General features: G+C 39.5%; 6 protein-coding genes across 8 annotated transcripts; 4 read left to right on the top strand and 2 right to left on the bottom strand.

Moving 5' to 3' along the window:
• Window positions 1-27,299: 27,299 nt before the first annotated feature.
• LOC141003905 (uncharacterized) lies at window positions 27,300-33,614 on the top strand. The gene is made up of 11 exons (XM_073475385.1): window positions 27,300-27,963; window positions 28,301-28,332; window positions 28,458-28,589; window positions 28,709-28,745; window positions 28,852-28,938; window positions 29,059-29,217; window positions 29,752-29,802; window positions 29,889-29,967; window positions 30,229-30,343; window positions 30,488-30,587; window positions 31,286-33,614. The coding sequence occupies exons 1-11, from the start codon at window positions 27,629-27,631 to the stop codon at window positions 32,112-32,114; spliced, it is 1,956 nt and encodes a 651-aa protein (XP_073331486.1). The 5' UTR covers window positions 27,300-27,628; the 3' UTR covers window positions 32,115-33,614.
• Window positions 33,615-40,915: 7,301 nt separating this feature from the next.
• LOC141003449 (uncharacterized) lies at window positions 40,916-50,392 on the top strand. The gene is made up of 8 exons (XM_073474792.1): window positions 40,916-41,026; window positions 43,312-43,421; window positions 43,644-43,728; window positions 43,817-44,012; window positions 44,862-45,949; window positions 46,086-46,876; window positions 48,749-48,952; window positions 49,033-50,392. Exons 1-8 carry the CDS (start codon window positions 40,935-40,937, stop codon window positions 49,275-49,277), a joined length of 2,811 nt encoding a protein of 936 aa, XP_073330893.1. The 5' UTR covers window positions 40,916-40,934; the 3' UTR covers window positions 49,278-50,392.
• Window positions 50,393-50,398: 6 nt separating this feature from the next.
• On the bottom strand, window positions 50,399-56,072 carry LOC141003450 (butyrophilin subfamily 1 member A1-like). Its single transcript, XM_073474793.1, has 9 exons — window positions 55,860-56,072; window positions 55,615-55,680; window positions 54,505-54,873; window positions 54,091-54,384; window positions 53,900-53,995; window positions 53,575-53,610; window positions 53,171-53,194; window positions 53,054-53,080; window positions 50,399-52,944 (listed from the first exon to the last, which is right to left on the bottom strand). The coding sequence occupies exons 1-9, from the start codon at window positions 55,861-55,863 to the stop codon at window positions 52,394-52,396; spliced, it is 1,467 nt and encodes a 488-aa protein (XP_073330894.1). The 5' UTR covers window positions 55,864-56,072; the 3' UTR covers window positions 50,399-52,393.
• Window positions 56,073-57,969: 1,897 nt separating this feature from the next.
• Window positions 57,970-63,254, top strand: mfsd8 (major facilitator superfamily domain containing 8). The gene is made up of 12 exons (XM_073474962.1): window positions 57,970-58,381; window positions 58,615-58,697; window positions 59,039-59,082; window positions 59,333-59,573; window positions 59,660-59,773; window positions 59,902-60,046; window positions 60,212-60,270; window positions 61,038-61,146; window positions 61,284-61,418; window positions 61,503-61,606; window positions 61,841-62,067; window positions 62,153-63,254. The coding sequence occupies exons 1-12, from the start codon at window positions 58,323-58,325 to the stop codon at window positions 62,357-62,359; spliced, it is 1,527 nt and encodes a 508-aa protein (XP_073331063.1). The 5' UTR covers window positions 57,970-58,322; the 3' UTR covers window positions 62,360-63,254.
• A 452-nt stretch (window positions 63,255-63,706) lies between these two features.
• LOC141003433 (uncharacterized) lies at window positions 63,707-74,212 on the top strand. Of its 3 annotated transcripts, none has more exons than XM_073474771.1 (18): window positions 63,707-63,871; window positions 64,066-64,094; window positions 66,731-66,797; window positions 66,926-67,170; window positions 67,270-67,350; window positions 67,443-67,502; window positions 67,585-67,746; window positions 68,120-68,287; window positions 68,392-68,455; window positions 68,573-68,663; window positions 68,746-68,887; window positions 69,284-69,388; window positions 69,630-69,729; window positions 69,894-70,104; window positions 71,960-72,037; window positions 72,172-72,274; window positions 72,748-72,854; window positions 73,261-74,212. In XM_073474771.1, the coding sequence occupies exons 1-18, from the start codon at window positions 63,850-63,852 to the stop codon at window positions 73,358-73,360; spliced, it is 1,935 nt and encodes a 644-aa protein (XP_073330872.1). In that variant the 5' UTR covers window positions 63,707-63,849; the 3' UTR covers window positions 73,361-74,212. The 3 variants fall into 3 exon arrangements, with proteins under 3 accessions (XP_073330872.1, XP_073330873.1, XP_073330874.1); XM_073474772.1 differs by having other exon boundaries at window positions 63,761-63,871; window positions 71,963-72,037; window positions 73,261-73,437; XM_073474773.1 differs by having other exon boundaries at window positions 63,761-63,871; window positions 69,966-70,104; window positions 73,261-73,437.
• A 7,596-nt stretch (window positions 74,213-81,808) lies between these two features.
• Window positions 81,809-120,724, bottom strand: LOC141003768 (zeta-sarcoglycan-like). The gene is made up of 8 exons (XM_073475210.1): window positions 120,446-120,724; window positions 110,799-110,996; window positions 105,124-105,225; window positions 96,295-96,382; window positions 94,830-94,952; window positions 94,082-94,154; window positions 83,694-83,817; window positions 81,809-82,200 (listed from the first exon to the last, which is right to left on the bottom strand). Exons 1-8 carry the CDS (start codon window positions 120,482-120,484, stop codon window positions 82,009-82,011), a joined length of 939 nt encoding a protein of 312 aa, XP_073331311.1. The 5' UTR covers window positions 120,485-120,724; the 3' UTR covers window positions 81,809-82,008.
• Window positions 120,725-122,133: the final 1,409 nt, after the last annotated feature.

A 122,133-nucleotide genomic window follows, 5' to 3' on the forward strand; every position in this document is an offset into this window, starting at 1 on the left:
ATATATATATATATATATATATATATATATATATATATATATATATATATATATATATATATATATATACATATATATATATATACAGTATATATTTATAATGGCATGTTGTTTGTTGTATCCACTTGTTTCTACAAGAAGAAACTACAAAAACAAATATTCCTGACAATGAACTGCCCTGGTCTACTACCAATAATTATCCCGGTGCTCTGAGCTTCCGGACTTGAATCAGCTAATAGGATCACTAGCTGCACTGCTAACTAGCAAACGGCAGCTACAGCTATCAGCAGTTATGGGTTAATCTGGTGTTGTGCTGCCCCCTATTTGTTTGAATTCTGTGAATGGGGCCAATTCTTACCTATTGCACCTTTTAAAGAGCAGCTGGTTTAAGTGTTTTACCTACTTTACCACAGCAAGTCAGCACAGGCGAGTTGAGTTTCAGCAATTATTTGACTTATATCTCAGTCAGTTTTCTCTTGAAGTCTGTCATGATATGTGTTATGCATGCTCTAGGTGCTGCACAATGGAAGTTATGACTATATTGACAAATGGAATTACAGTGAATAATTTCAAGAGTGGCAAAACTACATTTGGTTTCAAAGTCACTTAATGTGGAAAAGCTTAGATTACAAAGTCAACATTGTTCCATGCAAAGCCAATGATTAACTCTAACAGAGGCAATAATTGCAATTTAGGAGTTGGTGAAAAATGTTCAAATATGTAAAATCTGCTCTGATGCCAGCAGAACAATCACTCAGTGTCTGAAATGGCTTTTAAACAACCCAAAGGAGCAGTAAGGGATTAGTGTTCCTGGTTCCAGTCACATTCCCACCTCCTCAAACACATTTATAGCCCTTCTCCTCTTGTCCAACAGATGTCCCCACAGTTTCCCTCCTCACCTGATCACCTGACTGTCACATCTCACTTCCCTCATCAGCCCTGCATATATTTAACCAGCTCATTCCCACTCACTGGGACTGGGAAAAGGTTTAAATTCTTGGTGAGTTGGCATGGATTGACCTAAAGGCTAAGGCCATGACTCATAGATGAAACATTTTCAAAATGTTGTGACACCAATGGTGAAGAAAACCAAATGAAAGGATGTGAATTTCACCTGTGAATCAGTCATTTTCTTGTCTCAGTATAATTGCACAGCTACCACCTTCTTTTGTCCTGTGAAACAAGGTGCTGGTGCTTTCCACCTTTGAGAATGTTGAAGGAGGTTCAACCAATGTAACAAGTTATGATACACAAATAATTACAGTTTTAGCAAAGGAAAAAGAGTAATATGCTGTAGTAATTGCCTATTCAAACACATTTAACAAGTATATTTGTAGTTATTGGAGTAAATCTGTTTATAGATGATATGATTAAATAAAATAATTAAAACAATTTTTAAAGTTAACAGCATATTGTTTTAATAAAGGCAGGTAAACTGCAGGTACATTTACAGGGTTTATCAACAACATAAAATGTAAGACTTTTTAAAAGTGTTTTAATACCATACGTGAATATTTTTAGGCCATATTGCGATACATGATATATACCTTTAATATCTCCAAATCTCCTGGGCAACAAAATCAAATCACAATATTTTGATCAAATAGGCTCTAAATCGATATCAATATTGCAACAATATTGTAGGGATGACTGCTGGTACTTCCACAGAATATTAACACAATAAGATTTATGATAAATTGTCATCAGTGGGTACAGACAAGTATTAGAACAAGTGGAAGAGTCTGGCAGTTCAGAAAATCACATCACTTTACTGCAATGCAGCCTGTAAAACCAGGAAAAGACAGCACTTCTGCCATATCCAAAATCTAAAATGATATATTGTCTCTTATCACGATAACGATAAATATATCATATATATTACCCAGCCCTATTGAGATCATATTTGATCAGGCATAAGTTTCCCCTCCGTGTGGTTTATTGTTCACACAAATGTTAACGTCACCATCACCATTAATGTATAAGCGTAACATACAACCCAAAGTAATTATTATGACCGTTTCTCAGAATATTAAAACAAAAAAAAAAGATTTAATTATTGTAATCTCTTTGCGATATCGCTGGTTGTATGAAGTTCTCTTACTATAGTCAAGGTCTTCTTCAGTCAAGCTACAGACAGACAGTCCTTTTGGCCCCTTCACGTGGAGCCTGATGCAAAGAAGAAAAAGGCTGAATGCCATAAAGCTGACTTGCTTAAGGCGTTGTTTCAGTCTCCACCACCAATCACTGTCCAGGATCCATTCTGCAGCACAACTACAGTCTTTAGTGAAGGCTTGCACAAGGTGTACTTATAAAAAAAACTGCACTTTCCTGATAAGTGGCATTTAAAAACAGTATACAATCACATACCAAGCTCTCAATAATAAATCAAAGTTGGGGATAACGTAACAAAAGAAACGCCCTACAGTAATATATCACTTTAAGCAGTAACAGAGTGATATAATGTGTTTCTAATAGTATTTATGTTATATTATTCCAATCACTATGTCCAGTAATGCGTTACAACCTTAAAATAAAGTGTTTATTGCTATTTTAGTAAAATAATTTATCAGCATCACACCACTTCCGCCACCAGAAAAATTACGCCCTGAAAAAAGATCGTGGTGGCGAAATGCCGTAATTGACTGCAGAATCACGAGTCCAAGCAGGGATGCCCAAAAACATCTCCCCATAATTTTTATGTTTTTATTCATGAATTTTCCTCTAATAATATGAATTTCCCCTTAGAATATTATATTGTCAAATATATCTATAGCTGAGCAATCAACAGATGATGACTCATTAAATGTAATTTTTTAAAAATGTTCCTTTAATCAAATCAACCAATATGCCGTTAAAGGCTCAGTAACTGTCCTGTTCAGTCAAAAGACACACCCAACTCACACCACTTACCACATACTCAACAGCCTTTCCTACAGGTCGTATTCCTGCACAGGGTATAATAGGGCCGCACCTACTACTTTTCACATTATTGATTGATCTGATTGTTATTTTCTCAATGAATCAATTATTTTTGTTATTGTACAATAACAGAAAAACAAAACAATAAGTACACTTCATGGATGATTACAGACTACAAGACATTATACTGACAATTCACTAACAAGTGGCACAACCTTAAACATAAATCTGATGTTTAAGTTAGAGCATACTTTTGTATGTTTTACTTTAGGTTCTCCAACCTTTAGGTCACCACTGCCCAATAATTATTATATTTAGATATATCACAGGCTCTTTTGTTGAATTAAATATTGAAAATGTTTTCCTCACTCATGGAGTATATACTCTTGATTACACCTCCATTAAACCCACTCAGTGAATCTCAATATAAACTCCAAAAGGACAGGTTAAGTGGAAGTGGATCTAATCTTTTGTATACAAATGCATTTGTCTTTAATCATTTATCATTTAAATGATTGACATTTTTAATCATTTATTTCCTCTGTTACACGTCTATTTTACTACTAAGTATCTTGTATGGCCTGCCCTCTTCCAGGTCACCACGGTGGAGAGGAGGTTGTATGGCTCGAGCACCACTTGGCAATGCCTAGGCCTGCGCAGTCGTCTTCTGGATCCACACACTCTACATATACTATAATTTGTATCAGATAGTCTGTCAATGCAACTTGTAAACTGTGATTTTGTTGCTCTTTTCTGTATATGTGACATCTATTGCATGTCTGTCTGTCCCAGGAGAAGGATCCCTCCTCTGTAGCTCTTCCTAAGTTTTCTTCCATCTTCATTTTTTTTCCCCTGTTAAAAGGGTTTTTTAAGTTAAGTGGAAGTGGATCTCATCTTTTGTATACAAATGCATTTGTCTTTAATCATTTATAATTTAAATGATTGACATTTTTAATCATTTATAAAAAATGTTGACATTAGACAAGGACAAAGTCATATCACGTTCTTATCACATTACTCTTATGCGGATGCCAAAGAAAGTCTTGCCACTCTTTGAGACGTTGGTTACACCTTTTCCTTGTGTCACAGTCAATTACAATGAAGACATGAGGAAGTGATAAAAAAAAGAGGAGTCAAGGATGCAGATTTTTAGTCAAATGAGACGCCATTCTTTCTCTTTTGACATCTGAAGCGGTGTCAGTTTCTGTGTACAAACAGACAGCTGGATCCTCTTTCACTGATAGATGTCCAAATAATAACTTGCACTAAATAATACATAGCTACTGCCAGTATTAGCATGTTTTTTATGACTGACCTCCATCTGGCAATGTGAAATAAAAGTCTCTCTGCTTCCCCTTAAAATGACTGTTTGACAAGAATCTACATAGTACTTAAAAACTGTATGTGAGCTACAATGCTCTAAAGCTGAATGCACTTAAGCTGTTTCTATTGGCTGTAATGTGTCCTTTTTATTAATTATTTTGGTCAACATTGATTGATATTTGCTTGTGAATTCATTATTTCAAATTGTGTAAAAATCCTGTATCTCATAAAAGTCTAGTTTGTATCCTATTATTTTGCATCTCATGTGACTGAATGAACAAACACACATATTAAACAAAATGTGTTCATTATAATTGTATTATTATCCATGATACAGGTTAAAGGTAGAAATGATACAATGGAAAGAACATCTTTGTGGTGAAAGATAAAAGTTGGTTTATGGTTCCTTTTAATAAATCAGACCTATAGTTGATACAGATACACTTTTACAACTAGACAGTGAGTTATTAACTTAATACAATCATAACATTTGTAATGATAATACATCTGAGTTAGTTATTTGTCCCATGACAAAACTGTGATGATGCAGTATCAAAGCAGCCTGATAAGCTGCTCTACCACTAAACTACAGTTATCTACAGTTATGGGACTTAACAGTATCATCTTGAAGGTGCAAGATGTAAGAATTGGCCACTTGTTGATGCAAGGTCAGTCCAAACAAATAGGGGGCAGCATAACAGAGTAACCACTGCTGCTAACTGTAGCTGCCGTCAGCTAGTTAGCTCAGTTAACCATCCAGCTAGTATTTCAGACTGGGGGCTCAGAGTGGTATTACAAGAGAAGGTTGGCAGGGGCTAGCTGGTTAAACTGCTATCTTTGGTAGACATCTCTGCAACACAATACATACAGTAGATGTCTTTAACATAACGTCACAACTGTTCTTTTTTTCTGTTCTTTTTTAAATTTTTCAAACCAAAGTTCTTATTGCACCTTTAAAGTATAAAGTAGTCATAATGGAAACTGTTCCTCATGACCCTACTGAGAATAACTGATTGTGAAACTAAGAATGAGACAGGGATTGATTGTATCTGTACATTAATATTCTGTGGCTTTACTGGAAACATCTTCAGTATCATGCGATGCAATTGTTTTTAGCCACTTTAGATAGTAAAAACTCAGTAATATAGTGGAGACAGTATTTAATTTTGTATCCCAATCATCATGAAGACGTACTCGAGTTGTACAAAAATACAGAAAAGCTTACAGAATACACTTGTGTATGATAATATAAATACATATAAATAAGAAAAGTGACTGGATAATCATACAGGGCATTGTTACAACATTGCATATTTCATGAATGCCATGACATTTGACATAACTCTGACTGGATCAGGATTGCAGGAATATGATAATATGAAGTATTATATTGGCTGATTTTCTTTGAGTGAACAATACTTAAATGAATGAATGAATGAAACTGAATGTAATGTAAATAATGTTGACATATCAAGTCTAAAGGTCTTACCTTCGTGTTCAATTTCAATATATTTGGTTGTAAATAATGTTATTGTAGCAAAATACATTAAAGTTCTATTATAATTATCATTACAGTTATAGGTCTTTTTTGGGGGGCAGATGCTTATAGTTGTCTCCCTCATAGATGGGCCATCAAACAGAGAAATAAGGAAAAGTTCTTGTAAAGGCCTCTGTTATCAAGGTTAAATAGACCTTTGCTCTCAGTGTGTGTGACCAACCAACTTTGAATTTCATGTCTGGAAGTTCATTCCAAGTCATATATAACATTTGGGATCCTCGGAGGTCTTCTTGGATTTAGAATGGGAACAAAGTCCTTTTTAATGGGGTTTCACATGGACATCAGCACTGACACTATTGCTGGCTTGACAGCAACCATGACAGCAGCACAAGGAAGGATGCAGTGATGAGACTGATCTTGTGGCTCACTCCACTTGAAACTTCTGTAAATGTTGAGAAAAGGAAACAAGAAATTGTTTTAACAAGCAGTTCTGTGATATTGTACACTTCTGATGAGGCAGCATTCAGTATTGCTTACGTGTGCCATCCACAGAAATGGAAGTGGTGTCAATGTTGAAGGCTGTGATATTTGAGGCTGCGCCAATCAAAGTATTTGCGATCTCAGTGTTATTAGGAACAGATGTGGATGCAAATCCAAGGTCCATGTTGTTAACGATTGATCCATTACTGGAAAAAGAATGACCAAAGAATATGGTTGTATTCAAATGAAGTTATGACCGATACTCTTGAGATTCTGTCAACATCACAACAACACAATTATTACCTGAATGAAGTCACTGTCAAAAAGCGGAATGAAGAATAGGCTGCTTGGTAGAATGGTTCAAGCTGCAGAAATTCAAGCAAACCATTTGTAAGTACAGGAATGAAATTTCTATTACAAGCACTAACACCCAAATATTGCAGAAAATCTGAAAAAAGAAAAACTGCAGTTGTATAAAGATTAAGTTGAAAATAATACATGTGTTTGTGAATTTAGAAGATGAATGTGTTAATGAAAAGAAAAGATGGAATATGCAATACTACTACTGTGATATAATACATGAACAGTTACTTAAGATGCACATATTTTGCTGTGTTTTTCCTCAGAGAGAGACTTACACTTGTCTTTATCAGTGTGGCTCGAGCTGAAAAAGCTGCAGATGATGAACTCCCCAAGTCGCTTGCAAAAGTCTCATCAGAGCTGAAAGTCAACTGCCTTGTCGTGACTGCCTCTGTAGTAGTTGTAGCAACGGTAGTTGTAGTTGCAGCAGCAGTAGTTGTGGTTGCAGCAGCGGTAGTTGTAGTTGCAGCAGCGGTAGCTGTGGTTGCAGCAGCGGTAGTTGTAGTTGCAACAGCGGTAGTTGTAGTTGCAGCAACGGTAGTTGTGGTTGCAGCAGCGGTAGTTGTAGTTGCAGCAGCGGTAGTTGTGGTTGCAGCAGCGGTAGTTGTGGTTGCAGCAGCGGTAGTTGTAGTTGCAGCACCGGTAATTGTAGTTGCAACACCAGTAGTTGTAGTTGCAGCACTTGCAGTTGTAGTTGCGGCACTTGCAGTTGTAGTTGCAGCACCGGTAGTTGTAGTTGCGGGAATGGTAGTTGTAGTTGCAGCACCGGTAGTTGTAGTTGCGGGAATGGTAGTTGTAGTTGCAGGAACGGTAGTTGTCGTTACAGCAGTTGCTGTAAAAGGAAACATGCAAGAAATATGGATAAAAAAGGCCACGGTAGCCAGAGGGTCTTTTTTGGAAGCATGTACTTCACAAAATACAGTATAATTTTATATAAAAAGTCATACAAATGTTTGCCGTAATTTGTCAACATGGAATCAGGAAAAAAATTCTAATAGCAAGATCAGTAAAGGTATTGGCAGTGGAACAGGATCATTTAAACCCTAAAATGAATTGTAGCATGACATAAAACTAGGATTGATACCTAATTGAATGTTTTGTTTCAACAAAATAAAAAAATAGATGCAAACACACACTCATGACACACACAATAAAAGGATCAATGTCTATATTTCTATGCTCGTCTATGCTCTAACAGCTACTGGAATTAATTTTAGGGGTACTGTTTACTTACGAACTACTGCGACAGAGTTGGTGTTAATAGTGAGGTTGAAGTTATTGCTGGAGTTTGAGAAAGCTTCTACTAAGGTTGTTGCAACAGTTTCAGCTTGTGGGATTTGTTCTGGTGATGCAGTATTGTTGAACTCAACATCCACCTCTGCTTCAGTATTGCTTGCTCGTGATCTAGCCACAGCTTCTCTGCAAAAACAAGTGCACAGTCAAAATTATATCAACAGTTTCCAAGATATTTTGTCATGATAACATAAAAATATAAGATTGGCGAACACAACCCAGACAGTAGAGCACATTCAGTTGAACTCTCAAATTTAAAATGTTACCTAAATTGTATGACAGTACAGCGGACGAAAAGCAAGCCAAATTTAGATATGTAGATTTCAGTGTACTGTGGACAAGAAAGAGAACACAAAAATGTAAACAAACAAATATAGTAATCTCCAAATGAAATTAGGAAATTGTCACAGAATCCAACCGGTAAAATAGTAAGAATGTTGTACTCACCACTGAGACAACCCTTATTGCAAGAGCCTTAAATTGTTCGCTGTTTGGATCACTAAGTTCTACTACATATGTTTCTTGCACAACTGCCCCAATACGCACACTTTGTGTTGGAGCAGCTGTGGTTAAAGTTGTTGGAGCAGCTGTGGTTATAGTTATTGGAGCAGCTGTGGTTGTTGTTGTCAGTGCAGCTGTAGTTGTCGGGGCAGCTGTGGTTGTCGTTGTCGGGGCAGATGTAGTGATTGTTGTTGGAGCAGCTGTAGTTGTTGTTGGAGCAGCTGTAGTTGTAGTTGTTGGAGCCGCTGTAGTTGTCGTGGTTGGGGTAGCTGTGGTTGTCATTGTTGGGGCAGCTGTGGTTGTTGTTGTTAGGGCAGCTGTAGTGGTTGTTGTTGGAGCAGCTGTGGTTGTAGTTGTTGGAGCCGCTGTGGTTGTTGTTGTTGGGGCAGCTGTGGTTGTTGTTGTTGGGGCAGTTGTAGTGGTTGTTGTTGGAGCAGCTGTTGTGGTTGTTGTTGGAGCAGCTGTCGTGGTAGTTGTTGGAGCCGCTGTGGTTGTTGTTGTTGGAGCAGCTGTGGTTGTTGTTGTTGGGACAGCTGTGGTTGTCGTTGTTGGGGCCGCTGTGGTTGTCGTTGTTGGGGCAGCTGCGGTTGTAGTTGTTGGAGCAGCTGTGGTTGTTGTTGTTGGGGCAGCTGTAGTGATTGTTGTTGGAGCAGCTGTAGTGGTTGTTGTTGGAGCCGCTGTAGTTGTCGTGGTTGGGACAGCTGTGGTTGTCGTTGTTGGGGCAGCTGTGGTTGTTGTTGTTGGAGCAGCTGTGGTTGTAGTTCTTGGAGCAGCTGTGGTTGTAGTTGTTGGAGCCACTGTACTTGTCGTGGTTGGGGCAGCTGTGGTTGTTGTTGTTGGGGCAGCTGTGGTTGTTGTTGTTGGGGCCGCTGTAGTTGTCGTGGTTGGGGCAGCTGTGGTTGTCGTTGTTGGGGCAGCTGTGGTTGTTGTTGTTGGGGCAGCTGTAGTTGTCGTTGTTGGGGCAGCTGTGGTTGTTGTTGTTGGAGCAGCTGTCGTTGTTGTTGGGGCAGCTGTCGTTGTTGTTGGAGCAGCCGTGGTTGTTGTTGTTGGGGCAGCTGTAGTTGTCGTTGTTGGGGCAGCTGTGGTTGTTGTTGTTGGGGCAGCTGTAGTTGTCGTTGTTGGGGCAGCCGTAGTTGTTGTTGTTGGGGCAGCTGTGGTTGTCGTTGTTGGGGCAGCTGTGGTTGTTGTTGTTGGGGCAGCTGTGGTTGTAGTTGTTGGAGAAGCTGTGGTTGTTGTTGTTGGGGCAGCTGTAGTTGTTGTTGTTGGAGCAGCTGTAGTGGTTGTTGTTGGAGAAGCTGTGGTTGTTGTTGTTGGGGCAGCTGTAGTGGTTGTTGTTGGAGCAGCTGTGGTTGTTGTTGTTGGGGCAGCTGTGGTTGTTGTTGTTGGGGCGGCTGTGGTTGTTGTTGTTGGGGCAGCTGTGGTTGTAGTTGTTGGAGAAGCTGTGGTTGTTGTTGTTGGGGCAGCTGTAGTGGTTGTTGTTGGAGCAGCTGTAGTGGTTGTTGTTGGAGCAGCTGTGGTTGTAGTTGTTGGAGCCACTGTAGTTGTTGTGGTTGGGGCAGCTGTGGTTGTCGTTGTTGGGGCAGCTGTGGTTGTTGTTGTTGGGGCAGCTGTAGTGGTTGTTGTTGGAGCAGCTGTGGTTGTAGTTGTTGGAGCAGCTGTGGTTGTTGTTGTTGGGGCAGCTGTAGTGCTTGTTGTTGGAGTAGCTGTAGTGGTTGTTGCTGGAGCAGCTGTGGTTGTTGTTGTTGGAGCCGCTGTAGTTGTTGTGGTTGGGGCAGCTGTGGTTGTTGTTGTTGGGGCAGCCGTAGTTGTTGTTGTTGGGGCAGCTGTGGTTGTTGTTGTTGGGGCAGCTGTAGTTGTTGTTGGAGCAGCTGTAGTTGTTGTTGGGGCAGCTGTGGTTGTTGTTGTTGGGGCAGCCGTAGTTGTTGTTGTTGGGGCAGCTGTAGTTGTTGTTGTTGGGGCAGCTGTGGTTGTTGTTGGAGCAGCCGTGGTTGTTGTTGTTGGGGCAGCTGTAGTTGTCGTTGTTGGGGCAGCTGTGGTTGTTGTTGGGGCAGCCGTAGTTGTTGTTGTTGGAGCAGCTGTAGTTGTTGTGGTTGGCGTAGCTGTGGTTGTTGTTGTTGGAGCAGCCGTGGTTGTTGTTGTTGGGGCAGCTGTAGTTGTCGTTGTTGGGGCAGCTGTGGTTGTTGTTGTTGGGGCAGCTGTAGTTGTCGTTGTTGGGGCAGCTGTGGTTGTTGTTGTTGGGGCAGCTGTAGTTGTCGTTGTTGAGGCAGCCGTAGTTGTTGTTGTTGGAGCAGCTGTAGTTGTTGTTGTTGGGGCAGCTGTCGTTGTTGTTGTCGGGGCGGCTGTGGTTGTTGTTGTTGGAGCAGCTGTGGTTGTTGTTGTTGGGGCAACTGTAGTGGTTGTTGTTGGAGCAGCTGTAGTGGTTGTTGCTGGAGCAGCTGTGGTTGTAGTTGTTGGAGCAGCTGTAGTTGTCGTGGTTGGGGCAGCTGTGGTTGTTGTTGTTGGGGCAGCTGTAGTGGTTGTTGTTGGAGCAGCTGTGGTTGTAGTTGTTGGAGCAGCTGTGGTAGTTGTTGTTGGAGCTGCTGTAGTTGTTGTTGTTGGAGCAGCTGTGGTTGTAGTTGTTGGAGCAGCTGTGGTAGTTGTTGTTGGAGCTGCTGTAGTTGTTGTTGGAGCAGCTGTAGTTGTTGTTGTTGGGGCAGCTGTCGTTGTTGTTGTCGGGGCGGCTGTGGTTGTTGTTGTTGGAGCAGCTGTGGTTGTTGTTGTTGGGGCAACTGTAGTGGTTGTTGTTGGAGCAGCTGTAGTGGTTGTTGCTGGAGCAGCTGTGGTTGTAGTTGTTGGAGCCGCTGTAGTTGTCGTGGTTGGGGCAGCTGTGGTTGTTGTTGTTGGGGCAACTGTAGTGGTTGTTGTTGGAGCAGCTGTGGTTGTAGTTGTTGGAGCAGCTGTGGTAGTTGTTGTTGGAGCTGCTGTAGTTGTTGTTGTTGGAGCAGCTGTAGTTGTTGTTGTTGGGGCAGCTGTCGTTGTTGTTGTTGGGGCGGCTGTGGTTGTTGTTGTTGGAGCAGCTGTGGTTGTTGTTGTTGGGGCAGCTGTAGTGGTTGTTGGAGCAGCTGTAGTGGTTGTTGTTGGGGCAGCTGTAGTTGTTGTTGTTGGGGCGGCTGTGGTTGTCGTTGTTGGGGCAGCTGTGGTTGTCGTTGTTGGGGCAGCTGTAGTGGTTGTTGTTGGAGCAGCTGTGGTTGTAGTTGTTGGAGCAGCTGTAGTTGTCGTGGTTGGGGCAGCTGTGGTTGTTGTTGTTGGGGCAGCTGTAGTGGTTGTTGTTGGAGCAGCTGTGGTTGTAGTTGTTGGAGCAGCTGTGGTAGTTGTTGTTGGAGCTGCTGTAGTTGTTGTTGTTGGAGCAGCTGTGGTTGTAGTTGTTGGAGCAGCTGTGGTAGTTGTTGTTGGAGCTGCTGTAGTTGTTGTTGTTGGAGCAGCTGTAGTTGTTGTTGTTGGGGCAGCTGTCGTTGTTGTCGGGGCGGCTGTGGTTGTTGTTGTTGGGGCAGCTGTAGTGGTTGTTGGAGCAGCTGTAGTGGTTGTTGTTGGGGCAGCTGTAGTTGTTGTTGTTGGGGCGGCTGTGGTTGTCGTTGTTGGGGCAGCTGTGGTTGTCGTTGTTGGGGCAGCTGTAGTGGTTGTTGTTGGAGCAGCTGTGGTTGTTGTTGGAGCAGCTGTAGTTGTTGTTGTTGGGGCAGCTGTGGTTGTTGTTGTTGGTGCAGCCGCTGTAGTTGTTGTTGTTGGGGCAGCTGTCGTTGTTGTTGGAGCAGCCGTGGTTGTTGTTGTTGGGGCAGCTGTAGTTGTCGTTGTTGGGGCAGCTGTGGTTGTTGTTGTTGGGGCAGCCGTAGTTGTTGTTGTTGGAGCAGCTGTGGTTGTTGTTGGGGCAGCCGTAGTTGTTGTTGTTGGAGCAGCTGTGGTTGTTGTTGTTGGGGCAGCTGTAGTGGTTGTTGTTGGAGCAGCTGTGGTTGTTGTTGTTGGAGCAGCTGTGGTTGTTGTTGTTGGAGCCGCTGTAGTTGTTGTGGTTGGGGCAGCTGTGGTTGTTGTTGTTGGAGCAGCTGTGGTTGTTGTTGTTGGGGCAGCTGTAGTTGTTGTTGTTGGGGCAGCTGTGGTTGTTGTTGTTGGGGCAGCTGTAGTTGTTGTTGTTGGGGCAGCTGTCGTTGTTGTTGTTGGAGCAGCTGTAGTTGTTGTTGCTGGGGCAGTGGTTGTGACTTGTGCATCTACTGATGTAATTGCAAACCCAGTGGCTACTATTGTAAAGAACAGAAGGATTAATGTGTTTACAGTAACATTATTTTGTCAGAGCTCTCTTAAAATCATCACTTTTTTTGGCAATATTCTCTAGCTTACCTGTAAGTATCAGCAAAAATGATAAGACTCGTCCAACACCCATTGTGTCCACTCTTGATCCTGCAAAATTTGACAGTACAGTGATTTAGAAAAACATATTTAAATAGATAATAACCAAATATGTTTAATGTTTAATTTCTGAAGATCGTACAAAGTGTCATTAAGCATTTTTAGTCGAATATTTGCCCTTCAAGGTAAATAACATTTGTACTAAGGCGATAAGAATTGCTTAAACTTACCAATAACAACAGTGTTAATTGCACTGATTTACTTCTCTTGAAGTTTAGAAGTAACTAAATCTGAAGTCTTAAATTACATAGTAAGAATCATATTGTAATTTTTATACAGCCAAGAGGATTTCACACAATACCATTTTAAGTAAGTTAATTAATGACGGAAATTAAATAAAAGTCAAGCTAACATTAACACTGACAGACAGTTCTAGCACTCTTAGCACTTTTTGTTGTTTTGTAATTATCACAATTATATATATTATAAACCATTTTTTTGCTTCTTTTGGAGTTCGTATTTGATTTCAGATTGTAGGATGCGGTAGCTGGAAATGAAATATTACCAAAATTAAATTCCCTTTTCCACAATTTTGTTAACCTTGACAGTCAAGGTCAATTTCAAGACATACCACCGAAGAACAGAACAACCCAAAAAAAAAAAAAAAAAATGTAATTCCGCCTAAGATACCTGACATGATGTCCATTATCTTGTATCTAAAGCTCAACCACAATTTACTTTAGGTTATTATGTAATGTTGGCAGCCAAAGAATCCACTGGAAATGTAGCCAAATGTAACAAAATAAAAAATCTATAAAAGTAAAATATACAGTATTATATAGTAATATAGTAGTGAAGTAATATAGATATGGTAGAGCCAATTCATTGTCAATCCTCTAGGACACTTGAAAATAATCTGAAATGTGTGGCGTAATTATAATGTAGTCTTTAAGATGTGGGTTAAGCTTAAAAGCTATTGCAGTGTGGAAAATACTTTACATTGCAAGTCAAAGCAAGTAAAGATCATGTCTTTTCTTTTGCTGAAACAGAACAGTCTTTAGACATCGATCTGTATTGTCAAATATTGAAACATTTCAAACACAGCACATTTATCTAAAGGGCAAAGCTATATAAAATGTACTGTATTTACATGTGCACTAAATAGAGAGACTTCCCTTTAACCATTAACACTTGATCAGTTCAACTGCTAAAAGCCCTACAGGCTACAAGCGTGCAGCCTGCAGACACTGACTCCTGATCTCACTATAGAGAGGGACAAGCAAAAAGATGCTCCTCCAAGAACCAATGCATTATTGCTATTCTTTTTAATCATAGCTTTTTATCATGGCTTGGCATCAAAATAGGAAAGGCAGAAAAAATAATACCATGGCAAGCAAAATTTCACACCAAATTGCCTAGATATTACATGCATTTAAATGTACAGTATACTGAAACATAAGTTACAATCTAAAATATAGACTATAGACAGAAAAAATGTACTTACCCAAAGCAATAGTCAAAATGTATTAATAATGTTTTTAGATTTGCATTAATTAAAAACTGGTTCAGAGACTCCTTATGTACTCGTCCCTGGTGCACATCCCTTGTGATGCCATCTGTTTGCCTAGGTCCTATATATATTGCTGCAAACTAAAATGACGTGTTTTGACATGGGTGAAGAAACAATAGAGACAAAGGGGAAAAAACTGCCCAGACAGCTTCAGATTCACAGTCACTTACATAGTTCAGTCACTAGACGATCCTGAGCACTGTTGCCCATGCATTCCACTCAAATGAACTAACCGTATGTCCTTATCTTATCTTACATCCCTTTCACAAATAGAGAACTGACTCACTTGACAAATCAAATTTAGTAACCTGTGTATTGAAATGAATTATATTTTGTCTGCTGTCAAAAATGATTTTGAAATGAATTTTATGAATTTCTACAAATCTTAGGGGGAAATTAAAGTTGTTGTGGTTGGCACTCTTATTTTAGTTCCGCCACAGTGGGCATCACAACTGCCTACACAATCCTTTCTCTATTTAGTACAAAAGACTTGCTGTTGCATAACTTGCAGAGAATCTGTGAAGAACTTAACATATTAGCAACATAATAGTATACTTTATTAGGACCCTAATAAAAAACACTCAAAGTGAATAAATACAAAGGCAAGGCAACAGCGTCATGTTTTTAACTGTAGTATAAGATCCAAATTTAGCATTGACCCACCCAGGTCTATGAACATTAAGAGATACTGAAATTTTTTTCTGGTGGGTGTGGATCACTGCAAAATACACACATTTTCTGTGACTTCAACACAGACTTCTGTCCAGACAATAGGACGATAAGACCATACGGACATAAAAAACAGTGTGTCATCTATTCAATTTAGTTACAGGGCATTGACACAAGGGCATATCGTTGTTACATATAGTTTAATGCAACATTTTTTATTATTTTGCAGTATTGGCTTCTCAAGATTAAATTGATTAAGATTGTACCTGTGATTACAAAAACATCAGAATCAAATCGATTTGGTAATGTAACGTAGGTAAAGGCATACCTCTACCACATGGTTAAAAACTATCGGTATTATTTAAGATACAAAGGCAACGGGGAATCACGCTTATTTAAAAATATCACACTTCAATATCTAAATAAAAGTAAAAATGACAACCATAAAAATAATTTTAAATGGCAACAGAACCCATAAACAATTACTTGGCTTAGCTAAAACAAACACATAAAAGGAAATGAAACCTGAAAGAAAAAAAAAAGCTTTTAGTTTCAATCATGGGGTTGGTTTGTTATCAGCATGTTATCTTAAGGAGACAACAAAAATGGGTGCATAACTGGCCTAACCAGCACAAACATGTAGGAAGAATCTCTACAGACATCATTCAGTGCCTGGCTTACTTCAACAATCTGTGTTGTAAGCATCCATGCCACTGGCAGCTGAGTGATGTATCTATATGTGGCTGTACCCTGTCTTCTTTACAGTTACTACTTCACAGTCCACTGCATAAAATCAACATACAGCTGAGCTAAGAAAACGAACATTCAGTGTGAGACACCTAAGGAGTATCATTGACGTCACATTTACGGTGGAGCAGAGATTATAAAACATACCACTGGCATTTGATTTTTTTTTTTTATATGCTCATTCGAAAACATTTCAGGGCCATCATTGTTGACATTCTTCCTCTTTAGCACACAATAAACTAGGGTGTGCAGGGGCTCACTGAAGATAGGTTGAGGTGATCACCAGTCAGCCGAAGATAAGGATATCAAGGCTTCTGTGTCTAATACAGGTGTGAGACGGTACTGCAGTTGTTCACACTGTTGCCTCAAAGGTTCTTAGTTTGAACCCACTGGCCAGCTGGGGCCTTCCTCTGTGTTTGCATCTTCTACATGTGCCTGCATTAGTTTCCTATGGGTGCTCTGGTTTCCTCCCACAGGCCAAAGACATGCGGGTTAGGTTAATTTACACTTCAGGTGACAATGTGGGAATCTGTGAAAATGACAAAGAAAGGTTTTTTACTACAGACAAGTAGTGATGGTTAGTGACTGTTGATGTATTAAGTATAAACAGCTGAGCAAGTTGCTGGAATACATGTATTCCAGCGTATGACAGGTCTCCACTTTGAGAAATACTTAGTCACTTACTTGCCAAGGGTTAGATGAGACGATAGCACTCTCATATCTGCATAGTAAATACTGTATGGAACTACATCCATGGAATCAGTCAGCTTAGCATAGCATGGAGACTGGAAACAATGAGAAACAGCTTGCCTGGTTCTGGCCAAAAGAAATAGAAATCTAGACATAACATGTTAAATATGTAGGTGGATTTTGTTAACTTGGGCATTGCCATCCGTTCTGTTGAGCTCACTTATTACAGGGTTCAGCTTCATATTTACCGCACAAACATGAGAGTGGTATCAATCCTACCTATCTTTATTTACTTACAAATAAGTGAACAAGGGTGTTTCCCAAAATGTCAAACTACTCCCTAAAATATTGTAATTACCTCACTTGTGTTGTTCTGATCTGGCTCGTCCTCATTGGCATTGTTTGAAACTAGGCATGTGGTCCGGATCACGGTTGGGTGTTCAAAGATGAGGGGCCTCACATCAGCGATTTTAGGGCGATATTTGAAAAACACTGTATTTCTCCCAGAATCGGTTAATGTGCTTTGTGGTGTTATTACAGAGGCTGTAGTTTGTGGCATTGTCGCAAATGATGTAGCTTGTGACGTTGTTGTCACAGATGATGTAGTTTGTGGTGTTGTTGTATCAGATGATGTAGTTTGTGGCATTGTTGTCACAATTGATGTGCTTTGTGGTATTGTTGTTACAGACGACGTAGTTTGTGACATTATTGTTACTGATGATTTAGTTTGTGGCGTTTTTGTCACAGATGATGTGCTGTGTGGTGTTGTTACAAATGATGTGCTTTGTGGCATTGCTACAGAGGCTGTAGTTTGTGCCGTTATTCTCACAGACGATGTACTTTGTAGCATTGTTGTTACAGAGGTTGTTGTTTGTGCTATTGTTGTCACAAATAATGTGTTTTGTGGTGTTGTTGTCAGAAGTGATGTAGTTTGTGGCATTGTTTCTGCAGATGATGTACTTTGTGGTGTTGCTGTTACAGATGATATACTCTGTGTACTTTGTAGCGTTGTTGTTACAGAGGCTGTAGTTTGTGGCGTTGTTGTTGCAGATGATGTCATTGGTGGTGTTGTTACAAAGGCTGTAGGTTGTGGCATTGTTGTCACAAAGGATTGGCTTTGTGGCATTGTTGTCACAAACAATGTGTTTTGTTGCGTTGTTGTCACAGATGATGTAGTTTGTGGCTTTGCTGTTACAGATGATGTAGTCTGTGGCGCTGTTACAGATGATGTAGTTTGTGGCATTGTTGTTACAGAGGCTGTAGTTTGTGGCATTGTTGTTAGAGATGATGTAGTTCGTGGCGCTATTGTTACAGAGGCTGTAGCTTGCGTTGTTGTCACAGATGATGTTGTTCGTGGCATTGTTGTTACAGAGGTTGTAGTTTCTGGTGCTGTTGCTACAGAGGCTGTAGTATGTGGCATTGCATTGTTGTCACAGATGATGTATCTTGTGGCGTTGTAACAGATGATGTGGTTTGTGGTGCTGTTGTTACAGAAGATGTAGTCTGTTGCATTGTTGTCACAAATGATGTGTTGTGTGGCATTATTGTAACAGATGATGTTGTTCGTGGCATTGTTGTTACAGAGGCTGTAGTTTGCGGCATTGTTGTCACAAATGCTGTGCTTTGTGGCGTTGTTGTCACAGATGATGTAGTTTCTGGCATTGTCGTTATGGATGATATAATGTGTGTCGCTGTTGTTACAGGTGATGTAGTATGTGGCTTTGTTGTTACAGATGATGTAGTTTGTGGCATTGTTGTCACAGATAGTGTGCTGTGTGGTGTTGTTGTTACAGAGGCTATAGTTTGTGGCTTTGTTGTCACAAATGATGTGCTTTGTGATGTTGTTGTCACAGATGATGTAGTTTATGGCATTGTTGTTACAAATAATGTGCTGTGTAGCGCTGTCACAGATGATGTAGTTTGTGGCGTTATCACAGATGGTTCAGTTTGTGTCATTGTTGTCACAGATGATGTAGTTTGTGGTGTGGTTGTAACAGATGATGTTGGTTGTGGTGCTGTTGTTAAAGAGGCTGTAGTTTGCAGCGTTGTTATAACAGAGGCTGTACTTTGTGCCGTTGTTGTCACAGATGATGTAGTTTGTGGCTTTGTTGTCACAAATGATGTGCTTTGTGGTATTGTTGTTACAGATGATGTAGTTTGTGGCGTTGTTGTCACAGATGGTGTATTTTGTGGCATTGTCACAGATGATGTAGTTTGTGGTATTGTAACATATGATGTAGTTTGTGGTGCTGGTCTTACAAAGGCTGTAGTTTCTGATGCTGTTGTTGCAGAGGCTGTTGTTTGTGGCATTGTTGTCACAAATGATGTGCTTTTTGTAATTGTTGTCACAGATGATGTAGTTTGTGGCACTGTTGTTACAGAAGCTGTAGTTTGCAGTGTTGTTGTTTTTAAAGAGGCTGTGTTTTGTGGCATTGTTGTCACAAATTATGTGCTTTGTGTTGCTGTAGATAGGATAGTGTGAGCTGGTGTGGCTGCTGTTGTTGCCACAGATGATGTGTTGTGACTGGACCTGTTATTAAAGATCCTGAGATTTCTGTCTCGCCTGCCAAAGGTTCTCCAAGTACTGTTGCTGCACGCATTGTGGCTATTGTGGTTGTTTCAAATGGTGCAGATTCAGTGGTTTGCTTTAGTGATGTTTTGGATTTTGTAGCTACAGCTGTTGTACTTTGTTCTTCATCAGAGCTTTCAGGTTGTGTTGAAATTTTGGTGGATTCTGTCTCTCTTGCTGTTGTAGCTGATGGTGCTACAGATAAATTATTGTCATTTGCTGCTGCGGTTGATCCTGAAACTGTATTAATTTTGGCCGTAACAGTTGGAATAATCGATAAACTCTCTTCAATTGAGTCTCCAGATGTGGAAGAGGATGAATTGATTAACATGATCATCTCATTTGAGGTAAAATTTGGTTCCTCTGTCTGCATTCTGTCTTGAAATTTGCGTGTAGATGTGTCTGTTAATGTGGGATCAGTTGCTGATAAGTGTGGAATGCTGTGTGCTGTGACGACTGAGGCCTGAGGTGTGGTTGGCGTGGAAGTCACAAATATGTTTGTGGGTGCGTCAACAATGTTTGTATCTTCCATAGTTGTAGAGTTTGGTTGTGAAATGGTCTCACTCGATACCACTGAATCCATCACAGTTGAATTTGGCAAAGTTGAGCCAGACTCCAGCATTGTCAGAGCTTGGCTAGACTGAGCTGTGGATGAGGCTGAGAGAGTTTGTGAGAAGTCAGTATGAATCTGTGTTGTTGTCACTGTTTGCAACACTGTGGAAGCGCCAGAGCCAACAAAAGATAAATTATTATTTTCAGGGTTCACCACTGATGATTTTGAAGCTGGTTGGCTTGTGTTATCAGAAAAGGAACCAGTTTGGGCAGGATCATCAAGAGCTGAAGTTGAAGTTGAAGTTGCATTGATTTTCTCGGTAGGTTCTTTTGTTCCTCCAGTTACATTTGCTATTGCTGAAGCTCCTATGGTTTCCTCTGTACTCTTGGAGTTAGATGTTGACTCCATGGCAGTTGTTGGCTCCGCTGACCTCTGATACTGCTGTGGTCAGAGCATTTGTTGAGTTAATTTCAGGAGCCTCTGTAGAGGCTGTGCAAATAACGTGAGGCAGGCAGATAGCTGTGCGTGAGTGAAAGACAGAAGGTTTCATAACAGTTAATGTTGAACAGTTGCAACAGTTACATTATAATTATTAGCAGCAATTAACATCAAAATCATGCTGAGACTGCAGTTCATTTTTTCTGATAAATCCATATTTATATCTCCTCGTGTTTATTTTGACTTGTAAACGTCTAAGTCAGTCTTCTATAGTGTAAAGCTATCATTTTTTTGGTTTTGACTGATACTTTGTGATAGCCTGTGTGAACACGCACTACTAATACTTCAGTGTATTAGTGGACTGTGAATCAGCCAGGAAGTAGACGTTTTTAGCTGTTGATTACTGAATTACATTCAGAGTGATGATGTTTCAGGACTACTGGTTGCTGTGTGTGAGCTTTGACAGTTATTGGCTATTTGCCATCACCACCTCTGGATTCATGAAAGAGAGACCAATAATGCTAGTCAGACACCCCTCCTTCCTATGTGAAGTTATTATTATTATACCTACTAAGCTTTTTCATTTTTTTTCTTTCCTTCAGCGTTTTATATATGTTCCTGAGCGTGTAAAAGATCTTGAAAGTTTAAAAGGCCAAACAGAACTAACAGCACCAACAAAAGCTCCTCTCTCCCACAGAAAACACTGCTCCTGAAACGCCTTGTCAGTAGTCTCGCCTTTAATTCTGTAACATTGTGACATCACACTAAATCAACATGTCAGACATTTGCATAATTTATGCTTAGCAGCTAGTTTGGCAAGTAAGAATTGATTCAGCACAGATTCTCTGTTGTTGTTAGCAGTGCTGGCTTAGGCATGTGTGAGCTGACCAATCAGAGTAGGCTGTGTATTTGGAACAGGAACTAAAACAGAGCGTTTCAGACAGAGAGGGAATACAGTGCTGCAGCAAACACTTATGTGTTTTTGAGCACTAAAGCATGTAAACATATTCTAGTAGAAACCCAAAATGAAATTATGAACCTGAAAAATGAGCATAATATGTCTCCTTTAAGGTTCAGTAACAAGACTATGCCACTGGTTCTCACTAATTGTCTCTTACTAATTGAATCACCTACGCAGACTTATAGGTGAGACAAACCCCTTTCTCTACCATTTGTCTCTCTTCTAGCTGTCAACACAATTTCCAGCAATGTTTGTGGAGACAAAGATGTTTTTAACAAGACCTCCGGACATCTCCAGCTGTGTTTGTGGTGATCAAAACAGGTATCTTAAGACAAACCATGATGTTACCCTAACCATAACCAAGCGTTCATCACGTCTAAACCTAACCAGAGCATAAGCAAAGCATTGTGACAAGAGAAAAATGTAACCTTAACAATCATGAAGTTGCAACATAAATAAATGTAAGGTTTTAATTTGTGGTTTTGCAGAAATGTACTTTGCCAACATTTATTCTTGTGATTGGGTTAGGATTCCACCTGGTGCAACATTTTCTTCCAACAATCAGAGACATGAGTGTTAGGGTAAATACTTCCATCTTAGTAATTATTTTTCCTCTCTCTTATAGGAACCACAATGGGATGATGAAGCTGTATGCTCAACAAGATGTGCCCCCACCCTTATTCTCTTAACACTGGGCTCCTACATATCCCAGCCACACCTTGGCTCCTGTTCATCCCCTATACTAGACCCCTTTTCCTCCCTCTCCATGACCCTTAATGATCCAATAACATTTCTTTAATTGTGGTCTTTGACAGTGAAAATGCACAATAAACAAAGTGCTGGGTGTGTGAGAACTGCTACTGACTCAGCATATGTTGAAATACACATGAATGAAAAGCGGGAAGCAGTGCTAAAGTTATCAAGCTAAGCCACTTCCACTTTCGAGCAGTTTCCTCCTAGTATCCTCAGCTCTCAGATATCAGAAAGTCAGAATCCCCATGTAACTGAGGCCTGAAGCTTAAATACCACAAATTTGTCCAAAAAAAGCATTTTTCTTCTTTTAAAAAAATGGGAAAATGTGCACAATAGCTGCAGTATTGTCATAGTTTATACCGTTTTTCCTTACACAAAGTAAGTAAAGATAATTACAAATCTCAGTTTGACTTTAACTTGATAAGTTACATGTTTATTTATATTCAAAGCTAAAATTATATGGAGAACTGAAACTGCCAAAATAAAAAAGAAAGAAAGAAATGGCTCGATAGATAAATCAATACGCCATTTCTATTTTAATTTGCTTCTGTATTTATTTACATTTTTACATTTTGTATTAATTCCTATATTTGTTTACATTCCTGTCATACTGTGCTGTGGTTGGCTTTGAATGACTCATTTGCATAATAAAGCAGAAATGTATTAAAAATATATATAAAGAAAACACAGAGGTAAATAAGTTTGTGGAAATAAATGGGGAAGAGCATAGAGGAAGATAATACAGAAAAGAAATTCTAAATATATTTAAAAATAAATCAACAAATTAAATAGGAAATTAAATAGGAAAGTAAATAACCAGGTGAATTAATACACAAGTAAATGAAATCAGAAGCATATTCAAACAGAAATATCAATTAATGTCATATTTTTTAACTAATTAATGCTTACATTTACTTTTATGCTAATTTTAATGCATTTAATAGTATATTAATTTATTGAACCATTTATTCATTTTTGACTTTGGCAGTTTCATTACCCCATACAACAAGGCTTGACAGATCAGGGAACAATGAATGCAATGTAGCCTGACTCACCTGCCAGTAGGCTTAGGAAAAACGCACAGTTCATGGTGACGAACGATGGTTATCCATGAGCAGCATGCATATCTAGTAACAAAGCACAGACAAAAAGCAACACATTCAAGGTATTTGTCTTGTATTATTTGTAGCCAAACACCTTACCCTTACAATAGTGTGTTCTGCATGTCTTGCATACTTACGTTCATACTGCGTACCTTGTGTGTACCATTACGCAGGTTGATAAATTCTTGAGATACAGTCTCTGCATTCTTCCACCCACTAGGCATCCCAAGTGTTTTTTCATAGCCTCTGATTCAGTCAACTTTTTTTCTTTTTGTGCCATAATTTAGCTTTTTTTTTTACATTAGTTTTACATTGGTTCTGTCTCTAGATTGTCAGCATACTTGGAGTGGCTAATTTGTCTCTTTTACCAACTTTATTGACATTCATTATTTTATGATACATAAAAAAGTAACACCAAAGTAGGCCTCAAACCAAATTTGGCCCGCCAGATGTCTCTCGTAAAAAATAAATATATATACTAACAAAACATTTAGAATATAAATGAATTAATCACTGTTTATGTTGTTTTATTTTTTGTGAAGTTAACATGCTCTTTAACTATGAAGGATCCCACCTTATTACTCACCATTTTTCATAATCTGGGCCAGGCAGGTGACACTTTGTGCACCAGTTAATTAAGGGAAGCTGGGATCCTCATACTAGCTCTGACAGCCCTGCCTCTCAGGGCTGCTGTATACAGTATAACCGCAATAAGATGAAGGAGTGCTTTCTTTTGCCCTCCAAGGGAAAAATAATCGGGTACAGTGGCTTTATAATAATCATCATTACTTAATGTAAGTTTATAGTAAGTTCAACTTTAGTGAATAGTTATTTCACTGTAAACAAACAATGAAATGATTTATGAACAATTTATTGATTATAATTCACAGGTAAATTACAGGCTTGTGAAACCCAGATGACATCCCTCTGACGAGTTTGATGACCACAAGGTTGAAACTCATGCGCAGGAAATGACGCAGGTGTTTACAACACGCATATCTGTCACATCACTGCAAGCAGGCTGAATAAAATAAATAAATAAAAACCATTCAGAAAGTAGGTACAGGAAAATTTTGAATCGTTCAAGCAGTCAACACTGGCTATCTTTAGACAATCAGTCAACACTGCCGACCATCAAATACCTAAACAAAAGTCATGGTTATTTTTAATGGTGCATAAAAATAGATGGATGGAACCACACCTTATGTCATTCCTATTTGAAAAAAAAAAACCCCAGACAGGATTGCACCTTTGTATACAAACAGCTGGCAATGTCATAGGCTTGAATCTGATCTGGGAACTTTGTCGCAGCCCCTTACCTGTCCATCTGTCTGTCTTTCCCTCTCTCACTCACACATATAAACATTTTTACTCCCTTTTGTCCTCTTCTTCCTATTTTAGAAAATCACCACAAGAACTTGTACTACTGGTTGACTGCACCCTGAACTGACTAGCAGACAAAAGAGGTCAAGTGAGTTGAAGATCGTACAGATTGTGAGACATAAAATCTTGAAAATCACACTAACCTTTCAAAACCGCTGACCATTCATCAACACCAAACACATCTTGAGGGAATCTTTAGTACCCTGATAAACAAAACTATAATAGAAAGGCAATCTTAACTGTCTAGGGAAACCAGTTCAACCTGCTTTAATTACACCTCATAGCAGTGACGAAGGCTGTTTGGATGAGCATGACTTGGTTTTCATATCTACTGGTCTGAGGAACATTCCTGAATATTTTGGGAAACTTAAACTTAAAAAAGTTCAGTGGGCTGAACACATGTTCTGATTGGAGCTGATAGCAGGAATAGAAAGAGGTGCGTCTTGCTCAACAATCCTTTCTGTACCAGTTTGTATCGACACACGTCATAGACGGTGCATAAAAATTCCCTTGAATTCAATTAAACCTAGCTAATAAAACACACTACATTGTTTTGATTTGGTAACATCAGATTAACTTTTATTAATCCCCAGCGGTGAAATTTGGTTGTTGCAGCATCACAATAACAGAAATAAAGAAAAAGTATAGAAAAGATCACAAATCACAGATCACACAAATAAGAAAAACATACAAAATAGAGAGCATTTTGAGAGAATAGTACAGGTAAAGTCACAATGGTGCAATTAAAGTGGTATGAGTCAACAAGTCTATGTATACAGACTAATATATGATATGATTAAGTAATGGAATCAATTTTTTTGCTGTATTAAAGGGACGCTGTAGTTTTGGAGAAGAAATTCAAACTCAGAATTTCATTATTTACAATATATACCAGGTAATAATACAATCTCAGAAATATTTATTTTTCCCATAACAGAATAAACAAGCTGTTCTCAGAAGTCAGCCAAAGTAAAACAGTATGAAATTATGTTGTCCTTTAATTTTTCTTCCCAAAACTACATAGGTCACCTTTAATATAAAGAATTAATAGAGGTACAATATAGCATATAAAGCAAGTCAATTTAACATTAACACTGTATTGTGTAAAATAAATAATAATAATAAACCATTTAGCATGGGATATGAGATATAGTATATAAGGTGAAGTTCAGTAATATAGTATAATGTAGTATGTAGAGCAAGTCTGCCCAAAATGAGGCCTGTGGGCCACCATGAGGTACAATTTGGACAGCTAGATGTTTTTGAGAAATAAAAAATATTTTTAAAAACTATAACATAAATCACTATTTATGGTTATTTTCTTTTGTGAGGTGAAAATGCTCAGCCTTTTAAACAAGACATAAAAGGGTATTAAGACAACATATGAAAGAAATACAAGAGAATGTAAATGATGCATATAAATCAGATAAAAAAAAATGATAAACATGAAAACATAAGAGTAAAAATTTTCCAGTGGGGTAAGATACATGAATTAATAGCCACAAAAATACCATGTCCTTTTTCAGATGTGGTGCACAGGAACTGTTTAATTTATCTGACCCTGCAGTGTGCAAATCTTCCCAATTCATATCATAGCAATAGACAGGGGCGGTTCCTCATATGGGCAGTATGGGCATTTGTGGAGGGGCGGCATGAGCGCCCACAAAAAAAATTTTAAAAATAAAAAAATGAAGAGAGAGAGCAGGCAGTCGCCCACAGTAACCGGCTCTGAAGCAGCCGCCTCTGGGCCCATCTCGTCATATCGCCCCGGTGCCGACCAGCGGCCTGAAATTTGTTTGCATTCAATTCACCCGGTTTTTGTATTGTTCATTTACACTTCAAGTCAATTATGTCATCTTGCCGTGTGGGGAGTGGGCGGCTGGGCGCCCTCTGTTTTGTAAAGGTGCGTCTGCTGCCGCTGAGAAAGTCTCACATAAGGAAGAAGAGGGAGGGGGAGTGGTGAAGCAGGGGATTCATCTAATAGTGCACAACTAATGCAATTAGTAGATTAAAGTCAATCACATCACAAATTGCTTCCAAATAAAGCACATTTCAGTCATAATAATAATTGTGGTGTGTTCAAAGTGTTCAAAGATGAAAGCAGGTACTGTCATATATTTTGGCATTGCTGACCACTTGCAGTATGCCAAATGATAATAGCCTAATAGGGGTAATTATAGCGTTTTCCAGACAATAGCATGATGCTGGCACATGATGAGGCCCGGCAAATGTCTTCTTTTTCCCATCAAATCTCAGTGTCTCGTTCTGTGCCACACCTAACTGCATAGTTGTCACTCATGGGAGGACAGCATTCTTATCGTGTCATCAGCCATTCAGGAGAAATGTCACCTTGTACAGTCACTGTGGTGACACAACACAACCACACCTGTCTTAGTTATTTTTGAAAGGACATTGCTTAAGATATAATTTATGTGAGCCATGTCATGAAATAATAATTATTAATTGTTTTAGAGTAGTTGTTTTTGTTTTTTTATAATTTTTTTTAAATTATTTTTTAGATAAGATACTTTACAGAGTAATAGCATACTTAAAGGTGCACTATGTGGTTTGGGTGAAGATTTTTCAATCAGAAGAGAAAGATCTTGGTTGACTGATTTTTTTATGCCTTAACAAACTAAATAAACAAACAACTCGTTATCATGACTAAATAAAATGTATAAACAAACTGACCTTAAAGGACAAAATAGTTTCATACTGTTTTACTTTGTTTATATTTGCCGGACCCTGCCACCTTCTAGCTTCAAACAGTGTTCTGGGGGACCTTATTTTCATCTGAGAACAGCTTGTTTAGTCACTTATGGAAAAAATACATATTTCTGAGTTTGTATCATTACCTCGTTAATATTGTAAATATTAAAAATCTGAGTTTAAATGTCTTCTCCAAAACTACACAGCGCCTCTTTAAAGTCTGTAATTGTTTATAGGAACAAAATAGAGATAAATTAATCATTTTAGTTTTTGGTTTTTTTTCATAATTGCATGTACCTTAATGCATATGACCAAGTGCGTTTATTGACATTATAACTACATTTCCAATAACCACCCGTTTCAATTAGTATGGAAACCCGTGAGTCCAAACATCATGTATTCGCCTATTCGCGCTACTGCTGCTACTCTTAAAGGAGACGCAACCCAAACAGGCCCAGACTCTGCCAAAGAAATATGAGGTTTGCTATAGCTTTAAGAAGTAAATAATGTCGAATGTATGTCAAATTATATTAATCATACAACGTAACTTTTTCATTTATAAGCTTGTTCATGAAATGCCTGCGTAGTGGCTGAAAATTTACTCTTAACCGTGCTACCAAAACTTGGTCCCATTTGGGCCTTCTACGTAACGTTACGTTGGTCTTAAATTCTCTATGTTTATAACTAACTAATAACAAGAGTCCGTCAGGGTCATAACAGTTAAATAAGAGCGGCATGGATCCTGAGGAGGACGAGGTTTCAAGTGCTCGTCCTGGCAGCAAGACAGCCGGAGACTTAACGGAGGCCGCTAACCCATCCCCGGACTCGCCTGACCCGACCAGCCGGACAAGAGGAAGTAAAAGGCGGATGAAAACCGCAGTGACCTCCGCGGACTCCGGTAACTCTCGGTCTAGTACCGAGGGTCCTGTGCGTGTTTTGCGAGCCAGGGGAGCTGGAGCTGGTGCTGGCAGGACTAGTGATTTCAAGAATGCTGCTGGCAAGAAAAAACCTACGAGTCTGAACCGTGGACGTGGGAGACCTGCAGGATCCCAAAACGCATCCGTCATACAGTAAGTGCGTGCACGAAGGCACGTCAAATACTATTGCAACAACACAACTACATCACCTGCAAGAGGCTTGTTAGAAGCCCTTGTGACATTACACTAGAAGGAGGCTTGTGGCTGTATTTGACGGAAGTGTGTTATATCATTGGGGTTTCTTAAAGCTATAGGTTTACCAGATATTGAATCCAAAATAAAATGAGGTGAATGCACGTGTTTTCCTGTCTGTGCTCTTGTTTTCCTGTTCTTGTTCATTGTCAAAGGAGAGCAGAGTTAAAGCGCACTGTGTAGTTTCCAAGGCATACTGCAGATTTACTTTGATTTGCATCTTTACCCTCTCACACAGACCTGCGATAAAGAAGCCCACAGCCAAAAAAGGTAGAAAGACACACACTTCAGTCAATCAATCAATACATTTTTGATCCATGAGCAAGAATGTGCTTCCTATAAAGTATTATGTTATGTTATCTGTCACTTCTACATGGCCTCTCTGACTTCCTCAGCATCCAAACACGCTCTTGGACCAAAGCTGTCCAAATCTAGAAAGGGCAAAGGGCGACCCCCATCTCGTGCATCTCGCAACACACCAGCAGCAGCATGCAAGCCTGAAGCAGAAATGGAAGCTTCATCATGTGGTAAGATGAAGACCACTTGCATTATTCTTCACTACATGCTGTACAATGGTCTAAATGGTCACGACAAAAAAAATACAAAATATCATAACAATAACACATTGATTATTTCTGTTTTTCAGGAGAGGAAACGGGTGTTTTAAAAGAAGGCAGCAACAAGTGAGTGGTGTACAACGAACAAAGCAGCAGAGAAAATGCTGGATATCTATTTGATTTATCAGTATGAATTTCATTGCGGCCAGTATGATGTTGATGTCCATATTAGCGTTGCAGATCCAGATGCGGCTCTTGACGATGACCCTCCATTCAGAGATGACCCAAATGACCTCATCTATGAACCTGAGACAAAGATGTACGCTGAGCTCACTGTTCTTTCCAACATGACTATTACGCTATATGAAGACTATCATCATCAGGAATGTTAAAGTATTTGTTTAAATATTAAATTATGTTTTATCTTTTAACCCCTTAGGGAAAAATCAAGGCGGCGTACAACATTACAACAAAAGGAGGTCAAGAAAGAGGAGTCAGAGAAGGAGGAAGAAGAAAATGACATTAAAAAGGAAGAATCAGCCAAGGTTATTGTGCAGAATGAAGATGGAGTGGGCAATAACACAGAGCGGCCCAAGAAGTAAGTAAAGTATGAATCGATAATTAAAGAAATGCACAGAATGACGGATGGCTGACTGCAGTGACAACAGGTGTATTTCCTGACTGACTACCTGAAGCCTCACACCACCAACTGTTATTTAACTGTTGGTGGTGACAAAAAGGTTCACTCAGTGCATCATGAAGCAAGTTAACAAAATAGATATGCTCCTTTTCTGCTGATGGAAAACATTAGCATGATTATTGTATAGTCGGACCAAACTTATCCAAGGCCAACATTTTCACACTTAATAGCTTTCCACCCGTCAACTGAACCCACAAGCAATTATCACAACAGTGCACATTACTTATTGATCATTCACAATGTTGAAATGATGCCAGTCTGGCTCATCTGACTCACTGCTTTTAATAGCTATTATATAATGGTTTTGAACAACTACAATAACTAGAGATGAAGATCCCTGACTGTGATTGACAATTGGATGTTTGGGAAGAAGTGTTGGTCGAAGTTTCGGGTTGGTTTCAAATTCAAAGTCTGTTTTTCAATCTGTTTTAGAAGAGGTAGACAACAAAGAGATGACAAAGCCCCTCGGCTGCCGAAACGAAGGTAACAGTATTAACTTTATTCACTGTAGTTGACTATTTGGATCAAGTATGATTATTATACAGGTTTCCTTTTTCATGTCTTCATAGGAAAAAGCCCCCAGTGCAGTACGTCCGCTGTGAAATGGAGGGCTGTGGTACTGTCTTGGCCCACCCACGCTACCTCCAGGTTTGCCATCCTGTCCACTGTAACCATGACAACCCTAAATACTTTCAAAGACGTGGTCTTAATTTTGGCAATAGCAACAATATTAGCTCAACAATATAAACCAAACTCATATGCTATATTTTTACCTCCTGTTTTAGATCTGTGAACTTACCTCAAAGTGCTTTCAGAGGTTAGGTGTGTTACAGTCAGATTTAGAAACCAGTGATGTGTTTTAAATAACTGAAATGCCTACCTTAAACCAGCTCTCTCTCATTATTTCAGCACCATATAAAATACCAGCACTTGCTCAAAAAGAAGTATGTGTGTGATCACCCGTCGTGTGGGCGCTTGTTTCGTCTACAGAAGCAGCTGTTGCGCCACGCTAAACACCATACAGGTGATGTTAGGGAACAGATGTTGATGTACACAGTGTTAAGACTGGCACGATGCCTTTATGTTTATTTGCATTTGTTTATGAAATGTATTCAACCACTTATGAGCCACAAGCAAGAAAACCTTTTGTGTGGTTTCTGTCTTTCAGATCAAAGGGACTACATCTGTGAGTATTGTGCTCGAGCCTTCAAGAGCTCCCATAACCTGGCTGTGCACAGGATGATCCACACAGGAGAGAAGCCAATACAGTGAGTAGGCACAACATTTTACAGAGTCATGTCACAACGTCACAAAGGCAAACTTGAAAAATACACAGTCATGAGAGAATGGCTTGAATGCAGTATTAATTAAAAGAAGGAAAGCATATTTTTTCAATTCAGACTTGTTTGTTTAGACTCATAGTTTTCATTTGCATGAAGAAAATTCATTTTTAAGTAAACTAACTTAACTAAAAGTAAATAAATTAAGTACACGACACTCAAATACTGAACTTAAATACAGTTCTGAGGTTCTTGTGCTTCACTTAATTCTTTATCATTTGTGTTGCTTTATACTCTTGCTCCACTGCGTTTTAGATTGAATCATTGTACTACGTACTTATTACATTTATCTGTCTGCTGTAGTTTGAAAAATTTGAACCACTCCCATTAAGATATAGATAAGATAGAATCCGTTTCACCTCTGCTACAATATTTAGATGCTTCAAATAAATGTATTAGTAATAATAATGGTCCAGTAGTAAATGGTTTAATTATGCCTCTACTTTCCAAATACATTTTGCTGATAACACTTCTGTGCTTTCACATGCAGGACTAATACTGTTGTATTACTGTTTTTACCTAAGTAAAGTATCTGAATACTTCTTCCAACACTCATTTGAAGTGAAATTGAACTGCTTAAAGTCAGTTCAGACTATGACCCACTCTTTGTCTCCACCCTGTGGCAGGTGTGAGATCTGCGGCTTTACCTGCCGTCAGAAGGCCTCCTTAAACTGGCACATGAAGAAGCACGATGCAGAAGCCTCCTACCAGTTCTCGTGCTCCATTTGTGGTAAAAAGTTTGAGAAAAAGGACTCAGTCGTTGCCCACAAGGCCAAGAGCCACCCTGAAGTGCTCATCGCTGAGGCCCTGGCATCTAATGGGGGCTCAGTGGTAAGCAGCCCCACCCTGATCTCAGAGACTGTCCCAGTGCTCACCCAGCCTGACCAGCCCTCAACCAGCCAGGAAGGAGCGAGTGGTATGCTCACCCCACTGCAGCAGGTGGTGCTCGCTCCACAGACGCAGATTGACGTATCTCAAGGCCAGTTCCTCCAGCTGCCCACGCATCATGTAGTGCAGGTAGCACATCAGCAGCAAGCCCCCACTTTGCTGCACCTCACTGCTGCTTCTCCTGCTCACCTTGCCAACACCAGCCACCCTCAGCTCATCCAGCTCTCCGCCCTTCCTGCCAACACTGTCACATCCGTGTCCGCTGCGGACGCCCAGAGCACCCTCCTGACCCTGAGCTCCGTCACCACACTGGCCTCTGCAGCCTCCCTGACTCCCCAGCAGGCTGTGCAGTGGGGCAGGGAGGCTCATGAGGATGCACAGCTGTCTGGGGAGGGCGAGCTGTGGGAGAGGGTGGTGGTAGGTGAAGGTCATCAGGATGTAGGGGAAATGATGTGGGAGGGGGATGTGGAGAGGAGGAAAGAAGAAGAGGGGATTGTTTGGGAGAGGGAAGGAGAGAGACAGATTCTGTTACAGTGTGCAGAGGTTCACGGAGATAGTTTAATGTAGATAGAAGAACAGGAACTTTATTCACAGTAAGCTGAAGGAGATACAAATCAGAAGAAAGTTTTGATTTAAAAAAGAAATAAAAGACTGAAGGACCTGTGAAAAGTTGATGAGCCGAGATTATAAATATTTAAAGAAATATATACTTAATGAGTGTAACGCAGTAGTTATATATAGAACATAGCTACAGAGAGCTACTTTACATCAGGGAGTATGATTTATAGTACTATAGATTACATACACTTTTTTTATCACCTAATGAATTTTTTGTAACTTTTTGGTTTTGCCACCTTTGTGTTTGTATATACAGTATGTGTGTATGTTTTTAAGTTTGTTAGATTAAAAAGACTGAAAAGGTAATTGTACATATCGTACAAGAAAGTAAAAAATGACATTAATGTCCTTGTAGTGACCATGTTGTTCAGGTGCATCTTTTTGCAAGGTGAATGGATGAGTATCACTAACATAATTGGGTTAACTCAAGCTGTTTCTGTAACTTGAAGGGTGCAATATGTAAGAATTTTAGTTGAAAACGTGAAAAATGTACTAAAATTATCAATGGAATGTGAAGAACTAACAGTTTTGGTCAATGGTGACTATGTACTATCTTGCAGAGATATCTACTGAAGAAAGCATGCAATTTTCATGCATCCAAAGCTCCCTTGGTAGCAGGGTAAACACCAACACTTCCCTGGTGCTCTGAGCTCACAGTCCGGACCACTAGCTGCACTGCTAACTGAGCTAAATAGCTAACGGCAGCTATAGTTAGCAAAGGGTAGCCGTTACTCTGGTGATATGCTGCTCCTCATTTTGTATGAATTTGACAGATGGCATATTCTTCTATATTGCACCTTTTAAAAGTTCCATTAAAAAATGCCCTGTGAGCAACAACTACAACCAAATGAGGTTAACGGTGTAAACGAATCCTGAGACATATTAAAAATGTATTTAATTTTTCTTCTGGACCTTTAGATGAACAGAAATCACCGACAAAATCTAACAGAGAGAGGCAAGCTCTATTCTTTACAAGACGAGACAATGGTCGTTTTACCCTGCAGACATTTTGTGGTACTTGTGGTAGTAACAGCACAGTTGTTACTAATAACATTAACGATGGATCCATTCTATTCAAGTGTCCCAGTTAGTCATGACAATGTGAGCACAAAACCAGGACCCCGATTTCCTCCTGTGGCTTGTCAAAATGTCTTTTGTGAAAACAATCCCTTGGTTGATGGCACTCACTGTCCAGGACGTTAGAAGTGTAGTCTGTTCCATCTGTTTTAATTACCAATTCGTGTTAAATATTTCTTCACAGTACAGACTATGCAGGCAGCAGTATTATGATGGAATTAGTTTTTGTCAACAATTTTCTTTTGACGCAATCTTAGATGATGAAATATACCTCTGTACACTGCCACTACTACTGAGCACTCGTAATCTTAAAACCCTAATTTATCAGGAAATGTATTCAGAATAACTAGAATAAATGAATTATGTACCGAAGACTTTGTTTATTTGTGACTCATCCTGGAAACATAACAGAGCAGACACATACTAGCACATGTGACAGTCCTACCTTTGTAACAATGTTGACAACAAATTTTAATTTTACAGAAAGAGTACTAGTCAAGTGAGCTTTTATAAATACAGCCCAATATTTCAATAATGCCTAAAAGGGCCTAAGACCATTGATTCACATAAGGGAAAAGAAAAACAAAACTTTTACCAGGGAAAAAACGGAAGAGCAACAGAGGATGGAGGATAGTTCAACATAGGAAAATTACAACAATAATTAACAACATGGACAATAAGGATGGCAAAATTACAGATAGATTGTAAACACCTGTATACATATAATACTTGACACATAAAAAGGGCACACAAGGAAACCAATATTAGTCATTACATATGGCATGCCGACATAAAATACGCTATTTTTTCCAACATTCACAAATGATAATAGTCTGCAATTTCATAAATAATATATTTTACCCTTACAGTTACTTGATTTTCACTGATACCAATCTATCTAATACCAATAGGCTTATATTGGTAGATATATTGGCCTACTTGATTATCACTCTAGATCTGTAATATATGAGTGCAAAAGATATTAATATATTTATATAAAACCAATGAAAAATGATGAAAACAGTTCTATTGAATAATTTGTTACATGTGTATCAAACAAGAATTTCTCTAAGATGATTTTATTCCAACTTTATTTACAACAGTGGATAGGGCTGTGTGTTTCTATGAAAACATCTAGTTGAATGAAAGTAACCAGAAAAAGTAAGGCAAAACAGCTCTATTATTGTTTGAAGTGGAGACTGTGTATGATTGAAGAGTAGTAAAAAGGGATTATGAATTCTTTCTAGTTTTTATTAAAGGTGCACTTTGTAGTTTTGGGGGAAATTATTTTATTCAGAAGAGAAAGATTGATTAACTGATTTGTTTTTATTCCTAAAAAAATAGATAAACAAACTCTTCATTGTTGTGACTGAATAAGCTGAAAACAAACTGACCTTAAAGGACAACACAATTTCATACTGTTTTACTTTGTTTATATTTGGCGGACCCTGCCACCTTTCTAGCTTCAAATAGTGCTCTGGGGACCTCATCTTCCTCTGAGAACAGCTTATTTCTTTGCTTATGGAAAAAAAAATATATTTCTGGGTTTTTATTATCATCTCATTAATAGTGTAAATAGTAAAATTCTGAGTTTTAATTTCCTCTCCAACACTACATAGTGCTCCTTTAAACATATTGATTAAAAAAAATGAGCAATGCAAGTATTTCCTCAGTATTTTATCGGTCAATTTTTTTTTTTTTCAAACTCCACATTAGCAATAGTGTTTGAGAAAACCCTCCTAATAAAGAGAGTTTTCATTATTTGTGGACGGATGGGTGGGCCACATATTACGGTGACGTTTTTTGGGAGAAAAAAAAAAGGTCCTCCTGTGCGTCCCCCTAAAAACGCCCCTGTGGCTTGCGGAACCAATTAAATCCCCTCTCGTTGCGAGCGTGCCAACATGAGCACCGACACAAACACGCTTCTTTGACACTCGCTGTGAGGATCTCCGGTTCGCTTTCAAACCGCTTAAGTATCCTAAAAAAAGATTCCGCGTGTTAAAACGTCGTTTCGGTGCCAACATTGACGACGTTGTGGGGGGCGGAGGGGGGGACTTGTTTCTCTGCACGGTGTCCATCCAGCTCGCCGCTAAGCCACCTATATAAACAGGGCTGGAGTGCAAATGGCAGAGCAGGAGGAGCAGCAGCAGATAACCGTGCTGGACGCGCCGGTGCCTGGCCCGTCGCAGACGGGGAGAGCGGTGGCTCTTGCTCGGCTATTGCACCATGAGTGTACTCGTCTGCTCCAGCTATACGTGAGTTATCAGTTTACACACTAGTTAACCTCACTCTCGTTAGGCGTTGTGAGTGACACACTCCCCTTCCCGTTACTTGTGGCTTGCTTTAACGCGAGCATGTTTTTGTACTGGGGCAGCTAGCTACCTGTCGCATTTGAATTATGTGTTTGACTTTAACTGTATGGACGTTAACATTCACCCGAGTAACGCACTTGTGTTTTGAGAGGGATGCTGTGGTGCAGAGTGTAATCATACTAAAAGACCACCCCCTCTTCCTCCCCTCCATTTCCCCCTGGGGTGTCTAATGGATAGAGTGTATTGGATTTTTTTCCCTGTTGTCATGCCACTGTGCCTCATCTTCCTTTTAGAACACCTTTTACTTGATCAATATAATCAATATGGCTGTCACTTAGTGTTACATTTGTAATTGACCTAACACAAAAATAAAGGCACAAGTGCAAGGCCAGAGGCAACGTCTGTCTGCTTGCGTTGTATTCAACCTGAAGGGAAATAAATCTCTTTTCCCTCACCCTTTCAGAAAGAGAAGGAGACCTTCCTGTCGGACCACGCCCCAGATGGAGAGCGCATCGTGTCCCTGTCCCCCGACTTGGAGGAGCCTAGCGCGGAGCAGCAGGTGCAGTTGCTGCATTCAGCTCTGCGGCAGTGCCTCGGGCTGCTCCACTGTGTCACTGTGAAGGAAGAGGAGGAATGGGGCGAGCTGGAGGGTGACTACGAGACCATGAGGAAGAATGTCCGGGTCCGGCTGGAGCACTTGCTCCACACCACTAAAGATCTAGGGGAGACCGAGGACACAACCCTGGAAGTCACCCCAGACCACAAGTGTAATGAGGTACAGTATTTGTCATCGTAGTTTTCTATTTACATATCACTCATCCTCCCATGCGATCACAAGACACTGCTATTTATGAAACACATAAAAAACAATAGATAAAACATGCATCTTCTGATTAGTAACACATATACAAATCCATAATCTACTTTTTTATACTTTCAAGTGACATATGTTTGTGACAATTTTCAGATAAGGTCTTCACTGAATAGCATGCAATAGAAGAAATACTGCTACAAATCATAAGTCTATTCTGATAAAGGCCATTTTTTCTTGAACAGCCAACTCAGTCTTTGTGTATTTATTTGTAGTCCCATTTGTATTCACCTGACTATAAGTCCAATGTTAACTTTCCTTTTAGCTCAGTTTTGGTCTCCACCACCTCCTGAGAAGAAACATTGGTCTCTTTAGCTAATATAGTTATATGCATTCATTATGATACAATGCATACGTTTAATGTGAAAGGTCTTGCTCATAGTGACAAATTAACAGAGAATCATCACCCATCTCTGAAGTTTGTCTCAGGTGTAAGGAGCTTTCTAGCATCTTTCAGCTCATTGTTTTGGTTTCCTAACCTTTTTTGGTTGACTGTTATGGCACTCTTAGTGTTGCTTGCAGCAGGAAGCTGCTTTCAGTGAGAAAAACCCAATGTACACTACCTGCTCGGCACCAAACGGCAGACAGACGAGGTTAGATACTAGCTGGTGAACAAGGAGTATTTAGCAGCTAAAGAGACTAATGTTTCTTCTCAGGAAGTGGTGGAGACCAAAACTGAGCTAAAAGGAAAGTTAACATTGGACTTAGATTAGTCAGGTGAATTCAAACACGACTACAAATAAATGATAATGTTGCTCTGTATCTGCTGGACATGTAAATGAGCAATTGTTTGCTAATTTCAACATATTTTTAGTCCTGCGTAAGTCTCCTTCCACTTCTTTTTCTTGCGTTGAACATCCCTCTCAGAATTTTAAGGTAGATTAATGAAACTGGACCATCAGTGGGAAAGTTAAAGTGTGAACACAACCTTACCAATGTTTTACATAAGCCTCCACTTAACATCTTGTCTTATTCTTTTGAACTCTATCTTGGCTGTGGATGTTAACTTGCTCCCTTCTGTGTAGGAAACCGATGGCGCTGGCGGCGTTTTTGGGCTCAAAATGTGGACCTATCGAGTGCTGCTGGAGCTAATCCACTGGGCTGACCACGCGGCGCAGACCCTCCATGTCCTCCACAAAGAGAGGGAAGGAGCAGAAGAGATCTGACTCTTTTCACTTAAATCCCAAAAATATCTATGAATGAACTCACTCGACACTAACAGCCAGCTTTCCCGTTCGTGTATTCCAAATAAAATACTGAGTGGTGTGGAACATACTCTTTGTACACTAGAGGTTAAACAATATTCTGCTTAACTAAAATCACAGCTAAGCTCCTTTAACAAAGCCCAGTAGACAGCTTTTCCCAGACATTGGTATTTCCACACCAAGTGCTAAAATGACTTCTAGTTTGCCACAGTTCCCATTTCCTTTGACAGAAAAGTGTGCAGACTTTTAACTTTATATAGGTTGGTTTGCTTTGTGAAGTGGCAGAATTAGACTGTTTGAGAATGTCTTCTTTTTTTGTATACTGTGTGATATTTATTTTTATTTAAGTGGATTTACCTTTGATGACTAATTATCTGCTGTTCATAACACTCCAGAAATCTACTAACTGCTAGAATGTAGCCAAAAATACATGACTGATAAACTGTGACTGATGTGTAGCTGAATCTGTAGCCATTAGCTATTTTAATAGTTCACTTCGCTTTTAATGTACCACCTTATAAACACATGTAATCGAAGAAATTCCTAATCAAATTCCACATTCTTCATGCATAGACTGAATGCCCATGTTGTTTATGGTTTGGCACAATCTGTGATGATCAAGTGTTACATTTGCTGCTCTGGTCACCAAGTTCTCTCCTGATGTTATACTTGAATGTGCTGCTACACTGTTCACAAGTTAGACGTGAAAAGTGGTTCTCAAATCCGTTTCTGTCACACCCTCCTCTGGAAGCATGAAGAATGTTTGAGAGCTGCTGTAGTAGACTCATAGTTTACAGTAGGACTGTCGTGTCTGTAGCCAAAATGATCAAACACTCTGCACCACATCCACTTCACTGTAGTGTTAAATGCTCTATGCAGCAAAGACTCACTGAGTGAATGAGCTGTGACTTCCAGACTTACTGGTATGGTGAATTTCTTAATGCCGTGCTTTTCTTTTTATCTCTGTGATGAATAACTGGATGTGCATTGAAGATTAAAAGCAAGTATTAACCCATGTATTGTTCACCAGAGCTCTAATCTGTTATTGTTTTACTGCCGTAAAAGCACAAATGACAATGTTACGTGCAAAATCTTTTTTTTTTTTTTTTTTTTTTTTTTTACTTAAAAGGGGCTCTATGTAGTTTTGGAAAGGAAATCCAGAAACTCAGAAGGGTAATATATACAATATTAATAAGAAAATAATACAAACTCAGAAATATATTTCCATAACTGAATAAATAAGCATTCATCAGAGCAAAATAAAGTCCCCAAAACACTGTTTAGAGTTAGAAAGGGTGGCAGGATCTGCCAAATATGTACAAAGTAACACAATATGAAATTGTGTTGTCCCTTCAGGTCAGTTTGTTTATCCAGTCATGAAAATAAAAACAGTCTGTTTATTTAGTTTAAGAATGAAAATCAACCAATGAAGATTTTCTCTTCTGATTAAAATTTCTTCCCAAAAACTACATAGTGCACCTTCAGTTATTTGGAAACACAGTATTTTAGATTTCCTGAGTTTCCTTGGGATTTCCCTTCACCTTTCCTGAAAAGAGCGACATTATTTTATTTAAAATAATAATAATAATGACAATAGGGAGACAATTGGTCCATTTCCAACAAGGTAATTCCATGTCATAGCTGCAAGAGTCTATTAGTCGATGCACAGCAGGTAAGCATAACAGGCAAACATTCCTATAATAAATTACTAATAAATTGACATTTTCATGTGTTAAATTGTGCAGTTCTTTCAAGTTGTTTCCCCTATAATTAGAACCAAATTGGATAGTCCTTTCCAGTGAGCAGCCGAGGACATTAATAGAAAAGTACAAATCATTTTCTTTTCTTCTGACACTGAAGCTCCTATATGTGGAAAAGCATTGAGATACAGAACCATAAAGTGTAGTTATTGCACAAAATGATGAATTGTTTCATGTTTCATCAATTAAATCCTTTTGTTTGCCACATGTCCTCCTCAGACAAATAAATATATGTTATCCTGCATAGGGATTTTGCTTATCTTAGGGGTCAGTTAGACTCAACTCCTTATTAGACTTCTCTATATATTTGAGATTTGGGAGGGGTTATGCTGCACCAATCACAGATATAAAAAAACACATTATTTTTAACCATGTTTCATACAAAGGTGAAAGGTAACTCAGTGCCTTTACACAAGTGATGGAGATGAAGCAACTAGGTAGGTTTCTGATGAAGACATTGAATAAAAACATATAAGATTAAAAGTGCATTATGCAAGAATTAACTTTATTAGAAAAATCTCTGCAACACAATACATTCGTTGTTGATACAGCGTCAAACCTGTTGCTTACTTACTTACTGTTACATTCTGATAATAATTTCAGTTCATTTTTGAATATGTTAAACCAAAATTACAACATATTGCACCTTTAAAGAATGCAACACATTGTTTAATAATAAACCAGTCATTTCAAACCCTTTGGCTTGTGACCCGTTACAAAAAAGCAGTGTCTAATTAGGCCCCTGTGTTTTAGATGAGATAGTTTCAATAAAAAGTACCCCTGTAAACTAATCAAATGAATTCATATACATTTGTGTTGCAAAATTACATTTTTTGGTCATTCCCTCTTTACAATTCTATCTCACAAGCCCTCATATTTGTCCACCACCCCATTTAGTTTGGGAGCCACTGGACTAAACTATCTGGCTGTGTAGGCTATATAAAGTAGCTAGCAACAGCTAAACTAGCTCCACCATGTCCAGCTACAACAGTTATATTCTGCTCAGGCATTTAACAGTCTAATAATGTTACATGATAATGTATTAAACACATTATGTATTTAAAATGTTGATACTTCAAGTACATTTTGTCAATAATCACACCCAGACTACTACTGTATTTTTTAATTTAAGATGAATTTGAGACAGGACTTCAATTTAGGCTTTTTGTGATGGCCTTGTCAGCAGCAATTCTCATAACAGTAGGGGAAAATATTAAATGTAAACTGTGAAGTATGTTGTCCAGCTGTGAAAAATGTCTCCAGGAGCCCAAACTGAACATCAGGTTTACCCACCAGTGTTTCTATGTTGGCTTACAGGCCAACTTCATTTAAAAGCATTGATCTGACTGCATTGCCACGCCTTGCTAGCTATAATACTGTATTTTGAATCGGCGCATCCACCAAATGTGAATCCTGAGGTTGTAGGTCTTCATTTTCCTCAGAGGTGAGTGCACCCCATTTTACCATTAGAGCCCCCAAAGGATGTTGTGCACATGCGCGTTGTGCAATCTACCGGAGCGCGAGAGGTAGGGAAGGGAGTCCTAATGGCGGAGACTGTACGGTCGCCTTTTGACTACCGGGAACCACCGACCCTCGACAGCGACGGGGATGGGAGCAAACCGCCGCCGCCGAGGGGGTGAGTGAGCCGAGCCGGCCTCCGGTTTGTGGCGGCGCCGGGTGGTTTTCACCGGGGATTTGCGAGGAAAAATGCCCCGAGACGCACGCGCTGCGAGCGTGCACGTTTGTTTAGTTAACGTTAGGAGCCTTTATTCGCGTGCATGACTCCAGCGGTATACTGCAGAAAACGGAGCAGGGGAAGTGGTTTTTGTTCGGTTTTTGGTTGCAGCTGCTGTGCCCCTGGTGGCTTCGCCTCCCCCTGCCCGCCCCGGCTCGCATTTAATCGCCAGACGTTTTATTTTTGCTGTTTTGACGGGACAGAAGTCTCAACGTTAGCTGCTGGAAGCTAACAGGCTAGCCACGGTTTAGCATTAATGTTAGCATGCACCCAGCAGGAATCATCAGCTATGTAACTAGCCGGCCAGTTATCTGCCCTCTTGTCGATAATCCCTGTCATGTCAGATATGTGAGGCTGCAGATCCCGGAACATAATATTCAGCAAACCACCTATGCTTCTATTATTATGCTCTTTACACTGCTTGGCTGCTCAGCTGGTGCAGATCAGGACTCGTGGCTTGTTTGGCTTTGAGTAAACAAAGTTGCTGACTATGAGCAATATGCATCCGAAAACAGTTGACTGTCACCGTGCTGGGTGAATTAGGGACGCTTTGTTATGCTGATCAGTCCTCTGTAAATGCATTAATAATACACTCTGACGTGATTGGATAAAGGGGTGGAGCCATCTCTAGTATTTGGTTTAAAAATCTTAATGATAACAGAGATAGCTGAAATCCTTGCGTCTACACTAGGTGTCACATCAGATCAGGGACTGATTTACACCTGGATTGCCAGGTACACTTCCTGCAAGGACTCTAAATCAGCATTGAAGTGGTACTGTGATATAGTTTGATGTTATGGCAGGTTGCTCAGGTACACTCAGGCTGTGATCATTGCGGTGTCAACAAAATGTATTTTAAAATGGGATTTGATGAAGTGACAGCTGTGTGCTGTCTTCATTTAGACCAAAAACATAATTAGTGCAGAAACAATCAATTGATAAGTTGATTGACAGAAAATAAATTGTGTATTATTTTGGCAGTTGATTAATTCAATTAATTAATTTATCAAGAAAAGTACCAAATCAGGGGTCCAGGGTGCGACTATTCTGGTTATAGCCCATCCAACAAGCAGTGTTTGGGGCTGATGCCATTACTGATATTGGGGAGTAAAAAATTCTGATATTGATTTTGCAGTGATCCCTCTCCCATGTGGTTATCAATTACTTAAAATATGTAATGGAGGCAGGATAGTTTACAGTTTAACAGTAAACTTTATTGTATAACATGACAACAATGTTAAAAATTAAACTGCCCCAAGTATTGTTTTCTGCACTGTGTTCTGTTAAACCTAAAAGTTTTCATATTGGTGGACATTAACAACGTACACACAGATATCAACCAGCAGATATATTGGTTGGACTCTAATTCAGGTCACACATGCACCCAAAAATCTGTCAAGTGCAACATTTTCAGTGGTAGCACCAGTGCGCCTGAGATTAAGAGGTTTATTTTTTCTTTTTAGATTATCGCAGTTTCTTGTTGCTTGTGATTTAAATGAAGAAAAACATGTATTTCCACCTTTTCTTTTTTAACATAATGCTACAAATGCTAAGTTAAATTGTAGTTTTGGGTGCACCTGAATTATGTTAAAATTAGTCTGGAACCCTGCAAGTATTTGCTATTTTCAGCAGTTCTGTTTTACATTACTGTAAAAGGCATATCTTTGGATTCTGGCCTGTTGATTAAGCAAAAATAAAAAAATGTCTCCTTTGGCTCTAGGAAAGTGTGGTGTGTATTTTTCACACTATTTTTCAACATACAGGCTAAACGATGACTAGATTGATTGCAACATTCATCAGCAGCCTTATCAGTAATAGGATTATCGCTCGAAATTAAAAGCTCAAATGCAGTTGATGTGTGTATGTCTTTGTCTTTGAGCCTATACTCTCTACACCCAGGCCAGCAATATATGTAAGCTGTGCAGAAATCTGAAAATCAGTTTCTTATTTGATTGCCTGTCAAATCAAAGAAATGTTTTCTTAAATGGAAGAACACCTGCTGCCACCATCACTTGTTTAAAAAGTTCAAAGTCTTATTGTTTTTGTGTGGTTCCTTGCCACATGTGTCACACGCTTGCCTCATTTTGGCTGCCCTCCATTCGCATATTTACAGGAGGTCTGTCTGGAGAGCTGCTTTGTAGCGATGTATCGTTATGCTAAATGAAGCCCCGGTTTTGTTTTTACAGCCGCGTGTGTGGGAGAAAAAGAAAGGGGACACCTGTGAAGGTGTGTGACCGAGCGTATGTAACAGAAGATGAGGAGGAGGAGAGCATGTCTGAACACAGCTTCAGCCCTGGTATATATAGACACACACACACACACACACACATACACATACACATACACATACACATACACACACATATTTTGCCACCTGCTGTTTATTTATTTGTTTAATCTACCCTGGTGCTTATGTTGTAATTAGCAGTGTATTGTTGTACGGAGAGCCAACTTCCATCTGTGTTTGGTGTTGAAGCAGTTGAGATGTGCCTGATTTGAACAGTCCATTCTGTCCCAGGAGATAGCCAGTATCCAGAGGGTGCAGAAGACCGCCTCCCTCCACCTGGCAGTCCCTACTACCTGCCTGACCCCACTCAGCTCTGGTAAGGGGAACCTTTTCCAAGGTTCTTAGGCTCAGATTCTTTTGAAGGTTGAGGGTCCATATTGCTCATGTCAGTTTATGTGTTCTAGCGTGCCAGAGTTGGGGGAGGAAGGGGGGAGTGGCGTTCGGGGACCTGTGCTCTTCCATCCGCCGCCCAACTGCCGGATTCGAGAAGTCCACTGTGGGACCCAGGTGCGGCTGGTTGTCATAGCAATCCGAGACATTGCAAAAGGGGAGGAGATCACAGTGGACTACAGCCTGACGGACTGGGGCGAGAATGCAATGGTGAGTTACTAAATTCATGATAACTTGGATGTGGGGAACAAGAAATGCAGTCTGGGGATGTTGATGTATTTTTTTGTTATTGTCATTGAATCCCATGAAAAGACCAAAACAAGGGCTGAAATGATCCTTAGAACATGTTGGCTGTCACCACAGCCTGATATAACAAATTCCTGTGTCAAAGAGCCCCATTTTTATTCAGAAAATATTATGAACACATTAGGGCACTACACTGGCGCACTGGATGTTATGTTCCATCATTACTATGTACATGCGCAAAGTAGTTTATTTTGAGTCAATGCCACGTACACTGTCCTGCTACTCACGTGCACATCAAAATTGCAGGAGGAAATTTGTTCTCAATAAATGGACTGCTTACTTATGAAATTACACTTTTTCTGTTTTTTTTTGTTTTGTTATTCTGGCGATTGGAGATTTCAGTAAAGGGGGGAGACGGAGAGGGAGATGGCCAGACCCATACGAGGGGCATTGTGGTATATGTTCAGCAGCCATGGACAGGGTGAAGAAGTCAGAAAGTATAGTGAAATGGGCTGAAAAAGATGATACAATCAAATTTTTGTTATCAATTAATATGCAGACTCTTGTCATAAATGACAAAGGAAAGGAACAAATGCTTACATTTAAGATGTTGGAATTTCTGCTTGAGAAATGACTAAAATTATTTATCAATTAAAATTTGGCAATTAATTTTTTCAATCATTTTTTATGAGATTTGTTGACAATACCAAAAAAGTTTAAATCAGTGACAAGCGATAAGAATGTAGAAACTGTTAAAATAGTTACATGTTGAGCTAACATAGTTTGTTTTTAATTTGAAATCTGTCCAACCAGGAGGAAGAGGCTGGCCCCCACCCACTTTCCCTCTCCGTTTCTGATTACCTTACCCCCTCTTGGTCACTATCTCCCTCATCCTCCCCACTCACCCACTCTGAGCCCAGTGACTCAGATCGCGAAGAAGACGAAGAGGAGGAGGACGATGATGATGACGACGATGATGAAGAAGAGGAAATTGAGGAGATAAGGGGTCGAATGCTACGGCGTCGCAAGAAGCGCAAGCTGCCTGCAGTGGTGAACTCAAAGAAGAAGACCGCGCCCACCTCCGCCAGAGGACCAGGGCGTCCCTGCTCATCTTTTACCCGCCCCGCACCCGTCGCATCCCCAGCCAGATCCCAGTCCCAGTCCTCAGTCGGCTCCTTGGCACCGCCGACGACCAACATCAACAACAACATTAACATAAACATTGGCAGCTCAAGCGGCACCACAGTGAGCCGGCGGCAGCACTGCCCGTACTGCGGCCGCCACTATCGCTCTCTGGCACGCCACCTGGAGAAGCACCACGCCAACCAGCCAGAGGTCAGAACTGCCATGGAGCTGGCACACCTGCACACGCACAACTCTTCAAATGGCAGCGCCGCACACCCTCACCCCTCGCCGTCGTCGTCAACCTCCACCTCCACCTCCGCTCCTCACCCCCATTCCTTTGCTGTCCCTCAGCCTTCGGCCTCCAATGCCGCTCCACCCTCTCTCTTCTCCAGGGAGAGGGAATCGCCAGCTACACGCTCGAGCACAGGTGGCGTCTCGTTCTCTCTCTCGCTTTCACCGCCTTCTTCGACTCAGCCTGCAGCCACTAAGAAGGGGCCTAGCTTACCACTGCCCGCCACAAAACGCCCCACACCCCCGATGGTGTCACGAGTTAAGAGTCCGTCACCGCCTCCTCCAACTCCACCTAGAAGGGGTCGGAGGATGAAGAAAGAAAAGCATGAAGAGCAGCAAAAGGTGGAGGTGGAGAGCTCGAGAAGTCAAGAGGAGCTGGTCCCACCTCCTACTCCAGAGCCAGACGTAGATCCAGATGAAGATCTGGAGCTGAGTGGAGAAGGAGAAGAAGATGCACCAGAGGAGAAGAATGGAGAGATTGTAAGGTGGGGTTGGATTGTTGTCTTTGTACTGTAATATCTGAAACACATTTATTACCAAGTAGAAATGTATTGGTGATGTTTTGGTTAGTGCTTTGTGATTTCAACTGCTCTTTTCCTCTCTCCCCTTTGTTTCTAACAGGCATCACATTTCCCCGCTGCTCTCTTCCCTCTCCTGTTTGGTCCTCTACCTCCGCCGCCAGCAGCACTCCTCATTCCTCTCTCTAACCCGTTCTCCCCACTCTGCCGAGGCCTGGCGCCTGCTCTGCCACTCCAGCCTCTCCCTGCTCATCCTCTACAACCGCCACCGGGAATGTGAGGTGGCCAAACTCACTATCCAGGACTACCGCACCCGTATCACCCCCCAAGCCAGCTCTAGCAACAGCGCCCCATCTGGCATGGAGGCCCTCCTGTCTCCCTTTGAGCGCCAGGTCCTCTCTCACCTCCCGCGGGCCGGTGTTTTGGGCAAGCGTGGTCGCGTCCAGCCGCTTATTTTCCCACCACACTGTGAGTCCTGCCTGGACCTACTCCTTCAAACCAGCCCCAATGTGGGTGTGGACCCAGAGAGCCCCTACGTCTTCTCCCGGCCCTACCACTCTCCTGCCACCCCGCTCCGAGGCACAGACCTTCTTAGAAACCTTGCACGAGCCAGCGGGGCTAAAAACCCCGGAGCACTGACAGCAACACGTGTTCGGCGGCAGGTAGCGATACTTACTCAACTGCTACTGTTAGAGGAGGGTGAGACCCAGGGTGGGGCTACCAAACGGCTGGAGGACTTCCTGGAACGAGAGTATCATGTGACCCAGAACTGCTCCGCAATTCTACGGGATCCAGCACTGATGGGTCGTGTGGGTCGTGTTGTTCTTTATGGAGAGAGGGAGGGCGTGCTTTTCCGAGGAATGAGCCTGCAGCACATCTGCCTCGAGTTGGATGGTGAGGAGTTACATCATGTATTTTACTGTCTACTGTAGGAAATGTTGAAGCTGCTAGGCTCAGCAGCAGGTATTTCAGGCATGCGGTGTTCAGTTCAAGGCAGGCTCTGCTTCTAAGAACATTTTCAAGCTTTAGCTCCCAGTATCTGTTTGCCAGCATACTCTATGTTTTCATTTCAGTGGAAAACACATTATATTTTAAAGTGGTACCAATTATGTGTTTTAGACTCTCAGAGGAATGTCAGCCCTTTTAAATTACTTTAAAGGGGTCAAAAAATAAAATGGTGCAGTAAATAAAATTTGGTTCAATAATCCACAGGTCTAATTGAAAACAGCTTTACTGATGGTAGAAAAAATTTAAATGTTCACAGCAAGGTTTATGGATTATCCCAACAAGAAGAAAACAGAAGTCACAGTAGTGGATATCTCAAAACCTCTTGATAATAAACCAGAATTATCTGCATTGCTGGATACCAGGGTTAGGTAGGAAAATGACTTTATGTTTGTGAAAATGTTTGGATTTTGGTGAACTGACCCTTGTTTATGACTTTATGTGGGGCTATGTGCTGTATAATTTCTTGGCCTAGAGTATTACTTTCCTGTAATATGGTTGTCATCATGAGGTTGCCAGGTAACCAGTGAAGACGCCATTAAATTACTGTGCCGGCCAAGAAATGGTCTGGCATATAACCCCCCAGTAAAACCACAATGTGTCCTTTTAACCCTTTGGTTTTTGTTAATTAACAAGATATAATGTGTCCTTCACAGTGGTGGACTCAGGATGTTTGTGGAGCGGGGCAAAAAATTAAAAAGGGCACCACATGAATGCAGAGGGAGGGCACCAGTGCGCAGAAAGTCTTAATATATTTATAGTGAAGAGAGAGGTTCTAGTCTTTATTTATCTATCTATCTATCCATCCATCCATCCATCCATCCCTCCCTCCCTCCCTCCCTCCCTCCCTCCCTCCCTCCCGTCCTCAGAGCCAGGCTAGCTGTTTCCAGTAATTATGCTAAACTAGCCAGGAGAGACTTCTCACCTAACTCTTTGCACAAAAGAGAGAGTTATTTCAGCACAGTGAGCAGAACATATATTATGTATCCTGGACCTGATTTAAGATGCAATACACATATTGGCTCTAATACTGCAAATGTAAGATGCCATGTAATGGCTTTAGCATTATTTTGTAGAAAAATTCAAGCTAATTTTTGAGCCAGGAAACTTGATTTCTATGAGTTTGTTGTGAGGTTGTTAAAAGTATGGATATTTGGATAATTTGATATGTTTTAAATGATACAATTTCTGTATTTGGTAATATTGAAAGTACAGGAATTATTAAAAAAAACTGGTCTAACCTTCCTGTTCTAGCGGTGTGCACACCAACACTTCCCTAGTGCTCCAAGCTTCCAGTCTGGACTCTAGCTGCACAGCTAACTGAGCTAAGTAGCTAACAAGAGGCGGCAGCTGGCAGCACAGTTAGGGGCTACTCTGGTGATATGCTGCCCCATCAGCCGGTGGCCAATTTTTACATATTGCACCTTTAACATTATTACAGATGTGTTTGTATGTGATGAGTGACTTTGTATATAATAGCATTGTGAGATTAAACAATCCTATTTAGTGTTCCTAGGGCTTTTTTATTCTGTTTGCCATCGTATCAAAATAGGCTTGAATATGTTTGTTTTGCTAGTATTGTATCGTTGTTTCTGGTATCTCGTAAAATCTTAGATTTTTTTATGATGAATCTGCCAGAGAGATTGTTGGTTTATGAAGTTTATGAAGACATTTATTAAGCAACAGTACATAACATGTTAAAGTGTATTTTATGTCATTTGACTTGGGTTAATTGCCTTCTGTGTTATCTCTGCCTTACAGTAATGTCTGGCAACTCAGCAGACTCCTTTTCAGAAGATTCAGAGGTAGAGGAAGAAAAGGAGGAAGTTAAGGAGAAAGCTGAGGTGATGGTGAAGAAGAAAGGACCAGGACGACCGCCACGGAAGCGGAGAGCACCCGTTCCTGCTCCAGTCAGCCCATCGATACCCAATGTTCATAAGAGGAGATGTATTCCACCAAAATCAGGTAACCATTTCCCAGCCACATCCGTATAAATCTGACCCTACACATTTCCATTCATTTACACTTTCATCTATACCTCACAGGGAAGCGTGGCGTGCTGAAGCGTCCCTGGTCAGAGGCGGAGCGTGTAGCAGTGGAGACTCACCTAAAGAGAAACCTCATGGAGCTGCGAGTCCCCGCGAAGGCTGACTGCGAGCGCTGCCTCGAACTCTGCCCTCTGCTGGTGAGCAACCAGCGAGACTGGAGGGCCATCAAGTTTTACGTCCACAACCGCATCCAGCTGCTGAAGAAGCAGGGGAGGAGGGAAAGCGCTGCCTCGGTCTGCTAGGGCATAAAAAAAAAAAACAGAGACCTGGCAGAGGACACATACCATAATGTATAAACCACCAGCAATCATAATGAAGAGAAAAAGTCTTGGGCCATGGTGGTGTGCAGCTTCTCTTTTTCTGTTCTTTCATGGAAGCAGTACCTGATGTTAGGTATCATCACCCCGTTCATGAGCGAGTAGTGTAATAAAAATAAGATGGGCCGCTCCAGTTAGAAATCTTTCATACACAGTGTTTGGGATAGCCAGTGTCTGTTTTCCAGATGTTTTTTTTAAGCGGTTGGACAAAACGTTCTTTAAGTGTGAAGAGTTCAGACACAGTGAATGCTTTTTTTTTTTCTTTTTTTTTTTTAAGATACATTTTCGTGTCATCTTTTTATTTTATTAGACAGATGACTGGGGAGAATGGTAGGAGATAGAGGAGGGGGAAGGTGATATATAACAAAGTCAACAAATGTTCCTGGAGTGATCACAATCCAGGTAGTGGCAGTATGCACTTTAGACCACCAGGACAACAAATGACCCTTGGTCTAGTGTTTACTCCCATTGAAGGCTGATGACCAAACATGAATGTGTAAAGCTTTGGAGGAAGAAACCAATGGTTCGGATCTTTAAAAAAAAAAATCCCCACAGATAGAATTTGTGTCTTCAGGACTGAGACATGTATGAACTTGTATAGTTTGTGTTTGATATTGACTGGCATTATACCCCCAACCCATTCCCCCCAACTGACGAGTTTATTAAACAGTATTCTCAGTGTTGGACCATGATGCACCTGTGAAGTGGTTCTTGCATACCCCTTATACCATGATCATAGTCAGACTATTATGTATCAAGGCACGCCTACTTGAATTTATTGCGTATCAGAATAAAAAAAAAATCTTTATTACATATGGTCTTATTCACAATGTAAATACTTCCTAATCTGTGAGAAGTATACAGTAGTGATGACAAAGTTAGTATTGTGTTATGATGTATATACTGTAAATACTACCTGTACTTATTAAAGTGTATGACATTTTGCTGTGTTTTCTTAAACTGGATTGTAAAGTGAGTTTTACATCGTGGATGCAGAGTGACACAAAGAAAATAGAAATGCAAATAAATGCAGGATCCCATCTTGGTTGAGTTTATTCAAAAAGATGACTTTTATTTATTTACTTATCATTTTAAAATCCACAATCACTAGACAAATTACAAACAATTAAAAATACCAATGCCATTCTATAGAAAGAAACATAAAAGGTAAGAAGAAATTCAGATACCGTTCATCAACTGGCCTTAATAGTAGAGCTGCCTCAGTCCAGATGTCAAGTATATTGCATGCATTTGCACACAAAGAATAACTTGTCATCCATAGTAGCAGAATTGCTACATTTTGCCTTTTTAAAGTCAGTTTCTAAATAGTTGTCGATTATTTTGCACTTAGGCAATTCATTGAGTTATACAAAGAGGAGAGAAGATTAACACGGCAGTTAAAAGATGTATACAAAATTTGCTGAAAAAGACAAAAACTGTAGCAGCATACTATTTAGAAAGTGGGAAAATCGATTCTATATTTCACACGGAGCCAGACAAACAATTTAAAAAGAGAGGGTTTATATGTTCAGATCTTGTAGTGTCCTGAATAAGCTCAATTTAAGATTGTTTGACCATGACAATAGTAGTAGTCTCTCACTGTTTGGAGCCTAAACGAGCACCTCTGTAATATCTTACATCATGGTTACAGGCAGGGCCGCCAATTATGCTTGTGCCAAGGGCAAGATGATCTCCAAATCATGGCTGCACATATAAAACACTTACAAAAAAAGCTTATAGATTACAGAAACACTGAGACAGATAAGGAAATGCTGATCAATCCGTTGCAAACAGCATAATTTACTTCAAATGTGAATGTGAATGAACAGCTCACCTAGCTTGGTCTGAACTTAAAGTTCTAAAGCTCACTAATTGTCTTTTTTGTTTAATTGCACAAAAACCTAATCGGTTAGATGACAGTTGGCTGTCAACAAAAAAAAAACAATTAGCAAGGCTACCTGTTTCACCATTTCTCACTCTTTATACTAAGCTAAGCTAACTGCAGCGACACAGATTTGTGAGTTGTATCATAGTCTGACCCTCGGCAAGAGAGTGAATAAGAGTATTTCCCAAGCGTATTGTCAAACTATTCGTTTAGTAGTGCATTACCTTAACATCACAAACTACAAACTACTGAAATGTACCATGATTTATATACAAATGTTGAAGAATCCTGAAGTGAATGAAACCACAAATTAAAGATAGCAGTTATACATTTCACTTTTTGCATCCTCTTTTCCCCTTCAAAACAGGATGGGTATACAGTGCTGGCTTTCTTACAACACTTGTTACTTATGATTAGGATTGTGGCGGGTCACAAAACAGAAAATGTATGTGTTTTTTCATATCTGTTGTGGTGAATTTTTCCAGATACGTACTACAAGGAACTTTTAACTGGTTATGAAACAGTCTCAATTTAGGATGCTTCTATACGACCTACAGAAGCAAATGAGAACATCAGCAAGAAGTCTGACTGATTCTTTTTTTTTTTACTGGCACTAAAACAAAGCTTAGTGTTTCAACTAATCATACATATCCACAAATACATACATTACATCATCGACATGCATCCTTCAAACAACTGTGTTTAAAGAGAATAGTATTAAAAAATACATTTCTGTGTCTTTCACTGGCTTCCAAAACAAACATGTGTGCTAGCCAGACAGTAGGCAGCGGTGCTCATACTGCTTTTTGACGACAGGGGGCGCCAGAATCAACAAACAATTAGTTCCTTTAAAAAATCTATTGAATTGTACTGTATGAGTGTCATTAAAAAATATTTAATTCTACTGCACGAGTCTTATTATAATTTGTATTTAAAAGGACATAATGTTTTGTGAAATTAAAACAAAAAAGCCTTTCTGTTTTAATTCCTTTTAAAAGGTCAGTGTATCGGATAATAATAATCATAATTGTGTAAATGTGAAAGCGTGGTATTTTCTGAGAGGGTTATTGTACTGTGAAAATCTCATGCCGCTGCAACCTCACTTATGATATTAAGATGCAGTCGTTTGTGTCAACAGACTTCCCATGTCATTAGACTAATCCTGTTTTGTACTGTGATGTAATATCTCCATAGGTGCTCTGTCACCCTCACCAGGATTGAAAAATGGAAAAACTTCACCTCTGAATTTTGCTGTTAAAGATCCAATGAGACTCTCCTGTTCCACATTATAAAAGGAAAGCTCTCCACTGTTGTAATTCAAATACACACCAACTGTCTGCGGTCTGGAGTAGACAGGCAGTGAAACTTGTGGTTCGGTGCTAAACTGGAAGCTATCTGCACTGTCAGAAGAAGAGGACAGAAACCAGTATCCATTAGATGCTGTTGGAGAAAAATCTGACTCCTGAGGGATGGCAGTTGCGCTTGTAACACCTAGCCACCAGGACTGTTTGATGCCTGCTGTTATGTTCCCCAAAGATACCTCCCAGTAGTGCTGTCCAGAGGACATTTCAGGTTTTCCTCTGATAGCTGTGAGACAGGTGACCTTCTGTCTACCAGAGGCACCAGATTGATCCACTTTGGCGTCTCTCAGTTTAAGGTCTTTGATTTTGAGATGTGGATTTTCTGTCTCGACAAGCGTAACATTCACTGTTGAAAAAAAAAACAAAAAAAACCTTAGGTTGAAAACAGAAAAAGTCAGGAAGGCAACATACTGGAGTAAATTATTGTAATTCATAATAAATTGTTAAGTGATTACCATAATGCTTCTTGAATGTTGACAGATCTGTTGGAGAATAAGTAAAAAATAGATTGAATACCAACAGAATTATGTGACATTTACTTAATTAACAGTGACAGACTTCTGACTTCTTACCTTTTGATAGAAGCTTCTGAGTCTCTGAAGGGGAAGAAAAAAAAAATAGTGAATCCATGGCTTGTATTATGTTATGGGCCACTCCACTGATTTTATTCACATTTCACACACTTGACAGAGATGTTCTACTGTCTACAGTTGTATGATATATTCTGTGGCTCTAAAGGGAGCTTTCCAAAAGTTGAAAAAATAACTGCAAGCAGGGAAGGTCTGAAGAATGATGCTATCTTGTTGCATATTGGGAAATGAAGGATGTATCTCTCACAAGTCCTTTACAGATATGTTAAAAGCTCAAATGTAATACTCAAATCCTGGGGTATTAATTTAAATGTTATTCATTTCAAACGTTCACTGGAATGCAATAATAAATTATGTGTTCAATGTGACTCTGTGGTCCTTCTTACCCCCAGCGTCAACTTCATCGCCCTCAGTCTTCTTCTCTGAAATATAAAAAAACAATTTCAAGTTTTGACTTGAGTCAGATACAGTGGTTTTAATTAGATTTTTGACTCTTTTAACCACTGAGTTTATTCAGTTTACCCAAGCAGATCAATTAAATTTATTTTATTAAATTATCAAGATTACTTATTTGGAATTTAGGATATATTATGGTCATCCACTTCATCAGTTTACAATTGTATTCATCTGTTTTATGTATGTATGTATATTTTTTCTGTTATGTTCTAAAAAAAACAAATAACAAATATGTAAATATAATCAAACATTTACCTCTCTTCTTTTTGAAGTACAGCACTCCAAGTCCAGCTAACATGACTATGAGGAGTAGAGCGAAGGCCACCCATCCAGCCGCTGAAGATCCAGACTCTAAATAAAAGACATCTTGTAATTTTGAGTGTTGTTCTAATTGAAAAAGAATAAGAAAATTGATCTTATCCAGACATGCAAATGCTTCTCTTTACCCTGTTTACTGGGTTGAGGAGCGTTATCCAGACGCATGCTTGCCTCCTTGGCCTCCTCACCAGAGAGACCTACTGAGCAGGAAACCACAGAGGAGCTGGAGACCAGAACCCAGCTGTGGACTGATTGAAGACCAGAAGACTCTTTGCTGTACTTCAGACTTTTAGGGGTCAGAACTTGCTTTTGGTCTGACCAGCGCAGAGTAGGCGCTGGATACCAGCCTCCAGACTCACAGCTCACATTCACCAGGTTATCTTCTCCCGACACTGCTGACAGGAGCAGAGGGGTTCCCGTTTCTAGGAAGAGGGTTGGAGGAGGAAAGTAAAGAACATTGGATGTGAAGGTGATGGGACAATTATTATTTTTTTTAACCATCCTTTGGTTTTCCGTGTTTTCTCCACTTTCATGATACTCACCTGTCACATCAAGACGGACACTTGCACTGTCATGAGCCTGATCACTGCTCACGTAACAAGTGTAATCTCCTGCATCCTTAAGTGTGACATCCACCAGCTTCAGGCTCACGTCGCCTGCCGTCAGCCCCCCAGATGCTGTATCCTTTGAGCCAAACGAGACTCGGCCTGCGTAGGAAGCTTCCTGGGATGCATTTTCAAACTTTTTGGCCCGGTAAAGCATGACCGGGGACTGAAAGCCATCACCGCGGTACCAGCGTACCTCCACACCCTCTGCACTTTGTGATGGATTGAGCCAGCATGGTAATGTGGTTACATGGCCGCGTTGCACTGAGACAGGGGACGTTACCATAACCACGAAGCTTTCTGAAACTTAAACAGTCAACATGAATGTTGTTAAGCAAGTTTATGTTTTTAGCATTTTTTTCCTGATATTTGGTAACAGTTATATAAGGAACATCAATTGCCAAATAGTAATGAGTGTATACTACAGCATTTTTATTAAAGCCTGTCCGATGTTATGTTTAAGTAATCTACGTAATTTGCATTTCTTACATAACATTACTTAAAAACAAATCAACCTTGACGATTAGTCACACATGGGACTTCAACTTCTACCTGTGACCCATCCAACCACCCTCCAACCCAGACTATTCTTGTTATTAATACTACCGGCTTCAGAAGGGTGCTCCACAAAATAACACGAGCAGGTTTACTACAGCGTCAAACTTGGGCCACTGACAAGGCTGATATGAAAACTTAAACTTAGATGCTTGGGGTAATATATAATTATTAAATTCTGATATAAATATAAATATATTAGGGTCATATGCATCATATGTAAATTTCGGTATCGGTCCCAAAAATCGAGTATTGCCTGGGTTCTAATATTTATAATGGATGATGAATCATGCTTTGTTTAGTAAGAACATGAAGTTCTTCAACGCAAATAAGGCTTAATGTGGTTTTACTGAAAGTTTATATGTTAAGCACATAAAGTAATAATAAAAAGTAAATAAATCTGATAAGATACAAAGGAAAGATACAATGGTTGAAACTAGCGTGAAGAAAATCACACTAATTAAACAAATGTGAAGATGCAGAGTGACTCACCGGGGGCAGCAGCACACACTGATATAAAGACAGCAGCCATGAGACTCGAACGCATCATGAGACAACCTGTAAAATGAGACGACGACATACTGTGAGCTGAGGCTATTTACGTCACACCAACCATAATGTGCTGAAAGCAGACATAACCAGTCTCCAAACCTTCAATCGGTACGGCTCTAATAACAACATCAGAACAAAAGCGAGTGAAAGAGTCGTATTTCGCGGTTGATTAATCGTCTGCCTACCCATTGTTCTGAATTTCCGGGTAAAATATCCTTCATGCAGATGCGAGGTACAGTCCTGAGAGACAGAAATAAGGACGTTATTCAAATTTAGATGTAGATTTGAAGTCAGCTTCGGCTTATAGGTGTAATTTCTTCTTGGATTTGGAGAAATAAAATCCCCGCGTCTGAAAGACCGTCGTCGTGAGCTGAAGATTTACTTTCACTTTCACTTGTGAAGGGCGCATGGACAGGTTTAAACATGCGCACAGGCTCAGAGAGTGAGGGATACAGTTAATATTTAACCACAAGAAAGTTTTTTAGAGACTTGAATGCGTATTCATTCTTCTATATGTTCATTTGAGGCTAAACTTTAATATACCAAGGCTACACCTATGGATAAAACGTTAAGCCTACCTGACAAAATCTAAATAAATACCATAATCACTTGCATTTTCTTCATGAACACACCGTCATTGTTGTTAAGTAGATGCAATATTAGATCCCTTTATGTTGGAGGGACTGGAACACAGTGTGCTCCATATAGCAATATCTCTTTGACAGACTAGAGCTCCAAAGTTTTCAATATTAAATATAAATAAACAATGAAATAATTAAACATATGAATGTGTAGAGAGTGGAAGTAAATTGTGAACTAATCTAGTGAACTAAGAGTCTTACTGGATAATTTAATATGCTATAGAAAATTTCATTTTTAAGATGGCATTCTAAATTTGGTTCAGATGTTCATGTTCCCCTCGGGATGAATTGCAACTTTGTTAATCTAGTGTTTCCTCTAAATTTGTCCAAATTTAATTACATGATTTAATGATCAAATACCTCTCTGTACATGATTCAATCATACTCACAACTGAACGTGCAAAAAGAGACAAAGACTCCTCTGAGCAACATTAATAAGTACTTGTTTCAGTGCACAATAATGCTTATCTGGATTATACAGGTTGTTGCTAAAGCAAAACTACTCTTAAAATGACAAAATAGACACAGAAGTAGTCCAAGGTTGCACAATTGTAATTGGATCACAGAATACCAACTGAGCATATTATGGACTGATGAATCACAGTTAACCTATTCAGTCTAACAGCGGGTAGACTGCAGAGGGTCCAAAGAAAAACAGGCTCCCAAAATATGAAGAGCCCAGTTCCACTGTTGTGGTTCAGTTATGATCAAAAGTCACATACACTTTTCTGGAGTGGAAAACAAATTGAAAATCATATTGTATTTGGCGGAAAAATGTTACAACAGTATTCTCTCCTGTCATGCAGTACTGCGTGGACATCGACTAAATGGAAGTTTGAAAGACAGAGTGAGACAGGGACCAAAAACTTGGAAGTTTTATGAAACTGTGAAATGAGCAGCACAAACATGATCGGTTAAGTTACCTTCATTCTTAATTAAAAAATCAAAGACAGTAAGATTCATGCAAATGGTGATGACATGTAAGAAAATCCTGAAGATATTTTAAAAATCCAGGATAATGCAGCATGCACTTACTCAGCCACCAGGGCAACTATGAGAACACACTGGATGGATCCAGTGAGTTAAATTCAAACATAATTGAACTTCACTGTCCTACTTGTTTTTAGGTTATAAGACACATATTTTATTTATATTTGTCTTTGTCTTAGTAAATTAACTGAGGATAATATATTTTTAGTGAGTTCTCAAAATATTCTCATGAATGTATTCAACATCTGACTGTTTTTAATACCTGGCATAATATTAGACTGTAACATATGCTGTTTTTGTATTTTTGTGCTAAAACAGTGGATGTAAGATGTTAAACACAGATGTGGCAGATGTGCATCTGAAGGACGGCCGTGTTTATGTGGTCGGTACATTCTCACGTGAGAGCACTGCATCAAGTTAAACTGCAAATCCCGGAAAGGGTATGCATGTTATGCGATTGTACCTTCAAAATAAATGCATATAGTTGGTCAAGGTTGACAAATGAAAGGGTATGTCTTAAAACTGCTCATATTGATAATTTTTAAAAAATGCTTTGAATTATTGGGCCACGGTATAACAGTCTACTGTGAAAACAAACAAAAAATAACCTTACTTTAATTCTCACTGACATTATTTTGAAAAGATGAGCAGGAAGAGCTCTGTTAAACTCTGCTCGACTTCACAGTTCTAAAGTCTCGCTGTCTGTGGTATCATAGTCCAGTTTTGTTCGCTTTTAAGTGTCGTCTTTTGTTATTTTACGACACACTCCGCCGAACATGATGTGTGGTAGTAGTTACGTTAGCGTATTTGCAAGAATGTACGGTGCTAGTTTGAGTTGCTAACGTTAGCTGATACTATAGCTAGCTTTCCAGAGCTTTTCAGAAGCCTCGTAGTTAGCGTTAGCTGTGTAGTTCACTGACCCTCGGCTACATGGCGACCTAGCACCTCTGTTTTATATCTCCGAAGTTCGTCATAATTTTGCGGGGTTGCAGTTATTTTTTTTTGTTTTTAGCTAAAATGTCTCAACTTGTTGACTCTGACGATACCACTCCGCTGCTCGGCGATGATGCAAGCAGGTGAGTGCAGAGTTCAATGGCCACAGACTTGACAAATGAGCCACTGTGACCTCAGCTGGGGTAAACAGTAGGAGCGTTTCAGGTGCAAAGGACTACTAAGCCTACTGTATGTGAGCCATGCATTATATAAACCTTTGGGGCGACATAGGTTTGCTATTTTATGTTGTGTGTACAAGCCTGTATCAATAACCTCAAATCACCTGCACTTATCATCTTGCCCGTTTACACTACAGTGATGACTCTCAGGATGAAGACTACAAGAGTAGGTGGAGGTCCATCAGAGTCATGTACTTCACCATGTTCCTCAGCAGTGTAGGTGAGGATGCCCATGAGTTTGGACTCTTCTATTTGTTTAATGTAGAAATCCAGTTACAGAGACACATCATCAGGGTTTCAACAAAAAAGACAAATGAATAATGATTAACTGTTTTGTAACTGCTCTGTGTATTGATGGAGACACTGGATCAGTGCCAGTAGAGCTGTTTTGTGACTCAAAGTACATCTTAAAAAGCAAAATGAGAAATCCTCATCTGGTAGAGATGCATACAGATCCAGATGTGTTATCTAAGGTGCATCTAAGCGTTTGTCCTGGTTCTGTTTAATATGATATGACTGATAAAACAATATTTAACATCTGTGTTTTATGTACCCTTGCAGGTTTCACAATTGTCATCACGTCACTTTGGCCCTACTTACAAAGGGTATGTATGGCTTACATTGTTTTTCTTAAAGATTGCTGACACTGCTGATGTCAGTAATACAAATCAAGGTCATCTTTGCAGGCTAAACAGGAAGTGAAAGAGGATGCAAATTATGCTATTCTTGCCCTGTGCACTAGTCAAACTGAGTAGTAAAGGGCACGTTCTGGTTATGTGTCAAATGTACTTATCAATAATGACACTCTCAAAGTTGAGTCGAGTTAAATGTCTGTGTTGGTTATGTTTCTCGTAGATTGATGACAGTGCCAATGCCAGCTTCCTGGGATGGGTGGTGGCAGCCTACAGTCTCGGTCAGATGATTGCCTCACCCATTTTTGGTCTTTGGTCCAACTACCGGCCACGCAGGGAGCCACTGGTGTGCTCCATCTTCATCAACCTGTCAGCCAATATCTACTACGCATACGCATACCTGCCCAAAACCAATAACAAGGTCCACATGCTCTTGTCCAGAGCCTTTGTGGGCTTTGGAGCAGGTGATTTGTGAGGGTCTGAAGATTAAATAACTGTCATTCTCATTTACCATGACACATGTATCCTAACATTGGTCTTTTCATGGCAGGTAATGTTGCTGTGGTGAGGTCTTATGTTGCTGGGGCCACATCACTGAAGGAGAGGACCAGTGCCATGGCTAACATGAGTGCCTGTCAGGCCCTGGGTTTCATCCTGGGACCAGGTAGGGCTGGCTATATTTTGTCCATATTGTGATAAGTGTGCAGTGTGTAAGACAGGAGAAATGACAAGAAAAAAGTTGTGGGTTTGTTTGTTTTAACCTTGTTTTAACCATATCCTTGTTTATGGTAGCGCTGCAGGCATGCCTGTCATTCATTGGAGAGAAAGGTGTCACGGTAAATATCCTGGACCTGCAGCTCAACATGTACACTGCTCCTGCCTTCCTGGCTGCAGCTTTTGGTATCATCAACATCCTGCTGGTTCTTTTGGTGCTCAGGTGAGGCTTTCCCTTCATGTATGCACAATTTGCCTCCTTGTTTTCTGCAGATCTTGGGACATGCAAATAAGATCCCTGCTGCTGTTCCGTCAGTGTATGTACAGTATTAGGTTTCTCAATGCTATTTTAATTGGTTAAGATGTCTGCTGTGATTCTTGTCAACAGAGAGCATCGTGTTGATGACCATGGGAGACATCTTCGAGCCATCAACTACACATCAGAAGGTACTACTTCTGTCTTTCTTCCTTTTTTTCAAACCAAATTTATATAAAGGTTTTGATAACAGGTAGTGATATAGTGAACAAACAGAGAAGAAGTGGGCTGCAGAGGCCCTAGTATGTGACGTACAGAAGTGATAATAATATAATTTTACACCAAAATTAGAACTTTATATGGGATTTTTTTAATATGGGCAAACCGGCTAATAACAGCAGACGTAGGTAGACGAGTTTGCCTGTTGTTTATTTTGTGGTGTTTGATGTTACGAACACCCCGGAAAACAGGGAACAGCAAAAGGTAGCATGGAGGCCAGCGACAATGTTACTATGGTTATTTTTAATATAGGAAGTATTTAGTTGCCAGCGTCCGAAACTAGGGTGGAAAAGGGGTGTAAATTAGTGTGTCCATCCGGGTGTCATTCTTCCATTACAGTCAATCGAATCTGGAGCCCAGAAATATCCATAACAACTGCATGGTCATTTGAACCTTAATAAATGTCGATTGTACCCTTTCCCAATGAAGATAAAAGCCCAATGTTAGTGTGTTAGTGTGTTTTTTGTCCAGTGTAGTGGAGATTACCAAGAGAGAGATCATGACACAAGGCAGCCTAGCTCCACAGGGCAGCCTTGTTCAAGCCTCTACCACTAATACCTCTGAGAATAATTGTCAAAATAAGAAATTACATTTAACAAGTGTAGTTTCCGTTGCAGGATATTGGTAAGGATATTGTTTTTTTATTCAAGCCTTTACTGTCTCCTTCCCTTTCCCATAGATAGAGTTGACATTAGTGAAGAAACTGAGGAGACCATCGATCAGGTAGCGGTCCTGACTTCCAACGTCCTCTTCTTCATCGTCATGTTCATCTTTGCTGTCTTTGAGACGTATGTATTTCATTCCACACTAATGAGGAAATCCAGTTAGATATCTCCAAGACACTTTTTAAAAATACTTTATCTCTGCATCTTCATTATCAAAGTTTGAAAAACCTGACGCTGTACATTTTTGTAATTTTTATCAGAATTGCCACCCCTCTGTCCATGGACATGTTTGCTTGGACAAGGAAAGAAGCTGTGCTCTACAATGGCATCATCATCTGCGGCATTGGATTTGAATCTATATTGGTGTTTGTGGCTGTAAAAGTTGCCTCTAAAAGGTGCCCTCCCTCATGCATGTGTGGATTACATCAAACATATATTTCAGCTTCAGTGAATTTGGTTAAATAAGAGTTTCTCTCCAGGGTCGGGGATCGTCCTGTGTTGCTTGCAGGCTTGGCCATTATATTCATTGGCTTCTTTATTCTCCTTCCATGGGGAAATCATTACCCGAAGATCCAGTGGGCAGGTGTGCACTGTTTTAATTGTACAAATTGTCTGGCTTTTTCTGCTTTCATTGATTGAAAAAATCCTTTTTTGGGATTCTCTTTGGTTTAATAGTTTGAGATTTCTAACAGAATTTTTTAGCAGGATTTCTTTGGGCTGTAAGAATACAGCTGAGAGTAACATTAGATAACTGTCTATAACTGAGTCTGGCAGAGAATTTAAGTGCTCGTGTTCTGCTTTTCTTTTCAAAACACAGACCTCAAAAACAACTCTTTGGTCAGTCGCATTTCTGAAGCCACGATAGCTTCCAACAGCTCTTTGGAGCCCACAGGCTGCCCGTACGAACAGACATGGTGCCAGTATACTCCTGCCATCCACCTGGCACAGTACATCTCATCAGACTTCCTCATCGGGGTGGGATACCCAGCCTGCAACGTGATGTCCTACACACTGTATTCCAAAATCCTTGGACCCAAACCTCAGGTATGAAGACTGTAGTGTTATTTTTAAAATACCAATGATTATAGTGCTTTAAACCACTTCTCAAAATCCTGTTCACTGTCTGCAGGGTGTGTACATGGGGTGGTTGACGGCCTCAGGGAGCGGGGCGCGGACATTGGGCCCAGTCTTTGTCTCCCAGATCTATACTGTCCTGGGACCCCGCTGGGCCTTCAGCCTCATCTGTGGTATGGTGGTAGGGGCCATCGTCCTCCTTAGCTCTCTTTATCACAGACTCATCGCCTTTTCTGTACGCCACGGAAGAGCTGCAGAGTAACAAGTGAAGTCCCCTACTGAAGACACTGGTGGAAGATTCCTACTTTTATTCTCAAAGACTTTAAGCCAAAGTCCAGGCTAAAATACTCTGTTGATGTTACTTACTTTAAAATATGGTAACTGATAATAAGCCTTTGAGATTTTGTGACTCAGGGTTGACCTTTAAACTCGAAGTCGAAGAGATAAGGCCGGGTTATTTCTCACGGCTGCACCGCCAGTTAATAGGGAGCTTGCGCTGCAGCTGCACTTTAACTCACTTGTTGTGAAAGAAGCCATGTGATGCCTTTTTATAATCTTACATGACATTGCCTTGGATGAGGGGGGTCCATGATATCAAACCAATCATTGTTTTAAATCAACGAGTTACTTAATATTTGTTACTGAAAGCTCATGTTTTATGTAACTGCATTGTTGTTCTCAAAGATAAATTAATTATTACATTTTTTTTAAACAGACTACTTTTACGAAACAAAGATCTGAGAATGTTATAAGAATGTCTTTGAAAACTTGAAAATAAATTTGATCAGATTGTTGTATATTTAATTTTTACTGACATAAAATGTGGTGACAGCTTAATTATGATTGCTTGATTAGGTGTGACATTCCCTGTACATTATTTACTGATTGAACATTTTGGGGGGTTTTTGTGTTTGCAGTGATTGTTGTCGTGCAAGAAATGTGGCTTGTGTGAGAGAAGCAAACATTGCATTTAGGGTTTAGATGAAAAATTTCCACATTCAGGTGTTTTCCTCCAAAGGAATATTATAATATGATATAATATCTTTCCTATTTCTGATAACGACTCCACTTGTGGTTCTTTAAAACTACAGGTTGTATCTGATGTGTGAATGTGTTGATGCTTATGAGTGACACATTAAAGAATTAATGTGATGTTACATTCTCAATCTCGCTTAATGTTTATCTTTATCAGGGTTGATAAGTCATTGTATCACAATAAGCTGATGCAAAATGTGCATGATGCAAAACAATACACCACCGTGAAAGACTTCACTGACCCTCTGTGGAAGCATTTAAATGTTACAGCAGCACAAGGGACAAAAAAGAAGCTATTTACATGAAATAAATGTGAAATAAAAATTATATTTAAAGACATACATTGGCCTATATAATGCACCAGTGTACATGCAGAAATATTATTATTATAATTACATTTATTTGGGTAGTATAGTGACTCTTAAGTATACAGTAGGCTGGATATTATAATACGTAATAAAGAGAGGCTGAATGGCCGTGCGGCCAGCAGAGGGCAGCAAAGGACGTCCCGAAAGTAGTGTCGCAGCGCGCATGCGTTAAAAAAATAAAAACCCAGGTTGCGTCCGTTCTCGCGGGAGGTGTTGAGAGCGCGCTAAAGACATGCCAGCAGCAAAAGTTAGGGGCTGTCCACAATAGCGTTAATTTAATGCGTGTTTACGAGTAATAAACTCGAATGTACGAGTATATGAAGCGGTGAGAAGGCATGTATTAATAAACATGGAGATATATCAAGAAGAAGGTGAGTAAATTCACGTTGGCCTCTTGGAAGAAGTTGGTTACTTCAAGCTAACACGCTAGCTCGCTCGTAGCAGTTAGTTGGAAGTTACCACCGAGTGTACACAGATACATGACTGCCACGTCCTGTTGGTTTTATTTAACGAGAATACAGAAAGATTTGACCTGTGTTTTCCCCTCTCTGTCTCTCTCTTTCAGAGTATAATGTTACACATATCCCAATGTTCGTAAGTACACCTTTTACATTGTCCTCTTTTGTGTGCGTGCCCAAAAGCGACGGCATCTGGGAAGCGCCCACATGTTGGTTTTATGTGTGGCGATAATGTCGTTCAGACAGGGGTTATAAAACTGCTTTGTGTGGAGACATGTCATCAATGTATGAACAGCCGTCGTGTATCTTTATACTTATAAAGTAATTCAGGATTAATCAGACTAAAACTTGATCAGTCTCGCTGGCTAATGTTTGTTTTGAGACTCTTTCAACAATGCACGTACTTCCTTCCTGTCTGCACACTGCATTTGTGAAGTGCGTAGTTAACATTCACGTACTTCTCATGATGATACGACACAAAACAATGAACCAAACGACGTGTTAACACAAATTAAGAGCTTTGCAGCGTAATCTAAACGCTAAAACTCACTTTGGATTGAAAACAATGATATGAGAGATATAAAATCACGTTGTTTGCAAGATGCAGCCACACACTGCGTTTTCATTTCCACACAACATGTATGTTTAATGGAAATGTTTTGATCAGAACACATGGTGGATCAAACGCATGCAGAGCCTCCTTTCCTGTGTTGAAAGCTACATTGTTTACATTGGACAGCGCCATCTTCCCCCATGTGGATGGTATGCTCTTCTCTGTGCACTGCTGGAAGACCACCACATACAATATCAAGAGGATTCACTCTAAATTACACCATCTACCATATAATTACACAACTTTCCTGGGTCTCGACCTTTTGACTCGGTCCACTCCAGTGAAATTGACTGAGTGTAATGTGTTGCCAGGTCAGTCTGATAGCAGGCAATATAAAACTATACAGCCAAAATTATAAACTTTGTACTGCTGTGATTAATTTCTTGGCCCTGACATTGAGGCTATGCAATATGACCAAAATCTCTTAACAAATATATATGACGTATAAAACGCATTTAAGGAAATTCTGTTCATTTTATTTTTAACTTTGAGCAAATTTTCAATCAAACATATTGTATAATATACGATATTGTTTTGAGCACTCAACTTGACTGTACTATTGTGTCTCTCATCTGTAGACTCTCTACATACTGTTTGTCGTGATTCTTACATAGATGGTAAAAGAGGGTTGTGGTGATTGTGTCTGTTGTAGGATCTGTTTGCGGTATAATGGATCCTTTGCATGGCACGACATTATGACTCGTCATGGCAGGAAAAGCACAGGTGTGACAGATAACATGAATAATGGCTGAGTCAGTCTGCACGATACCAGAGCCCTGAAACTGGCTCAACTAAATGGAAAGCAGCCATCGTTAATGTTATTAATTCCACCTTGTGCGTTTCCTTCTTTAAACAAGTCAGTAAAAAAAAAAAAAAAGCAAAGTATGGTTTTTTGGCCCGTGTCAGACTTTTCATACAAAGGCCATGTGACACTCAGGGTTCGTACGGGTACTGGAAATGCTTGAATTTTAAAGGTTGTTGTTTTCAAGGTTTTAAAAGTGCTTGCATTTTGGATAAACTGCTTGAAGTTGTAGGCCTAACTGCATTACTTCATTATAAATTGTTTTATATTGGCTCAGCCTGGTCATATAGGAGGCCGAGTCTATATAAAGGCCAGTGACACAGTTTGAAAGATGACATTTCTTTTGTGTTTCCCTTTTTAGAATGCTATCACAAAATATAATTTTGGCTGTTTATTTAAAAAATAACATCTGATTTAATGTGATGAAGTGCAATGATCATTTTGACAGATATAAGTTGCTGGAAAGTGCTTGAAAAGTGCTTGAATGTGACAGTGGAAAAGGTGTAGGAACCCTGGACATAGCTACGAGCTCCGTGTTTTGTCTTGGCTGTCCAGAATCCTTCCTATGTTCTGAATTACCCTGTTCTGTCTGTTTGTGTTGTCTTCATGCAAATTTCCTGCTTGCATCCGTGCCTTGTTGAACAACACAGAGCATCATTCAACTGACATGTCAAAATAATCATAATATAAGCATAATATGAAACAAAAGTTTTTCTTTTGTCACACAAAATAAATGCTTAATATTGGACAGCAAGATAAACAAAAGCAGTATCTTGACTTTGTTTACACACTTTAATAATTCACTTCCTGAGGCTTTATCTGTAGCTCAGTGTTTTCCTCATTTTCCTTACATTTCTGCTGGTGACATACTGTGCAGTTAATGACTCAAGTACAGCCGGCTACTTTAAAGGGTATTCTAAAGTTATAAAATACGCATTTTCAGCAAATTGGATGCAGTCTCACGGCTCCAGACAAATGTTTCACACTGGTTACTATTCAGTGCACAACACATTCAGCTGTGCCCACTAATGTATTTGAATCTCACATCACATTATGTAAATTATTGTAAATGTTGTTGGTTTTACATGTTTACTGTTGTATCAGTGCAAATAAAATAGCTTCTCTGCTGATGATCCAGTGAGTCAGCTGACACTGATGAAAGGAAAGTGAAACTTAAGGGTGCAGTGCATCAGTTTCAGTAAACTCACCACAACTCCAGGTTGCAGTCGGCACTGGTACTGGCACACAGCTGTACATGTCGGAAAGTTAAAGTTTCCAGGCTGAATATGCTGAGCTGATCTGATGTTTGTAAGAAACTATGTGGAACTTGCATCAACTCTCCCATTCTCCTGTCCAGCAAAAGGTTGTGGATATGTTTGACTCTCGTCCTGGGTTTCAACGGATAGTAAGACTGGGCCTTCTTGGTAAGCAGACATCATATTACACATTTGACACACACGTCTGTTTTCAGTGTTTTATTTGTGATAATGCATTACCTACCAACCTTTATTCAGGAAACTGTTAGGAAACTAACAAAAGTTCTCTTTCATAGCCAATATAGGCTATACTGACGAGCTAGATGATACAGGTGAGGAGGATTACCAATTTGACCCTTGGGCGCATGGTCAAAACAATTCCCGTCAATACTCAAGGCTGTCTGACAGGACTACTGATAGAGGATTGAGTGGGAACCATACAAGGTCATCCGGCTCAGTTTATCCACTTCCAACGCATTACTACGCTGCAGCTCGAGACGTTCCTCTCCCATCCTCTGTAAAAGTACAACCCAAAGAGAGTGTGAGTTCACTTTTATTTTGTATCACTCTTATTTTGTCAAGTTAGTTCATGATAATGTGAAGTGAGTTGAGATGGTTACAATCTCTTTGCTCTTTTTAGAATGCAGAAAGAAAAGCCAGATTATTACAAGACGAGAAAAAAAGCAAAGAAAAGGCTGACAAGAAGCGTCTTAAGAAACAGGTAAAGTCTGCACCGTCCAATATGAGTTTCATAGCACTCGGTGAATGTCAAATTGTGTAACTTCTGTGTGTGTGTGTGTTGTTGTCCAACAGAAACAGAAGGAAAGAAGGCGCCTTGAGAGGGCAAAACAAAACCCTGTAAAAAATAAAGAGGTAGTCATCAATTTTGTGCAACATATTTTAAAGTGTTGTTAATGTGTGCACTCATGTTTTTTTTTTTTTTGGTGTGTTACAGGAAAAAGTCGACACACAGCAATCCAATGCAGAGGAGAGTAAAGCAGTTAATGATAAATCCAATTCCAGTGCTTCAGCGAAAGATACAGACAGCAGTGACGGTAGTGAAGACGAGTCCAGTGATGAAGATGGTGACACCAAGAATGACTCGGACGACTCTGAGGTACCAGGAGCTCACGGTGTTGTAAAACGTACTGATTTATCTCTAATGTAGAGAATGTTAAGCACAACATGTTTGCATTAAATCAAATCTCGGTGTTACGTAATAAGTCTGTAGTTTAGTTTGGTCACTTAAAGTGAGAGGTTGTATTTAAGCCTGGGACCTCATTAAATGAGGTCCCAGGACCTTTTCTAATACAAGGCATGCATCTAAAATTGCAAACGGGAATACCTAAATTGTACTTTGTCATAACTGTTCAAATTTAGATGCTTTTGCTCATGCCACCCATGAAAATAAACGTGCACTCCTCTGCTTTGTACATCTTAACCACTTGGGATGGTGACTCATTGTGTCTCTTTCTATTTTTTTTCCTAAGGAACTGGATATGACAAGTACTTTTGTGAGTAAAGCTGCTCTTATAGCCAGGCGGAAACTGGAGCAGAAGCCCAAACCTGAGTGGAGGGAGAAAAAGAAGACCCCGGTTAAAGGAGAACCGAAAACCGTCCCTGACGAACCTAATGAAGACCTGGAGGGAGAGAAGAAGGTGAAGAATTCTGCATCTGAGACAAATTCTCAGCAGAAATAACAGGATTACTCATTATTCTAATGACTGCTGCTCATCTCATTTCTCTTGTGCTCTCTGGACAGGATTCTGCTGCCCCAAAGAGCCCCACTCTTGAGGATAATATAAAAACAAGTACTGATCGTGCAAGTAAGTTTTGTCCATCTCATGTACACACGAACATGTAACACTCATGATTTATAAATATTTATTAAGGTGTAAATTATCAGTGAGATTTAAATCTTCTCCTTTTTTCTTTCTCTATAGATATGGGAAATAAGTTTGCAAGTGCTGGAGACTTTAATATGGCCGTGAAGTGTTTCACGGATGCAATTAAATATAACCCAACAGAGTTTAAGTAAGAATATGACCCTTTACTTCACTGATCATTCTTACACATCACATATGCAACTTTTTAACAGTTTTTTTTTCTGTCGCAGGCTGTTTGGCAACCGTTCCTTCTGTTTTGAAAAGATGCAAGAATATACGAAGGCGCTGGCTGATGCAGAGCTGTCTCTAAGCATGTGTCCAGGCTGGGTGAAAGGTCTGTTTAGGAAAGGCAGAGCTTTGGCAGGTCTAAAGGTAAATATTCTCAAAACCGGTCTGCATCAGTGTTTGTACCATAACACTCCTAAATATGATCCACCTCTTAACAAGATGTGACTAACTTCAAAGTTAAAGTCATTTTTCATGAGTGTTTACATTGTTTTGTTTACCTCCAGTACGTCACGTTGGAACGACTTTGCGATCACTTTGGCCTTGTTGCAACACCGTTGAATCAATTCCAAGTGTCATTGAGCAGCAGAGGCTCACATTATTTACTCAGACTTGTTTTGACTAGCTATTGCTGTAAACATTAATAACTGGGCTGATTAGTCCGGCAGCCATGACACTCAATGAGCCTGAACTTTGATTTAGTCCTAAGGACGTGAGAGCTCATAATTTTTTGTTTGTTTGTTTCCTCTTTTCTTCCTCCAGAGGTATGAAGAAGCTGCTCAGGCCTTCATGGAGGTTCTCAAACTGGACAGTACATGTGCAGAAGCTGCTCAGGAACTAATGCGGGTGCAGATAACACAGCTAATGGTGTGTAACAACAAATGTATCGTCTAATGTGTAGTCTAGGGCTGCAACAAATGAATGTGTCGATTAATCAGATTGAAAGAATAAAGGCTAAATTTTATTTCCAGCATTTTGTTGAAAACTCAAGACAGTTAAGTCTTTTGTACAGTTATCTTTCAAACAAGTACAGACAAGGCCGCTATAATAAAAACAGAAATGAGGATGCAGGAGGTGTTTTAACCTGAAATTCTGTGTTTTGTTTCAGGCGTACGGTTTCACCCGGGAGCAGAGCTCAAATGCCTTAATTATATATGGGACAGTAAATAAAGCGGTAGAGGTTCTGTCCAAATTAAACCAACAACAAGGTGAGTGTCTGCCTGCCTGGGATCTTAATATCCAGGATTAGATTTAAATCCCTTTGTTTTGTTGTTGTGAACCTGTCTAGAGGGCATTTCCTGAAAGCCCAAATTTCATTGGTTACTCACACGTGTACACCATAATAATTTTAAACGCTTGTCTTTGTTTTAAGGAGCTTTTCAAAATGGCACACTCCCACTGGCTCGGGTAGTGAATGTCAGCGGTGTCTCTCCTGTCCTTTCAGCCAACACAACCACTGCTGCGCCTCCTCAGTCGCAGGAGGCACCAAGAACACCAAATAAGAACAAACCTTTAGGCCCAGTCCAGAATATGTCCAATGTCAAGACTCCTGATCAGGCCACCAGTGAAGATCACCCACCACAGTGAGTATAGATTCAGTCACACTGCAGTGTCTGAAATGTCAAACATGACTTAAACAAAGACTCACCAGCATATTTTGATTATAATATGGCCATGTTTCCTTAGAGTCGAATATTTTGCCATATTTCCCATTTTCAGGCCTTGAAAAAGTCCATAATGACCTCTAAGATTACGCTTGGCAGTATTTTATTGACAAAACAGTTGAGATTAGCTTGTACAGACTTTATACTCCCGGTCAACCTACCCTTACAATGATCAAAATCATTGATTTCTGGGGCTAGTTCTATTCTGTCAGCTGTTGGATCAGTATCAGTGACAGTTGTTGGCTTAAAACATGCAGATGGTTGCAGATCTTTTAATTAATGCTCAACTACTCTGCAGATGGAGTCCTCACACTCAATTTTTTAACCATGTTTTAGTCTTGTGGCATGTGTATAGAGAAAAAAAAAATCGAGGCTTTCTTGTGTGGTCATATTGCCCAGCTCTAGTCACAACTTTGTAATGCATCAATAATGTATAGAAAACAGATCCAGTTTGTTACTTCTTGTCTGATACTGGGGGTTGTTGGAGCTGCTGTATAATACTTGCAGTGTCAATGTGTCCTTTGTGAAGGGTAAACTGTCTGCTGTTTAGGCTTTACACGATCAGGATTTTTGGGGCCGATCACCGATTAGTGAGTTTAAATAAACCGATCACTGATCCGATCACGTGAGGGAGCAATATTTGTATTTAAATAACTTGTTAATTTACTGTATATACTTATGTACTGTTTACTGAGTATCAACAAAAGTATTCTCAAGCATTTTTGCCAATGTATAACAATCTTTGCCATGCCCCAAACTGACAGAGATGCAAGGGTAAAACATCGAGGACCTCTAGAGGGCATTCAAGGACTGGCTAGTCATAAGTTCAAAGTATGGATCAAAGTATGCCAGCAAGCGTTGAAATGCGGGGTTCTCCACAATATTAAATGGCAGGTCGGCCAGCACGATAAACTCCATAAGTTTCCTTGTGCCACCCCTTGCCTTCTGACTGTCACGGCTATACGGATGGGTACTGTCTAAAGTAGTTTGCTTTAGCATCCGTTTCGGTGTTTGTTTTTCTTTTTCCACGCTCCGTTTCTTGAACTCGGCATGCTCCTTGTATTCCTTATCCAGGTGCCTGATTAAATTTGTCCTGTTGAAACATTTTGCAGATGCTCCCCCATGAGGTACTCTAGTGTTGCACAGATTGTAAATAGCTTGAGTTGTATCTGTCTCTTTCACTCTGAAGAAGTCCCACACCACCGACATGTTTGTTTGAATCCGACAGCTAATGATTCAAGATTCAAAAAACTTTATTGTCCGTCACATTGTGACAGGGCTCAAAATTAGCTGTTGGATTCTAACAAACATGTCGGTGGTGTGGAACTTCTTCGGAGTAAATGAGACAGATAAGAAACAAGCCATCTGCAATCTATGCAACGGGAGCATCTACAAAAACTTTCAACACGACAATGACATCATTGATCGGATCGGCGAATTAAGACATTACAGTCGATCTCACAAATTGCATAAAATGCAAAATATCGGCCAATCAGATCGGCGGAAAGCCTACTGCTGTTTGTACATGTGGATTGGATGATAGTCACTGAGCTGTGGTATTTGACAAGCTTAATTAAGTGCTCTACCGACAGGATACTTTATTATTGGGATTGCTTCTTGTCTAATTAGACAGTATATTCTAAGAGAGCAGAAAATCATTGAATGCTTTCATGCTGTTCAAACTTTGTTATGAATGATGGTGTTTTGTTTTTTTTGTCACAAATATTCTCTGCAGAGGATGTCACATTATCTTGTCACTGAATTTTTCTTTCAGCAGGGAGCTGTTTCCAGTTTGGGTGGGAAACTTGATTTACCCAGTAACAGAGACCATGATAACTAACCTGTTTAACAAGTAAGAGAACGTTGGTTTACTGTTCGTGCTACTGAGACACTTCTCGTCTTAATATATTTTTCTTTATCTGAAACCTTTGTAGTCAGACACGCAAAAAATAGGAAGTGATTACTTGGACTCGTCTTCTCTTGCAGGGCCGGGCTTGTCTATAGTGTGAAGCTACTGAGTTTCAAACGATGTGCCTTCGTAAACTATACAAAACAAGAGTTTTGTGAAGAGGCAATCCGGCGCTTTCATGTAAGAACACCCTGAACTCTGACTAATGAGCCTAAATTACCATGTGCACTCTACTTGTGTGGTAGCCATTTTGTTTTCATAGTACTTTACACGTTTCCCTTCCTCTGTATTCCATTTTCTGATGTTATAATGCTGCTAATATGTGCAAAGTGGCAAGTGAGGTTTTTGAAATTGCTACCAAAAAGCCCATATTCAAGACTGAATGAAAACCTGAATTCTCATAATTTTGCTACTTTTTACAACTACAAGAATGCTTACAAAGCTTCAAAGATGAAGTTTTATTTCTACATTCAGCTACAAATACCTCCTACATTGTACCCATGAGCCCTGTCATCTGTTCTTTTAATGATTGGGCTTAAATTTGACCACCAATACAGACATTGTTGCTCTCTCCCCTAAATGGGCACTCATTAGATCTGTTTTCTTCAAGATGACTGATATTTAATTTGTGTGATCCTTGGCCACTTTGTCAGGGCTCTGAGCTGAACGGCAACACGCTTGCTGTGAGATATCCAGACAGGATTCCTCGAGGCATGGGCATTTCCAAAACTGCCCTCAAAGCTGAAGATGAGAATGTGGGGTGAGTGATTTTAGAGACATAGTTGACACATTGTTATCTAAGCATAAAGACTGAAAACAGGGAAAAGAGCTAGCCTGACTCTGCAAAGTTACATACTGTAACTAATTCTTGACAAACAGCATTTTTTAACCACACGTCTCTCTGGTGGTTGCCTTGCAAACACACTGACAAGACTCGGACAGGAAGTTGCTGCACCTTTCTGCTGTTCACCAAGAAACGGTTACAGCACACAATTCCCAATAAACCAGAAAAAACTGTTTTTGCATGTCTGTTACTGTATAGATCAAACAAGCAAGATGCAACATGTACCATACTGAGCCTAGTAGGTATTATTTTTAAATAAACCATGCTAGCTGAAACACTTGTCAGTAATTATGTGTAAACATTTGATTTTTTTTTCCCCCAGGCACAACAATTGCGTTGATGGGAGGAATGCAGTTGGAGGCTACAGACCTTTTCGTCCACCTAGACACGTCCCTGACTACAGAGGCAACTACAAACACTGAAAGGAACCAAGATGCCTATTAACTGCCCTTATCAATAAAAACAATCACTTATATTGTCCGTCACGGATTCAACCACACAGTTTTAAGGCTTTGCTTCCTTTTTGAAGTATTTTTAGTAGACCACAAACCAATTCTTAATTATTTTAGTTTAAAATAGAAAGAATATAAGTATTAGTCTGAAAATGAGGCCCACTGATAAACAAATGATGATCTTTTATATTTTTTTAATACCAAAAGTAAAGCCTTAAATTACGGGGTTTATGTACAATGATTCCAGGTGTTTAACCAGAATGTCTCAATGCCACGATCGTTAAAGCCAGACCGATGATATTCTAGGAGGCTGTTTTAAATGTCAGTATTCAGGAAAATCGGTTTGTACATTACATAATTCACTTGAGGTTAGATTTTTAAACAGTTTGTCCGGCAGACTGTCTACAACAAGTTAAAGTCATTTCAGTGGACATAGACACACAGATGTTTTATGTTGCTCTTAATTACATATATTTACTTTAAAATAAGGTATTACAAGAGCCTCACATTTATGGCCTGTATCGAACTCATCTATATTCATTATCAACATTTAGAATCTTTACCATTTATGATATAACACAAGCTGCTTGCTATAAACAATCCTTATATTCTATAATACAACTGGCATTTATTTGTTGCATAGTTAAACACGGTTTGATTGTTAATGTTCATTTTTCATCCATAAGACAAGTTAAAATCTTCCAGCTCTTCAGCAGCGGTCGATCATGGGGTGGCATATTTTTGTTCTTTTATTCAGATTTCCTCATTAATGATGGAGTTTATGTTCTAAATGCAAGAATTAAAGATTCTTTAATATTCTGAGTTTCTGTCTCGTTATTTAAACATCTTTAACCACAAGGACCCCCAGAATATACTGTATGGTTGATGGGCCAGTTTTCCTTTATCATTTAACCAGGAATATTCCCATTGAGATTCATTCTTTTATAAGGGAAAAGTCCTGTCCTGGCCAAGACGGCAGCATAAAAAGTTTCACATAAAATAAACAAGCGATTGACTTCAAACAATCAAGTAACATCAATGTACAGAAAACACAAAGGACACCTGGCAACTTCTACTTACTTTTTCCCCAAAGGCCAGAGGAAGAAAGCTGAAAATGTTTGGTTAAAAAAGCATGGTATTTATAAAAACAAGAAGAAAAGACATGTAATATACGCAAAATGAGCACAATATGAACTAAATTAATAAAATATCAATAGATTAATGCTGTTACCCACCTTGAGTTACTTGTGCATATTTCTGAACAAAATCTGAATTAATTTAATTATGTCTAACTAATTGACTTACAGTAGACCCAGGGCGTTAGAGGTCCCTTGGGACATCTGCCCTCATTGTCCAGGCGGTAATCCAGCTTTGAACTTGAGTTGATTAAATTTTTCCAAATGTGAGCTTGAGCTCTCAGAGCCAATAGATGGCAGCACAAGCTAAGTACTGGGTCTAGGCTGAACAGGCAACTAAAGTAATCCTCCAAATATACATTGCCTTGTGAAAACTGACACCTAGATGTTTCTATTGCAGCACAACTTTCTTACATAGATATTATAAACATACCATTATCAGATGCTGGGATGGACTTCTGCGCTCTTCTGCAGCACCTGGAACAACAGCACCAGCAGCTTGAACAGTTAATCACTATAATTTGATGTACAGACTCAGCTTAATGTGAAACTGAAGTAATGAACGGTGGCGCTGTTAATACTCTATAGGTTTGTGTGCTTTGTGCTAATGACATTTCCCTGAAGCCTCAATTTCAACAAAGTTCACTTCATTATGTGGGCGACTGTACATAGCCTGCATTATCTAACAGCAGTAGGGACACCAATGTGCTTTTAATTGGTAGATTCTACATTATGTTTTACACAGAAGCACATTAGTAGAACACTTATTAATTAAGATTCTCGATAAGATGGATTCAAGACATTTCTGCCTGAGCGTACTGAAAAATGAAAAACCTGTTTCTACAGTGTTTGTTGATGCAACATCAACCATGAGGCAATCTGAAGAGTGACTGTGAAGTTTAAGGACACAAACATGGTATCCTAATGTTATGCTTAACACTTAACTTAGGCCGGTCTAAAAGTAAGAAAACAGTCAACATTGAGCACAATCTAATGTGTAAGGTTAAACATCAAACATTATATTGTATCATGTACAGTTTATTATGAGAGTTATTTGGAATTCTGACAGTTTTGGTTGTATAGTACTATATTCTTGACGTGTAGGATTTATGGATGGGCAATGTGCTGTTATTGTTCTGATAACTACAAATATAAGCTTGTTTTCCTCTAAAGCCAAATGTTTACATTTGTTTTTGTAAACATTAGGCTTTAAAAGTGCATCTAAAATGTATCAAGAGCCCTGGCTCTTAATTTGTTTATAGGCCTGTAAAAAAGTTACATAGTGCACCTTTAAAGTAATTGAGAATTTTTTTCCCTTGGTTCCATCCCTTTATCCAGATCAGCACCAAAAGTTAATGGGGTCTATTCTGGGTCGAGACCCATCCTTCATCCAAGTTTTGAGGAAATCCATTCAATAGTTTTTGTGTAATCCTGCTGACAAACCAACCAACCAACAAATGGATATGGGCAAAAACATAACCTGTCTTGCCGGAGGTAAAAATCTTTAGGGAACGTGCCTAATTATTACAACAGCATTTTCAATGGGTGAACGCAATTGCATAGCAAATATGTAAATAGTGTAACCAGAATTGTTAACATAAGTAATGGATGCACAATTTTATGACAATAAACACATGACATGTCATGCAAATGTCAATATGCAATTTAACTGTGTACATTAACAAAATAATGCAGTTAAGCGACTAGTATCTCCGGCACTGACTAGCGAGGGGAGCAACGTTGAATCGGCTAGTTGATTAATCGCGCATCGTATCCCTACTGTGTGCGACAAGATCTGTTGATAATTTGTGACAATACAAAACAAACTTAAAGAAGTGTTGTCTTGAATGCCAACGAGCCTCTGAGGATGTGATCTTGGTGTTAAAGTGAGCACTCAAGGTCACAGAAGAGTTTTTAGATACATAACCTGACACAAAATAGTCACTTCAAAATGTACAAAATACATAAATAAATAAGGAGTTGCATGCAAGCAAAGCTCAACTCAGATAAGGTCATACATACAGTACATTCCTCACTGATTAAAATGATCTTCACACGCTGAAAATGAAATAGAAACAGGCTTGATATTGAGATAAAATGATTCTATTCATGAATGAAACCCAGCACGTGATTTGTCTCATGTGAACCTGATGACTCCATTCTGATTTGATCATACGTCAAACTTGCGCCCCCAACTCTCACAACTATTTGGCACAAACTTTTTTGTCTCCAGGATTAAAACACAAACATTCACTTTTTATAACAACATGCACATAAAGGCATGAATCTAAAGCAGCCACGATCTCTGAGGTCTTAAGCATCTGCTGCCTGCTGGAACCAAATTAATGTTTCAGCATGATCAGAAATGCAGAAATGGAGGCCTTTAGCCAGCAGCAAAAACATCCAACTCCCTAATGCGAACTGATTACTGAATTTTTGCAAGTCTCCACCACCTTTCACCTGTCATCCTGCACACTTAATATGGAGTTTGTGTATTACAGCCTGTGGATGGGAGTGAATTATTAGTTTAGAGAGACATGATGCTACTTTCTAAAAAGCACACAAGTCATGAAAAATATGCAGAACAACCTTTTGTCTGAGGGATAATTAGGTGACTTGTCAAGTCAAACAAGATGGTGAGGCAGCGGGGTCAAATTCAATCAAGTCCTATCTATCAGTATCTGCTCTCGTTAATCTCAACCGTTAAATACAGATTTAAAGTGTAGATTTAAACAGTCAGATCAGCTGGTGTCTATAGAGCCATTCCACATGTTCTTTTGAAAATGAGATAAAAATACAACAGCTACAAGCAGTCGTTGCAACTCATCTGGCTTTTTGATGGCAACTTTGGGCTTAATTAGAGCCAGAAAACTTGTGATGTGCACCCAGCCGTGACTGTGTAGCAGCAGGCTACGATAATATCCGCTCTTTACCCCAGGTCTAAAACACTCTCCTCGGGCCAGCTCTGTTCAGATTGCCTATGGCCACGGAAAGCCTGTATAATGTCTGAGGCTCCAGGTGAAATGCTGGAGCTTCTTTTCTGTGTTAGACACGTCAACATTCCAGGGAAAGAGGGAATAATGAAATAAAGCAGTTGATAGCATCTGTAGAGAGGATGTTTGAGCCATTTCTTCTTTTTTGTAATGTTACACTTGCTGTGCTGTACAGGTTTGTGCTCTCTTTTTCCTGAGGCCATAAATAGGCAAGACTTTATTCAAAAACAAAGTGTTTAAGTGTCTGTTCGACATGTTAAATTTGATCTGGAATCTGCTTATTTTGTCTGTTTATCTTCATATATTTAAACACAGCAACGCTTTGTAACACTGCGTTGATCCTGTTTCGTGTAATAATCTCATTTCACTCTCATCCAGGCACTGAAATGATTAGTTGAGTGACAGAAAATGAACTATTTTGCTAATCAACATATCATATCAACAAGTCATTTCTTCAGCTGAAATGGCAAAAAGTCCTCTAATTCCAGATTCTCAGGTATGAATATTTGCTTTAATTATTTTCACAATTAATGTATTTATCGTTTAGTCAAAAAATTGAGAGAAACGCTCACATCACAACTCCAAAGTGACGTCTTCAAATGGCTTTTTTTGGTCAAACTAACAGTCCAAAACTCAAAGACTTTGCGTGTATGAAAAGCAGCAATTGACAGATGGTTTAGCTTGAAAATTTATGATTCATCAATGATCTAAATACTTGTCAATTAATTCTATTTTCATTAACTTATTATATCAGCTCAACATTTTATTTCTGACATGTCATTTCTGTTTTATTGTTATATCTTATATTACTGTTGTCATGATTTGAGTTTTTGGTCTAATTATTTCCTGTTTTATTTTGTAATTCTCTTTGGTAAATCTCTTCCTCCCTTTGTCCTTTTCCCACCTCTTTGTTCCCTGTCCACTTTTGTTTCATTTGTGCATTTTTCCTCATCTATTTAGGCCTGTGTTTTGTCAATATGTCTGTTCTGTTTCCCCACGTGTTCCTTGTGTTCACTGTATCCCTGCCTGTGTTCTCAGTGCTCATTTGGTTTGTACTAGAGCCCGACCGATAAAGGATTTTTAAGGCCGATACCGAGATCGGCTAATATATATTATATATATATATATATATATAAAAATCCAGAAAATTGTAACAAAACATACAACAGATTTCCATAACATTAGTTATTTGTAGTTATTTATGAGTCCTCACTGAAATAATGTGATAATGCAGTTTAAAAATAAACTTGTTTGTTTTATTGTCACAACAGAACAGAGGAACATCAAAATTACTAGCTAATTCCGTTTCACTCTCGGCTTACACGTAACAGCAAAACTGGACATGGTAGTCACAAATTTTGTCATGCTTATTTGAGTTAAGTACGGAAGCCCTAAAGGGCCATGCATTCATACATTTTATTTCCTCCGTTTTCCCGTGATAACGAGTTAATTTCATTTGTTTTCTCGAGATCTCAAGTTATTATCTCGAAATAACAACTGCCGTTTTCCCGAGATAACGGGATAATTTTCTCGAGATCTTGAGAAAACGAAACGATAGTGTAGTATATTAAATCATTGCAGGAAACATCATTCAGTGTAGCAATGTCAGAGGAGCAGGAGCATATCGATTACCACGTCACATATGTTTTCAATCAAGGCCTGACACAGGCTGAAATAGCATTATGCCTTGCTATTACAGATAATATACACATTAGTGTGCATAATCTAAAAAGACGGTTAGCAAGGCTTCAGCTATATCGGCGGCGCAATCTAAGTGAGCCTGATGTTGTCATTAACTACATAGCTGACCAGCTATGTAGTTAATGAGGAGATCTTGAATTAATTATATCGTTATCTCGGGAAAACAAAGTTTCGTTATCTCGAGATCTCGAGAAAATTATCTCGTTATCTCGGGAAAACAAAGTTTCGTTATCTCGAGATCTCGAGAAAATTATCTCGTTATCTTGGGAAAACAAAGTTTCGTTATCTCGAGATCTCGAGAAAATTATCTCGTTATCTCGGGAAAACGGCAGTTGTTATTTCCAGATAATAACTTGAGATCTCGAGAAAACAAATGAAATTAACTCGTTATCACGGGAAAACGGAGGAAATAAATGTATGAATGCATGGCCCTTTAGGGCTTCCGTAGTTAAGAGAACTGATGGGGATGTTCTTTTAACTGTTATTCAAGCAATGTATTTCTCGTGACAGTTGCCAACTTACCATGAACACACTTCACCGATGATCTCAGTCGTGGATAACTGGTTAGCTCTGCCCGACTCTGGCTGGATCAGCCGGTTGTAGGGTTTATGGCGTTCTAAACACGAGTGTTGCCAACAGGGACATTGTAGAGTGTCCTCTGGTGGACAAACTATGCAACGCCAACACTCATAACATGGTTGAAGGGTGTTTTGTCCGTTTTTATTTTATTTTTAAAATATTCATTTATCAGCCATTATAAATACAGATACCGATAGTTTGGAAAATGCCTAATATCGGCCAGCCGATATATCGGTCGGGCTCTAGTTTGTACTTTATTTAGGATTAGGATTTGCCTGCTTTCTCTGTTTTTGTTTCCTTTCATTGCCAGCTTTTTGTCTACTTCCTTTTGTATTTGTATTTTTGCATTTCTTATTGACCTCAGCATTGTTATTAAAGTTTACCTTTTGTTCTTTACTCTGCCTGCCTCTCCATTTTATGTTTATATTATTTTAATAGTCTGATTTTATCCGGCTCATTGCATGTCGATCAAACATGTAAAGCACCATTGTAACTGTTTTGAAATGCACTGTATAAATAAAGTTTATTATTATCATTCCCATTCACAGTAGCCATACCTGTTTTGTTTTGGCTCTCAGTGGTGGTTATTGCGGTTGTATCATATGAAAAAGTCACATTAGGGATTAAGTCATTTAGACATTTAAATTAAATGTAATAAATCATTTTTTGGATTTGTCATTTCATTTGGCTGGAAAAGCATCAGTACGACATGTCACGTCAGAATGTCATTTAGGCAAATGAGGTGAATCTGCAGCATCTCAATTAACACTTTGCTAATTAGGATGACACACACAAACAAAATAATCTTTCACAGTGTATGTTCAAAGCATAACACCATCACAACGCCACTTAAGGAAGACTCAGTGTAGGTAGTGGACAGGGCCGCTAACAGTTCTTACCAAAGCAGTCGGTCTCTGCCGCAAGGGCGATGACGGAGGATGAGGAAGTGGAGTGGAGCGAGGCAGACCTGCTGACACATGGCTGCCTGCCTCGCTCTCAGCTGCAGTGCCAAGGTCAGCCAGCCTCGTGTCAACGGTTATGTATAGAACCCTAAAAAAGATGCAAGATAAAGACGATATGAATTGTATTATCATGTAAAAAAGTTGCTGTTTATAAACTTTTGACGTCATCCGTATTAGCAGATTGAGGATTTTCAATAGTCATGGAATTTTTTCAGAGCACTTAAAGTATTTCCATCCATGTCAAAGTTAATATTATAATATTAAAAGCTCTAGAATTGGTACTAAATGGACCTTGTGGTGAGATCTTTTTCTCAGCTGCAGTCTTTCAAGGTCAAGAATGAAGCCAAAATGGGCGAGAAGCCTTAGTTGTTGTTCTCCGAAAAAAAAGAAAATCTGAACATCTGCAATTCCATGAAAATTGGGAAAACTCCATCTGCTGATGAAGATAATTTGATATGCTCTAAAGCTCCAGAACAGCTGCTAAATGAACCTTCTTAAGAGATCATTTCATCCACTAAATCGCTCGTTTTAGTATCAAAATCATCAGGAAAAGGCAGAATATTTACCTTAAAGTGGAGAAGTCCTGTGAAGCTTTACGTGAACATTCAACACAACATGTTTATGTTGTTAACAGGTCTTAATAGCTTCAAGTGAACTTCAAGTACAATGTGTGCCACATAAAAACATGTTTAATTCCAAATGAAACAGCTGCTGACATAGTGGAAAAAACTAAAATATCTACTGAGATTATAAAAACATGACAGAATTGTGCTTACTTGTGTATTTCTATCAACACAACCTTAATACAGTTAACTTTCTCTCTCCGGCTTCACTGACAGGTTCAACATTGGTCACAATATGACTTCTTTCAAAGCTAAAGGCACCTGTGTTTTACCTTTTCTCATCAATTCTTTCAAAACAGTCACTGTGTGTTTACAATGAACCTAAAGTAGAAAAATAAAGGGTGTTTCCTCGGACTCTAAGGTAGTGGAAATGTTCCTGTTCGTATGTGATATTCCTGATTTCAGAAAGCTGCACTGACTCCTCCAATGCCGGTCGGTGGTACGAGAGTCCTGACCTCCGACAGACCCGTGCAAGCGGTGGACTCGGATGCTTCTGTGCTTATCTGAACTCAGCTCAGACAGTGAAGAGTTTGAGCTCCATCTCCGTCCTACTCTCCATCAAACGGAGGAGTCTCAATCTCTGTGGAGCACATGTTGAAGGTTTCACCGATCATTGCTCCCAGGTCAGCTCCACAGGCAGATATTGCTCATGGCCTGGCAGGTGGAACTGCTCTCTGCAGGAGAGAGGTAGATCTTGCCGCTGGGGCAGACGCACACCTCGTATACGGCCTGCTCCTGGGAGGCCTGAGTGGGCGACGCGGTGTAGACGCCGTCAGGGAGGCTACCCAGCTGAATGATGTTGGCGTCTAAAAGTATCTGGGAGGAAAAACATCAAGACACATGCTGGAAGTCATTCAAATAACATCGCCCAGAAGTGCCCTGAAGTGATGCATTACCAAGTGGAAATGATAAATGACTCTGGAGCAATCAGTAAATACAATATGACAGGTGGAGTGAAATACAGCAGCACTGATCTGGTGAGGCAGGATATGCAGTGAAGGAAGAACTCCATCTCAATATTAAAAGATTTGAAATACAAAATTGTTCATTTTCTGCCATGCTAGCAGCATGGCTCCAGGGATGGCAATGTTAGTTGGTCAGTCCACCACTGGATTGGATGGATTACCATGTTCAGAGATTCATGTGCCCCTCAGGATGAATTCTAGTAACTTTAATTTAAAACTTAACTTTTAAAATCCATGACAGCTTTGTGTTTATGGCTAATTAGAAGGTGCTAAACTAAGATAGTGTTGACCAATCCTGTTTGAGTGGGCTTTGGTTGTATGCAGGTGAAACGCATTGGCCAAAATGCAATCTAAGAACCCATCAAATGTCGTCTAACACTGATTTAGCTTTTTATTGGCTTTTTTAAAACAAATGTATCTTCATTTATATGCAGAAACTCTCAAAAGAAAACATCAGTTTATGTGTTCAAAAAGGAGTAGGAATATAGACTTATTCAATCCTACCCCTTCACCACTACCTCTGTATAATCTGTATTTATTATCTCATTAATCCCATAATCTTATTTACACATACATACTGTATGTTACACACATACATATACATACATAAACCCACACGTACATGAAACAAGTACTCGTAATCTTTCTTATATACATCTTTAACTAATTAATTTACATACGTATATATTAACTCATTATTTTTCTTTATCTTATGTACATGTATTAACTCATTATCTTCATCTCATGTGAAATTATATTACTCATTAATAAATAATCTTTATACTGCGTTTGTATACATTACCTATAATAAACCTATTTTCCTTAACTCATAACTCATTATTTAATTAATTCATTGTTATGTTGTGTCCATATATATCTATATATACATCTACTGTGTATTAACTGTATGTTTATAGATATAAGCTGTCCCTCAATTTCAGCTCCACTCTTGCGTCTTACTGTAAGTTGCTAATCAGAACGTAAACAATGAATATACGCCAGCTGCACCGGAAGCCTCAAAGGATTGCACGTTGTCCCCAAAGGCTTAAATGTCTCATACCATAGCCAGTGGATATCGAGGCTGCATGTCTGTTGGACACACGTTTTGGTGCATTTTGGTATGAAACAATGTGATATAACTTTTGCTTGTACAAGGAAACTCCACAGGGTTCCTTAAACAACAAGGAGGGAGACTGTTAAGAAAGCAACAAGAATGTGTGTCCCATCTCACACACTAACTCTGGACTTAAAATTAAAATAAATCACAACTAATTAAGAGGATACAAACAAACAAGGGCACAAAACCAAGCTCTCCACTCCCAACATAACTTTTAACTTCCTCACCTCTCCCTCTGTGGACTCCAGCTGTAGGTCCTTCCGACCGCTGACCTTCAGCGGCCCCTTGGCAGCGCTCACTTCCACCCCTCTGGGAGCCTCCATGGTCAGGGTCCGTGTTGGAGACTCGAGCCTGATGAGAAAAGACGAGCACAGGGTAAGAGATGTAGTGCGTGAACTCATAGATTATATCTGTAGAGGATATTTGCATTATAACTTTCAGTTTGATTTAACATCTGGGGAAGCATTCAAGGTAACATTGCTATTCAGTTCTTATGAATATGCCTGTGTAATTACTTGTTTAGGGCATGATGATGGAATCCAAATGTATTATTTGTTTGACAACAGACCCACAGCAGAGAGGCATTTAAAAACTATCCCACATTTAAAGGGAAAAAAAGCTTATTGATATTTCTGCTGCATAAACATATTTTGGGTGTTAGTTATACCAACATAGTCTCTACCTGTGGAATACTAAAGCCGTTGTTCATGTTTAAGCAGCTCTTCTCATTATTCTAATCCAGTATGGCTCCTAAACAGCCCATAATTGTATCAGCTGATTTTGACCTTCAGCAACACTGAGGCTAATGCAATTTGCATTTTCCTCCCGTGGACTATTTGTTTACACGGGGAAAGATAAGTGCAAGAGCCAATCAATGTGGAATTTGTTTTCATAACTCATAACCGTTTCAAATTGATTTTCTCCCCCCCCCCCCATCTTCCCCAAATCTGTTTTCAATGAATTTTAAATGGAAGACTTTAAGGAGCCGTCTTGAAATCGCTTAAATCTCCATAGCCTGTGAAAGTGACACACATTTCGGATTATGCACTATTGGAATAAGAGGGGGGGAGAAAAGCAAATGAATTTCATCTGCATTTGAAAAGCCTCTTTGACTTTAAATCAGCTTTCAGTAGATACAGTTTAGAGAGGATCTGTGAAATGAGCCTTTGACCTGGGACTGTTTGTGCCCTAGACCTGTTGAAACAGACAAGATAGATTTCTGCTCGGTTGTTTATACTCTTCCACTGAACATTTTTTACTTTTGTTGCTCTCTTAAAAGCTGTTCCAACTAGCAGCAGATAAAATTGGTGTAAATTTGATAATTTATTATGGATAAGCGAAAAAAACATTATTGTATAAAATAAACTTAAGGTATAATTAACTTCACATTTACATTTAGGGCATTTAGCAGATGCTTTTTGTCCAAAGTGACTTACAGTAATTCATACACTGATGGCGGTGGCTGCCATGCACATCAGGAGCAGTTTGGGGTTCAGTATCTTGCCCAAGGACACTTCGACATGCAGACCAAGGGTATCGAACCAGCGATGTTCCGATAACAAGACGCTGGCTCTACCCCTGAGCCACGGCCTCACTTTAAAATTATTTTAAAAACATCCTCAATTGATCTCCTGTAGCAAACAACATACCGTATATCCCCCGAGTCTCAGTCATTCATTAGCAAGCCACAAGAATCAGTGTTGGAGAGCTCCTCGACTTATCATATCTTTCAATAATTATTTCTCAAGCATCCGCTGATTATCCATGGCTTCGATAGAAGAGTTATTAAAAGACCCATTTAAAGCACTTTGCACTGAGCTGTGCAATAAGAAGTTTGTGATATGTGATGTGTGTGTGATATATTCGCTCCATTCAAAGCAGCTCTGTCATCACCAGCTGCACACACACACACGCACACACACACACACACACGCACACACACACAGACACACACACACACACACACACACACACACACACACACACACACACACACACACACACACACACACACACACACAGAGTTGCCAGAAGACAAAGTGCTCAATTTCCAAGAGTGCTTGTTTCAGACACAGTCCAAAATAAAGCATTCAATGAATTAAATTAAATTAAAAATGTCTCTTGGGTTTTATAACCATCCCACACCACTTCCATTTTCATGTACAGAAAACTTAGGGTCTCGTCTCCGAGGCTCCAACAGCAGCATGAAGTCTAAATCACCTTACTGCTGACTGGTTAACATTACAATTACAGTTAATGTTAAATTCATGTTGTTTGTAATACACGACACACATGGGATCTGACTAAAACATTAATTTCACTATTTAACTGCTGGTTCCAAGCTCAAGAATTAACTTCAGATTGGTGGAGTTACCATTTAAATGTGCTAAAGAAAAAAAAGGAAAAGGAAATTTGAACATATGATGACTGGAGAAACTTTAATTTAGTAATAGATAGCATGTCTCAAAAATGCTAGAAGTTGTGGTATTTTTGGTTATGTGGTATCAATTATAAGGAAAAAGTAGTTGATTTGGAAATTAATGTCCTTCATATCTGCTATCATACTTATTTTCTTTATATTGGCTGAATATTATGCTTGCCTACGTTCATCTGACCCAGACTACACATCAGTACTAATTCATGGAAAAGTGGAGACCGTGTTCGAACTGCATTGTCCTTTCCAAGAACCCTCTTAAGACATATCAGTTAACTTCTAGGAAAATTGTTAGAAAACTGTGGGACCCATAAAGTGTCACCAATTAAGACACTGAAATGAAAGTAGGCAGCTTTGATTTGAGACGAATAAATGGAGCTAAATTCAGTTTGTTTTAAATGCGACAATGTTCAGAATCTTTCAGTTGCTAAAACAAAGATCCATCCTCCTCAGTACCAAGGAGCTTCTTGTACCCAGAATATTTAATATTTAAGGACATCTTGCTCCGACCAGAAAACTCTGATATGTAAAACACTCACTGCAGATAACCTATGTGATATTTGCACTCATATCAGCTGTTGACAACAGGCTCTTCCGTTCTCTGGGAAATCCGAGCAGCTTTTCTTGCTGCATTCAAGATGACCTTTCCACAGAAAGGTCACCGTATCGCAGAGCTGTATGGGACCAAATGTGCTGATGGCCATCGCTGAAGTCGCAGTGGATAAGGTTGGTTTAAATACTGCATATCTACTCAAGTAACCGAGGGGATTCCAAAGGTGAAAGTCAAGTTTATTTATATTTCACTATCACATACAGGCTCTCAATGGGCTTTACAGACCTGCAGCAGAAATACATCCACACTTGTTCCTGTTGCTATTCTGGCTGACATGAAAATGTCTCACTATACAGCGCCTGAATAAAACTACCTTTGCAAAGACATCAACCAACAAAGCTAGATATATAATGAATATAATGAGCCTCAGGGCACCCTTCAGACTCCGCTGTGCAGTTCTCCCACACAACTTACAAAGACTATATTTTTTATCTTTATATATTTTCTGTTTGATTTAATGTTTACTCATTTTAATTTTTTCCCCTGTTAAAATCTAATTTTGTGTCTTCTTTCATTGCCTTGTGTGTCCTTTATACCTTGTCTTAATTCTTTCTCATGTCTCATGTACAGCACATCAAAATGCTTTTTTCTTTATTAAAAACGTGCTACAAATTAACTTGCCATATCGAGTGCAGGTATACTGACATACTGTACATCACTGAAGAGTCGGATGTGTCAAGTATTTTTGTAGTTCAAAGTTGATCACATATTCAAGTACAAGCTGTTTTAAACCACTGTCACTGGGAGTCAGAAAAACTTTGTAATGTGCACACCGTTTCTATCTTGGGCATTTTCTGCATTGCGATTTCTCATCATTTACCAAGAAAACAGATATATCAGCAATAAAATAATATCTGCTGATATATTTTCAGAATGGATGACCTAGATAAAATGTATCTTGCAGCCATGTGACACATATAACTCACACAAATTTAAATATCAGATACAAACATCACTGCATACCCATCACAAGCTGGACACAACCTGTTTCAACTTCTCCTCTCTGGCAGGCGCTTCAGAACAATCTATGTCAACACAACCACACATAACAGTTTCTTCCCACATGTCATCAGTTAAATCAGTCACAGTGTCAACAAACTTCGAGCACCAAACATCCACCTACTTCTATTACAGACCATATTTCTACAGCTTTTATATGCACATTTTTTAAAACATATCATCATGCTCTGTTACTGTCAATATAAATACTGCTTGCTGTACATAAATGTAGATAATTGTTTTTAATATACTGTATATGCACCTACTTTCTTTGCACATGCTACTGTACAGTTCTGTCTTATACTATTCACCATCCTTTACTCTTAAATTCCATTTATCCAGTTTTTGTTTTTCAGTTTCTGACTGATAAAACATTCAATAAAAATATGAATAAGGAGCTCACTTAAAACTATGTCCATCAAGTGACGGCATAACATAAAACCTGGAGTACATCCAGCCATCGTCATCTAAACCAATCATCAGTGGTCGACATCGTCATCTTCCCCACAAATTTTATAACAAAGACACATCATCCTCACTCTTCATGGCCATTTAGATAGCAAGACAGATGGAATAACATCTCACACTGTTAGACCTGCATTTTGTACTACAAGTGTCAGAGGTGACAACTAATTTGATTGTTTGAGTAATTCTTTAAGCAAATATGAAACACATTTGCTTTCTCCAGCTTCTCAAATGTGATGATTGTACTGGCTTTATTAGCTATGTGATGCAGCTGACATTTGTGGAGTTTTGACAACCTTGTGCACCAATGACAGATGTTGTTTATTTATACTGACAGAACCTAAACCCAATTATTTCCCCTGTATCTGCATGTACTGTTCTCTGCTGTCCAAACATTTCACTAATGCTATCACAAAAACAAAGAACCACCGCATTTCTTTGCTGCAGTCAAAACTAGAAATAAAAGACAACACTCTAGCTGCACTACATCTCAATCCAACCACATTGGTGGGAAAGAAAGTTCAGAGCTAAGTGGCACCAAGAAGAGTTGTTCTGTTCTGCCTTTATCTTCTTAATGAACCTGTCACTCTCGTGTGGACACAGCTACTGCAGAGACTGTCCTGAAAGCTGCTGGAGTGAAAGTACGTGGCTGGCTGTGCTGCAAACAGACTTTAAAACCTGGAGAGACGGCGAAGTCTAGCAGCGGAAAGTTGTGGAGAAAATCAAATTGAAAGCGGTTTTCCTGCTCTCTGATGCACGGCCTGGAAATGTACCATGTGATGTCTGCGCTGTAAGGGAGCTGAGAGCCTTCAAATCCTGTCTGGTCTGCCTTTGCGTCTTAAAGTCAGACTTGTCTCCCTTCAGATTCCCATGTGAGTTTTAAGCAGCGTTTTTATTTACAGCGTGCAAGAAAAAAAATTGTTCTTGTTGAGACCTGGAGATTTTTTGTCACACTGATCAGACATCCATGTACCATCTGTCCTCCATACATGTCAAGAGAATACTAAGGCTCTGTGAATGTGAACAAACTACATGATCACAGTGAAATGTTCAGTGATACTACACTGCAGCTTTACCAAATGAATATCACAGCATTTATCACGGAGCTTCCCTGCCTGCTCAGATGGATTTGGGCCATGTGCATCAGGAATCAGAGCACCATCCTCCGGAGTAAGATGCAAAATGATCCGATTATGTAATTGACAGAAATATTTTCATATTTAGGCCTGTAATATCTGGTTGGAAGCTGCTTCTATTATCAAACTGAGTGGGCAGCCAACTGGGGAGTGAAAACATGCATCCTCAGAGCTAAATTTCCTGCCATTAACCATCTTGATTTCTGTCCTCAACACTCAGCGCTGGAGGGTATTTTGAGAGTGAAACTGAGAGGTGACTGTCAGGTGAAGGAGCTGATCAGAGCCCCACAAGAGCTATGACTAAGGAGTAATGAAGCTGTGAGCAGAGAGCAGGACATGACAAACTGACATGTCTCCTCTGTGGGACTATATCCACTTTATTACTGCACTGCCCTTGTTTTAGAGACCTCAACATCAAGGCCCCTGCTCCTGATAGCTCCTCAGCACAGGTGCAATTCTTCACGAGTCACCAAACACAAACATGTTTCCTGGGTTTTGGGGCGTCAATTGACGAAGAGGATGCACTGAGGAGTAAAATAAAAAAGAGAGTGAAATACGAGTTGAGGGGGACCAAAACAACTAATGGACTTTAAATCAATCACACTACTCAACTGTTAACCTTCTGCACTACTGTCTTTGCCTCATAAGAGTCACACTTCACTGAAGCCTCAATGATTAGTTGATAAATCAATAGGTCTATCGACAGAGAATTACAGGTTCTGGTGTTTTAGACTTTGAATTTGAAGACGTCACCTTGGGGTCTTGGAAATAAGTAATTGTAATTGATAAATAAAGAAGATAATAATCATTTGTCATGGTCCTACTTTTCACCCACATTTAGCTGCTACAAGTGCAGTAACAGTATTCCATACTGCTAACACTGCTATGACACAACAAACTTTACCCATCATCAGATTTCATTCTCTCTAGTGCAATTTATTTTCAAAGGAAACTTTTAGGTTTAATTAATGGCAGCATTCATGTTAGGCCTGCAACCAACGGTTATTTTATTTATCAATTAATGTGCTAAGTGTTTAATACATTGATTAATATTTTAGTTCATTAAATGTAAGGAAAATACTGAAGAATTCTCTTAACAATATCCCAGAGCCCAAATTGACGTCTTCAAATGTTTTTTTTGTCCGACCAACAGTCCAAAACCCAAAGACACTTCATTTACTGACACACATAACAGAGAAAAGCAGCAAATTCTTACATTTAAAAAGCTGGAACTGGCAAATGTTTGACATTTTGCTTGAAAAATGACTGACATGGTTAATGAATTGTCAAAGTAGTTAGCAATTAAAACGGTTTAGATTAATAATTGCAATCCTAATTCTTGTGTCCTCACTTGTATTTATAGTAAGTCTTGTGGAAATATAAACCTGTATATCACCCTCACTTAATGAGCCTTTATAGATTGCAACTACCAGTGAAATTTGAAGCACACATAGATAAACTGTAGAAATCGAAAAGTAATTAAAAACCAGCAGAATCATTAAACTCAAAGTATATTCAATTATTCTGAAGCAGAATAATGATGACAAATGAAGACAAACTTGAGTGCCAGTGTACACAGATACAGAGCTTGGGGAGACGAACAGGTGCTTCAAAGTAAAGGAAGATCTCAGGTGGCTTCTTTGATTCCGTCGCAGCTCTGTTCTTCTCCCAGACTACACTTGGCATGCAGTGAAATAAAACGCATCACAAAGAGAGAAAATGATATTTCTTCAAAGAGGAAGTGAAGGGCAACATGGACGCGAGCCAAACCGGATCTGTATCATCCAGAGAGGTTTACTAACAGGTGGCGAGTGGTTTACAAAGAGGGTTCAAGTGTAGGGTTATGGAGAGATGGCTGAAAAGTCCCTGAGCCACATCTATAAATAATGTGGAATAAGACGCCAGTTGTGACACAGACTGTGGATTTTTAAAAGAAACCTCCATTTTTGTGATAACATAGGTATGTTAGCGTGAAAAGGGAATTTTCATTTTATATTTGAGAAAGAGTCTTTACTGTCACCCTAATTATACAGTATGATGTCATCATACTGGATGATGAATTAGATTTACACATGTGTAATCAGTCATCCGGCTATGCCAGCTCATAATTTACTGTCTGGATTTATAATGAAAAAGTGTCTGCTTTGGTACCATTAAAAGCAACCACAGAGTGAGTTGTCACAGATGGTGCTGATTTTCTGCTAAATGATGGGGACTGGGTCTTTATGTCAAATCATATTACACAGGATTGTAGATGAATCACCTGCCACAAGGAAAGATTGTACGAGCTACATTGTGGATTGTGTTGTCAGTCTGTGTTGGAAAAAGTGTTTTTGGTTATTCTGAACGACCACATTCGAATGTGGAGATGTGATGGCGATTGAATATGGGGACAGGGGGGTACATTTCAGACTGTCCCTCCTGGAAGGTATTTACAGTGTTAGGGGGTTCGTTTACATCAAAGGTGACAGAAGTAGTAACTTGAGAGAGAAGTTCAAATCATGTCAGATTGTAGATTTAAAGAAATGGTCAGAAGGAGGTTTCCGATGGTATTCAACCCTCTGATGAGCAGCTGAAGATGCATAATGGCTGCTTTATGCTTATTCTTTATTTCTTACTTCCCTGTCTTCTTCTTTTCCTACAACTTAAGGAGACTAAAGTTCTTTTTAATGGGTCACAAACTGAGAACATTGTGTCATGGTCCCAGGTTTTAGTTTTGTGATTTCCTGTTTGATGTTGAAAGTTTATCCTCATGGGTCATGTTCTTCTTTCCACTTCCTGTCTTTGTTTGTTTTCCTGCCCTTTTTCCTTCACACCTGTGTTCCATTAGTTAATCACTCCCTGTGTATTTAAGCCTGTGTTTTCCCCAAACTCTTCGTTGGTCTGTCTGTTTTCATCCCGCGTCTCTGAGTTCCTTGTCTGATCCCTGGTCTATCTTTTACCTGCGTTTGTTGCTTGTGTTATACTGCTTTGAACTTTGTTTTTTGGTTTGTGCTTAGTTTAGTGTTTAGCTTGTGGATTACTACCGTTTTGTTGCCAGCCTTTTGTGTTGCATTTTGGATTATCTGGATTATAGCTTTGGTTACATTAAAGTGTGCTTTTTGTTGTGTTACCTGCCTGTCTCTGAGTGTCTTGCGTTTGGGTCCATTTTTGGACAATCTTGACAAATTTGGCTGACTAAATCAGTAATAATTGTGTAATTGGCAATGATTGGCAATCGCCCCTCCAATGGATGAAGGCAATCTGTCCCAAAACTCTGGTTTGGAATTGAAAATGAAATCATTTTTGGAAGGAAAAATTATATTTACATACAACTTTTGTCCACACAACACAGGAAGGATATGATAGAGCTGTGTAGCATTGTGTGTTCTTTAAAAGGCCCTTATAAAATGTATTTTCTCAATTTGTTGTTTACTATAAGCGATTGGGTGCCATTTTTTCCCTCCTGCACTTCAACTTTGATTATTGCTCATTCAGCGAAGATTATTTCATTTTGTAGAGAAATACTTTGGGGGGTTTAAACCTTTAAGCTAAAACCTTTAATGGAAAGTGAATTTCTCTTCTTCACAGCCAAGAAATAACTGTACCAAGTGTGGTTTTGGTTATATAAATGTGAAAAGAAATGTTTGCACTGGACAAAAATTTTGTTCAAAAGCTTGAGATGTTTTCCTTTGTTCCAGCAGCATTTTGATGATTATGTATTAACAGATGACAGGATAGATTGCACGTTTTCCAGTAAAAGTTGCTCAAAAGCAATTAAAAAGTGATATTTTTTATACAACAGTATTGAAGAGGTTTACAAGTGAGATGCTGCTGTACTGATGGTGGCTTGTTTACTTTGCCCACAGCCAAATTAGACTCTGAGAATTAAAAAAAACACAACAACATGATCACAAAACATGTTGTTGGGCTTGAATTAATAGCCCACATGATTTCTCCATTTTGCTTTTTTAATACTACTGTATGACTTAATATAAAAATATTCTCTGATGTGGTGTTTGGAAAATAAATTGGGTTTAGATAAAAGGAGCGTTTATTTGAAGCCCTGACAGTTATGTTTTTTCATCTGCTTGTTTGGAAATATTTCAGTGAAGGAAGCCTGTCATTTCGAAGCAGCCTGGAGAAATTGTGAATTTTTGAAAACGCAGTATGTTTTAAATTAAAGCACACAAACACAATCAAACTTTGACAAAGCATAAATTAAATATGTTTGATCAAATATGCATTTAAATGGAAGTAAATCAGAATCCTGTTGAAGCACAGAACATGTTGGAGCTTTTGAATTTTCTCCCGTTCACTTGCCTCTCGTTAAGATTTTGACCACATTGCAGATGGTCACCCCTGAGCTGAGCCTGTGTGTGTCAGTCCAGTGCAAGTGTGTGTGTGCTCGCTTTAAAGTGGACCTCATCAGTATTCCTCTCACTCTGGAGGAATTAGATGCCAGAACACTGCTTTTTCTGCCAACTTTGATCCCAACCCTCCCTTCAGGACCAGTAAGGTGGACAACAAACCAAACTCGTTATAGCTCGTTAATGGACCGACACAGGGCTCAGAGCCCCAGGCGGAGTGCAGTGGGGATCACATGCACGGGCGTGTACGAGTCTAATAAGCATCTCAACCTTACCCACTTTCCCTATGCTCTCTCGATGCTTTAATCAATTCCTGACTGCTATAGAGAATAACTAACCAATTAGCTCACCCCTCAGCTGTGAAATTAATATAATGGTCAAATCTAGTTTTAAATTTGTGTGATAACGAGCCAACCAGTAGATGCTTGAGAATAATGATCCTGGTGAATAATGGTTCCTGCCACGTGTTTTTTTTTTCCCTTAGTGCAGCCATCGACTTTGAAATGCCATGGAACATTTATCATCATCATTTGAAGATCTTCATTTTAATTGAACAGGATATGAACATGTGGCATTAAGCTTTAATGAATTTCTGTAAAGTCAATGAATATGAACTTACTTAAGGTCTTCAGAAGCCCTCGTCTGGATCAGGGGAGTTTCTACTGAATGTCCAAACACGGCGCCTTCCGAGCCTAGCAAAAAAAAAAACTTTTAAAATTCAGCAAAAGATACCACCAATCAATACTTAGTACTTAATGTGTCTATAGCACAAAAAACTGTTTCAAAAAATGTCTTAGGGTGATTTAACACCTAACCTGTCAGGTTAGGTTCTAATGAATTCTGGAACATTTGCCCGTTTGTTTATGCTGGTATCAATCAAACCCTGGTATGGACCAAATAACCAAGACCATCTTCTTGCTTCCAAGTGAGCTCCAGTTTTGTGAAAGCAAGAAGGACCAACCACAGGATTTTGCAATCGCTAGGACAGGAGGAGAGACATCAGTCACTGTCTAGTCGAGTGAGCGTTGAGCAGTTGCAAGTGCGTAGGGAGGGTGGGGCTCGCACTTGTCACAGCCCCTTGCATTTTGTGCATACTAGGGATCGGACTATAAAAGACATTCACAATAAGTTGATCGTGGTGAATTTTCATTATTAGGATAATCAGCAATCTGCATTTAGAAAAAAGGTGATTACAAAGTAATCCTCCCTGTAATATTACTGTTCAAGACACCTCTTGTGATTTGATTATTGATTGTCAATATCAATAATGCTCTTAACAAGTTGTTTCATCGTAGGCTCTTTGTGACACCAGAGAGCATTCAGCATACTGTTCACATACAGTAAAGGTACAGTAAAGTGCATTTTACCTGTGACGGTGAACTTTTCAGTCGTCATGATGACCTCCTCCTCATTTGCAGTGAACAGCAGTTTGCCTCCATCTTTACTTCGTACCTCCAGCCTTTGACACTGGGCCTCCACAGCCTCAGGTCCTGCAGAAAGAGACATCCTCAACGGAGCTTCTGGCTTTCAGCAAAAAAACAACTACAGATGTTGCTGCCTGCACTTTAAACGAGGTGCTCGAAATCAAATTGCAGCACTTGTACACTGAGAATTTAACCTATTTGTATTTGTTTGGAGTGACTGCATTGTTCAAAACTTTATGAACCATTCGAGGACTGAACATTTATTTTAGTGTGATAATTAAAAAGGATTAAAGAACAGATTTCCACCTAAAAAGTTGTATTAGTCCACAAATCCAACAGTTATGTTCTTTTTGTAAATGGTGCAGTCAAATAAAGGTTGCCTTGCGTTTTTCTGGCCTTGCAAATCAGCTTTGGGAAACCATGTTTGGGCAAGTGAGCAATCTGAAATACTGTGCAGAGTGCTTGCTGTGCAAATGAAAGGCGTCTAACAAAGCTGGATCAGCCATGCTTTTACAATGGATGAAGAGAAATCAGTAATCTGTTCCGCTGGTGAGGAATATTAATTCCAGTTCTCCAGACTTTGGTGTTTTTCCAGATGTGCATGCAGAAACTTTTTAACGTCTCTCTTCCTGGCAAACCCCCCTCTCTCTTTCATTAATCCATGGGCTGCGACGGCAGGGGAATTTAATTATTCTCGCCAAGTTTCATCTCATTTCAGACAAAAAGCACTTTCTACAAAAGCAGGCACTAATTTTCGAAGGAAGGTCAAGCGTGTCCAAAAAGTGTCATATCACCAGTCTTGTCAAATCAGCATCAACTCTCAACTTATGTTGGCTAAGATCAATAGCTATTAATGTTAATAAGCAGGTCATTTGCTTTCCAGTGGTCATTAATCATGTAAATGACTTTGGTAATTTGGACTGACTGATGGTTGAGCTTGATGATAATAAGAAGAATCCATTGTCCTTTCATTAAGTGCACTAAAGGTTAGTGTCTGGAAGAAACTACAGTCTTTTTTCTTTTTCTTTTATAAAAGGCACAGAGACGATTAGAGAGATTTTGAAGATGAATTGTTGCGCTAATCTTGATTAAAGTCATTAATAAAATAAGATAAATCAGGCAATTTACAGTCACGGAAAGATTAATCTAACATCACTTTTAATAAGTTGTAAATAGAGAGAGAAATAAAGGCCAAACTTCAGTGAAAATAAACACATAGGCCAGCTAATTACGTGATTTCTTTTAACATGAAATGACCAACGGCACAAAAAAGACAGTTGTTGAACCCCATGTTTCAACTACCTCAGTATGTGTTTCCCATCAGCTGTGGAAGGTGAGTAGCAATTCATTATCTCAAATGAAATGGCTTCCAAATAAATCAGTCCAGCTGTAAGAACTGGAGACTCACCCACTGTGAGCTGACCGGTCAGCTGGCCTTGGTCGTTCCTGACGTTCAGCGTCACATTCTTTTCTGATCGCAAGACCAACAAGCTGTCCTAGGGGAAGCATTAATGGGGCAGGAGAAAGACAGAAAGGGAGAAAGAAGAACAAGAAATACGTTATGATCTTATATTGGAGGGAAAATCAATAGTTAAGTGAAGACTCCTCTTTCTTTCTTTGGCATATTTAAAGCAGTTGACATTTGTGCTTTAACACTGTTTTATTCATTGCTTTTATATTAACAAATCAAATCAAATCAAATTACTATGTGTAATGCTTAAGGTGTTGAACCCAAAAGATTATGACCCATCTTCATGGAGCATTTTAGCATCTTTTAGCCCATTGTTTTGGCTTTCTGGCCCAAAGATGTTCTGTTTTGCTTACTTTTCCCAGCTCTCAACTGAACTTATCTTGCCTTCATAGGCAACATTTTTCAATGAAAAACACAGATAAACTCAGTGATACACTGCCTGGCCAGCACCTAACAAAGTTAACAATTAGCTGGTGAAGATATTGGTGTATTAGCTGTTAATGAGCCAGATATTTTACCACAAGAGGCGTGAAGACAAAAACAAAGTTAAGAGGAGAGTGATACTGCACTTTTACCTTGGTTTGGCCAGAAACACAATGACAAATTAATGGTAATGTTGCTCTGTCTCAGCTGGATGTGTTACTTGTTTGCCAACACAGTTACCATTATAACGTCTTTCTTTCCAACTTCTTTTTAGCAATGTTGTCATATTCACAGAACTCAACAACTGACTTGGTGAGTACAGTATTATCATGCCAACACAAATGCTGGCTAAAACTATCAAAAAAGGAAAGGTGTATTTGTGAGAATTATCCTTTAAATCCCCTCACTCACTGTTTTTTATAGAAATTCACTGATGTATCTCCAAAATCTGTATGAGTGTACCTGCGCCAATGCAAAGCAGGTTGTGCTGTTCAGTAAAAAAGCCCTTCCAAGTGAATCTTCCTGGATATAAACCACAAAATTGAACTACATTTAGAGTAAAATGAAACAAATTAAATTTAAATTATCCAAATGAGTAATGAAGTGTAGGTAGAGTTTGAAGGGAAAGGGGGTGGAAGGGTGGTTAGCTGAAAATGTGTATTTTCCATCAGTGACAGGCGTAGGAGTATCCTTTCTTCGCTGCAGACATTTCAACTCTGGACTTCTGCTTTCTAGCAATTTTGTATTTTGCAAGTTTATGGCTGTTTGACATTTGAATGATGGCACACGTGCGAGCCACTGCTTGCATGCTGAAAAGGCTTAGACCTCATGCAACACTCTTACCTGATCAGCTATTATTAGAGCTTGCTTTTAGTTTTTAACCTGCCTGCCTCAGAGTTCTGCATTTCAGTCCTCTTATGATAACCTTGAAACCTGGGTAACATAGTGACTACTCGCACTCTTGGTTGCTAGCATGACAGTCTGTTAAAGCAACAACTGATTTTTTTTGGCCTTTTGTTGGCAGCTGTAACAAGCTTTTAACACAACATTGACATATTGGCACCTTATAAAGTAGATATGGGCAAACTCGTTAGTAAACCATTGCCTATAACACATCCAGCAGACACAGAGCAACATTAGCATTCAGTTAGAGTTGTGTGTCTCTGGCCACCTGATGAAAAAGAAATACTCACTCTCCTTTTAGCTCTGTTTTGGGAAATATATGACACTTCACATGCTACACAATCTTTCCCAGCTTGTCGTTGACATTGCCTGTCTGTTGTTTGGTGCTGGGAAGGTAGTGTAAAGTTAGGTAGAGTTTTTGTATGCATGCTGCATCAGAAACCTACTGTGACAGTGAACCAAATTGTAAAACCAAAATAATGAGCTGAAAGATGCTAAAACACTCGGACACACAGCTGAGGGAAGCTGCAAAATCGAATGATTGTTCCCTGGGGTTCATCTCTACAAATAACTCCTTTTGACATTACACACATTGCTGTCTATTTGTAATTCTATCATTAAAATGAAACTGTAGAAAGTGTAGTTTTAACACAATTCATGGAACATATTTGTACCATACACTCCTGTCTTATGACTTAGTGCAAACCATACTGCATCTGTTTTTTGGTAATGGGATCCTCCATTTTGGACTCCGCATTTTGTCCCTTTTTTCCAAAAAAGGTCAGCGCTGTCATGAGTTTGCATTTGTCAGAACAAATAGTTGGAACTCTAAACAAAAACAAATTTACTTTGCCCTCACATGCAAATCCACTGATGGTGCACTGAATTTATTTGAACTCCCGACTCCCATATATCTCGGTTCATGTTAGTTTCTTTCTGTCGTATTATTTGTAATTAAAATTGACATTTGGTTATAGTTTCATAATTGGGCTAATAATTATGCCTTGATACAGTCTAACGTGTGTGATTAACCTAATGCTCTCCTAAAACAGGCGTCAAATTGTAGCAGATTATCTAAAGTTTGTGCTGTTTAACTTTGGAGAGGTCAATTTCATTCCCTGTTTGCTCCTTCCCAATATAAATGCGTATCATGAACGGAAGTTCGCCAGGAAGCGCAGAATCATGAAGAAATTTGAGTTCTCGATTTGAAGTATCCCTTTAAAGAGTTTATAGGTCCTAAACTGTTTCCTGAGGGGCCATGACTGAGGCGCTGTTGCTCTCCTCCACACTTCTTTGGGATCACATAAAAGGCTTTTTAGTCACTGCGCCTGTTGAGGAAGGTCAAGTGCAGATCAGAGCAAATGCACATAAATGGAGCCTGTTGTTGAAGGTGCATCGGGCCCCGTCAGACTGAAAAATTACCATGGCTGCTGTAAGGCAAAGGATGCTTCCCTGCATACAATGAATAACATCACAGCAGAAAGCGAGAGCCCGCCGCACCGCTTCGATGAAATAACTGAAAACAAAGCAACCGCGTATGATGGTGCTATCGTACTGTGAGAGCAAAATAAAATGCAGACCTTTAAAGCATAGATAAAGAGCTCAGGGTTTAACTGTAATCCGAACCAAATATTTGCATAAATATATTTAAATTTTAATTATATTTGAGTGTTGTGCGAAAGCCAATTTGCATACTAAACTGAACAAGTAAATATAATGATGAAAACATGTCACAAGTTGAAAAGGTACGCCTATTAAGTCTTAATTTACTCATTCTGCAGGCAGGCTCTTTGCATGCAGGGTACAGCCTGTTTTAGAACATGTTTTCGGGCATATTTAATATTTTTCCACATTAAAAAGGTCCCTGTATTTCAGTGTAATACTGTTAGCCAAATTAAATGGGTTCTAGCATACTGGGTTTGAAGGATGTTCAGATCTCTGAGGCACTGCTGCCGAAAAATCGCTTTGATTATGAACTGAGTGTTAAATAAGTGGATGGCTTCAGCTCTCATCTGCAGATTTGAATTGAGCACTGGTGTGTACAATCATCTTTGTCATGCATCTCCAATACAACTATGAGAGACTCTGTGAGGGAGAAGTTTCATCCCAATAAAGACACACCTGCATCTGATGCTATTTATAGATGAGTCAGGGTCCCCGGGGAAAAAAACGAGAGCCAACAGACTGAAAAGCAGAGATTTGCTAAACTGGATCTGGGCAATGTGTTGCCTCATACCCACATTGTTTTTCAGACTGAGGCAGAGACTTCAATCCAAAGCAAAGATTTTCTGAAATTTCAGAGTTTTCTCTTGTTTATAAATTTAAATTGTAGTGTGATACTAAACAAAAAAACAACAGGAGAGCAATGATGAATACAATGATTGATCACGAGTTAAATGTTAATATAATCACATGAGGCCAATTATTCTTGGTTATTTATGCCATTACACCTCTGCATATTTATAATAACTTACATTTGCAGGCTTTATTATAATTTGCATGGATTTTGATGTTTTTGAGTAAAGCAGCAGATTACCAACTTGTCAGATTTGACCTGCACAGTGCTATCAATAATAGGGTGTGACTTGGGGTCACACAAATTGGGTATTTTAGTACAGAAATTGAGACCTCCATGTGCCTTAATGGCAGCTGTTACACACCCCTGGCCTTCTGTCGTCCTGTATGTCCTCCTACTGTTTGCATCAGTGGGCTTTCACTCCTGTATGTGCAACTGAATCAAAGGCCAAGGCTGCAGGCTAAACACTTTACTAGCTGATTTTTTTCTCTGAACACGTTCAAGCTGAGAGAAGGAATTCATCAGTGAAATCAGCTCTTGTAGTTCTTAACATAGATAAAATACACTGGTCGTGATTGGAATTCTCTGGAATACATCAATTTACAAAACACTAAAGACAACAAATTCGAGTGGACTGACCACTCTGGTAAAAATACATCACTGCTGCTCATCAAATCTAGTTTGACCTCTGTTGTCCTCAAGCAGCAGCCGACATTACTACTAATGCATGAGAATAACAGGAGCTATTCCAAGACAAAATCACTAAAACTAAAGACTTGTCTCATTTGTAGGGATATTAATGAATCATCATTGATTGATTAATTGCCGTAGAGAATTGATTTGTACTTTCAACAATACAAATAGACTATTCTATATAAACTAGCCATTTAGTAGTCTCAATATGGGTTGAATATCATTTGGTTGGATGTTGAATAGCAATAGACAAGATGAGGTCATTTTGTATTATTTAGTTAAGCATTCAAGTAACTTGGTTTTACTTTATTTTCCTTTTTAATCTACCTTTCTTTTAAATACTCTAGTTTGCACCGAACATAGATTGTGTCAGTGGTTAATATAGTTTTGTAATGGAAAAACATCCAACAAATTTCATATATTAATAATGACTAACCGATAAAGCGACTGAAATTGCTTAAAATTTGCATCCCTACTCATTTGTGCATTCAAGTGTTTGCAGAAACTTAAAACAATACATTCTGCAAAAATAAATATGGTTGCGGATCTCGGATACAGATAACAGAAGCATAGTCTGTTAAAAAACTACTCTGCAAAAACATTCAGGACAATAGAAGTTTGATAACTGGAAGGCAAAACCAAACACTGTTTGATAGAAATGCAAAATGCAAATGTTGTTGGGCATCTGAAGCTAACATTATTACAGTGTGACAAAATAAACAGCCATTACTCCATCGTTACCAGAAACCTAAATGACTCTCTCACTCTAAAGACTCACAGACAACATATTAATATATTAATCTTTGAACAGGCATTACTGTTTAAAGTTTCTATGGGAGGAAAGTGAAAGAAAAGAAAACCTGCTGTAACATTCGGTTTTAACACTTGAAATTCCACCTGCCAAAAGAACATTGCAGCCATATTTTCAAGTGGGACAAAGATATCAAGCCTGAAATTACAGCCATTTTGTTGCTTTCAGACGGCTGAAATTTCGAGTGTCGTACTGCTATCACATGCCTGAAAATTATACAGTATTGTGACTTTCACAGGAGGAGCTGGTGCTGTTGTGTGGCAATCATACGCCTGAAATTTCTAATGTAAACTGGATTTCAAACATTTGACATTAAGGTCATCCTTTTTCGTCGTCCTCATATTGGTTTCTTTTTCCCTTAATAATTCAAGTGTGTGAGTGCACTCTATAAAAGCCAACAGGCGGATGGATAGACAGACAGACTTGCATATGGGAAGCCCCCAGGCTGAGGAAAAATAATATACAGTATATTCCATCTATCCATCTGCCTGTCAGATTCGACAGACAGCTCAGCACAGGTTTAACTGAAAGCTGCTGCGAAAAGAGGTCAACATTAGTCACACATATTAAAACAATCATAATATTGAGTGTCTCTAGTCCAATTTAAACTTGAACCTTTGAGCAGGAGTGTCACACAATACCCATCATTTCATGTGATAAAGCAACAATGGGGCTCTAGTGTTTAAGTGTGTGAAATCAACTCTGCACTTGAAATTTCACCTGCTGCTGCCAGTGGCACACTATTAAGATCAAAATTTGGAGAGGCAGTTGTGACCGCCTGGGTTCACACACTGCGCTGCAGAGCAGGCAGGAAGTTCGAGGCATCAACACTAAAGCACTGGAGCCTGCACTTTGCCACCATGGTGTGGAAACTATATTAATTGTAAAAACCAGTGTATAGTCAGCATGGTACTGGGCGATAGAATTTTTCCTGGTTTTGGGACTACAGACTACACCACTCTATTAATCCATACTTCGACTTCCAATCAAAATATCCCCATAGCATTGACTGTCAAAAACTGACTATTTGATGAGAATAAAATCATGTTTTTTTCTAATTTTGTTCAATGGAAAAAGGGGTCTGTAGAAAAAATGATCTTAAAAATTAAACCATTATTCATTTTTTAATCGCTTGGTGCATTGCAACAAGAGTTTAACACACCATATTATCAATATAGGCAAACTTGTTAGCAAACTCACATTGCCAGCAGATGTGGAGCAACATTACACCCACTGGAATTGTGTTTTTGGTCGCCTGGCAATTCCAAGTCCAATATTCACTCTCTTTAAATCTGTGTCGGTCTCCACCAACTCCTGAGGGAAATAATCTGTCCTTTTAGCAGATAAATGCTTAACTGTTTTAACCAGCGAGTCAATAACTTTGCAAACTTCCTGTGCGCTACACTAAACAGCAGACAGACAAAGGTTTTTGTCTGAACAGTGGCCTGCTGCTGCTAGACATGAAGCTGTGAAGTTGCAGCTTGTAAAACCAAAAGTTACCTGAAAGAAGCTTAAAAACACAGCAGAGTTGGGTCCTTATTCTCTGTGGGGTTGTCACAATGAGCCAACCCTTTCATATACAAGTAGTCATTTAATCCATTGTTAATCTTTAATTAGTGCAGTTTTAGGTATCAATATTCAGTATTGTTCTGTTATCAGTAACAAAAATTGAGAAGATTGACAACTATTTTGATAATAGGATTTGCTGCTTTTCTTTGTCATTTATGATAGTAATTGAAGACCCTTTGGGTTTCGGACTGTTAGCTGGACAAAAAAACAATTTGAAGACATCACTTTGGGCTCTGGGAAATTGTGACAGATTTTTTACAAATTTTTGCTATCTTAAGTCGTGAAAATAATCAGCAGTTTAATCAGAATGAAAATAAGTGTTGGTTACAGCCCTAACGCAACCCTGATCATTGATAGGTCTTTGCAAAATCACAAAAATAATAATCAAATTTATCTTTAATTACTGTATACTGTTATGCATTACATTTTATATTTATTTATGTATGTATTATTAGCATAGCCACATAGTATATAGTATAATATATCATTTGTATTTTGAGCAGTGAAAGTATTAGCAAAACTCCACATAATACATTTGTTGTAAGTGCTTTTTTTAGCTTGGCAGGGTTTACAACCAGTGTAAACCGTACGTGCAAAGTTACCAGCTTTCATTTCACAACATGCTACTGAGAGCGCAGATTTAAGAGCTACTTAGCCTGTAATATGCTGCCAACCATCAGAGTTCCTGCCAAAAACACCAAGGGAGCTATTTCCACTTGGTATTCACAGATTCCGGCTTCAGTCATTGATGAAAATTCAAAGCACTGATTGATCCATGACAAGTAAAACTAAAGCTACTTTGAGTTCAGCCTCGACAGCAGCTTGGACTCGGTGAAAAAAAAAAAAATCATACTATATTTAACTTTAAGATATCTATGGTGCGCTACAGAGGTCACTGCTGTTTGTGGTAATGGCTTATTGATCAATGGTGGTTATCTGACTGAAGAACAGCACTGTGCACTGTAGTGTAAACTCATTGGATAACCATAATCCTTGCTCTCCCAGTGCCTGACATATTTCCTCAGGTGAGAAATATCGAGTGACCCACATGAGATTTTTGTCCTGCAAATATCTCTGGTGCTGGTAGATAAGGGGGCACTGCACAGCATGTCTGTAAAACAAGACAGTAAAAATGTCTGCAGGTGGTATTGCACCGTGGAATGAAATATTGGCTTTGTCCGATGTTCGACTTGGCCGTCTGCTATGGCCTTGAGGTGTTTGCTATTGCTAAACACGCGACTGTTATATTTAAAACAACATTTAGCTCCAACTAGAACATCAAAGGGCAAGAGTGGGCAATTCCAAGTTGTTTTTCAATCTGCTGTGTCAAATTGTGCCCACTATCGAGCCACTTCCTCCATCGACGTCCCTCAAAAAAAATCAAATTTACATGGAACCCCAGCTTCCAGTGCTTGAAATTGCTTTCTGCACCATGCCTAATCACTGAAAAAGGGGATGATCCAACTGAGCGTCTGTGATTCGTGTGGGAGAAGGAAATTTGGATCAACTTTGCACTGGAGCTGTGTTGGTTAATCTACTGAACATCAAAGAGGAGAAAGAGGAGGGAGGAAGTGGAAAGGGGAATTTATCGCGTGGGCTTGATTGGAAATCCAGCGGGGGGACTCTGGTCCCTCTGTAATCGCCTGTAATCTCCTGTTGGGTTGTATGTGGCCTGAGAGGAGCTGAGAGGCAGCCTATTACCCATCTCCTGCCGATGGGAGGCCCTGATAGTGCACTGCTGGAGGATGACAGGAAATGAGGAGGTGGAGGAGAGGAGCACAGGACAGAGACAGAAAGAGTGTAATCTCTTCTTTCCAGGCACAAATATAAAGTAACATCAAAGTATTGTCAAGTCAGGGTTCAAAGGGAAGTTGGCCTTTGTTGTTAATGAATTGATCATAACTTCCTCACCACTGTGAGATCAATACCAGCTTGTCTGCAGCAGAGAGATCTTTCCACACAAGAGCTTTTCACACGCAATTCTGTCAATGGTAGTTATTCCTAGTTCATCAGCGCTTCAGAGTATTGATCAACAGGAACGTTTTTGAGATGAGCAAAGCGAGCAACTTACCCTTCTGGACTGGATCTCATTCACATAGAGAGGGAGGAGAAACTCAGAGATTCCCTCCAGGCGAATCCCATCCTGATTCAGTTGCAGGTTTCCCATTCCGTCCTGAAACATAATTATGAGCATCAGTGATGTTGCGATAAGAAGTGCCGATTGTCCTGATTTGATTCAACGGATTATAAAAAATTGAATCCTGCTGCCGCTGAAGTACATTAGGAGGAGCAGGAGCTGCTGCGTGCCAGGCGGGCCCGGTGGACGGGCGGCAGTGCTGAGTGACAGGGAAGAAGAAGGACATGACATCGATGTGACAATGCCACAGACACTCAGTGGTGTCAGGGTGACAGGCTGCATGCAGTGGGAGGTAGACTGAGGAGAGCCAGGCTAATGTGGCAGCTCTGGATGTTGAGGAGTCATGAAAATGGCAAAAGAAAGTATCAGATGATGGTGCAGATTTACGTGAGTTATTTTAATAGTTGTTATTATTGTAGCAGTGTGGAAAAGGCTCCCCGAAAGGCTTTCATAACCCCACTAACTCACTCACCTCACTCACTTGTCAATCACTGCTGCCTCCTCCCCCTGATAGCCAATCAACTTGGACTATTCCCGGGACTTACTGTTTTTCTCTCCGTGAGGACTGCGTGAGTCAGCAGATATCAACGAGTGAAAGGAGGATGAAAGAACTGAACTGAAGTTCGTCTGTTGAAGTTAATAGTTCCAGACCAGTTTGTAGCAGCTCCTTGTTGTTTTGTGTGTGCGTGCAGCTACTTGTAAGTATTATGTAATTCATTTGTACTCATTTGGTGGCAATGTTTATGGTTATGTTTCCACATGCACAAGTAGTAATAGAAGTGGGAGTAGTTGTAGTAGTGAGCATACGTACACTAGGTACTAAATGTTGGAATGCACTTATTCCATCCAACAAAAGTCATGTCTGATACTTTCTATGCTGGTTGGCTGATCAATAACCAATAACGTTTTCTTGTCAATGCCATTATAAAATTCACAATCCAATCTTTTTACAATCAGATACATTTACTTGGTCACAGTATGCCCTGACTGTTATCTTACATAAAAAAAATATCACATCAGCAAACATCAGCAACTGATATTGGATTGGTGCTTTTGATTGGTAGATAGCTTAAGCTGAGGTATGGGAACTGCTATCAGAGATAAAAAGTTGGTTCAGACAATATGCATCAAAAACCTGACTAAATTAGCTTTGTTGTAATGGATTCGAACACCTCAATCAAGTTTAAAGAGCCTGCTAATTAATTTTCATTTCAGAGAGACGGATGTCATATGTACAGGCTAAAATATACAACTTTTTCCCTAAATTATTTTAGTCTGGAAGCCTGACCATTCAGCTGCCCTCCAAACTTGTGTACCGTGTCAACAGACCTTTTATGTAGCAGACGTTTTGGCATGTCATTGCAGGAAAAGCGAAGGTGGAACTGATAACATTGAAAAAAGACTGCACTCCATTTAAGTGAGCTGGTTTCAGGATCCTTTTCAAGGTATTATGCAATGCTGGCTCACTGGGACACTCTATGGAACCGAGTCATTGATAACAAAATATGTTTCACCTTGTGCTTTTCTTGCTATGACAAACTCAAATGTCTGCCAAGGAAAGTGTCTCCAACTATTATAAGGTCCCATCTTTAGTAGAGACCTTGTGTAACTAAAAAGTCCAACCAATAAAAGTCATCACAACTTTTCGACAATCCCATCTTTCGGCTTGTCCTGCAAGATCAGGCTGCCGTCCTCCGAATAACCTATTGGTTTAATTTAGAAAACCTCACTGTCACTGTACAAAATATAAAATGAAGCATGACTCTGCAACTTCACTGCATATTTTCCGCTCACATTTAAATTATTCAGGATCTGATTTTGCTGTGACATAATTCGGTAGAAATTGTACAAGGTTATGTCTTGCCACATCACAATGAGCAGAGCGAGGTTTGAAGGCAGATTTGTGAGGATCTGCATGAACAGATGGGCCCTGGATGGAGATTGTTAATTATGAAGGTGGAGAACAATGAGGAGAGCTCAATCATACATGGCAGAGTGGAGGGACGGTTAGGAGGACAAAGTCAGAGGAGTGGATGAGGTGGGCGGGGCAGTGTGGCGTTCTTTGTATGTCAGCAGCCAGACGTTAAAGTCACTTCTGTGCTGAAGTGGAGGTGATGTGATGGGTGTAAGGAGTTAAGTACAAGCTGCAGTCAGTCAGACAAGTAGGTGTGAGGCAGGACAAACAGGAGGGCGTTACAACAGTCCAGTCGTGATGCATCGAAGGCTTGAATGAGTTCCTCAGCATCAGTGAAAGAAAGAAATTAACAGATAGAGGTTTTGTTTTTGTGAGGTTTGAAAGAAAAGTACTGAGCCAAAGACGTCACCCAAGGTTACCCAGTTGTCCTTAGCAAACAGGCAGTTTGAGTTGTTTTGTGACACTTCATTCAGGCAAAACACAGACTGTGACTTGATTTTTTCATACCAATGAAAAAGTCACACATCTGTGTTGGACAAATGTTTCCTGTCCACACAGATGGGCAACACAAATGGATGGAATGTGTTTGGTATGTGAGCAGAAATTAGCAGTGCACAGTATTTTAAGGACATAAATAAGGAATCCATCTTTATAAATGCTGCCATCATGTGCTCAGTAATACTTTTGTTGTCTTTTTGCATAATAATATCTCATATTCAATCTCATATCCAATAATATTTTATTTTCACTGTGACATCAGATTTCTTTGCCTAAGCCCATATTAAGCCATGAACATGAAAGTAACTGATTTAAAGCTGATTTTACCCATAAAAGGTCAGATTACTAGTTATGAGCCTGTAAAAACAGCTGTGTAATGTCTTTTGTGGCTCTGGAGCAGATTTCTAAAGTCTGAGAAAATAACCCTGGGGCCTTTTTAATGTGTGCATTGGATGCTTTCAAGCAGTGCTAACAGAATGAAAAGAACAAGAAAACAACTGGTAGTCTGACCTGGGATGGATCATGCATTATTCCAAGGTGGTTAACCTTGTAGTCACACTGGATAGACAGCCTAAATTAGCTACTTTTGTTGTGTATTTGTAACAGATTTTTAGCAAGTGAAACCAGATACAAACAGTGTATAGCTGACTCGATTGCATTAATGTTAATATTGGATTTTATTTTGATCTAACTGCCAGCTGTGGTGCATTTACAGCCATCTTGCCAACAATTTATTGACATGTCTGTAGTTCTTTTCACTAAGGGGTAGTCAATATCAAGGATTCCCAATACATCCGACTCTGAATTAGAAGGCCGAAGCTGACGTGGATGGTTTTTCCCACTTAGCTGCTCGTAATTACAGTTTAAACTATCTGACTGGCAATTAACCAGACAGGGAAGGTCCAACAATGAGATGCTAGTAGTATGGCAAATGTATGATCCAGCATTTTGGTATTTAGTATTTAATGATCTCTTGATTATGTTACCAAACTACACATAAACTCACTGACCAGTTGACCTGCACTTGTGCCAAAAAATAACCATCTTTGATGCAATAATAGTGAAAATGGAGAAATTCATCAGCTATTTCACATCTGGATTAGGTCCACAGGGCATCTCAAAAATGAGAAAGTTTGCAGTTTATAAAGTGGCTGCCAGTGAGGGACTAATGTCAGGTTATCTCGACCACTGACTGTTAAACTAACTTAAAAAAGGTATTAAAATCTGTCTCTTGGAAGTCTTCCAACTTTATGGAAATGCTAAATTGTTTCCATTTCTTACTTGATAGACTAGCAGACTTGTTTTGTTTTCTACTACATTCACAATTTGACCTGTAGTTCCACAATCTTCCTAGCATTACAAGTGGTGTTGTAGCTCTTGCAGTTTTGAGAGCAACTTTATTTTTAACACTGATGCTTTCAGGCAGTAGTCGTCATCAGGTTGCGTGAGTGATGTCCCCAGATAGCTGATCATATACCTGTCTTGCCAAAAATGGTGAGATGGTGTTGCCTGGCTGCTTTTTTGGAGCTGGGAAACAATGTTTTCATGCCAGTTACCACTTAAAACCGACTATAATACAAACACAACTGGGTGTAGTTTGGCACGCGTTTTCTTATTGAGCTGCCTGAGTCCTGAGAGATGGGGAGCAGCGAAGTACATTTTCTGGAGCGACACCAACAGCACTGATAAGGTCTTTTACTCATGACATAGATTGATGGGAGGAGAAGGAGTAGAGGAGTGATAGCAATAGTCAGGGGACGAATCCGTCACAGAGGCGGGATGCTGCCATCGCAAGTTTGTTGACAAAATGGTAAATTGTGTGCATTGTCCCTGGAAATGTCACAGGAGCTCGGAGCATGTGCCTGTTTGGTTTTCATTTGAGATTAACACATTCTGTGTCAACCCGTCCTGCTGCCAAGTCTTTTCTAATTCTCTATCAAATCCAGATGAGACAAAACACACAACATGAGAGATGGTGCCTGTGACACATTTGGGCCTCAATGAATACATTCTTCCACTAAGGATTTTGGTATTAAGGTCAAAATAAATACAGAAGAAACTACACTTGACCTACGAATTCTAAAGTTATTGTTAGTTAACAAACTAACTTACCCCCTCCTAGTGTTTTCCTGTGGTGTTACTGTTATTGTCCCTGTCACAAATACAGCGTTAGCAAGATGGCTAACACTAACGGCCTGGCTACTGTCCAAAGCAAAAATCAACTGTAAGAATCCCTTTTTAACCTAGAAAACCTGATCTCAGTGCTCTGAAAAGGCAGAGTAAAACACTGGTTGTATTAATAAGTAGGCAGGTTTTGTTACTCACTGATCCAGCAGAAAGAATGTCAGTTTTGAATAGTTCCCAGTCCCACTAGTAAGGGTAAACGCATATCAGCGGTGGAACACACTTTGACACAACAGAAGTACTAACTAATTTTCTGATCTCAAAGAGCTAAGCTAATGTACCTGAACAAGTCTGAACAAGTCTTATAAGCATTTTGGTTGTATTTGTTTAGACTTTAGTCAAAATTACCAAACTGATTATTCCACTTAACATTACTCTAATAAAGTCACTTTAAAACGGCAGCTTTTTAAAAAAAAAAATATATATTACCATGTGGCCTGTACTTGGTTTATTTCACTTGCCAACAACAATTGTGGGTATGGTTTCCTCTCGGTTAGTGTGTGAACAAAAAATGTGCATTGAAACAACCACCTATTTTGTTCCATTGGATTAGTTCTCAAATGATAAATTCATTAATCGATTTGTCAATTGATAGAAAATTAATCAGTCTTTTGACTCATTTGTCCAGCAAAACTACACGCCACAAGCTCCAGCTTTTCAAAAGTGAGGATTTGCTGCCTTTCTCTGTGTTACATAATTTTAAATTTGGAATTGAGATGGCTGACGAACCAAATGAGCAATTTGAAAACATCACCTTGGGCCCTGGGGAATTTTGAATGGCATATTTCTCAGTTTTCTGACATTTTTATAGACAGAACTGTACATCAAATTCATTGAAAAATAATGGAGAAAGTAAGTGGCAATGAAATGAACCAGGAATTGCAGCTATACAGTGGAGCTCTTTCCCAGGAACAGTCAGTCTGTCATATACTGGGTACAGCTTGAATAACTGTAATTTAATAAATATAATTATAATTCACATTATTTTGGACGATGCCATGCTGCAACTCACCAATGAGAAATTCATGACTTTTATGATCCAGACAGTGAGGGCCAGGTTAACTATCATGGTTACCAGGAGCAGCAGCAGGAAGAAATAAATGCATCTTTTCCTCCAGCCGTACAGACCCACTGGGTACACGCCGGCATCACAGCCTGGTCGCTGGAGGTGCAGGGACTGGGATGCGAGGATAAACTGCTCCTGGGTAATCTGGAAAACAAACAAACACACACGAAGGAAGTTTTATGTTAGTTGGCTGTCAAGAATAGACTCACTCTGTAGAAGAAATTGCATATTGTAAGACGTTATTAGCTTGACTCTGGGCTGAGGCATGGCTGTGTACTTCTACAATTATCAAAAGTGGTGCTACATAAAGAACAAAAGGTTAGAGCATGGCATGAATGTACGCTGGTGTATTACTACACGTCTGTGCTAATTAAATGGAGTGAGAAGGGGATATTTCATTCTGTAATACAAAAGGAACTGATTTCTCTTTTTTTTTTCACTCCAAATAAGGGTTGCTGGTTTATTTTGGGGAAAAATTATATTTTCCGTTGTTTGCAATTTTGTTATGACATACCTGTATGTATCAGCCCTACACATTTCTAGAAATGGAGCCCAGAGCAGAGCAATTCATCATGCTCCAGGCCTAAAAGACAAGGTCATTTGGGTGACTTTATTTTATTAAAAGATTAAACCAAATCAGAGAGCCCAAAGCGAAAACAGTGGTGTGTTTCATTCCACTGCAGGAAAGGGGAATCATCACTCAAGATTCTTTGATTACAAGTCAGCGACCAGTTGTGGGAATACCTGACCCAGAGGTGGGAAAGCTCTTACACTTACACTTCTTTAAGTGAATAAACAGAAATCTGCAGCTAAATCTAGATGGTAATGAACTTGTTGTAGCAAATAATGCAAGTTAGAAGAAGAAGAAGAAGAAAAAGAAGAACAAGGTCCTTGACATTTCTGCTTATATTGATATACTTCATGATGGAGATTCATTTGTATGGATTTAATAACATGTCACAGCTTTGTTTACACTGCTAATTACTTGTTGACATTTTGTCAACTGGATCCCCGTGTTCACAAAAAGTCACCATGAGTGACAGCTTCCTGCAGCTGACCTGTTAATCGCTCCCGTCTGAGGAGCTGAGATTTTTATAATGTTAGTGCCCATCAATCTTTCACAGGAAAATGTTTCCCATGCTGTGCACACTAAGCAGGCTTTATGAAGCTACGTCCAGCCACAGGAAGTCAGTCCATGATTTTTACAAAGGATATCTCTAAAGTTCAACTTTAAATTCCACATTAAGACCAAATTGCAGGCTGCTTTTCTTCCATGCGGCACTCATAAAAACAGGAGGTGGATTATGAGACAAAGGATCAATTTGGTGCCAGAGAAATGTTCTCCACTCTGGCTGAGGAACGGAGTGCCTGCCAGCCGCTGAGGAGCTGCTAAGACGCGAGCTCTGATCTGAGATCAGAGAGGATGATGTCTGTCAAGTGCGGTCGTCCAGGCGAGGGTGAGCAGTTGCTGTTCTCCAGCCGATCGTGACTGCGGGCTGACAGTGTGAAACTCCTCATCACAGGGTGCGAGGCTGGCTAAGCTCTGAACTGCTCTTTTCAGCGGTTGGGATGGATTCACACTGAGGCGGCCTGCCATCCCACTCTCATGCATAGTTGATGAATAAAACAAAGCGCCTGCTTGTAAGATTAAATGTCCACCAGCAGCAGAATCTTTTATTATGTCCAATTATGTCAAAGAACTTTTAAAACTTCTTCACACTTCCAAGGAGGCACTATTAATTAATCCCACCAGTGTATAATGCTTTAATTGCAAGGAACATGCATCTATAATTGACACACCTGTGCTCAGTTTTCCCCAGAGACGTAATGCATGCATAAATCAAGTCAGTATTCATAACACACATGCTTTACTCACACTCAGCAGGTCATTAGCATAGGACTCTGATGGCAGCTATCATTAAATTGTATGTTTTCCTGATAGGCTCTCATTAACTGTGGCACAGCAAGCAAAGACCCTTAAGCTCAGCAAGCTTAAGACTCTCAAGAATTGAATTACTTGACCACGGTTTAAATAGTGCATCCTGTTCTCCTCTTTACCTCGTCAGTTCAGATATAGCGGCAGGAATCTTGCTTACAGAGGGAGAAATACTACAGAAAGTGTCTGTTTAACAATCATGACACATAATCTCAGCCTTATTATTGTTGCAATAGATCGATATCTCTTACACGGTGGAGCAGTTGATGAGTTTTATTGATTATAAAATCACATTCTGAATTTGGTTTTGTAAAAATTGGGTAACAGAGTGTATCAGGCAGTATGTGGTATATCAGCTGATAAAAGGAGGTGCCAGAATTAAGAATGTCCACGAATTCAAAGAAACACCTGCATTTTTTTTTTAGACATTTTTAAAATGCAAAAGCCTTTACTTCATGGGTGCAAAGCACAATCACTATCATTATTGATTTATCAGCTGATTACATTGTTGATTACTCCATAAATCAGTCAGAAAACTGTCATCATCAGATGTGTTACTTTGTTCAGCTGATGGTCCTTAAAATTTAAAGTGAATTAAATTTAATATTAGAAGAAAAGATGCAAATGGGAAGCTGGAACCAAACAGTTTTTGACATTTTTGCTTGAAAAATTACTAATACTCCACAAATGTTACAAAAAAATTGGCGCCAGGTTTTTAAAAGCAGTTCACTGTTTCGAGTGGGCGATTTTAAAAACATTCTCAAAATTGATACAACAGAACCAAAAATATCACCTTTTTTATTCCACCCATTCTTCTTCCTTTTCAAAACCTGGTGCCTACATTACCCACAATGCAACTTGGCCATTGAGTGACATCACTGGAGGCAACTCATCAGATTACATGCAGCATCTTCTGGAGCCACATAAGGCTTTATACTACTTTTTCACATATGAAGTAGTACTCTCCAAGACCTGTAAACACACTGTATAGCATAAAATTGATGGAGTTACCCTTTAAACAATCAGCTGATTATCAAGCAATATTCCAAATAATTGTATGTTGATTGACTGGTACATAACTAATCTGGGTGTGCAGCTCTACTTAACATAGATGCATTTGGAGCTCAAACAATTAGTCGATTAATCAATTTGTCCATCAACAAAAATTACTTGATGGAACAATTTTGGTAATTGATAAATTGTTCACAAATTAATTCAGACAAAACAGTCAATTGGATTCTGGGAAATTGTAATGGTAATCTCTAATCTACATTTTATGGACAAAACAACTTAAATCATGTGACGAGTCAGAAAGAATAAAAGTTTTGGCCAAACATTTTACTAAACTATGATATGAAATTCCAGTTATTTACAATTTTACAAAGCTACCAAAATAATTTGTCTGTCTGTTCACTTAAGCCTATATATTTCCAAATTTTCTCATACCTTACACCATTCCCTGGAAGGGCATAAATGATTGGACAATCTCTAAACCAGAACAATAATAACACAGGGTAATGCACTTCAAACATGGCATCCAACAACAGTTTTACCACTGCCTCACAACTTAATCCACTGTTTAAGTGACTGTTTCCTTGGACGAGCAGTTTAGGTCAGTGGTGGCAGATGTCTCACAAATGGATGTTGCGACTTTGCAGCAAATACAAATGACCCATATCGCTGGCCTAGAAATGTCAGTGATTCCAATTTAAGCAGCGATACAGCTGAGGGACAAGAGCATTATGAGAGGTGCTTACCACTAAGGCTGAATATATAAACTCTCAATGCAGTGAGGCACAGGAGATTTTTTTTACTACAACTGTGCATATCGCTGGAAAAGGCCTTAGACACAACATTCCGTAAAACCACATACTGAGTTACTACAGATCATCCTCGAGACACTTCACTAGAATCTAAGACACTCAAAACTTCTCTAACCATTCAAATAACACCAAGGGGGGGAAAAAAGAGTTTAAAACCAGTAGTTTTGCCTGTAGCCATGCCCCTGCTGGACAGATTCAGTCTATTTTCAATCCACTGTTGCTGGGGGAAACTTCAGCACTTGTAATTTCTATGGCAACCCACTGTTCCCAACACTAGTGGATCCTGTGATTTCTTTGCAAGAGTTTTAATGCATATATTACCCTGGTCGAGTCATGCCTCCTAAAGCTCGGTTATTCACACAGCAAATGGAGGAGTGCATAGCGGCTGGCGTTTTGTCAATCTCTCATTTCAGCATGCCGGTCACAGCTGACTCTCACAAACACGCTGGACTGCACTGATCGAGATGTCCGGCTACAGCAGGCGGGCACAAGAAACAACTTTGACTTTTGAGAAAACAAAATATTGATTACAGAGCAAGCTGTACAGGCACGTTTCACATTGTTGAATCCCATTTATCAGTTTATGTCAGCTTCAGTAAGTCTGACAACACTTTATATGTAAAAACATTCTGTGACTACAGAAACAGTCCTGATAATAATTTGAAAATAGGGGTCGTCACTTGAAGATCACTACATGGACAGGGCTGTCTAAGTAGTAATCTCTTTAAATCAAAATTCAGCACTTGTGGGGTCCGTGCCGACTTGATTGTTTGCTGTCTTTGAGGAGGGAGGGGGGCGTGAGGGGGGTCCTGGGATATTCTGGGATTCATGTCCATTTTTCGGGGGTTTGGCTCCTCGCTCGGATAGTTGAGCTGGTGTTTTTTGTTTGTAGTGGAGAGGGTGGTGTTACGTTCAGGAGGTTTGGGGTGGAGGTGGTTGACTGGTGGTCTCAGACATTGTGACCCTACTGTGTGTGTATTTTATCAATTATAGCGTTTTATTCATGTATTTTATTATTGGAAGTGTATTTCACTCATCAAAGCGCTTCCTCAGTTGCTGTTTTTCTTTGCTTGTGGTTTGTGTGTGCGTGCTTGCTTGGTAAAGACCCCAACAAATGTCACATCTTCATGATTTTTGACTGTTTTTTTTTTCCAGTTAAAATAGAAATTGTAATGCAAGAATGTTCATTTCCCCCAAGCGATATTCATTCTGCAATCATAATATCTGTCAAAGCTAATCGCAGTATTACTGTTTTTACCCAATCATTTCGCCCTAAATTAAACTAAAAAAAATAGCTACAAACATCAATGACATCTCAAACCATAAATTCAACCGACTAATCAGCTGAATCCAAAGTCTTCACATGGTCAAACCATTACAATTTTGGACAAACAAATCAGTTAGCCAATCAATTACCCAGTACAAGAAAGGAAATAATATGCACTGATGTATTAACATACTGGATTAAAATGTACCCAGTGTGGTGTCATATAGCACAGATGCAATACTGAGCTTATTTCACCCAGTACCCAATGGGTAGAAAACTCAACAGGAAGGGTTTTAATCCAGTATCCCAACAATTATATAAAAAAAAATAACACCACCACTGGGCCAAAGCACCTTATTGACATTGGGCCAATTTAACCCCGTCTTGCACTGGGGCTATATTGACCTCCATGCTGAGTACATTTTCCACCCAGTGTTTCAGTGTATTGTGTTTTCTCAACCATCAATAATGAGAAAATAAAGTTGTGTTTTACTCTTGCACTAAAAGATAGAGTTAGTTACTCAGTTAGTTGCCTTTCTCTTAAATTTGGTCCTTTACCCAGTTACATATTATGCAGTTTAGGACTAACAGCCAACAAGCAAGTTTTATATTGATGTGTGAAGTGTAATGGCTGTAGAATAATGACACCATTGGCGTTTAGATTGGTTCCCTATAAACCTTGACTTCAAAGTGAATTTTTTTCTGCCACCGGGCATGAAATATCCCGGGAAAATGAAGGCTGACTGGTGGACCAGTCAAGCTGGCAGCTTGGCACCATTTCTATGTGCTTTCATGTCCTCATTATAGACTAAATGAATGAATAAACATGTTTGTCCTGTGTTGTTGGTGCTGGCACCAGAATCGGAGGGACAATGAGAGATTTTGTCCCCCCACTTTCAGGCGTTATGGTACAAAGTGGTAACGTCTAAGCCAGGTATTACAGCCATAGTATATTGGCGATAATGTCTAAGCCTTTGGCATCGAACACGCACCTACTTGAACCTGTGTTACCAGCCAAGCCTCCCCTTTAAAGACGGTGGTCTGGTAACCTGTTTGTGTGACAGAGTCCATCGGATTTGTTGTGGGAAGCGAGTCTCTTCTGTTGTGGGAGAAAGGCAGGAGCACTTTGTTGCAGTCACAGGAAAGTGCATGCTATTACTACTTTAGTCAGCCATAAAATGTGTCGATAAGCTCAGTTTGCAGTGTAATAGTAGCTGAAAGGTTGTGTATTGTGTTTGCTGCCACAGAAGAGAAAAAAGAAGCATCTTCCTGTAGTCTGTTCTACACAACAGAGTAGGTCAGACTGGAATGTTTTCTTATCTGTTGTGATTTTATTTCGCTTGCGGTGCACAACATTACCAGCCTATTACAACCTATTAAAGCAATAACTACCCAAAACAGCCCAAACGAAGTTGGAGCACACTCAGTTTGTATATAAACGGCTGGCCAAGTATATTTGACGACCCATTTTAGCATTTTTCACTTTTATTTTTATATCCGTTGAGAAAAAGACGCCATCTGCGATTAACTATTGGACAATTTGCCCTGGCTCATCAACGTACAATCACAATCAGTGTGTTACTTCCTGTTAACACACTGATTGTGATGCAGCCTGTCCTTCTTAATGTAGCACTACTTGCGCTGTTTTGAACAAGCTTGTAAGTGCACCTGGTTGTTTCAATGTTATTCGGTATCACATTGTTTATGAAAGTTTTGATGAGGCTACATAATAACAACGAGCTTCATCCACACACAGCTCCAAAAATCCAAAACACGACATATGTTTTTTGGGCAACTTTATAAAACGCAAAGGCAGACACATGTTGGGAGAGAGTAGCGAGTAAGTTTTAAAGCGATTCTGAAAAAGATAGTTGATTTTTGAGTCTCATTGTCTGAAGCAGTCCACAATTATGTGTGTATCTACAATCCTTATCCGAAAAGGCTTTTTTTGTGCAGCTCCATCTATGATTAAACTATCAAGATGCGTTCTAGTATGCTCAAGACAAATGTCAATAGATTACCACGAACAGATGGGTCTGAAATCTACTCAAAGCTACGGATGGTTTACCACCTACAGCCCTGATTACATGTGACTTCTATTAATAGAAAACACCCACATGGTAACTTGCTTCTCTAAAGGTACAATAATCTATAATAAACTGCTATCTCTGTCGATCCTGCTGGTCCTGATCCATGTGGATTTCTTGCACGACCAAATTTATCATTGTGTATGCTACTTCATCAACCTCTTTCAAGTCTGTTCTGAGATCTGTGTCACTTTCCTTTTCGCTAGGAGGGGGGAGAGGAAGGGGGTCCTCAGAGCTTTCAATACAGACGTTTACAGCTGGATCCAGCCAAAGCCAGCAATTACCCAGCAGTCCCTTCCCACTGCCAGCACGCCTCATCTTCACCAATTAGCGTAGAGGGTGATATTCCACATGCTGTTTTGATCAAACAGTGACATGCTGCAGAGGCAGCAAAATGCAGCTGAGAAGCCCCTAATGAAAGAAAATGAGACGTTATTAATGCTTGATAGTGTTAATCAGCAAATCGCCGAGCACTCCCTCACTCTGCGGTGCCACAGGAGCCCCACGGGGCCTCCTCAGCTGGAGGTAAGAAAACATTTGAGATGCACTAATGACTGTAAAGCCTGTAGTCATCCATCCTGCATAGGAATGCCACACAATCGCTGAGGCAGCAACAGGGAGAAGAGATGGACACTATCATGTTAGAACCTTGACACAAGTTATTAAAGCACCTGTTATTTGGCTTGTGTGGGCTTTTTAGTTTGACAAAATAAAAAGCCCAGTGAAAGAGACAGAGATGCCTGAATACACAGCTGTAACTGGGAAAGCCAATTAAACTTCTCATATGTGCAAGTCAATGCATTGATGGAACCATTTCACATTTTGTTGATGTGACAATCAACCACGCGGGTGAGGCTGCTGCTGTCGATAGCTGCTCCGCTTTAGATGCGAAATCCAATCTTTGTGGCTCCATCATCTCTGGTGGAGTTGACAATAGCGCTGGCGCTTGTCAATGGCTTCATCTTTTGCTGTGCGGTTGCCCTTTATGGGTGGATGGCAGCGCACTTCCCTCCACTGAAAGCAACAAGGTTACCCGGCTGAAAGCTCGAGTTCGGCAGGGATCAAAGATCTCCAATAAGTCCGGCTCGAGGAAAGGTCGCAGCTGTTCAATCAGAGCCAAGAAGAATGAACATCACAGACGTGTTTGAAGATGGGTTTTCACAGAGAATTTCCTTTTGATGACAGTTTCATGAAAAATATTTGTATTCGGCAACACAAAGGTGTGCAACAAACCCGCACCTCTGACCTTTGCATCATCTATTAAGAGCTGGTTTGTTGTTAAGTCTGCTCTGTCAGTTCCATCCTCGGCGTTGATGATGGCTCTGCCAGTGGGGGAGAAGACGACAAACTGCTGATGTAAACAGACAGACACTTCTCCACAGTACACTAGCTTTCCTTTTCTAATCCCTGGCAAATCCTTGGAGAGCCTACGGGGCCATTTTGGACAGCACCCCCATAGGCATCATTTGCATTCATCAGTCAAACGCACGGAGGAAGTGCAGACTGAACGCAGCCTTATCCACAAAAAATACTGTTGCAAACAAAGCCAGTTTTAATTAGAGGAAATGCTGGATTATTACACTTTCAAATACTTGTAAAAAAAAAACAAAAAAAACATTAAAGATGACAAATCAGCTTAAACTTGCAGACTTGTCACTAAGTGGGAAGTGCTAGATCAGCTCAGAGGCAGTGTGCAGGAGTGATTTCTTGACCGATAAGCGTGACCTAACCACTAGGCCAGAGCTCTCTCTCTCTTTCTTTCTGTGTGTGTGTGTGCAGCCTAACCAGTGTCTGAACTTGAGTGCACAGCCCAAACAGTAGCTCTGCTGTGTAGGTTTCTGACACGGAGCTGCCTTTTTCTTTCTTTCTTTTTTTTTTTTTACACTGCAGTAGCAACTGAGACGAGATGCACATACTGTACCCAGAGGTTACTGCCTCCCACTGCTAGACCGGAATGATAATGAGAAACCATGCAGGCAGAATATTCATAGGCTGTCACATTACTGTGATTCTTGAAGGAGAGAATGCATATAATATGAGGGTTATAATGCGAGAGGGGGGTGCGTAAAGAACTCCAGGCGGCCCTCCTGGAGCTGTTCTGAGCGCTGGTCAGTGGATATTAGTGCCTGGAAAGAGATGCAACCACTGCATGACTGAGACACTTTACATTCATCTTTAATTAGCTGGCTGGGATTTTTTTTTTTAATGGAACAATTGGAGTGCACCTGTTGCAGACAGCACTCATGATGTGAAGCCCTGAGTGTGGGGTGCTGAATAAAACACAATATCTGGGTGTAAATTATTCATAACTAGCTAGGTTACACATCAACGTCCTGTTAATCCAGGTTAACAAAACTCCTCTTCGTCCCTGTCGCGCGATGACACGTTCGTGTCAAACTGACAGCAAAATGACACTCATAAACTTGTAAGTTTCGATGAAGTATTACAAAACACGTATTTTTTAAACAGTGTTAGCTTACCTTCAGCGTCTCTATGTCGAGAGTAGCCGACTGCTCCATGTTAAAGTCTCATGTGTCACAGTTACATATTTCCACAAAGTTCAAACAAGCGAAACGCACGAGATTCCGCCAAACTAGCTGCACTCCCATTCAAGAAGCAGAAAATATCCAACGGCTGAGTCAAGTGGGATTTTTTCCCTTCTTTTTTTTGTCTATCTACATTTTAACAGTAGTTTTTAAGATATTTAAAGCCGCGTTAAGGGCTGTGACTGGTGTTCAAGCAGGCTGCGGTGTCATTAAGACGGCGGGCTCAGGTGCTCCACTCCGCCGCTCACTTTTCCTTCAAGGAGCTCGTGAGACGAGTCGCCTTCCTCCAAAACTCAACCGACCGTCAACCCTCAGACAACGAAGAAGAAGACTTCCGGGAGGGATTGTCAAAATAAAGGTCGTGAAGCTGAGCACGCATGCATCCATTTGTTTTTTGTTGTTGTTTTTTATGGGATGTAATTGTTCTTAACAATGGTGGAATAAATACATTTACTCAAGTACTCTAGTATAATTTGAGGTACTTTTAAGGTATTTTGAGGCAAACATTTTACTTTATACTAAACTACATTTCTTTGTCAGTTTTAGTCAGATTTAAATTAGGATATATTATTGTGGGTTAAGCTACCCAGTAGTATATAAAATAAATAATTACAATTAGCTCCAACCTTACCAGCTAAATCACTGACGTGGTGTACACATTAATACACTGCTAATTGTTACTGAGATGTAACTAAGTGTATTTACCTGAGTGCTGTACTTCAGGACTTCAAGTACTTCTATATCTCTACTCCACTTCATCTCAGAAGCACATGAAATACTTTCTTACTTGACTAAATTTCAAATTGCAATGTCTCCCTTTCATGTCTAGTGAAGACAATGTGTCTTAAGAAATTTGGTGGTCAGATGGGGGAAAGTAAAAAGGACAATATCTTTATTTTAAATGTGGAGTAAGTATAAAGTAGTGTTCAATGTAAATGCTGAAATTAAGCACAGATGGATAGATTTTTTTTTTTTTGGTCATACATCAGAGAATACATTTTATTCTGAAAACATGGTACTATTCGGATTCCTGTTTTATCACAGTAAACAGTCTGACTTGACACAATTCAAATCCCACTGGAGGAGACTCTACATTGGCTAAAATAACTATTTAAAACAAGGAAACTGCAGCAAAAGATGTGACACCTGATAGCACATCACCAGAGGCAAACTCTCCCTGACTGACTCAAACTGACAAGACATCTGGGTGGCATATACAGATTCATTTAACCATCATTAAGAGAAAATAAACTCTTTTTATTAGTAAATGTTAAGGTACTAACACGTGATATTTACTTGCAAGTCTCTACATGAATGTGAACGGTATGATTACTCTCCAACAGCACGTACAGTCAAAGCAGTCGCCTCATTCTCTAGCTCTATGTGCTCACATTCATTGGTAGTTGATGCCCCCTACAGGACACATAGTGACACTACAATAAGAATGAGTATAATCAGGAAATTGTACTTAAACGTTTGAAAGTACTGTTTTACTGTTAAGTATGATACCATTATGTATAAAGACTCATGCATTAAAGTAAAAACAGGATTTTACTGTTGTAGTTGGTTGAGGTGGAACTCATTATGAACTAATTTGTGTAGGACCCTTTGATTATTTTCTT

The sequence above is a fragment of the Pagrus major genome, chromosome 10 (genome assembly GCF_040436345.1).
Source record: "Pagrus major chromosome 10, Pma_NU_1.0".
Taxonomy (NCBI): domain Eukaryota; kingdom Metazoa; phylum Chordata; class Actinopteri; order Spariformes; family Sparidae; genus Pagrus; species Pagrus major.

Excerpts from the sequence above, each read along its gene's own strand:
- LOC141003905 (XM_073475385.1), top strand. The coding sequence starts at position 27,629 with ATGGATCCTGAGGAGGACGAGGTTTCAAGTGCTCGTCCTGGCAGCAAG. Across the intron at positions 27,964-28,300 it reads CAAAACGCATCCGTCATACA|ACCTGCGATAAAGAAGCCCA; the intron begins GTAAGTGCGTGC and ends CCTCTCACACAG. Across the intron at positions 29,803-29,888 it reads CCTCGGCTGCCGAAACGAAG|GAAAAAGCCCCCAGTGCAGT; the intron begins GTAACAGTATTA and ends ATGTCTTCATAG.
- LOC141003449 (XM_073474792.1), top strand. The coding sequence starts at position 40,935 with ATGGCGGAGACTGTACGGTCGCCTTTTGACTACCGGGAACCACCGACC. Across the intron at positions 44,013-44,861 it reads ACTGGGGCGAGAATGCAATG|GAGGAAGAGGCTGGCCCCCA; the intron begins GTGAGTTACTAA and ends CTGTCCAACCAG. Across the intron at positions 45,950-46,085 it reads AAGAATGGAGAGATTGTAAG|GCATCACATTTCCCCGCTGC; the intron begins GTGGGGTTGGAT and ends TGTTTCTAACAG.
- LOC141003450 (XM_073474793.1), bottom strand. Across the intron at positions 54,874-55,614 it reads AGTGTGTGCTGCTGCCCCCG|TTTCAGAAAGCTTCGTGGTT; the intron begins GTGAGTCACTCT and ends TGACTGTTTAAG. Across the intron at positions 53,996-54,090 it reads TCCTCAACCCAGTAAACAGG|AGTCTGGATCTTCAGCGGCT; the intron begins GTAAAGAGAAGC and ends TCTTTTATTTAG.
- mfsd8 (XM_073474962.1), top strand. The coding sequence starts at position 58,323 with ATGTCTCAACTTGTTGACTCTGACGATACCACTCCGCTGCTCGGCGAT. Across the intron at positions 58,382-58,614 it reads CTCGGCGATGATGCAAGCAG|TGATGACTCTCAGGATGAAG; the intron begins GTGAGTGCAGAG and ends TTTACACTACAG. Across the intron at positions 60,047-60,211 it reads CTGGTTCTTTTGGTGCTCAG|AGAGCATCGTGTTGATGACC; the intron begins GTGAGGCTTTCC and ends TCTTGTCAACAG.
- LOC141003433 (XM_073474771.1), top strand. The coding sequence starts at position 63,850 with ATGGAGATATATCAAGAAGAAG. Across the intron at positions 68,456-68,572 it reads AACAAGTACTGATCGTGCAA|ATATGGGAAATAAGTTTGCA; the intron begins GTAAGTTTTGTC and ends CTTTCTCTATAG. Across the intron at positions 72,038-72,171 it reads ATAACTAACCTGTTTAACAA|GGCCGGGCTTGTCTATAGTG; the intron begins GTAAGAGAACGT and ends CTTCTCTTGCAG.
- LOC141003768 (XM_073475210.1), bottom strand. The coding sequence starts at position 120,484 with ATGGAGCAGTCGGCTACTCTCGACATAGAGACGCTGAAG. Across the intron at positions 110,997-120,445 it reads TCGACATAGAGACGCTGAAG|ATTACCCAGGAGCAGTTTAT; the intron begins GTAAGCTAACAC and ends TTTGTTTTCCAG. Across the intron at positions 83,818-94,081 it reads AGGGCTTCTGAAGACCTTAA|GCTCGAGTCTCCAACACGGA; the intron begins GTAAGTTCATAT and ends TTTTCTCATCAG.